Source organism: Diadema antillarum, unplaced genomic scaffold (assembly GCF_040938485.1).
Source record: "Diadema antillarum isolate AM-2024a unplaced genomic scaffold, OU_Dant_1.0 seq00001688_RagTag, whole genome shotgun sequence".
NCBI lineage: Eukaryota > Metazoa > Echinodermata > Echinoidea > Diadematoida > Diadematidae > Diadema > Diadema antillarum.
In genome coordinates this window covers 54,039-198,217 of record NW_027272383.1, presented here as the reverse complement: position 1 = coordinate 198,217, position 144,179 = coordinate 54,039, and the positions used below count along the sequence as shown (strand labels likewise).

Sequence of the window (144,179 nt, the reverse complement as noted above, 5' to 3'; positions counted from 1 at the left end):
GTGCGTGCGCTTCTACGCTCTTTATTACGTCACTGACACCTGCGCATCTAGGATGCGCACAAACTCAACTGAGGAACGTCCTTAAAGGGGAATACTAAAGAAATAGAATTATATATGAAGTGAAAGAGTGGGACACATAGAACAATTTGTCGTTTACATCGTTTAAAATGGCCTTTTTGAAGTGGAGTTAGAGGATTTTGAAAATTTACACCTGTCACCCCCTGAAAACTAGGTCACAGCGTAAATTTCGAGGCTTTGCCGATGACGTCATGGGATGAAAGGAATCGAGCGCCGTAGGCCCCCGCGCGCATAATGCATGCATTGTATCATACAAGTTGTTGTAGATAGTATTTGCATACAAAGTTTAAAAGTTTGTTTTTCGATAATGCACGACATCAGTGATGATCAGGATGATTTCTTGGTGGAATTTGAATGTGGGAGCGATGATGAACTGAGTGATACAGTACACACTAGTGATGATAACGATGATGAAACTAGTGATGATGACCCTGGTGAAGTTGGAGAGATAGATGTTGCTGACGAGCCGCACGGCGGGGCGCAGGAGGTAGACGCTACGGGCGAGCTAGTGGGGAAGGCCCAGGGCGGTCCGTTTGAAGCGCGGTCCGGTCCGGACTTAGTGGAGATTGACAGTACGAGCCCTTGCCACACGGCAGGCCAGGGGACAATGTTGGTGACGCAGGACCAATACCAGGTAGACTTCAAAATTTAGATGAGTAAGAGTTTTTTTTTTTTTTTTTATTCTGAACTGAAAATGAACCGAGCTTAGTGCTGACTTGATCTCTTACTTCAGAGCAGCAGTAGGCCTAGCTAACTGAACACAGCCCAGTCGCTGTAAGTAGCGCAGCGTCTGGTCGGGCTACGTATTATCAATCACATCACACTCACTCCTATACAGCCCAGTCGCTGTGTACGTAGGTACGTCGCGACAGGTATTCGCACAGCGTACTTACAACGTCTGGTCGGGCTAACTCACTCCGTACTCCCGTTCACAGCTCATCAGCATTCTACCTAGCAAGAGCCAGGTACTGCACGATCCATCCATTACTTCACCGAGTCCATCAAAGTTTTATCACTATCGATGAAAATCGCAGTGCTCTGTATCGTTTATTTTATCACCAGATAGGCCGGCCGGCCTAGTCAAGACTTCGACTTAGCCAATGCCCGCGCATTGATTGCGTGGTATCTAGCATTAGCGATCCACGTACGCCGAATGTTTCGCGAGTTTTTTTTAATTATTATTATTATTTTCGCCAATTTCGCGAACCTGGTGCTTTTTGCGAATTTAAAAACACGAGAAAATATTAACTCTCTTTCCGTATATATTTCCTTCTTCCGTGGTGTACTCCACAACCACGAATTTAAGCACTCGCGAAATTATTGGCAAGTCCCGATTCGCGAAAAAATAGACGCGCTAAATACATGTACAATATGTATATGGCGTACACAGCTGTAGTACTACCGTATACCGAGGAACCGAGGAACTGCCGATATAATACATTGTACGTATCAAAGAGGTACGAAGCTCAGGCTTCTCCGCTCTTTGATACACGGAGGCTACTGCACTGCGACATACGCGGCCGGTGATGGGCGCATGCATGTGACTGATCGACTACGAAGCACCATCGTACAGGCACTAGGCCTGACAGTTTCTGTATTCGTGGCCTAAATAACACGTAACAGACTCTATTTAAACGAGGAAATGTGTGATTTCACAAGAGACTTGAAGTAGAAAACAATTTTATTTCATTTTTTGTGACATTCTGATAAAAAATGTCTTGGGATTTCGGGGTATGAGCCTCGACATCACGCTCTCATCGAGAGCATACATATGGAAGCTTAGGCTGTTGTGTGATACTTCCGGGTTTGCCTTTCATCCCATGACGTCATGGACACGCCCCCAAAATAACCACGGATCTTCCGATTGAGCATGATTCAGGATACAATTTTTCTAAGCAGCCGTTCTCCAAAACGCAATTTTCTAAATGGGTGAATTAAAGGCCGCTGTGTTTAACATGCTCTATGCTTGAAATGGGGGAATAATCCAACAAAATATGCGTTTCCTTTAGTATTCTGCTTTAAGCAATTTGAAAATCCCTCATTTTTTTATGTTAGGAAGTTTTATAAAGCGCATATTGAGTCTTGTGGGTCATGAATGCGCTATATGGAAGTATAAATAATTGTTATTCTTATCCATCTATATATCTTTCAAAAGAATAAAGAAGAAAACCAACATCATCATTGCTGAATATGACATAAATTCTTCATAATCTCGAGGTAGAGTTAGTTTGAGGTTTTTGCGACAGCATTGTCAACATTACAACAAAAACACACAACACGAGCAATCACTACATATTTTCATCGAAGAAATGCGTCAAAGAGAATGTATGAGAGAAAAAGTGACACAATGGGAGCACTGTAGTATAGTGGATAGACTTTGACACGGAGGTCACGAGTTCGAGGCCTGTTGAGAGCTTTCGTCTCTTGACATGATGTTTTTACTCACGATGTCAATCCCTACCCAGGTGTAAAGATGGATACCTTGCTATATAATTATGTTGGGGTAATAGTGGCAGGGCCCTTTGGAAGAATAGTGCTAACACTGATAACTACCCTTGATAAATAAGAGTATAATTATTACTATTATTATTGTTATTATTATTATTATTATTAATATTATTATTATTATCATCATCACTATTATTATCATTATCAATGTTATCATCACCATCATCATCATTAGTAGTAGTATTGTTGTTGCTGATGTTGTTAATATAACTCTTACCATTATGTTTCGATATAGGTATACCACCGCTCTTCATGAGCGATTTGAAATCCTAATTAACGACAATCTCTTCCCCGGTACAGCTTCGAAGATTTAATCATCAGCGAACCGCTTTACACCGATGCCGACAGAAACATCGCCGCTGGGTGGGAGGTTGGCAAGGTTTCGATCTATTACAACGACAAGCAAGTACGTGGAGCTTTGTCTTTGTGTTTTGTGCTTCGACCAGAAGCTCTTAAAGGGGCATTCCAGACGATTTTCATAATTTCACATCGTGTAGTACATAAATAAACATCTCCATAAATAGATTTGTGGAATTTATTGTAGTCCTAGAGCAGAGAAACCGATACTCTGAAAATCTTAAACAAATTACACTGAACAGTGTTGATTATAGGAGCCTCACATATTTCAGAAATCTAGCAGTGTAATTCCATTACAATACCGCTTGCTTAACATGTTCACCTGTCTGAAATCCATGCATGCCTTCTTTTGTTTTGCTTCCTTAAGCCCCAACTCGTGCATTCTTATCGTGAGGCTGCCATGTCATCATCCTTGTTCATTGCAATTTGTTTTAAATTTTGAAAACATTCTTATTCCTTACCCCAATCACTGTAACTTCTGAAACTCTGTACTCGGTATAACTAACTTATAGTTGTTCAAATGTAAAAGTCTGAAAATCATCCGGAGGTCTCCTTTAAGGAGACGTTTTGTTACTTAAGAGTTGTCTGTCCGTCCATTCGCCTTTCACATAAGATTATCATTGTTGCTCGTGGGCCATGTATGACTCCTAGGCGTCGGGCTAGTGAAATAACCTCAAATACAAATATTTGCAAATTTCCTGCTGCTTTCCCACTTCGTTTCCCTAATGAACTGGCGTCCAGTTGGTATCGAAGAGACATTGAAGTTGAAATCAAGAAGACATCAAGAGTAGAGCACATGCGCTTCCTGTTCGAGAGAAAGCAAAAATAAACGTAATGTACTTTAAACAACAATCCGTTTTCATGATGGAACCGCAAAGGAAACGTCTGTATTTCAAAAATTAAAGAGCAGAACAGATCAACTTGTGATGAGAGTTTTGTGGTGTGATGAAGGAATAAGTATTTCACCTTTTCCAAAATGACTTTGCCATTTTTACAGTATCAACCCACCACATTTTATTTCATTTCATGTCAATTTATTTTAATAGTTCACACATATATCACAATAAAGTATATAAATAAGAAAATTGCACAAAGCAAAAATTAGATGAAACTTCACCGGAATGTACAAAAGTTTGTCTTGGTACAAACACAAGGTCTGTATACATGCGAGTTGAACTGTGGTCATGATGTGAGAAAATATGATGAGGCTTGCGTAAAAGCAAGCTTGTACAGCCGCAGGTCCCGTGATAAATCAGATTAGAGGAAGTTTAAAATACAGATATAATTTTTTTTTACCATACTATATAACTGGGGGAACCAATTTAAAAAAAATCCGATCAAATAAGTGTTACTAAATAAGATACAGAATTAAGGCCACATGTTGCAACAATATTATATAAGAACATTGGGAGAACAACGACTGGGATTTCATCGTGTCATATTATGTATCATTTAATTGCGATTTGTTGAAATTTGAACAAAATATCGGACTATGCGATCTCCTGTTATTCTGCAGGGTGGATTTTCGGAGAACTACGGCATTGCGATCGGGACCCAAGAGGGTTGCCGCTTTGGCTACTCGCTAGCAGCGCTCGGAGACATTAACCAAGACGGCTTCAGTGGTAATTATTACCAACCTTCAGTGATCAAAGGACATTTTCTAATAAACTGAGTGAAACTAATTAAACAGACCATTTATTTATTTGTATTTTCATACTGAACACTGAGCAAGCCAGTCAAAGTAGGCTGCACGTACACATCATCGTATACTCTAGGCCACATGCATGTTGTTATGTGGTATATTCATTTTCATCGTGTGCAGTGAGCACATGGATTCCAAGAACACAGTGCCATTACCGATATTATATATCGTGGTGACTGCCAGTTAAAATCCTCATTTATCGTACACATTGGTATATGTGGATTTCACATTATCAATAGCAATATTCTGCATTACCACATGTTGTTTTAGCTGTGCTTTGTCTTTTTATGTTTGTTACTTCACCGTTGTTCAGATTTAGCCGTAGGGGCGCCCTTCTGTGGCGACGGTCAGGACGGAAAAGTGTTCATCTACCATGGATCGGGTGTTGATATTCCAATCGACCTTACACCAAACCAAGTGAGCAAAACAGTTCCTTTATTTCATCCTCTCCTCAAGGGAAAATAGTACATGAGACGAAAATCTTCAATGAATTTGAACACTGTAATGATATACACAAACAGTCAAACCAAACTTGAACAGGAGTATAATACTATAATTGGCACGATTGGAAATCGCTGAGGAGTTGTGGCTGACTAGGTATGAGACTACGCGGGCTTTCGAACTTGAGGTCGCGTGATCGAGTCCCCTGGACGCAGTGGTGGCTTTCAAGACATTGTCAAGACATTATCCATATTGCCTAATCCATTAAATATTTGATCCCGTGGTTGTTTGCAAGCTTGCTTTCATATGAGCTTTCTTTAGGGAAAAAAAAAAACCCGTAGGCCGTATACTATATGATATATAAGAGAAGCATTGATTGATTGAGCATCGTGAGGATGATCATGGTAGAGGGATACGCGGGGGATACGGCAGTCTAAAAGAAAATGCCGTGCAATGGGGGTAACAACTTCTCCTTACACAACCTTGCAACATCAAGAAGAAAGGGTAGTAATTTAAAGACTTGTTTTACAAAGAAATCTATTAACAATTTCGAGCAAATTCAATTCAAATTCAAATTCAAATTTATTCCGTTTCTCGACAGTAAAGAAATAACATAACATACATCACTCTTTCTTCAGTGATAAGAATCGTACAAAAAAACAAAACCAAGTGAGTTTAACAGAGTAAAACAGTACTTGTATACTTGCTGTAAAGATAAATTACAATGCCTGAAGTGAATTAAAGTAAAGTGGAATATCAACGTACACAAGGCGAAAAACGGAGGGACCCACTGAAAAGACGAAGCTTGTAGAGTGTGGGCCCCTCAGGAGAGAAAGAATCAGTGAAAATATTGGTAACAATTATCGGCATCAGGACAGCAACGAAAATGTCTGAAGCAACTACAGCGAAAATAGTTGTAACAGCAGAAAAAGAAAAACATAGAGAGGAAAAATGTTTAAAAACATTGACAAAATAGAAATAGAAATGGAAGCCCATAAAGAGTCAGACAGAAAAGGAAAAAAACACAAGATGACAACATTAACATATAAACGGACATAAAACTACACAGGGACATCGACGAGGCTATAGTTTAACGCAAAAGACAGACTACGACAGGAAGTAAGACTAGCACAGCGGAGATAACGATACACGAGGGCTGGACGATGGAAAACAAAAACAAGACAGAGACAAGACCAGACGGAAAAAAATCGTCGGGTCTACGCCATAAAAATGCGTGTACATTCTGCCACTTACGGAAAACATAAAGAACGAAATCACTGATCATCTCATCCATGGATTCATTTTCATGTTTTCTAATCCGTTAACTTTTGTTTCACTTACCAGTCAGTCGGCTGCTGAACGCTACATCCGGTGTGAATTACTAGGAACTACGAGAAAAAAAAAAACCCCGAACTTTCATTTTTCAGCACGTTTTTCAACTTGAAAAACGAACTAAAAAGGAAATAAAAAGATGAGTGACCCATTTACTTCTTTCCTCATCCAAGAACTTTCATCTCACTCGCCACAACATCCGCGATATACCTGATTATTCAAGTTTCTGTGTATGTCCTGCATGCAATAATAATACCGCGGTTGTATACCTTGCACTTTGGACATGGGAATCAGAACAGGAAGATGATTGAGGTAGGGCTGAAGTCTGTCAAATTTTAAGATCAAAAACACTTCAAACATAATCTGAAAGCTCGGGGTTTTCCCTGGAGTTCCACAAGATCCCGGTCCCTCGGTATTTGGTCGGCCAGTCACTGCCAGTGTCGCTTCAAACAATACATGACAAAGCGGATCCCTTATGGCGTATTAAAATGTCGTAACTGAAATAAGATTACATAGATGACGTGCTTTTAATAATGAAAAGAATGTCATCATAATGTTATCTTAGGGACGGTACAGTTTCGATTGAGATGGGACTTCAGTTTTACAACTTTTTTTCTGATGATTTTTTTTTAAATATTAGAAATCTTTCATGAGATATGAAAGAGAATATAATTCTGAGAGGAATTCAAAGTTTATTTGAGGAAAAATTGTTTTGAAAAAGATGAGATATCCAAAACATAGCAATTCTAATAAAAGATGGGACCAACCTTCTGTTAGGATCGCTTTGCTTTGCTTTGGTTTTGGATATCTCGGCCATTTCGAAACCAATTTTCATCAAACAAAGTTTGAATACCTCTTAAAATTGTATGCTCTTTAACATTCAAAAATTGGTTTCTAAGTGGACTAAGTTTCCAACTGGACCCCATGGAAGACCAGCTTAGCATAGCTGAATATGGGCTATCCAGCCATCTTCTCAGATTGAAATGAACAAACAAGTATCTAACAAAAAGTTAAAGGCTGAATCTTCACCTCAACCAATACTATACCATCCCTTTAAACTTTGTTTTCCAGATTCTGACTCCGTCAGCGACTCAACGTCCACTGAAATACTTTGGGTTCGCTCTCTCTGCTGGACTGGACGTCGATAGAAACACTTATCCCGGTATCAAGTTTCATTCATATTGAAATAAATATATTGTATAATACCAGATACACATATACCAATATGTATTTTCGAACTCCGCGGTCTGTTAGGCGAACAGTCAAATCACAAACAATTAAATGTCATTAATAATCGTTCCCGAGTGCGTGACTGTGCACTCTAGTAGTTCAACTTTACAAGCTATTGGTTTCGGATTCAGATTCAGTTTGTTTCCTTTTACCACTTGTATAGAAGTGAAATGATTATGACAAATTAACAACGATGACACAGAAACATAGATGTAAGTACCTAAAGAGTACTTGAAACACACATATATTGTTTCATGTATACACAAACATATACTTAAAAGTATCTTATAACGTACAACTGGAGAAGATCTTCATAAATAAACAGTTTGTATGACTAGGATAACGACCTCTGGGGCTTATGTTCTTTTTAATATTCTCACAAGAGACAAAGGACACACACATTGATAAACAACTTTACTCCGAGTAGTTCCAAAAACATTAACGCGAGGAGTTAGAGTTGAATTTTATTTGTTAATGAGAGTTTCCTTGAATTCGTATCGTATAGACTGCATTAAAGTACATATTAAAAAATGACTGATGATAACATTGCATGATTAATGACAATATCATTCTCTTTAATTGCTGTTGTTGTTGGTTTTTTTTTACCTGTGTCATTAGACCTCGCCGTTGGAGCTCATGGATCTCAACGGGTAATTCTTTACCGGTGAGCTAACTTAGGTGTTTATATGTGTTCATTTAGAGGATCAGTAAAATTTGGCATGACAGTATTTCGCCATCCTTACTACATAGAACAATAATCTGTGAAAGTATTTTTCTTTTCAGTAATCATTCCTGTGAGCGTGGAGGCAAATTTAAAACTGGGAGGCTGGATGTTATGGTCGTACATTCTAATGTATTGGTTTGTCGGTCCTACGGCAATAAAGTTGCATGACCTGTTGAATCTTTTGAATCAGTAAGTTTATCAATTGATATGTGATATAGAAACTTGCTTTTGCTTCGTCGGTGTGAGTGAAGGGATTACCAACTCGCCAGTTGCCAGAACAACTATATTGTCCAACATACACCAATACCTTATAAAATTAGTTCATTCAAGATGCATAGTATGGGGAAAATAAGTTGGTGACCATACGCAAAAGGATGCTGAAAAAATAATGTTTCCAGAAAAAAAAAAATACCCAACCAATTTACTCACACAATTCATATCTAAACAGCATGTCTGAATTTGTAATTACAAGCCCAGCATGTTTACTGCACAACGAATTTGTCGTTATTGTTTGGATGTTTCGTTCATCCGACAATTCCCCCTAACAAACAAACAAACAAACAAACAAACAAACAAACAAACAAACAAACGAGAATCAACTAGCCTTCTTATCACCTCTGGCATGAAGAAAAAGGAAACAAACAACTCAATCATTTCCAACAAGGATTAATGTGTCTTTGTTCGTTTCTTTATGTGTTTGTTTGTTTGTCTGTCAGTACGTGTGTCTGCTTTTTTCTCCACTGGGATACTTATTATTCTACATCAAACATATCACATTCATCTAAACACATAATACATCATAATATTTCAAATAAAGTACTTTGAATAACAGACAATGAAATATCGTGACTCAGACCATCAATATGATACATACTATCAAGAGAACAGGTGTCTAAACTGACGTTTTGTCTGCTTGATTTTTGATTATTACTTCTTCTTCTTGCAAATCTCCCCGTACAGGACCAGACAGATTGTGATGGCCGTTGGAGAGTTGTCCTTCTCCCACTCTTCTCTGGACCTCCAGGTCACAAACTTTCAAACTTCCTCTGGGGAAGCAGTCGCAGGGTACTATGCTAATCGAAGCCTATAAATATTCAGTTTTAAGATACTATAACTTATATAGGCCATCGCTGAGTTAAAGGGATAGTACAGTATTGGTGGAGATGAGAATTGGGCTTTTAACTTTTTGCGAGATACCAACAAAACACTTAGGAAATAGTACAGAGCATACCATTTTAACAGGAATTCAAAGTTTATTTGATGAAAATCGGGTTTGGAATGACTGAAACATCAAAAAATAAAGTAAAACAAAGCGACCGTAATAAAGTGTGGGTCCCACACTTACTAGAATCGCTCTGTTTTGGATATTTCAGCCATTTCAAAACCAATTTTCATCAAATAAACGTTGAATTCCTCATGGAATTACATGCATTTTCATATTTCATAAGAGGTTTCTCATTATCTCACCAAAAAAATGTTAGAAACCTGAAATTAGGTCTCAACCAAAACTATACAATCCCTTTAAATTCATAAAATATAAAACAATGGATCATTGAAATGAAAAGTGCTCTTTTTTTGTCTGGTATTACTGACATATGTAAAGGGTGTTATCATTTACCTGCTTTCTGAAGAAGGTATATTGCTCTTGTATCATTTAAGAAAAATGAAATTTTGTGGAATTCTCTTTATATTTCTTTATATCGTTGTTCGTGACGTCACGAATTTTTGGTCTCTTCATCCAGGGATGGCGGCACCGAAACTGAAAAATTCATAACTTTTAAAAGAAAGTGTCAGGATTTCCTCAAACTTTGATGAAGTTTTCTATTCATTTATATTACTGCGTTCACTCAATCCACATTATGTTTGAGGACACCAATACTTCCAATTTGAGCTCTCACGAGAAATCATATCCCGTTCTGCGAAGGACGTTTCTAACACTCTTTGAAAGACAAAATATAGCGTTTCGGAGGTGTGTATTTTTTCTTCTAGTTTTCCAATGCATCCCTTCTATTTCATTTCTCTCTCTTTGTTTCTCGTACAGGTTCAGTATTGACGTCTGTATTCAGTATGAAGGACAAAGCGTGCCAGATGATATTGGTATGAATTGGGAATTCCCCTATATTTTCATGGTTTCTCTGAATAGTCTAGTCATTCTTGATATGTCTCTATGAGTTATCATTGTGCACATATGCTTTTTATCCGGCAGTATTTGATACGAAGTCTGTTATATACTTTTAAACATTACTTAGTATTCTTTTAGGTGAACTGTTAAAGGCGTTGAACAAGTAGGGCCTATACTCATATAGTTTGATCTCATTGTTCTTCCGATTTTTTTTTCATGGGAGTGAAACTCAGTTTGACTCCAGAAATTTCTAAATTATAGAGAAGCGTTGTAATGAATGTATCACTTGGCTAGTTTCGTTTTTAAATGACATTTTTACCCTTTTTTTGTTTCAAGCTCATCGTTTCTTAATTCTAGATTCTCTCGGAATCATGTTCAGCTTAGCAGGCTAACCAGTAATTCGTATAATTGACGTGTCATACTTCAATATCAACCAATGTTTTAGAACACTTGTGCAACGATGTCCAAGAACACTGTTCATTTTTGATGAATATTTGCTCTTACTAATTCTTTTTTTTTTTCAAAATTCACACAGATTACGCTATGAAAGTTCCCCTACAAAAGTAAACGAGCCAGAACACTCGAGTATAGTGTACAGGTGTATAGTCATGGAACTTCATGGAAATGGAAATTGAGGGGCTGCTAAAAAGCGAACTTGTAGATTGCAGTCCCCTCACTTACGTTACATTACTACAATACATTAATTATATATGACTTTATAACACAATACAACGATACATCATGTACCGTACAAGCTAATCATTGAAAGTATACAGTTTTCATTCAATCGAACGATGTTCCCATCCTGTGCGAAGTTGAGGAGGGGATTGTCTTTTTGGAACACTCAAGATTATGGTGTCAGGCGTGTACATTATGTGCTTGAGTTGTCTCGGTTGATTTTGTCTTTTGACATCGCAGAATTTCAATACGACATCCAGCTCGACGTCGCTCGAGAATTGGCCTTGCGTCGGTCATTCTTCGTGGAGACTAGTCAGTCATCAATCCAGAGAACCATGCAAGTCCAGATCGACGTACGATCCTGCGATGTTCTTCGTGCGTTCGTTGCCGTAAGTTGTGATTTGTTGCTTGTTGTTGAAGTTGCTGGTTGCTGGTCACATCTCATTGAACCAAAGCGCTACGGTTCCTCTTTAAAATAAAACAAAAAACAAAAAACAAAAATACGTTGTAATTGGCAATACCCATAGGTTATGTTTGTTGTTGTTGTTGTTGTTGTTGTTGTTGTTGTCAGGAACCCTTTATCAGCGTTGCCACTGTTCTACCAGAGGGCCCTGCCATAATAATTATTATTCCCCTTAATGTTGCCAGGTATCCATACGTGCGCATATAGTATAGGCCAACTCGGTTCTGTGTGGTATAATATTCTTGCTTCACTTCAGTCGGGTTGTTTTCTGCTCATTTTCTGATACAGATCTATGATTAATGCTCGGGATCCGAGTATACAGTACTCTAGAGAAGGATATACAAATAACAGAAGAAACAGAGTTCCTAGGGAAAATGATATCAGACTGAGATAGATTCATTAACATATCAAACGTCATTTAAATGTTCTTTGATAATTTACATAGCAGATATCATTTTCTATAACCTGGATATCGTCTAACAAAATTACATGTAGTTTCTGCATTTTGTCTAAGAAAATAAAGAATGAACTTGTAAACATGGAAAAAAAAACCAGTGATACACTGATTGTTAGGTACGACTTCAGTGGAAGAAAATTTGATATACTAAATGCTGACGGATAGAAATTGAAAACGGGTTTGTGATGATGATCTAGTTGGGTGATATGGTGTCATTGCGGAATGCTGATGAACGTGACGTGATTATCAATCATTGTTATGTCATCACTAGCCATCCGATGATTTTGCTGGCGTAAATTTCTAGACGTTTCGTTTTCTTACTCACGTTAGCCAACGATTCGGGATAAGCAGACGCCCATATCGGTCTCCCTCGACTACCGACTCGTCGACAACGGACAGACGGATGCTAGTACCGTGCCGCCCGTTCTCGCAGAGGAGGTCAACACACACATCGTCAGTTCGGTATGGAGAAATCACTACTAGCCACCAGACTGGTCAAATCTGGCCACTAAAGTTTAACTACACAAGCCCTTTGTCGTATATTCCGTTATTTTAAACCAGTGTCGTGTGCAGATGCTATTATGATTAGAAGCGTAACGCTCATACATGTTGCAGTCCGTGTCTTGGAAGTACATGTTAATCTCCGTGTATTCCAGTATAATGTGTATTATGATCATGATTATCAGTGTCTTAAAAACTTTTGTCTGACTGCCTAAAGTCCAAGTTTTACATGCACTTATATGGAGCGACAAATAAAGCAAGTTTTCAAATATTCAGTAGGTCGCCCAAGGACACAAGTTTTGAATATTACATGATATCATGGACTCATTGAATTCTTATTCCTGCAGCTCATATAATCATATGTTTAATTTTACTTCAACTTTAGATTTGCTTAATGTTTCTCAATGTATATTCCCCTCAAAGCCGTTGGTAACCGTACATAACCTAAAAAGAACATCACACGGTTTTCTGTGTGTTTCGATTTACACATCACACAGTTTTCGAGGGTTACATGCAAACATAAAGTCTGGACATAACCATGAAAGGATTAAGGTCAACGAAATACATAATTATTTTTTTATCTCATGGTACGTCATCAAAGAAGGAAGATTGTACGAAATGATACAGAGCACCGTGATATGACATTGATGTAATTTCCAAGCACGTATTCAAATGTTGGATCAGAACTCATACTTGTTTATTTTTCTTTGAGACTACTTATTTTTCATGTAAAAGTCAGAATGGTGTTCCTTTTAAGATTTTGTTTATTTCTAAGACAGATATTTGTTTTGGAGGTCTGTGAAAGTATTTTCATTTTGAACAATCGTTTCGGTTCAATAAACAACTTACTGTCCCCTTCATCAATGATTTAAAAAAAAATCCTTAACTGGTTCCAATTCACTTTATAGTCAGGCTTCTTATCAAAATATATGATTCTCACAAGGATCGCCGCCATATTTTTTTTCATGTTATTGTTTGTTTGTTTTGGTGTTTTTTTTCATGCACCTGCAAGATTGCCTTCGCCAGGGAATGTGCTGGTGCAACCTGCTTTCCAGATCTAGCTGTAACGGCATCTAGGTAAGAAAATGTTCTAAGAAGATTGTCCCCACTTAAAAGCCTGAACTCTGAGTCAGTATAATACACTAATCATGCTAACCATCGTAACAGGTATTACCCCTTCGATTTAACTGCCTGTTACGAATCGAACAAAAAAAAAAGAAGAAGAAGAGAGAAATAGCTCCGCAGTCCTAGATTTTATCAAACTGTTCTTCCTGTCAGTTAAGTTTCATCATCTATTCATTTATTCATCTATCTGTTCATTCTTTCACTCATTAGTATACAATAGTAATATCATTTATAAATGAATAGTCATAACATAATCCATTTTCCTTTGTTTCCCAGTGACGTCACTGAGCTAACAATAGGTGAAGCTCAAATCATAAATCTGGATGTCATGGTAACCAACAAGGGTGAGGATGCTTTCCTCTCCTTTCTGCGCATACAGGAACCAAACGGTGTTTATTTCGTGACTGCGGGAAGATTTAGTACGGTAAGATACTTTTCATCTATATCTTCATAAAGTTTACCTACATTTTTCTCAGTTACCTAAAATATTTCCAAGTACAGTGACTCCCGTTATAACACAGTTCTCGGGAACGGCGGTTTTCTTTCGTTATATCAAAATTTCGTTATAACTGAACAAATAAGCAGGAAAATGCATAGAGCGGATAATGTTACGGCCTGAATTTTAACTTCGTTGTAACCGGATTTTCGTCTTAACCGTGTTCGTTATAACGGGAGTGCACTGTAATGACCCCTGTGTTCTTTGCTCACTATTTGATGAAGCACTGTATACAGTTTCGCGATGAGGGCGTGCGACACTATCGGCTATTAGCGTCTCTTTGTTTAGGTAGCATTATGGTAGAGCGATGCTCAGCCGAGGATATGAATATGCTTTAGGGAATAGAGTTTACTCAGTTTAGGGTTAATGTTAGAGTTACGGTAACGTTAATCTCGGTGTCCTGGGGTAGTAAACTGAATAAACTCTAACCCTAGTCCTTAAGCACATTCATATCGGCTTTGCATCGCTCCAACATTATGCTACCCTCCTTGTATATTGGGAATTTCTCGGTATTGTAAATAGGAAAACGTGACGAACGTTGCGCGAGCCCTCACGAGGACGCCCAACCATGCGTGACAATACAAATTGCTCCGGGAATGAAATGTTTTTTTCTCGGTTGATGAAAACTATCAAGAAGCGTATCGTGGTCATTTGATATTGTGTTCTTGTCATGATAACTAATTGGGTGTTCATTCAGAAAAGAATGACGTAAATGGCAACATATCCATTTTCTGAAAACTTAAACATAGCTTTTCCGTATTCTGTTTCTAATATTGAGAGATTTCCCCCCTTGACACATGCAGGGAGCGATTGCATCTTGTACCTACCATGCCCCATCAAGGGTCCGGACGTGTGACTTAGGAAATCCGGTCGGCGCAAACACATCTGTAAGTTTGTTGTTGTTGTTGTTGTTGTTGTTGTTGTTGTTGTTGTTGTTGTTGTTGTTGTTGCTGGTGGTGGTGGTGGTGGCGGTGATGATGTTGTTGTTGTTGTTATTGTTGTTGTTGTTGTCTAGATTGATAATCGGTCAACAAAATAATGTAAATGCATTTAGAATTGCAAGTCAAAAAGCATGCCAAATGTCGTGCGAAAACAAGTGTGTTTCTAATTATTGTCTAATAATATATCTGTCCACCGAAACTGCTGATAAATTAACTAGAAAGCTTACCCACTTAAATAGGAGATTCAAAGTCAATAACGTATTAAGAAATAAAAGAGCCGGGAAGATAAGCAACTACAACAATGTGAGGGGTAAAGTGTCGATTAAGAGTAACTATAAGGGCTGAAAACGGTATGGTGACAAGTGAAAAAAAAAGTGAAAAGTGACAAACAACTTGAACCTGATTCATAAAATTCTTCCGTCGAGATTTTTTTTTCGCTGCAACTCATTGACAATGTACGCCCATGATTTTTGCTATCATGGCTACTACTAAAACACTGATTAATTCAGTGCTTATTTACGTCGATGTAGGGCAATTTGTCAATCAGTTGCAAACCTGAACCTGAACTTGAAAAGTCTGCATGAAACATTTTACATGGTGATAGTAATAGTAATAGGAAAGATAATGGTAAAGTAAATGGCATTGGTTTCATATTGTTAATGGTTTCGATAGTGATAATGGTCACCTTTTTTCCACGTAACATTGCTGTGCTTTAGGTTGCTTTTGAGCTCCGCTATCAAACTGAGTCGTACAGCACCTTCACTGGGACTGTTTCTTTCAATCTGACAGCGCAGAGGTAAGTCCAGAGAAACGAACGATGGAGACAGCGAAAAATTTTTGATGAAGAACATATTGAAAACGCAGGGGAGAATAATCACTTGCAAATTCTTTCATAGACTTGCTAAGCGATTGCTCCATCACTTCATCAAATTTCTTGTGTGATGTGCATAGTGACCATAATATTCTCTTCAATGGAAAATTCCTGTTTGCTGATTGGTCTGATTGGTCTGCACGTCATGTGACCACACATAACATTGCAATGTTGAAGACAAATGCCGACTGAGAATATTGTGCCATATTGTGACGTCATATAGTCACGGTATATTCATCGATTGTCTGAAAGTGAAATTATGGATTCCTCGTTGACAGGACAAGGACAATATTACTCGGGGCTGTTCCTAAAAGAAAACAGTCCTATATTCCCGTCACCTCGGGATCCATCATTTCAATTACAGGCTGAAAAAACATGGTGCCGGTATGTTTTTTTATGAAAATGATTACTGCGTGATTCTCTTTATAAGTTCCTCATTCTATATCCCATTGTAAAAAAAAAAAAGTTGCGACAATTCCGTTTGTTTGAATTTACTTATTTGACTATACAAGCAGCTTAATATGGCGTGTCACTTTGAGCCATTAGCGAGCTTTAAATCTGGGACGCGAACGCTAAGGCGACGCCATTTGGCAAAAAAAAAAAATGTGTTCTGCACAACATGCGCTAGAAAGCTATTTCCATTGTCCAATTGGGGAGGAAGCGTCTTGTTATGGTAGCGTTCGCGTCGCAGATTTAAAGCTCACCGTTGTCTGCTTGGAACCCTTCCTTCGTCACACGACAGATGAGAGCTGCTTCCTTCAACTTTAAAACTTATTTCAAATCCAATAATGTTATTATCTTTCTGCCAGTTTTGATGCCGAGAAACCAGGATCGATTCACGACAATGAGCGAACGACTAACATTCCAGTGTACGCTACCGCTAACCTCACTCTTCAAGGGTAAGCATTTCTTAAGATGTCAGTCTATCTTCAAACACAATACGTTATTGGGGATGTGGCCCAAATATTCCACGTCATATTCCCACTTCAGATTGTTGAAAAAAAAATCTTGCCTGAAGTAGAGCGCGATGAAAGCGAAGAGCGATGTGAGCGCTAGATCCGCTGGTCTCTTACCCTTTTATTTTTCATTTCATTAACAGCAGCTCTTTCAACAACAAGGGAGTTTCTGCATGAAATATCATTTTCCCGATTTTCTACTTCGTTATAAATCATGGAACATCCAATCACTCCGAAAAACAAGAAACGCACTGTTTTGAAAATGTTAGTAGTGAAACCACCTGTTATATCAATGATTACTGATTTAGCGTTTTGTAAGTTCGATTAATATCGTTTGATTTTTACACTTTGTACGACTGATGTATTACACTTTCATCAAAATAATGCAGAATGCATGATATTATTCCCTCGACTTGTTACGGACCAAATATGCAAGAGGTAATATCATTCTTTCTGTCTCCTTCATGTGTCCATACACTACGATAGAAAAAAAAGTAGGTGGAATTCTTGTTGCCTTTGATCGTTGCCGTTGATCTTTCTACAAATGTGGCATCACCTACTCTTGCAGACTGTTCTTATCCAGCTATGACGTCACATGGACTTAACCCACACTTTAAAAATTCATAACTTTTGATAGGCTTGTCTGAATGTCGTTATTCCTTAAACTTCACTTTCGTTCTTTCGACCAGCTACTAATATGTCTGCGCTCACTGAATCCACACGTATTATGTCATTATGTTCCCCTTTAAACTTGATTTCACGCTCTTTCTCTTTTTTTAATCCTTCATTGTTTTCACATCCCTTCGCCACCATCTCCATGCAGAGCGGCCGATCTGGACAGACTAATTGTAAGGGAGACGGATTATCCGTCGGATCGCAACCTGTCCAGCGAGACTAGCGTTGGGCCTCAGATCGTTCACGTCATGGCTGTGAGTGTGTTATACACCAAACAAACAAACAAACAAAGACACACACTCTATTGATTTCATTCAAGTCATACATAAATACATGTAAAAACAAATCCTTTCTTGGTACAAATAGAAAAAAAAACACAAATACAGTTTAAAACAGACTTAATAAGATCAATGTACAGTATATACTGCAGTAGTCTCTCACGTAATCATTGAAACTGATACTTAGTAATTGGTCAGTTAGAGTGAAACGAACTAGACAAAACCAACAAAGCAATGCTTTTTATACTATGCATTATTATGTGTATGCGTTATATTCCTCTTGAACCTATTGACATATGAAAGTTTCACTTGAATATGTGAACATATCAATCATATCCTATTTTCAAACGAATACATATAACAACAAGAGTACACTATGCCACTCAAGAATGAAATCTTTTATAAAAAAGAAAAGCCCTATCAGCTTGCCCTCTCCTCCCAACCGAAATAAATCCTTTATCTATCACATCCTGAATCCTTAATGATTAATCATACCATTATAATTCTTATTGCGATTCACAATTATTCCGCACTCCGAATCATATCCCATATACCTACACCTAATGACAGCAAGGAAATATGAACAAAATTATGTTGGCTCTTCTCGTTTCAAAGTAATGCGCTGCTTTTTCTTTTCTTTTCTTTTTTTCATCGCAGACTATGTCACTTTGTGAGATGAACAAATCTAGTCAAAGGATTACCTGGACATTTATGATCTACAATCCTAACTTATTTTCTTCCCTCAACGCAACCAATCCCATTTCACTGCGATGTAATGTCTCATGAATATTCATCGTGAGACCGGTTGCTCAAGTAATATCCGATTTTATTCGTTTATAATCGAATGGAGATGGATGCTCCATGATATGAACACGAGCGACAGAGGCATTGCAAGTGTCCATTCATCCCTTTTGAATATTTTATGCTTGAATCTCATCAGAAGTCTCCAATTCTGTCTGTCTGATTTTACTCACTTGAAATCAGTTTGCTGAAAAATCCTATTATTTCTTTGTTCTCTTTCATATTTTAACGTCGCCAGCTGAACAATGCTGGTCCGAGCGCCGTAGGGCTCACGTACCTGACTATCCTCTGGCCAATGAGACTGAAGGGCGGAGCGTACATCATGACCGAACCGGACGTTACCATGGATACAGGCCACACCTGCTCGCGCAGAACTTTGGAAAACGGGCAGAATATGGTAAACAATGATATATCCAGCATGTGTGTAGAACGGGAAATATCGATCCGTACAAACTCTCCGAAAGTTCGCACAATACAAGTTTATGTCAGGGATGCTTTCCTTTCTTGGTTCAATTAACATTTGCACCAAAGGTAACCTAGTTATCCTTTTCTATATATAGCAATCTCGTATCCTTCAGTTTCATGAGTTTGTTGGCCTACTTTCCACAGCCGACGTCGTCCTCCAAATGTTCACCTGTTCTCCCTGGCAAGTGTCATATCCTCATCATTCATGAGTGTTTTCATCATTTTCTTTTTTCGTCACAAAGGAAACAGGAGGAATAATGCGTCGTAACACTCATATTCAAGGGCGTAGCGAGGGGGGGGGGGGGTGTTTTGGGTGTTCAAACACCCCCCTTTGCCAAAATGGGGGTGTTTGAGGTGTTCAAACACCTCCCTTGGGCAAAAGGGAGGTGTTTGAGCTGTTCAACACCCCTCTTCAACAATGTTTAGATGTTAAAAAATGAAACAAAAGCTGTCTTTACCGCTTTTATTTCCGTTTTGAATTCCGCCTTTCCTTTCTTTTGCGTTCATTTTCTTTCTCTCTCTTTCTCTCTTCCCTGCTTTGCTTTCTGGCCGAATCGCGAAGATACATTGCGCATAATGTTCACCGTTTACCGGTATTATACCGTACGCGGTACCGTAAATTGTGTATGATGCATAATATTATGTGTGTGCAATGCATGCTATACCGATACTGTGACGCGCTTTGTGTATTATCGAAGCATCGACGTTTCTACTTCTTCTCTTCTTTCTTTTCCTCACCTTTTTGTCTTTTTTACTCCTTTTTTTCTTCATGTTCTTTCTTTTCCTTTTTTTTTTGCGTTTTGGGGGCGACCACACCCATCGTCCCCCTGGCTACACGGGTGTGGTCTGGGTCAGGTTCTCCCATTTGTTTATACACAAAATGCGTCGGTTACTTATCCAATGCTGTTTTGCGCCCTTTTCCATATGTATGGCAGGCGTTACACCAAAAACGGCGATCTATCCGGTCTTCCCCTCTCCATTATCTTTTGTAAAAGTAATTCATGAAATTGGGGTCTTAAGTCTTAACTATACTGATGCTTCATACATTTATTACTAGTAGTAACATTGGTTATACGAGCACAATTTCGCCGGCGGAGGGGAGGGGAGCTGAACCTTTCGGCTTTTTGCCAGATTATCAACTTCCTTATTTTCCCAAAATAAAGTGAGAAAAAACGCTACACAATGCAGTGCCTCAAATTGTGATTTTTTGTTCTTAATAATTGAAGTTAATTAAAGCTATATTGTGTGTGTGTGTGGGGGGGGGGGGAATCCAGACTATTAACACTAATATAAAAACAAAAGCCTTTAGCTGCCACTTCCATTTCCGGAAAGTGACTAATTTTTATTCCTCCAAGGTTAAGCTACTAGTACTCTGTCTCATGATTTGACCACAAATTTTGAAGATAAAATGATATGCAATAATTTGAATGAGTTTTGATAATATAATTATTAGACCCATTCATATCCGGGTTTTTTTCTTTTCTTCCTTTTTTTTTTGGGCGGAGGCGCACAAAACTAAAAGTTCCTAATTTTTCCACGATCGACACTCCTAACAGCCCTGTCATGACGTGCCAGTATCAGCGGACCTAAGTTAGTTCTGTTCTGTAGTGTCTGGTGTGGGAATATTTTATTCGCAAATGCAGTGCATCTGTGCAAGACGAAAATGGGAAGATGTTTCAATGAAAGATTTTTTGTAATGATTCAACTAGGTATCGACTAAGATTTTACACTTAATGTCTAAAATCATTTAATATCAAATTATTTGCATTTAATGCCCCTTTTTGAACACCTCCAATATTACTGGGGTATGCATGTATGTTCTTGAGGGACGCACATTGCACCGTGCATTGCCCCCCCCCCCCCACACACACACACCATGGGCGTAAATCCCGGGGGGATGGGGGGGATATATCCCCCCCCCCCTGAAATGGAGGAGGGGGGATGGCCTGTACAATCATTCCCCTCCCCCCCTGAAATTTGAGGGAAAAAATGGAGGAAGCAGAAATGTGATTGCGTCAATTTTGGCATATTGCATGACGTTCGTACGCCCGCCTCCAGACAGGTAACAGATCTGAATAGTCTTGTAGGATAATGTATACATAATTTTCTCAAGCGCTCGCTCGCTTCGCTCGCTCGCAAAGACAGTAATATCGACATAAGGTATGACCAAGACGTTGACAACGTCAAATAGTATAGGCCTATACATTGTAAACATGTAAATCCAAAATTTCACCGAAAGTGTGCACCAGATCGCTTAATTTCAGGTCTGAAAATGGACAATCTTCCTCGTCTGAGAGGGGGTTACCCCCCTCCCACACCCTCCCCCATTCGGTCGCTCCGCTCCCTCGCACAGATAATCCAACTCCAAGTCCCTCCCCCACCCACCATCATTACAGAACGATGCCTCTGGAATGATTGCTTTATTGACTTAAATCAAGAAAATAGAAAAATACAATACCTACAGGAAGATAATACCGGTACGTTATTACATACAAAGAAATGGAGATCCATATTACCATTTCATTGAATATATTTGGGCATTATTCAGGGCTATGCTACGTTTTTAAAGGGGGGGGGGTCAAAATCACCTGTCAGTCAAGAAGAAAGAAAATCAAAAGATAAGAGAAACAATAACAAAAATTCCTCGTTCTTTCAAGGTCTGATTTTCCGCCAAAAGTCGGCTGACAAGCAAAAGAAAAAACAAAACAAAACAAAAAGTCTTCATATTTTTGCTGCCACTTCCCTCATACTTTATATTTCATGCAAAACAGTGGTACATTCGATCCCTGTTAAGTGTGTGTGTGTGGGGGGGGGGCGCCAAGCTTCCCCCCCCCCGCATCCGCTCGTAAAAAAAGAATAAAAAACTTACCAAAATGGTAATTCAAGGGTTACTAAACTGCTTTTGAAATCGACATGAAAGGGGGATCAAGAAATAAGATATTTTTCTAAGATTTCTTTTAACCATAATTAAAGAGGTATATAACGTGAAACATTGTGCAAAAAGTCCGAAGCCGACAAAATATTGCGATTCAGCATGATTCCTGGTTGGCATTCTGAATATAAGCAGGATGTGCGCAGTGTACTCAGAACATCCGAACGGCAAAAAGAGTCGCTGTAACGTTGCGCAATGTGACGTAGAATGTACACCTTTGTACCTTCCGCTTTGTATATATCAAAGCTAGATCATTAATAATTTTGCAGTGTCGCTTTACATACTAGTCTATATCAAAATACCTTGCATTGCCAATAATAAGACTTGACCTGGGGTATTTCCTAACTTTTTCATGTATATAAAACACACACACACAAACACAAACAATAATATTAGAGGATGTTCTAAAGTGCAGATTTTGGATATCCTTCCCCCATTTGGTCACTTCGACGTCCCCTCGCTGGTTATACCTCCCCAAATCATGAACATAAACCGACACCATTGACTACCAGTGGCGGATCCGCCCCCCCCCCCCTTCAATTTCCAAAGCGTAAAAATATAGCTACAAAAGGCAGTTTTTGGACTGCAAAATGTCAACATTTTCAAGCTCACTCGGTCCGCTCGATCGCATTTAATCGCTATGCCATTCTTTTGATGTTGCTGCCAGTAATTGCCAGCAGTTGCGCCCGGTGCGCCCCCTTATTATAAAGTATAGCTACAAACGGCAGTTTTGAGACTGAAAAATGTCAAAATTTTCAAGTTCACTCGCTCCGCTCGCTCACATTTAGTTGTTATGCTATTCTCCTGATGTCACTGCCAGTTATTGACAGCAGTTGCGCCCGTTGCACCCCCCCCTTAATTTCCAAAGCCAAAAAAGTATAGCTACAAACGGCAGTTTTGGGATTGTAAAATATCAAAATTTTCAAGCTCACTCGCATTTAATCGCTATGCCATTCTGCTGATGTTGGTACCAGTAATTGCCAGCAGTTGCGCCCGGTGCGCCCCCCCCCCCCCCTTAATTTCCAAAGTGAAAAAATACAGCTACACAAACGGCAGTTTTGGGACTGTAAAATGTCAAAATTTGCAGGCTCACTCGCTGCGCTCGCTCGCATATTATAATCTTTATGTTATTCTCCTAATGTTGCTGCCAGTAATTGCCAGCAGTTGCACCCGGTGCCCCCCCCCCCCTTAATTTCCAAAGCGAAAAAATATAGCTACAACCGGCAGTTTTGGGACAGTAAAATGTCAACATTTTCATGCTCGCTCGCATTAATCGTGATGCCATTCTCCCGATGTTGCTGCCAGTAATTGCCAGCAGTTGCGCCCGTTGCGCCCCCTTAATTTCCAAAGCGAAAAAATATAGCTACAACCGGCAGTTTTTGGACTGTAAAATGTTAAAATTTTCAAGCTCGCTCGCTCGCTTCGCTCGCTCGCATATAATCGTTATGTCATTCTCCTGATGTCGTTGCCAGTAATTGCCAGCAGTTGCGTCCGGTGCGCCCACTTAATTTCCAAAGCGAGAAAAAATATAGCTACAAACGGCAGTTTGGGGACTGTAAAATGTCAAAATTTTCAAGCTCGCTCGCTCCGCTCGCTTGCATTCATTTTAATTGTTATGCAATTCTCCTGATGTTGCTGCTAGTAATTTGTCGTTTCACACCGTCATTCTATAATCCATAAGGAAAAAAATGACCGCGCAGTGGAATGTATAACATTCCGTTATGTATTGCAGTCCCCATTACAGTTTCCAGACTGACAGCACACGCACATACGCGCACACACACATACACACGCACGCACGCACAAGCATGCATACACACCCTCAAAATTACTTTTCCACGAGGTGCCCCCCCCCCCCCCCCCCCCCGGTCTTGACCAACCCGCCACGGTACGTCACTGGCTGCACCCGTCCGGTTATGGGCTTGTAATCGTGGTGATGGTGACTATCGCCGATCATCCCCCCCCCCCCCACTCCTCAGCAAGGATTTACGCCGTTCACACACACACACACACACACACACACACACTCTCGTTCAACGTCCGTTGGCAAAAGCATACGGATTTGGGAGCCCACAGACACAACGTAGCAATTTTAGGCTACTGCATGAGAAACTTCTGCTGCGTCCGGGCTGTGTTTGGGCCACGGATTCACTCCCCGTATGGATGATGCGCGTGCTCTCTACAGCCAACGAGCGCACAACGAATTGACACCGTGCGTCTTTTACGAAAAAATATAAAAGACGCCCGGTGTCAGTGAGTTGACCGTAGAGAGCACGCGCCTCACTCAGCTCGATCAATCGAAGCGAAAGATCCTCATGCACTAAAAGTGCCAAGACGTGTCTGCGTGTTCCAAAATCCGTACGGAATCGGTACTCCCCACGTACGGATCTTAAATTTTGCCCACGTTTTTGCACGTAAACAGCGTGCGGGCCACGTACTTACACCTTGCGCAACCGTACGGCCGACGTGCGTTGACGTACTCCCTTCCGGCGGTTGCCACTCCCTCCGTTTTCAGAAAAAAAATGTGGCGGACGTGGCCTCCGCAAGAAAGGTACAGGCAAAAAAACACGCATTGTGGGTTACCTGGGCAAGCTGTTGCCTTATTGTATTATTCTGCTATGTCTGAATTAATTTGGCTCTTTTTAACTTAATGATCCTTGCGTCGTGTTATTAATTTGAATAAAAATATGCAGTACTCGCTGCTATTAAGGGATTCGGACCAACACTGGCTATCGGGCGAAAGCTCGGTAGTCTAAGTGGATATGACGCCTGTCTAGTAATCAGGAGGTCGTTTGTTCGATTCCCATCAGAGTATGTAAAGCCCATGATGTTTTTTTTTTTAATATTATGGCTTACTCAAAACACACTGAGTAATCGGTGTTTATACATGTTGAGAAGGGCGATTTGTCAATCAGTTGCATTCAACAACTCCAACTATGTTTAACCCAGTGACTTCCTGGGATACTACATTACATCTATAAGTTAAAGCAAAATTCAATGTAACTCGTAAGAAAAAGAATCAAGATAAATTTCCTTCATAACAACAGGGCTCTGGCACTGTAGAGGCGTGGGTTTGCCGCCTTCGACGGCCCTTCTAGTTCATATTGCCCATGAGTCGCATTGGCATATAACTACGGGAAGGGGCATGGGGGGCACATGTCCCCTCAAATTGGCTGGTCAAAAAACCCAACAAAACATTTACGAAAGTAGGAAAGGAAAAGAAAGGAAAAGAAAAGGAAAGAGAAAGGAAAGAAGGGCAAACAAAAAGAAAGTGGAAGAGAAATACCCGGAAGCGTTCGCTACCCTCGCTTACTCGCATTTTAAGTATCTTAAGCAATGCATGTTATATTGATAGTTACTATTCTTATAAAAGGGAATTGGTTTGTATCTTGTGTCTCTACCTAATGTCATATTATTCTTTTACTTATAAAGAATTTTAGTATATAATATAACTGCAAGGAATCGGGCGGAGGTTGACCTAAAATAGATGAATTTCAGTGGATAATGGCCTGTGACCAATAGCCTATTCCTATCATACCCACTATGAGAACGGAAGATGCCGATAAAATATATACCATCATGAGAATGGAAAAACAATACACTAGAACCTAGGGGGCGTTTCATGAAGGAACTTGTCGGATAAAATGTCCGACAAGTCAATTATATCCGACAAGTTCAGAGAAATCAGCCAATCAGACTTAAGAATTTCTCAAAACTTGTCGGATGTAATTGACTTGTCAGATATTTTATCGGACAAGTTCCTTCATGAAATGCCCCCTGTTCTCAGTATACAAAATTCCAATTTTTTTATCGCTCGTAAAATCTAGGAACAAGATGGTTTCCAGTAGCGTGATTTGCCATGCCTGAATACCATAATACTTGGGTAACTATATTCGAATGCGGCATGAAGATGTACTTAATAAAAATCAATTATTGTATTTTGACGACGAATCTACGTTTTACAGAAAATAAAGTTTCTTGTCGGTCGCTCGCTCGCAGAATGGTTACGGACGGCAAGCGAAGTGCCCAAACAGTCATATTCGGCTGATAGCTTGCGGCTGATAGCTTAGGTGATGGAATTATCTTATAGGCTTATAGTGAATTTTGGTGACGAAATCACACTTCTATACCGTGAAAAAAGAGAAGTAAAGTTAATGAAATTTCAGATGAGATTACTACGAACACAATACAATACAATAATAATAACGATAATGATTGGTAATAATAATAATTATAATGAAAATGATTATGATGATAATAATAATCATAATAATAATGATAATAATAATACTAAACAGAATGACAGAAATAGTTAAGATAGATACGAAATAATTAAATCTGACATTTCCTTTTCCTCGTTTCCTGTTAATGTCACTTTCATATATTTGCATGTTTTATTTTTATGTCTACATGTCTCTGTATCTTCTGAATATGTAATTTCCATTGAGTTACATGTAAAGAGAACAAATTCCCATATGGACAATAAACGATGAATTGAGTGAATTCACATATATATTATTATCATAATTGTTATTGTCATTATTATCATCGTTATTATTACCATTTTTCATGTTTATCGGCAAAACTCCTTTGAGCTTCTTCCCGCTTCCCACCCCCTCTCTCCACCATACTTCCAAAGCGTTCCCGCTTCTCCTGTCAATCAATTATTTTCAGTTAAAATAAAGAATAGATTTAATCTTAAACACCCCCCTCTAAAAAATCCTGGCTCATATTGATACTTCTCGCTCCAGCAGAATCTTATCTGCCGACACCTGTAACCCATACGTTAAATCAATTTATCAATTCGATTTGTGAAATCAGGGTCCTCCTCTACAACAACCGCAACAAGAACAACAAGAACAACAGCAGCAGCAGCAGCAGCAGCAGCAGCGGCAGTAACACAACCACAACCAACAACAACAATCTGAACAGTACTACCACAATGCAACAATGAAATCCATAAAAGCAAATCAGGGACTATCAAATCGTCCGTACACCTTGTTAAATTAAACTTGCAGTGTTCTGATATGATCAATTTATTGTCCCCGCCGAACGAGTTCGAGCAAGGGACTATGAAACGGGCTCCGTACGTGTGTGTGTCCGTGTGTCTGTCCGTCTGTCCGTCCGTCCGTCCGTCTGTCCGTGTGTGCGTCCGTGTGTGATCAAAATCTTCAATTTGCTACTTCTCTGTCATTTATGAGCCAATTTTGATTCTGTTTGTTTATATGATAGCACTACATGGGAGCTTTGAAACTTCAACACAGAATTTCAGTTGTGACCTTTGCCCTATATTGTACATTTTGCTACAAAATGCTACTCCTTCGCCATTTCTAACCCGATTTCGATTCTGTTTGCTTTATGTGATGGCACTAGTTGAGGGCTTCAAAACTTCTACACAGAATTTTGACCTTTGACTTCTTGACCTTTGACCTTGATTTTTGACCTGTATTGTACATTTTGCTACAAAATGCTACTCCTTCGCCATTTCTAACCCGATTTCGATTCCGTTTGCTTTATGTGATGGCACTAGTTGAGGGCTTCAAAACTACTACACAGAATTTTGACCTTTGACTTCTTTGACCTTTGACCTTGATTTTTTACCTATATGGTACATTTTGCTACAAAATGCTATTCCTTCGCCATTTCTAACCCGATTTCGATTCCGTTTGCTTTATGTGATGGCACTAGGTGAGGGCTTCAAAACTTCTACACAGAATTTTGACCTTTGACTTCTTGACCTTTGACCTTGATTTTTTTACCTGTATTGTACATTTTGCTACAAAATGCTACTCCTTCGCCATTTCTAACCCGATTTCGATTCCGTTTGCTTTATGTGATGGCACTAGTTGAGGGCTTCAAAACTTCTATACAGAATTTTGACCTTTGACTTCTTTGACCTTTGACCTTGATTTTTTGACCTGTATTGTACATTTTTGCTACAAAATGCTACTCCTTCGCCATTTCTAACCCGATTTCGATTCCATTTGCTTTATGTGATGGCACTAGTTGAGGGCTTCAAAACTTCTACACAGAATTTTGACCTTTGACTTCTTTGACCTTTGACCGTGATTTTTTGACCTGTATTGCACATTTTGCTACAAAATGCTACTCCTTCGCCATTTCTAACCCGATTTCGATTCCGTTTGCTTTATGTGATGGCACTAGTTGAGGGCTTCAAAACTTCTACACAGAATTTTGACCTTTGACTTCTTTGACCTTTGACCTTGATTTTTGACCTGTATTGTACATTTTGCTACAAAATGCTACTCCTTCGCCATTTCTAACCCGATTTCGATTCCGTTTGCTTTATGTGATGGCACTAGGTGAGGGCTTCAAAATTTCTACACAGAATTTTGACCTTTGACTTCTTTGACCTTTGACTTTGATTTTTTACCTACATTTTATTGTACATTGGCTACAAAATGCTACTCCTTCGCCATTTCTAACCCGATTTCGATTCCGTTTGCTTTATGTGATGGCACTAGGTGAGGGCTTCAAAACTTGTACACAGAATTTTGACCTTTGACCTTGATTTTTGACCTATATTGTACATTTTGCTACAAAATGCTACTTCCGGCGGAGACATTTATTACGCACCGCGTAATTTCTACTTTTCCTTGTCTGTATTGCAATTAGCTCTATCACTAAAACTCTGAAAAATGAACTCAACTCACCCCCTCCCCCTCCCCCCCCCCCCCCAAAAAAAAAAAAATGGGTTACACAGACACGTGAAGAAGGCACCACTGCTGCAACGGTGGACGACGCCAACGACAACTCCACGCGGACAATTCTCCACGTTTCGTGCGACGACAGTGAAGTCGAGTGTTACGAGTTTACCTGTACCGTTGCTTCCATTAATACTGGATCGAGCGCTGGGAGGGGTAGCGTGGTCGTCACTGTTACGACTACGGTCATAGCTGACGCAGTGTTGAACGTGAGTAGTATCAAACAGATGTCCCTTGTACTGAGAGGCCTTAGTTCAAATTGTGGATTCCGAGGTTGCAGGAATAGCACCATTTTCTGAGGGCGCAACCCCGTAAAAAAAAAATGAAGTGCTATTTCTACCACCGTGGGATCAATAAATCCACTGCTGGCTCTAAACTGTGTATTATAATTATGTATTGCATTTCTCCAACGAATCTTCAACAAGATGTTAAATTGTTTAAATGAAATTTTCAACATATTGCAACGCCGACGATCCGTGGACGCTATAGTATCTTTACACAGAAGTCTATAATGCAAATATGTTGTTTTCAACATCATCAACAGGGGCGGATCCAGGAATTCTGTAAAGGGGGGGGGGGCGCAACTAATATTTCTGGTGCCACTTCCGGGTTTCATTTCTTTTTTTCTTTTTATTTCTTTTGTTTTCAACGACAAATAAAGGGGGGCGTGCGCCGGTTGCACCCCCCTCACAACATCTGTCATAGCACAATTAGCTAAAAACATGTCTGTCTTGGTGTAACGCAACATTGACATTTTGATTGTTTACAATACATGCAATAATATCCCCACTCCCAGTTGGTTCTATAGAATATGAAAAAAGATATGAAATGAAGGAATCAACTAATTTTCTCACAGAGTATGTGGAAATTGTATGCATGCCGCCATCCTTGATTCAATATATCCCTTGGAAATCGTTAAGAAATTGCGTCTATTCTAAGCGATGTAGAACCATCACACGGTTGCAACAAACGGAGGAGATTTGAGCAAGCTCATTGAGCTGCTATTTAACTGCCCAACCAAAGAAACTGCACTCGTATAATAATAATTATGTTAATTTCTCAGTTTACTGAAAACGGTGCCACTGTGATTATTAAATATTATTGCAAATCTATGTCATAGAGATAAGAATTAGCGATAAATGAATTGATAAGGCATGGAATAATATGACGACAAAATTAATGATAGGGATGATTGGATTTTAATACAATAGTTTACAGGGGGTCGAGTCTGATTACTGCTGGTGTCTTTCCTGTCTCAATTTACCCCTAATCGTCACCTGATTCTAATCTATTTTAGGACACCTCGGTAGACGCTTTTAGGATCACATCCACTGTTGTGACTCTTGTCGATGGATCGTTCTACCCAGGAATCACCTTTTCTCCACACCCCATTGTCCATCCCATTAGCGTGAGTTTAATCCTAACATATTCAATGGTATAATCTGCATTTTGTTGTCATGTTAACAAGTCACGTCCAAGAAAACATATTGCTGAGGTTTGATGTGGCATTTTTTTTTTCGTACAAAAAGTTCATACAATATCTAACAGACTCTAATTTTCTAATTTTATAACTGATTCTCAAATTGGCTTCATATTTTCAACAATCGAAGTTCCTCTTCCTCTGCATATTCATGTCAAACTGACCAATTTGGGTTAATTTCTTTCTAATCTTTTCCACTTTTAATTAATTTCACCTTTCTCCAGTATAATGTACGTGGAGTGAAATTCAGAAGTGATCTTTCAGTGATGAAAAGATAATTTCTTCAAATTGATGAGATTCTTGCGCCAAATTGTTTTCATTGCAACTGATTGACTGACAAATTGCCTTCGATTTTTCAATCAGTTGCAGTAGAAACAACTCGGCGCAAAGATTTCATTAATGTGAACAATTATGCAGTACCTGCTGCATGCTGTAAGGATTAGACCCAGCACTATAGCTGTCGGGTGAAATCTCGGTGGTGCTTCTATTACCACTAATAATAGATATAATCAGAATTAGTTTTAGTAATACTAGTAATATACATCATTTGTATTGTTATTATTTCATAGTTATCATTCATAGATGTACGCCTATGTTTTTTGACTTTCTTAATATATTTTGTATCTGTAAATTGTTCTTCTTTTTCATATCATGTATGACTACTATAAAGCAGAAGAAGAAGAAAAAACAACATATTCATGAAATATTAACAAACATCAGTTGACAGGTTGTGTTGTTTCATCGCTCGAACTCACGCTCATACAGGTCGACACCTTCGTCGCGGTCGAGTTCGCTGAGACGATCGTCTTGAAGGAAACCACGCCCCCGTATGTCTACATCGCATCCATCATCGGTGGCTTGATAATCCTCGTTGCCATCGTGATCGGCCTTTACTTCGTAAGATGAGATTTAGTTTTCATATGTTTCCATCCGGGTATTTGTTTAATCTCCTCGGGACCGCTATACGTTCAAGAAAACGTCGACGTCATCATAGGCAGTCTGGTAACGAAAGAGTTAAACGTAAAGAGCGAGTGCACAAGTGATGCACCATGCCATCCCGTGTTCGGTTCTGAAGATGTATATTTGCACACTGCAATCATGGCTGCCAAAATGAAAAAAAAAAAGATATGAAGAGAATTGTACAAAATTTCATTTGTATTAAATGAAAAGTACACATTCGTTCAATGTGTTTCTGACGTAATATGTAAATTGTAATATTATTTTCCTCCAGCGTTCTGAAATAACTAAGTCAAGTGCTCTTTCATTATGCTATGAGAAGTTAGAATATGTTGCTTTGCGTGTGTGTGTGTGTATATATATATGTATATGTATAAACATGTTGCGAATTCACGTATATTCACTCCAATATAACGAAGAATCAAGAGATAAACTAGTTTATTTCTTGATTCTTCGTTATATATGTATATATATATATTTATACATATATATATTTATATATATATATATATTATTCATTGTTATTTCTATTATTATTATTATTATTATTATTATTATTATTATTATTATTACTATTATTATCATTATCATTAATATTATCACTAAGTGTCTGTGTGTTAATTGTCACATTTGTCATGCACCACACTGGCAAACTTTCCGATAAATTTCTGCTAAGCTCCTTGGTTTACTAACCGATCCAAAGTAAGTGTTGGTATTAATGTGTCGAGACTGTTAATTGCAAAGCGCCATTTCAAACCTATACAAACTGTCGACTGTACCTGCTAACCGAAGAGAAATACAAGACTCCAGTCATGCAAATAATAGTAAATAGTATACAGTTGTACATCATGAAGTAATTGACGTCCATTGCTTAATTAAACTACAGTATAATAGATTATACTTTCTGCCTCTTGTTCGTCTCATTTTTCATATCAAAGGCCGGATTCTTCAAGAGGCGCAAGCTGAATACGGATCAGAGGCGGAAGCTTCGCCAGAGTATCCGGCAGTCTCGCATGATGGCCAAGGGCAAGATATATTCACCCGTCCAAGATGCAGATCCGGCAGACACGGTGGAAACCGCCGGGGATGAGGACATGGTCAAATCCGACAAGGGTGGAGATCCCCAGAACATCGGTGAAAGTGTCAGCAAAGTCGACGATGATATGATTTAATTACCTGGTACGTTGAATGAAGTTAAGTAATATTAACTTAAGCTTGATTGTTGCTCTTGTGTTTTCGTGTTGTGTTTGTCGCTGTTTTTTTTTTTGTATTTTATTTTTGTTTATTTGTTGTGGGGTTTTTTATTTGTTTGTGTGTGTGTTTGTTTGTTTGTTTGTTTGTTTGTTTGTTTGTTCTTTGCAGCTGACCCTGAATGGGATATTAATTGCCTTAAAATTTCACTTTGCATTTTGACTTCAACAATCAATTCGGAAGAATTTATCCCAATGATGGGGACCAGAAGTCGACGAAAAATGTGTTGTCCAAAAGGGTTGTCTAATCTTTTATTTCTTGGCGATTCTCTCTGTAGCCTATATAAAGGGATGGCAGATCATTTCTTTTTATATGCCTTTATCACTATGCATGAATATGCAATGTTTATTCAAACACATAGGAAAAGAGGTCTGTTATATGCCTTTTAGATTTGCAATACGCTTTGATGCAGTACTATCGTTAAAATATGAAATTATGAAGTATGCAATTTACAAATAAATGTTTCTCAATGGAAAGAGAAAGAAATTAGAGGGATGGTATAGTTTTGATTGAGGTGGGGATTCAGATTTTAACTACAGTACATAGAAACTAATTAGAAGCCACCTTATGAAATATGAAAGAGCACATGCAAATTTTAAAGGAATTGAAAGTTTACTTAATGAAAATCGATTTTAAATTGGTTGAGATATCAAAACACAAGGTAAAACAAAGTTGTCCTGATAAAAGGTGGGTCTCCTGTTATGGCTATCTCAGTCATTGCAAAACCAGAGGTTTCTCATTATCTCACTAAAAGGTCAGAAACCTGAAGCCCCATCTCGACCAAAATTGAACCATCTCTTTAAGGTAGAATATACATGATTTTTCGAGCTTCAAAGATGTTGCGTGTTGATTATAAATGATCAAACATCATACTTTTCCAACAATAATAGCTAACAAACAAAATACTAACAGCAGCGGAACTCTGAATGTGCTGACATTAATCTAGTCACCAATATGTACTCTCACGTAGAGCTATATTGAAATAGTTTTATTCATTTTTAAAAAAAGTTTTATTCAAAGTGATCACATTTTGCTGTAGGTAAGTAAGTGTTGAACAAGGCACGTCGTGACTAACTAATAATGGAGTAATTCAAATGGTACATGTTTGTAAAAAGAAATACACACACACACACGCACACACACACACATACATGTATATATATATATATATATATATATATATATATATATATACATGTATATATACATGCGATTAGCAAGTTCCGAGTTAGCTCACGTGTACCCGGATATAAGTTAAAAACAATTTTCTTATTTTTTCTTTTAGTTAGGCACTTGAACACTCATATTCAAAGCGACAAAAATGCATAAACTTGCCCGACGTGAGAATGTTTGGAGTTCATCAGTAATGTTCAAAAAAGGATGAAATTGCATAGGCCATCAGATGATAATAGAATAGTCAATTAATTAACATTTCGAAAAGCTTTTTGTGTATAGATTTTGTATAGATATCACTTTTGCTGTCAGGTGGATTACTTGAATGATCATTACATCACAGATGTTTGTCTCAGTGAATTTAACACTGTTAATACACTGTTTAACACTGATAATACTACAATCATGTAGTATACGTCTACGAGTACAATGATCTTCTTCTGCTCATGCGCAATGTGGAACCCCAAACTCGTCAATTCGGAGATGCAGTCGGCGCATGCGCCACTTTCCTGCATGATCTTTGCCTGTGGGTCATTATAGAATTCTCAAAGTACTTCTGTCGTGGGTTTTCGGCATTACTCTGAGAATTCACCAATATGCAAAATCCTTAACTTCTTCAAATGAATATTTCGGAGGTGAAAAATCTTCCATTTTACTGCTTTCCAAATTCGGAATGTCATCTCTTTGTGTGCTGACAGTTTCATCCATTCTGTGAGTATAGTGATTAAAGTGTTAAGGTGACAAACCTTTGCTGTTGTTGTTTTTATTGTTGCTGTTTTGTCGTGATCATTGTCTATCAATAAATAGTTTCAATCCCAAACACTTCCAATACACAAGAATTTTGTCCACGACCTCGTGTTTAATGTTTCGTTTGTGCATGGACTAGACTTTCTGCCAGCTGAATAGAGCTAAAGCAATACAAAATGTATTTTATGGGTATAGCATAATTTGTGTGCGAACGTGTGTGTGTGTGTGTGTGAGTATTAGTAGTAGTAGTAGTAGTAGTAGTAGTAGCAGCAGCAGCAGCAGTAGCAGTAGACAGAGAGTGTTACGTGTCCCTTAAAAGAGTGCTGGATATGAAGGAGGATAGATGAGTGGATAGTTCAGAAGATTTTTATTGTTTTACTTAGAAATCATGTTTTACCGTAAAACTTCACGGTCTAACGCAAGTCCTTGTGAATATCACTACTCAAAAATAGTAGTGCAGGTACTGTTGCAAAAATCATACAGTTTCTAATTGCATTACTGCAACCCCTGCTACGAATTGACCACCCCCGCGATCTCCTCGGTACTACTAGTTTTTTTGTTTTTTTTTTTAGTATGTTTGTGTGTGTATGTGTGTGTGTTTTTATTTACAAACAACATTTCATTTCGATTCCATCATCTATCCTTGATTGCAATTGAACCAACAGTTATTTCACACATATTACAAAACAATACAAAATAGTTCTTAAGACTGTCATTGTATCAAACTTCTAATCATTATACCTACTAAACAAATAGTACACAGTATAATCATATTCATATACTCGTCCCCGCAATTTTTTTATAAAATAATGGAATCAGTTCAGTATTATCGTACTGTTTCCCTATCGATGACACATGACGTATATATGGTGATTGCTATGTAATAGCATCACCTGAACCAGACAAAGGAACTCCTCAGTATAAGTAAACAGAACACGAAAACAAACCTTCATAGACATTTTCTTCACCATGGTAACTGTCCAGATATATCCGCATTCAGCACAAATTCTTCTCTTCCTCAAGCGTGAGAAAAACAGAGCATATAAGCTCTCAAAGAACTGTAATATTTTATAGTTTCAAAGCGATAAGATAAAGCTTAGGTCAGTGAAAACGCATTGTCTACTGCACGACAGCTTTACTCGCTCCGTTTATATAAAAAGTTAGGAACACAAACTTGAGTTTTTTTCTTCTCTTTCCTGTTATACGACTATCGTAGGCCTTTTATGATTGTTTACAATGATGGTGTATAGATAAGCGAATAGCTACTGCATATGACCCCATCAATATAGGTTTGTCGTCTACCGACCTCGGCGAAAGCTTTGTGTGATATCTACAAAAAAGAGAAAAAATGATAACCAAATTAAACAAACAAGCTGTGAAGCTTTATAAAAACTTGAAAATGGCAAAATGGTCGAGTGATCTGAACCTTAATATGTACATTATTGTAAAAAAAGAAGAAGAAGAAGAAGAGACACACATCTTTTTAATTTTTAAGGAGCTACAGTAAATTTTTTTTCTTTAACATTTAAAGTCTTGAAGTCGTGAAGTAAAATGTTAGGAGGTCTATTTTGATGAGTTTGAAAAGGTCGCAGAATAAATGCATGTACAAATCGCGTCGTCGTAATGTCAGAACCTGGGAAAACATCCTAACTTTCGATCCACGTCCTCTCTTCTCGACGTGATGCAACGATCACGAAGTTATTCTAATATAAGTCGTTTCTTCCAACACAAAATCTTTTACTTCGGAATGAGACCATACAGCTGTATACTGTAAAAGAATATTGTAAAAGTTCTTTTTAGCGAACACTGTTATTCAGGTTCCGAAATTATCATCTTTGCATATTTTATACATTATACTATACCTCGGGAACCGCCGGTCCCGAGGACTTCGTTACAACGGGTGTCCACTGTGGCTACTTTTATGATTGTTAAAGTTACGATCCCTTTCTACAATACGCGAAAGAGCAGCAGCAGTTGATAGACTGATGATGCCCAGTCAACAGCAGACCCGCTTATGTATACATTAAATTTGTATCCATAACCCTTCATTAATAACACAAACCCGACTATGCCACATTTCAATTAATACTCCTGTGTGCAAAATCTGTTCACATTAGTTGATTCTTTCGCACAGAAAGGGTTAACACTGCATATGTAACTTTGATATGATGACCGAAATCTTAAATCTAAGATGCTTGCACAGAATTCAATCTGATTTACAGTCAACCATCAAGTCTTAACAAATATAATGTCACTACCAACCTTTCGCCTCATTCTGTTCCTGTGTGTATGAGAATATCAAATACCGAAACACGGCTGTACAGATTTTGGCTCTTTTGTGTATTTAATGTTTGTTTGTATCACTTTGCTTTTAATACACTTTTTATAATTTGATATACAAAACGAGCTGTACCAGAGACATAGTTTGCTTGTGAAGCTAGACAGTTCAGATTTGTGTATTAATCTGAAACATTGGTAGACGATGCATTTGAGACACCCGTCGACTACGACGTTAACTTTCTACATACAGGTAGCCTCATTAATTTGTTTGTTTGTTTGCTCTTTTTTTCTTTTTCTTTTTTTTTTTTTGGGGGGGGGGGGGTCGTCGTTTCTTTACCATTGGCCAATGGATCCTCACTGTCCTTGTTCCCCGCTTCATGAGGGCAATCCAGAGCGTCAAAATTTCCAAAGCTTCCGAAAAGCCTCTCTACCCCCTCCTTCCACTCTTTGTTCCTTCAGAAAGCCCTCGCTTCGGTACAGTGAAGGTCAAAGCTATTGCGCCGATTATTCAGGTAATGAATGAACTCGTCGCGTCTTGATTGCCCCCACCCCCCACCCCCCGTTCAAGAGTAGGAAGGCGAAGTTAATCCTTCCATTCTTTACCTATTATACGGCGCTCGGTTAAAGCTTACAAGCGCTATCATAGACTGGATAGCTAGCGTTTACTATGGTCAGTTACGGGGCAGTTTATTACTACCACTGCATGCTACCATCAGTATACGGTTGCTTTTGCTTATTATGATAAAAATATTACAATACTTGTAGCGTCTTATCAATATAGCTTTGGACGTCATAAAAACCTTTACAAGGTACTTTGTCTCGTAAAATGTATAATTAGATGTTGAGCACTGGAAACGAGATCCTATACGTCCAACTAGTCGTATGAGAGTTTTTTTCCCCTGTGGCGTTTGTGGTTCCATAGTTCAAGAGTCTACTCCGTGTCGTGACATAAGGAAAGATCCGACGACACAGTTTGAGGTACAAAGTTGCCTTTTATATGCTCAGAGAAGGATAAGGAAGATCATGCTTCCTTTTAGGGAAAAAAACACCCAAAATAGATATGCTTTGTTTATCAGGAGGTATATAGGAGCATATATATTATCATTTATCCAGCAATGGTGATAGAAGACGAATTATAATAGCCCCATAATATGCGCGCTTATCAGAGTTACGCAGTTGGTGGTATAACCTGTCTTCGGATGATCACTATATAAATTGTAGGTATTTAAAACCCGCGACCTATCCCACACCGACATCACCTTTCACGGAGTCAGAATACCGGATTCGCCTGAGTAGAGTCAACCCAAATTACCTTTCGGGATTCCTCTGTGTGTGTTCTCGAATACCTCTCGATTCTTCTTTGCTCGTCGTAAATGTGTGGACAATTTTGATAATGGTCGTCATTATGTTGTTGAAGGCAAGACATACATTCCACACGAATGAATTAACCTCTTATAGTCTGACCCCCTTCTTGTATAGCAGCACAATTGCTCACTAATATACAGCTAGAGAACATCGATTTAATCGCCAATCTACGTCAGAAATATTAGCCGATGCAGTGAATTAACAGATTGTTTATTCAGAATAGAAAAGAAATAGAAATATCAAAAGTTATATATTTCTATATATTCCAGTAAGCACTACTGAATACTAGAAAAGCACTCGGAGAGCACAGACCTCCACCAAGCCAGCAACTCATTTCCACCCTGAGACCTGAAAGGCGCCATAATCTGGAACCAGAAGAGTCAAGATGTAAGAATACCTCCATATGAGCTCCGTGACCATTTTGATGCTATGACAGTTAAGTTGAACTCATTGAAGTCTCTATCTGTGTACTGTGTCATGTATCCCCAAGGATCAACTTTCGTAGAGACATGCAAGGAGCTTTTAATATACGACATTATGTCCTTTAATGTAGGCCTTCATAAAAACCATCCACAGTCTTAATACAAACCAGATATCTTACATCGTATTAATCGCGTTTTCATCCGGGTACTCAACCTCCCTCACCACCCGCTAACTGCGTTTTCAAGCCAATTGTACTCCTCTTCCCTTTTTTCCTTTCTTTATATGAGTGCCGAGAAAGCTTTATTGTTTGCAATTCAACGATTATGGTAGGGGACGACACGGTGACTGCGTCCAATCTGGTGTGTTATTGTGAGCGCACTTCAGCGGGAGAGCAGTGCCGATTTTTGTTTTCCCCCGAATCTGTCGCAGGACTTACGAGCTTCCGCATACACCACAGATTTTAGAGATTGTCTTTGTACACCAGTGTGGAATGCACTTCACCATAATCACGCGTGTTTGTTATTTATGTGTTTTCCCAGTGCTTTGTCATTATAATCAACTAACAAGGGGTCCGTGACAACATACAAGATCTACCATAGCAGTAAAATGGAGCCTCAACTATGTGTTAAGTAACTGCATGTTGGACTGGAATGGTTTCTGGAATGGTTTATTGATCATCAAACTTCGCAGCCGAATGGCTGAATTGCGTCTGATTTACATTGATAAAAATACAGTGGTTCATGTGGTTCATGGACAGCTTTACGCATAGACGCAGTAAATCCACGTGACGTCGCTGAAGAGAAAATGTTATTGGTCATGAACAACATTAACTTGTTCACCACTCACTCAGTTTTACCATGTAGTATCTGCTAAAGGAAGCGGTAAACAGCATATAAACATTTCCTTTTCATTGTCACAATCTACATCTCGGCAGACGATAGGGATATCGATGGATAGCTTTCGGAGCGACGCCATCATGGCCCACGGGTCCAAAGGGGAGCGATCGGAGAGCTGGGTCCTGGCCCATGGCAAGAACTGCAGCGAGCAAAAGCTGCTTGTGAAGCGACTGAAGGACATCGATGGACAGCGCGCCAGATGTCTCCGCATCCTGGAAACGGAGCGGCGATTCGTCCAGCGGGAATTCGAAAAGATGAAGAGAGAGCGGAAAGAGCCAAGTCGTCCCCGATCTCGCCGTGGCGATCGCTCACCTCCGGCCGACATGGACGCGCGGCGTGAGAGAGATGATAGCGCGGACATCCAGCGACGCGTGGAATGTTGGTCAGCATCATTGCGGAGTTGTCACGATGAGGAGTCCCGTCTAAACGTTGCTAATCCCAGTTTGCCATCTTGTCCCGCAGCGGGAAAATCAAGCGGGAATGGAGATAGAAATAGTAATGGAGACAGTTCCAGTCGGTTACGGAAGAAAGATAAAGTGTTCTCAAACGTGGAACTACCCCGTGCAAAGACTGTGTGCGGTGAATATCAAACAAAGCCCCCAAATAGTGATCAATGCGAGGAAATGCCCTCTCCGTTACCAAGGCGACGTCATAGAAGAGTTGAAAACGACCAACAAGTCCAGAATCGAGTATCGCGTCTGAGAGCGCTATCACGTGTTCCAGCGGATTTCGATCTACGTCGGAAGAAAGCGAGTGTCTCGCGCTCGGGAAAACCGCAAATATCACTGAACTTCTTTCACGACCAGAGAAAGAACAAAATTATAAAGAGTTCCTGATTCTAGACTAATGATGTCATTTCGGTTTGAATGACAAAATGGTAGATAGTGCCAGCGCGCTCATTGTGGAGATGAAATCATGAAAGCTTGGTTTGAAAAGATTTGGTTAAAGTGGACGTTCATTCTTCCCTTATACATTCGTAATATAAGATGAGTGGAAAACCTTATAGGCAGAATAAACTTAATCGCTTATTTTGCTATCTTTCCTAACATTTCACGTAAGATTGCACTTGGAATGTTTTTACCGATAAAAATTGCGCTGTATATATGCTGTTTCATCATCCTCGTCGTCATCATCATCAACAACAACAACACTTGGTATGATGGTGCTCAAGTCTGTACAGATTTACCATTTACTGCACTGAAATGACCAAGCCTGAGATTATGATTTTTTTATATCATGTCTTTCCGTTGGATCTAAGAAATGGTTTTCAAAGGATGTTCAAAAAGGGGAGTGCAACGGTAAAGATTCTCCCTAAAAGCCAGTAAATTTGTAATTGATGAGGGAGTTCTACTTCTGATCTTCGTGCCTTCACAATATTCATTGACACAGCTGTACTTCATTACAGTATTTACATTGATTTCATGTTTGTAATTCAATGATGATCTGTCTCCTTCGATATGAAAGGTAGCCTTAGATATCTCTCTCCGCTCACGAAAGGAAAGTTGATTGCAAAGAACCCGGAATGAGCTTTGCTAATGTGGCCAAATTAAATCTCATTACCTGAAGAAAGTTATGACTAACTTCATATTATTCAAATTCATGAAATTCTTCCGTCGAGATGTTTTTCATTACAACTGATTGACAAATCGCCCTACATCGACGTCGATGTAGTGCAATTTGTCTATCAGTTGCAATGAATAACTTCGTATTTTTTTTTACTCATAATCATGTTTATGTATTACAAAGAGCTCTCAATGTCTGGAAGAATGTGTTCTGAATATCCCCCATTGCATTCGACTTACTATAACATATCTAATTTTTCATATCAAGAGGCTAGGATGGTAATTCGTGCGTCACTTTCAAATGAAGATTTTATACATTAGGAATGTCTATGTTGTGAACATCATTATATAACTTTCTCGAGAATGCTCCATTTGCACACAACTCTTATTTTTCGGTATTTTTTGTATGTTATGTTGCTGTGTTCTTAATAACAGAGAGAAACTCAAACGATTTGGCAAAGTATCTATAAGTGAGGAGGGAAGTTTGGTACCTAGGATAGTATTATACTTATTGCGTTCACTCAGTTTCCATAATCAACGCACGAAGAGGTCTATGATCTGTATAAACTGAGGTCGTATTGGGTCATAATGTAACAGGACTCCACACCGGTAGAGTTGGGTGGAAATATTCGCAGGTGGGTTACAATAGGGTGAGCACTGCATGCGTTCTCCAGTATACAACTATGGCAATGTATATTATATATAGCAAGTACTAATGTGCAGAGCTAAAGGTCAGGTACAAATAAAGGCGATTTCTTCTCGTTATGAGCAGCGAAATTTTACAGTGACTTGCATATGGGAGAAGATCGGGATCGTGGAAATTTCCTTGTTAAATCCAATATGTATCATTTTTCATTGTATTAAATCTTCCCCGTAAATTGGACTGTCTTTTATTGTCGATGAAGTCTAAGTCAATTATCGCATTAAACACTTAAAATGAATGGCGCTGTTTGAACTGAAATAGGTATATTTTTGTGCCTGTTTTCCACTATAGCACAGCTATAGAACAACCATCTTTCTTTACGCACACACTTATTCACACGCATATATATATATATATATATACATACACACACACAATGAAACAAACATACACAGACTGAGAGAGTTAAAGATCATTCCATCAGCCACGTAAGCCTATTGTGTATGTGTGTGTGTGTGTGTGTGTGAGTGAGTGTGTATTCAACTGTCAGTTATGAGTTAATGGTAATTTCAATGATGATAAAATCTGCAATACTTACCATGACAGCGAAGAAAACATCATGATCAAACAGTGTTGGTGTGAATAATGTTGACTGAGTATGTATACTCACGGAACATTACATTGCATTTAACATTTTACTTCTTTATTCTGATTTGCATGAAGTACAGCTGTATAGGCCCTATTAAGGCAAGGAGACATCTTTGACATTATGATTCCGAACAAGTCATGACCTTTGTATCTACACGAATTTATTTCAATCCATTCTAAATACATTATGTATACATATAATGCGTATATATGTGATATATCATATTCTTGATATTGCAAGGCATTTGAAAATATATGTATAAACACAGTGGATACAGGTCAAAACATTTAGTTAAAGTATTTTATCGAAGACTCTAGGGCCCGAATTCACGAAAATGGTACAAATGAAACCATGGTATAAACCATGGACAAAAACCATGGAGCGACAAATGTCGCATGGAATATTTCGTTACGAAATCAGTCATTTCGTCGATGAAATGATTATCCAGTATTTTGTAACGAAATGACAACATTTTGTAACTAAATGAACATTTCGTCCACGAAATGATAATTTCGTTTACGAAACGGTCATTTTGTCGACGAAATGACCAATTTTGTAACGAAATATTCCTTTCGACACTTGGCGCTCCATGGTTTTTGTCCATGGTTTAAACCATGGTTTCATTTTTACCACCTTCGTGAATTCGGGCCTAGGAGTCATCTGAATACACACCGAATGCAGTTACCGAAGGAAGTACGAAGCGCAGGCTCGTTAACATGTCTGGACGAGCCCAGTACCAAAACAACATTTAAGCCATGTGGGAAAAGGTAACTAGAAATAGAAACAAGTTAAAACTTTAGGGGGTAAACAATGGACAGTGTTGATTTCAGAGGAATCTCTCTTGTGTTAATAATTAAAAGGTGTTAAATATTCGTTAAACGCGTTATATGAAAGACTTTGAATGACTCTTTTTAGACTATGAATAATTATAGTAAATTGAAACAAGAACGAGGAGTACCTTCTCTAAAAGAAAAGCGAACAACGTATTTTATACTTGATACAATTGTCAATCGATTTGAATCTTAGCAAAATACGGCATGGAAAAAAATGGCCAGGTGGACTTTTTTAAATGTGTTTTAAATATCTTATTTTACCTATCATCCCCAAGAGAACGATTTGCCAAACGTAGTGATAAAAGTTTAAAGAACACAAAAATAACAGTATTGCTCGACTACGCAGTTGGATGCATTTTGAGTAGTAAAATAATCTTCTGGCCTCACTTAGCATTCTCACAGAATATCATTCCCCCCCCCCCCCAAAAAAAAAAAATAATAATAAGGCAATTATGGCAGGAAGTTGGATTCTCAGAAAGGAATGACGTCATAGAATGTAATCAATCCCAGCATTAGGCTCAATAATGTAACACCGCCATGGGTTTCCAATTATGAAAGACGGAAAATACCCGAACAGTGAAAAAATAGTACTTCTTTGATTAAATCACATTCAATATGCACATGTATCATTATACACTCTTTAACTCATACAATGATCCACATTGTATACGTGATCAAACACAGTGATGCGATGGAGATAAAGAGTAATGAGATAATGATGAGATATAAATGATGAGATAGTGAGATATATGGATAAGATGCCGACGGTATCAGGGCAATATCATTAATTCGCGCCATTTTTCTTCTAACGGAGTTGCTCACCAAACCTGCTTATTCAAGAAAGTTTTGTTAATTTAGTGTTCCCCACAATTCATTGTGGTGAATTATTATGATTCCTCTAACACTTAAACAGAGCTAAAATCGCACAATCATAATCCTTTTTTGGCAATTGTCGCATGGAATTTACAAAATATGACATTATTGCACGTATTGACGCTACTTACTGTTACTACTTACTCTGCTACAATACTCTTGCCTGTACTGCAGTTATGATAGTGTAGAAATGCACGTATATATCATCATTGTGTATATTCAGTTTAATCAACAAGTGCACCCAGAACGTTAAATCATTGTTCCTCTTTTCTGAAAACATCCGCAAAAGATAGACCTTTACTTGCGATGAATTTTTCAGGCTCTATAGTTATCACTTAAGTCCATTGAACTTGGGAGAGAAGTGGAGAGGAAAAAAACAACAGCACGCCAATGGTGTTTTCTTTTCAGGCGTCTTGAGACTTTACCTTTCTTTTTCTGCATAATATATATGAAATCTTGCTGAATGTTCTATCTGCACAACTATGTAAGGCAACAACATTCACTTCGAAATTCCCGCATACTATTAAAATTTGATTTGTGTTTCGATTTTCCAACAACTTGACTCTCTATAGACATGGGTTGTTTTTTTTTTTTGTGCGTATTCATATGATAGTCTATATTTTAAGTCATGTTATTGTGATGTCAGCAACCACGTGACAAAACCAGAGATCAAGGTGATTGTATTGATGCTCACTGCACTTGCAACCAGTGGTGGTGGTGCGCTGCTCCCCAGGTTGCAGCCGTTGGTGGCGCAGCAGATGGTGCGCAGTTCTTCGTCTAGTCCGAATCCTCGTCGTATGGAGCCGTTCTGGCAGTCCGCTTTACAGTTTCGCTCGAACTTCGTGATCACCCTGTTGACCTTGGTGTACTCAATCTACAAACAAACATTAACAGTGCAAAAGTGATTATTGTTAACAGTTTTTCTGATTATAATTATGTTTGTTTATACGTTAAGTGTCACATACAGTACCGAATACATATACATTGACCGACATTTTAATGATCCCATGCGTGATAAACTACAAGCAAACAAGCACACACGTATGTATGTATGTATGTATATATATATATATATATATACACACATACATACATACATACATACATATATGATTGCTAATAAGTGTAGGACAGGTTACCTCAACCTCTGTCTACCATAAATCCAAGAATATATTTTGGTTTGACAATCAAAGCAATTTCTACAAAATTAAAATACCTGCTTTCAAAAAGCGGATGCGTTTGGTCCTTTACACGGTACATCGAGACGGCGCATTAAGATGAAAGGGGGAAAATCCTATTACGACATGTGCATTGTGCGTGTGTGTGTGTGTGCGTGCGTGAGAGAGAGAGAGAGAGAGTCGGTGTGTGCGCGTGAGTCTGTATATATTATACAAAAATGTTAGTTTACAATGTATATCGATTGTCAACATTCGCGACGTGTTTTGTTTTGATTTTTTTCCAGTATATGGTGTAGTGTTCCTAAGGAGATACATTTAAGTTGTATAGTTTCATTGTGTTACCTTGTAAAATGCATAAGATTCCCCCACTCTTTTATCTACTCATATTAGTGACTTGCGTATCTATAAAATAAACATTTATGTATTAGACTGTCCTTTAGCTGATTTGTGCCGATGAGTACATGTTCATTGCAACAGCGAGAAATTAGTACAACGAGAATGAATTGAGATGAATCATAAATGCACCAATCCTATTAGAACTGAAACTAGAGACGTCGCTATGGCGACTGGTATGCCTCCGCCACAATGCATGATTCTCTTATTAATAGGTCTATAGTACATGTGGACAATGTGTGATTACATTTTCGCAAAATTGGCAAAAATATCAAAATGACATGTGTTGAATGAAATGTGTTGAATGTTCACCTTCCTTGACCTAGGTTTGATTGGATGAATAGGAGAGCATATATTTGGGGATTTAAGGACTTTTGCTTTACTTTGACCCTTTCATAAGTTTATGCATTGAGTAATTGTCATGGCATGGAGAAAAGTGCAATTTTTGTATTGAATAGTAAACTGTTACCATTTTCATATGGCCTTTGACCCTAAAATTCATAAGAGAATCACTGTCAGGCAGAACATGCATAAATGTGTGCTATCGCAGTTTCAAGATAACTTGAGCCACTTCCGAGATATAGAGGAAGATGTAAGTTCAGCACGTTCACTTGATCTTTAACCTTTTCACCTTTGACCTTTTTGGCAACAAAAAAAAATCCCAGAGAATCTCTATTGGGTTATACACACATACACCAAGTCAAAAAAAAAAAAAAAAAAAAAAAATCCTGCTGGCATTGCGTAAATATGAGGGAAATAGTAAAATTTTGAAGTGTTGCCCTTGACCTTTGACCTATGACCTTTGACCCCACAAACCCCAGATTCCCTAGATAATCACTGCCAGTCAGTACATGCACATATACTATGTTCCATGAAGATACCTTGAACAATTTCCAAGATACGGAGAAAAAAGTGAAATTTTAACATTTTTACTCGACCTTTTGACCTTAGACCCTTGACCTCATGACCCCAAACTTTCGCCAGAGAATCTTAATTGGGTAATACATGTATACACTAAATTTCAAGAAAATATCTTGAGGCATTGCATAGATATGGGGGAAATAGTGAAACTTTAAGCATTTGATCTTGACCTTTTTGACCTTTGACCTTGAGTATGTGCACCAAAAAGTTGATAGGCACAACATCACCCCCTAATACACATACATGCCAGGTTTCATTAAGATACCTCAAAAGGTTTTTCAGTTACGCTTTCTACAAAATTCATCATATTACGGACGGATGGAGGGAGGGAGGGACGGACGGACGGAAGGACGGACAACCCGAAAACATAATGCCTCCGGTACCACTTCGTGGCGGAGGCATAAAAAATCCCCTTGTTTTCGTTATTCCATTCTTTTCTCAACGTATCCTTTCCATTATTGTACGTTCTTAAACTCATCACCTTTATTATGAAATACACACTTCTCAAATCCAATTGTGTTATATATATTTAAATCTTATGGCCAACTTCGATTCTAAACATGTTCTCACTGAGCAAAATCCCTCGTGATCTTGACATCTGCGCGGCGAAAGGCTTGCCGTAGGGTTCCCGACGCAGTCCGTCTCCCTGTACCGCAGTTTGAACTTTTCCGCGCAGTCGTAGCAGGAAATGTTGTAAGAAGAAGAACCTGTTCAAATAGATAAAAAAAACATGATCAGAACGCATCGTGATAACGGAATATTAAACCTATATGGTTGAGGCTGGATAAATCATCTGAGTCGATCCCGTATATTTTTATTTTGGAATGTTATCGTCAGAAACAGGGAGTAGTTATAAGAGAAATAATGATTCTAAAGCTCTAGGCCTCTATGAAATTACTTTTAGGCCGACAGTCTATAATCCGAGCCAAACATACCAACGTGTCCATGTATAATTTCCCCAAACACGCCAATTAAGACGCCAATTAAGATATTCGTCACGACTTTCGCATGTTTAGGGTTGAGTTAGCTCTCTTCATTTCACGCTCATGAAACTCATCCATATAATTCGTAACCTAAAATCTTGTTTTTCAACCCGATCCAACCCTTACTTGCCTTTTGAATCACAGATAAAGACGGTCTCGATATCGACCACCTCGTTGTTGTTTTTGTTGGTGTTTTCATTTTTTTTTTTTTGGGGGGGGGGGGGGAGGGCGTCTTTTATCATCTTTAATCTATGGGCCATCCTAATGGCATTCATGATGTGCAAGGTAACTATAGAAACAGAAGGGATGGGCATGCGTACATGTACCACACATACACAACAATAACTTGTACCACGTCATCTAGTGGTATGTGTTCCGTGTTCTGAGTTTGTATGTAAATTGTGTTTCAAAAGTTGTTATCGTTATTGTGACTTGCAATAATAGTGCTTAACATTTCTCTTGGGGACTCAGCTTCAGCATGATGGGATCATCTACTTAGGAAAATTGTATAATGTTGCTAAAAGGGTCATGTAACGACCTTTTCCGTCAGTAGGTGCTTCTAATTTAATGTATGCTGTGTTCATTGTCTGCAGCTATAGATGTGGGATTGAAACTATGACTGTTATCGGGCGATAATGCGTGGAGAAAATCTATCAGGTGCGTCTGTATACGCGATGATTGCACATAAATGGGAAATTAATTAACATTCATAGGATCTCCTCACAAACACGTCGCGGCAGTTTCCCCGCCAAAATGCAAGCTGGTGGAGAAGGAACGGCGTCCTCTCTGCATAATTCAATCATTTTGCTGTGGGTGGCAAAATTGATTGATTGATTTTTTTTCTTCTCTCGTCTGTTTGAACAATAGACGATGCGATATAAGCTCACAGCCATGAGAAATTAGATTAGTGATCCTCAGTGAAACCCAATTTAGTCATTGGATCGAGAGAGTGAGCGATCGCGAGAAAGGACCGGACGACCATAGTGATGACTGAATCAACGTAAGATGTGAACTTGTTTTGGATTTTTCCTGTGACTGAAAATATCGACTATGCTCCTTCCGGGTGATTGTAATTTTTCTATCAGTTTGTGCAGTGAGATGTTTCCTAATTATACAGATTTTGCAAAAACAAACACGAAGTATAATATTATGTAATGATATGAACCATTAAAACCGTGTTGAGAATATTGATCGTAATTATGCTTGAAGATAAAAATCGAAACATATAAAATATGTATCTGTTGTTTTGACTGCGCATAAATCTTAAATTTGTGATGAAGTGATGCGACTGATTGTGTGGCGTGTATAAAATATGTGTGACTGTGTGTGTGCGTATGTTTGTGTGTATGTGTGTGTGTGTGTGTTTGTTTGCCTGTTAGTTTGTTTGTGTATGTGTGTTTGTATTGTGTATGTGAGTCAGATACGCATATACCTGCAACAGCTCAGTCCTTGCAGAATAATCATGAAAATGACTATAATGTTTGAAGCAATAAACATAATACATTGTATAATACCAAGAATAATTGACAGATATTGTTCTTTGAAAAAATTACAGAACAACTCAGTATATCGCACCGGTTGGCCACTTCGACGGTGAACAAACAATTTATGCAGTGAAGACTAAAACGGGAAAACTCAATCACTGGAATATAACACCTGCCCATGAGGGGGAGGTTTGAATATTTTATACCGTCCTTCCCTCGTTTATATACTCTCTTAGCAATCGATGTTCGCCCATTCCACAGAAAGGGTTGGTTTCAAATACTCATTGACATTCAGGAGAAAACAGAATATTGCATTATTATGTGCAGCATTCGTCAAAATATCTTTCGTCCATGAGATGAGCATATGGGCATTTAAAGCAGAACATTAAGATTAATCTCACCCATTTCTTTAAGATAGCTTAAAACAATCGTCTTTGCATTGCATGATAAAGAGCAACAGATACATAATTATGCTTAATAAGCGCCGCGTTGTTTCAAAATATTCCATCAATCCAGTGCACATTACATAATGATTATAATTATCTAAAGTTATATACAGTCAGATAATACGACAACATTAAAGGTCTAGTTTACCTTTGGGAGCAGTGATTTGAAAAATGTTCAAGATATCATACTTGATGCAGGCATATCACTTGTGTAGGTCTGTTATATCACAAAACATCCTACTATATAAAGTTTTCACAATAAAGCCTAATATATCAGCATATTTCACAATAAACCATATAACTATAGACGGTTTAGTCTGGAAGCATTCTTATTATAACTATTGTTCACATTTTGTGTATTTAACAATACTTAACATCCATTACACGGATTCAGATTTTTACAGTGGTTGTTTCTATCCCTATAATCTCACATTTTAGAACTATTTTAAGCCACTATATAATGCTATATTTTTATTTCATCTGCAAATGGTTAATTATGTCTTTAATAACTTCATCTTCACCCATTGTATTTAGCTTCAAAACGCATTTCTACAGTGCATATAGGAATATATACCAGAAATTATACACACATCGTTGTTTGTAACGATTTCATTATCAGTTCCTGTAACGGGTACTGTTCGTTATTCCGAAGGTTCGCTATTCCGAAGGTTCGTTATTCCGAAGGGTCGTTAATCCGAAACACACAAATTCCCTATACCTATAGAGGATCGTTAATCCGAAAATGAAAAAGGGTTCGTTAATCCGAACATTTTTTGTGGCGTTATTCCGAAGGTTCATTATTCCGAAGATTCGTTAATCCGAAAATGAAATTCGGAAACATCAACCTTCGGAATAAGGAATCTTCGGATTAAAGAGCCTTCGGAATAACGAGCTGTAACCCCTGTAACACTGTGTCCAAGACAATGACAAAATGACAAAGTAAGGGAATACAATAACAATAAAACGACCAAGGAGGCAATGATGGTGAAATGAGTATACTTTGTATTTTGGCAGCATAACGACAGTCGTGCAATCTGATCACAGTTCTTTTCTTTTTGTTTCTCAAAATGTCAATAATCATCTTACCTTGATACATAGTCATCAGGATAAACACATATATCCACATGGCGACTGGAAACCGTTCTCTCTGTACAATCCGCGTAGCCATTGGTAACCGGTCTCCTGGTGTAACTTGCACACTGAAAATCCTGAAATGAGTCACGTTCACTCTTCACTGTCATACATTTTCTTTCTTTCCTTACGCAAAATCACTCCAACCTCAACGCCAAAGATGTTGATAGGAAATTTGCTTGTCTGACCATCTTCCATGGGAGTCAGCTAAGTCCAGTGGCCTCATGCGCCCTGTATCAGGAATTAATGGTCACTCCAAAGTCTGTCGAAGCATCGGGTGTCAGCGAAAGGGTATAAACGAAGTTTGAGCATCTCCACTAACATCCTCGCAAATGGTATGAGAAAGGAAACAAAGGAGAGCCTGGCGCGTGTCTTTCAGTTGCACAGGAGCTGGCATGCGACGCTTTACGAATAAATGATCCTGTTGATGATAACGACCCTTCTGCCCTGAGATGTTCACATCAACCTGGGTTTGGGCGACTTCCAGTATCTGCTGATCCGGTCTGGTTCATCGCTTCACTCTTTTAGAATAATGTTAATACTGCAAGCCTGACAACAATTATACATCATCCACTAATAAAAGTGAATAAACATTATGTGGAAATAAATATTCCATGGGTGAAGGCTTTGTTTGTTCTGTATATTTTCACTCTTTCCTCGATAAACCTAAATGGTTCATACAACTTCGCTGCATCGGATGCACAAGCACAGTTTTGTCATGAAAACCAGCTGAGGCTCTGTACTGACATAGCTGCATGGATATGTTACCAGTATCTCGTGGCAGACTATAGGGACAAAAATCATGTTGCTCACATTATTACGCACTCGCTGCGCAAACACCAGAGTTTAAATACACGGATATTGGTTTTCTTGCCTACTAGGCGTCATCCTTTGCCGATGATCTCGTACGCGCACGTCTAGAGCGAACGCGTTTGAATTTTCATGACAAAGAATCGTGCACTCGGCAAAACGTGGTCCTTAATACATAACGCATACTTTACGAGATAAGAAGTTGCCCTCCCTTGGCACTTGTATAGAATTAAGCTGCCATTGGGTATTTTATTAGGAAGGCTCCTTAATTAATATACTGAGCAGCGTCCTCATTAGTTCCTTTTCTCTGTTTATTTGGATCTACACTGGACGTGCGCTGTATCGAGGTCATTCAATTACAACCCGACAAAAATCATTGAGTGCGAACTCCGAATATTGATTAGTTTAAGAGCTAATGTTGGCGCTCAGGTATAATAATATTTCACCTTTCGATTGATTGGCATTTTAATTTCATGGTTCGCTATGAATACATGCACAGTGGCAAAAATGGCTACAGACTCTTTGATAAGAAAGAATTAATAATGCGTAAAAATACTGTCATAACAAGGTGTCGGTAATATACAATGCATATCTCATGAATATTCTGCAAAAATTGGGACAGCGTCTGCAATAATAATGGATGTGTGTGTAAGTGTGTGTGTGTGTGTGTGTGTGTGTGTGTGTGTGTGTGTGTGTGTGTGTGTGTGTGTATGAGTGTGTGTGTGTGTCTGTGTGGAGATTGAAAGCTAATCGCAGGTTCATGTGAGGGCGGGATTTGGCGCGTAGCCTGCAGATGTTTCATGAATTGAGATGTCGTCTTAAACACACACACACACACACACACACACACACACACACACACACAATAAAAACAAAAAAAACTGTTCTGATATTTTCCTTTTTAATATGTTATCCTTTGTATTCTAACAGAACATGCTGCACGAGCAAATATAAAAAACCCACACTATTCCACAGTCAGTGATTTCATTTTCAAAATGCATCTCCTTTTGTTTTTTTGTGCGATTATGCAAATGAGCTGACGAACCGAAATGTCATGAAAGTAGAGCAGCCTTACTGATACAATGTAATATGCTAACATACGAGTGCGTTCGTACAAGGTACGCAGGTGCGGATCCAGGAATTCCGTAAAGAGGGGGCGTGTTTACAAAATTAAGAGGGGGGCGCACGCACCCCTCCCCCATTTTTTTCTTTTTATTTCTTTTGTTTCAACAAAAAATGAAGGGGGGGGGGGCGTGCGCCGGTTGCGGTCCTCCCTGGATCCGCCCCTGGTACGTAGCATTAAACAGTGTATTTATAACAAGATGTCTACTTGGTCGCAACGATACCACGTGACATTTACTGACTTCATTAATAATAGCACAAAGTAGTTCGTGGTCTGGATTTATTTGTGTATTTTTTTATTCTTGCACGGGAAATAGAGCCTCGGCTATATTCGGTCTTCACAAATCAATGATACAAGAATAACTATTTATAAAAAAAAAAAAAATACGTTCTCATTCATGCACTTTCTATAGCCCATTTGCACTCCAGGGGCAGCGAAACCGAGTGTAGTGGGAGCTGCAGCCCCCTCATTTAGGACAGCCACACACACGCACACACACACGCACACGCACGCACACACACACACATAGACACACGCACACACAGACATACACAGATAATGCATAATTATAATGAAGTAATGATTGAAAAAAGAATGACCAACCCCAAAATGCATGGTTCCTCCCGAAGATTTTTTGTGTGGAAATAATTGACCCTTGGTCCCCAATATACCAGCCCCCCCCCCTTCCCCCCCCCCCCCGGCCCTCCGACACACACCCACCCTAAAAAAAAAAGGCTCTGCGGCCCGAACAATCAACATGCACAATTAGCCCTCCTACAATTCTATTTCACCCTTGCCCTTGACCCCTGTGAAATCCAACTGCACTTGGTCTAATTATGCATTTGTCGTACATATCATTATCCCCACGTTGAGTGCATTCAAAATTTGGTACTACTCAGTATTCATATCATAATGCAATGTACATAATAATACATACATATTACTAGTAGGTGCTTGAATGTAAAAAAATTATTTCAATGCATTGTCTCCCTCTTAGTACTGCAAGTGTAGAAATTATAGAATATTTAAGTAATATAACCATACAAAATCACCAGAAACACGACAAACAGCTGTATATAAAGTCGAATGACTGTCATATATAATATTTATATAATATTTCCAGTACCAATACACATGCAAAATACATTTCAGCTCAGGTCAAAGTCAATGCTACAATTTGAGCACACAGGATACATGAGTATTACAAAAGAGGATAATTGTACCCAATACCATTTGAAAGCAGAAACAAGGCAACCTTCATTTCTGTACAAACTAGCAGTAAATTCATGCAAATTTAGTTATCTATTGGCATGAAGCAATTTCATGATGCAGTCAAATCTTTGGAATTAAAAATATTTTCATGCAAGTTTACAATTAGTTTATGCTCAATATCGAAATGCTCGATTGTGCAGAAGATTCACATACATCCCTTCGTTATTATAGGCTATGGTTAATCTGGCCATGCACAAATTTAAAACTGACAATACGATTTCAAGTGTTGACAGGGAGCAGCGCCCATCTGGACAAAGTAGTAGTCTGGCTTCCAGACCGTCTGCTCGTACTTCTAGTTTCTTTCCCAGTATATTAACGCCCTCTAATGACAAAAGAAGTATATGTAACAGGTTCGGCTGGATGCGGTCCTGCAGACGTTTGCTTTCAGGCAACAAACACAGCGACTTCGTCACAGTGGAGGGTGTATTTTTTAAAAGGGAGTATAGTTGGCAAAGGGTCTGGAAACCAGACTAGATGAGTAGTGATATGGCACAGAAGTGTGATATATGCTCACTCAAGCACAACACTTTCATGCAAGTTGTACATGGGTTGGTGTATAATTAAGGCAGTTAACTCCTACTAGTATTTACTATGATGATTTACATATTTGCATGTTTCATATATGTCAAATATGTTTCTAAGTCAAAATAATGTGGAAATGAAACGGAAACACAAGTGGAAGTACACCATCTGCTTGGTCTTTGTTCTTTCTTGCAAAAGAATTTTGGTTGGTTTCAAAATACATCATATCATAGTGGTCGACACGCATGTACTAACTTGCTCATTTCCTCATATTTGCAAGAGAATTGTTGCTGTGTAATTTCAGTAAAGTTTAGCGTTAAAAATTCAAAGACAACGACAACGTTTATTTGATGAAAATTGGTTTTCAAATGGCTGAGATATCCAAAAAAGTGATAATAATAAAAGGCGACAGGCCACAATTTTATTAGGATCTCTTTGTTTCACCTTGTTTTTGGATATCTCAGCCATTTCAAAACCAATTTTCATCAAATAAACTTTGGATATCCCTCAGAATTACATGCTCTTTGACATCTCATAGAGTGGTTTCTGAATATCTCGCAAAATATTAAAAGCGAAATCCTTGCCTCAACCAGAACTGTACACACCCTTTAAAGGCACATTTTCTTTATCCGACGATGGGGTACTATTATGGGTAATAAACTCATTGCATGAGAATGCTTAAATAGAAAACCTTGTTTTTCTCCTTACCATCAGAAGTGGATTTAGCACCTTTTGGAAAAGGAAAAGGAACTCTTCAAATAATAATAAATAACAACTACGGTACTGCCACCTTCCCTTGACCTATAATAGACAAATACGATTATATTGCTTTTCCAATTAATGTACATTTTCTTTTAAATATGTATATTTTTAGTTCATTTCTCCCATACTGCTGACATTCAATGCTTTGATATACATCACTAGGAACAAGCATAACACTATGCATGAATGGAGGTCATCCATTTGCCAGATGGTGTAGGTATTTTTTCTTTCCTCATTTTTGTTAGCAGATATTACACAGAGATTCTACTTTCTAGGCCATGTTTCTGTCGTCATAGGCAGTTGAAAGTAAATCACTTTAGGAATTTGTTACTTATGAATATCAGGAAATAAAATATGAAGCAGAATCACTGTGATAGAGTGATACTATGAAGTGAATTCACTGTAAAACAGCAGTATGTTGATAAATGCAATGTATGGCAAAAATAAGAAAGAAAATTTATACACATACCAACAGATAAAGCACTCTAAAAGAATTCCATACCCTGTTCAAATATAATAATGGCTCCATGCATCCCTCTAAGTATTAAAAACAAAAATAGAAACATAGAAACAAACAGCACTTGATTGCCAGCTTAGGTGCAATGTGTGCTGAAAGAGTGTACTTAACTTTGATAACCATAGTCTAGTTCAGACTGTGAGATTCTTTGAATTTAAACCCAAATAACCCTTAAAGGGACTGTACAGTACTGGTTGAGGTGGGGATTCATATTTTGAACATTCCTAAGTGAGATCATGAAAAGCCTCTTATGAAATATGAAAGAGCATGTAATTTTAAGAAGGATTCAACGTTTATTTGATGAAAATTGGTTTTCAAGTGGCTGAGATATCCCAAAAAATGCTAATAATAAAAGGCGACATGCCACAACTTTATTAGGATCTCTTTGTTTCACCTTGTTTTTGGATATCTCAGCCATTTTACACCCGATTTTCATCGAATAAACTTTTGATACCCCTTAGAACTGCATGCTCTTTGACATCTCATAGAGTGGTTGCTGAATATCTCGCAAAACGTTAAAAGCTAAATCCTCACCTCCACCAGAACTGTACACACACCCTTTAAACATCAAACACTTGAGAAATGATCACAGTTCGACAATTTCTGGTATTGCACACATAAATCCATTTCCTTGGTTCAAGGCCATCCGTCAGTACTTCTCTTCTTGAAGAAGTCGGGAAAAATAAGTATACAGGGCTACCAACACTGGAAACTAGTTGAGAGTGAGACTCCCATAGGCCAATGCTGTAATTTAGGAGTCAAAATGAGTGAGATCAATAGAAATGCATGCAAATGAAATAAAGTTTTAGAGTGAGAAAGGACCAAAATGCGTGAGTCTAACGCTCAATGCGTGAGAGTTGGCAGCCCTGAAGTATATAAATAATACTCATCAGTGAGGGCACTGGTAATAACTACCCTCACAAAGTATCTTTGGAACAGTCTAACATGCCCAAAGCAATAGCCAAGGGTGTTTGGACTGTTTCGAAGGTACCAAGTGCGCGCAATTTTACTAACGCCCAAGCAAAATGATGTATATTATATGTTTTATAAAATGATGATGCAGATAATTGTTGAAAGAATTTCAAATATGTAGGCATTTCAAAATTCTGCAGCAACCATTTTTGCATGTTAATATAACAATGAAATCTCACCCAGTCGGCACTGCAATGTGAAAGTGCTAATGACTGGTCATTAAACTTTATCAAAAACCAGTCAATAGTAAAATTACATGTTAGGCAGAATAAATGCCTGGTCATGTGCCTCTCAACCACTCATTTGATTAGGATCTGCTTCATCATTTCATAATAAAAGTTATTTCAGTTTCTTGTCATTTAAAACAGGAAAGCACACACACCACTAAGAACAAAATTGATCTTGAATTGAACGCCAAGCCACCAGTAGAGTGTTTAAGATGTTAAACATTCCTACATTATAGATAATAATGACAATAATAACATTGTGATTCCAAAATGGAAGCACTATGGCAGCATTAACAATCATTACAGATTATTCAAATTCATGGAATTCTTCTGCTGCGTTGTTTTTATTGCAGCTGACTGACAAATTGCCCTACATCGATGTAAATCAATTTGCTATATAACTTGCATGAAGAGCAATCGAGGCTGAGCTCACTAGATTTTGACTTTTGTGGACCCCATTCCGGTGCCCTTATAGTGTATAACAAGAGCGAGCCCATCAGCACACCCTCTATTCATAATCTCACGTCCAATTCATATTTCCGATTGTTCGATGGCACATGCAGTTGACTGTCAACAGGGCATACAACTTGTACAGTACATGTACTGCTTGGCTGCTTTTGCACAGGTCAACCTGTCCATTCAATGTCAACTTGGCAAAGAGAATCTTGTTTGGGGGCCTTGAAGGCTCTCGGAAAAAAGTGAAAGGAACAGATTAAATGTGTGCTAGAATGCGAGATGTTTGTGTACCATTTGAGTCCATTAAAACGCAATATCATAGTTATCATTATTCCACCTCACCCTACTAAACATTAGGCATCTACAAGCCAAATGAAAGCAACCCTAAATATGAACAGCAAATACTGTGTAGCATAGCCCTTATCTGAAAACTGACTTCATCATGCATAGAATCAAAGATAACAAGTCTGAGAGAATGTCTAAGAGAATGTCTGTGTCCCTTTGACTACTGTCAGCTGACTGGGTTTGATGATCTGCTGCAGTTGTAGTGACCGATCCCAAAGGGGCGCATGTGGTAGACCATGAACTCCAGGAGGTACAACTCCGTGGGATCCACGTGATGGAAGGCAACAGTGTAGTCCCTGCAACACTCTGGCACCTGCGGAAGAGAGTAGGAAAGAGACTCATTGTCAATGCATCAACGCAGCTACAATAGTGTACAATGACACAACATTTGCTCCTGCAACAATTGCTCTGGTCTTAGTTTCTCCCAAGGACTTAGGGATAGAGTTAGGGCTTGGGTTGTGATAGGTTTTTAGCTTTACTTCGATGTGAGGATTTGGAGTAGGGTTAGGGTTAGGGTTATGTTTGTGGGTTGAATTTATGTTTGGCTTATATTAGTGTGCAGATATTTTTAGGGAGCTGGTGTCACAGCAAATGTCATGGAACACATCACTCACATGCCCTTTACTTGTTCCTTTTTGTTCATCAATTCTTATTTATTTTGCATATGATACAAGCATCAATGGAAAAAAAACACACTTTTGTCAACTTTGCACACTTGAAATGTGCATTCAGATGCTTGCATGTAAGATGTCAGTGGTAACCAGTTTTCTTGTATTAAACAGCTCCTACACAGTTTTAAGGAGATACTTATACGAAGTACAAAACCCGTCCCTGTCATAGCCCTTTCATTTATTATGTGAGTTTGTCACTGCCATACACAAATGAAGCAAAAAGTCTGATACATATCAGAAATAAAGAAAAAAAAAAAGAATGAACTTACAAAGCTTTGAACTCAGTTTATTTGAGATTTACCTTCAAAATTTTCTAACAATACTTTTAATATACATGTACACCCATAGTCTCAGCAGGAATAATATTAGAGGGATCTAGAGATTATGGCTAAGGTACCTTAAGCTCAGGATGAATGATGTCCCTCCACTTCCACTCGCGGCGACCAGTGGCACCATAGGGGAGGTTCAGTTTGGGGACCCTCATCTGGGAACGATACCTTCCTGCAGAGTCCCGGCCATCCATGGATGCGATGACGTCAAGACTCCTGAAGCAGGTTTCCAGGACTTCCCCGTCGTCCGCCCCACCAAAGTAGCTCGGGGTGCAGGAGTCCAGGTGGGGGCGGATGAGTTTCAGTGCCTCCCGGCTCAGGATGATCACAGAGCCGCCGCCTTTGGGTCCCTTGAATACGTGTCCCATGTAACCGTTTACACTGGCTCGATGCCTCAGCACGAGGTAACGGAGGTTTTCCAGCACGGCGAAGCCATCTGGAGGTACCTTGAGGAACCAGTCGTAGTGATTGAGGAACCTATCATGGACGTATTTGAGAGACAGTCTGGTGCGGGACCACCTGTAGCTCTCGCCTCCTTTTACGCCCACACTGACAACTGTACTCACTCCATTCTGCGGTACATTGCTCATCACTAGCATTCCATCACAGTGTCTCAGCCACGTGTTCTGTACGGGTTTGCCATAGCGAGGTGCAGAACTCTGCTCCAGAGTCACCAGACACATGACTTTTGCCTTGCTTCTCAGCAAATCTGCATTGTGAAGGGGGTCAAAATCTGTAGATGCAAGGAGCTCCCGATCCAATGGTTGCAAGGCTCCAGCCTGTGTACCTTGTTTTGGTTCTCTCTTAACTCTCTTTCCAAAGCCACTCTCATCAAGTAACCAGTGTCCTGTTTCCTCTTGTGGAACATCCTCTTCAACTTCCCGCCTTATGTCGAGAATATCCTCAACGCTCCGACGAGCATCACCTCCGTCAACATTATCCCCTGCCTGTGGCATCTCATCCCTCCCCCGCAAGGAGACAAAGTAGAAACTGGTACCCCCCTCGGCATAGTCCAATAAGGATGTTGGAGTGGGGTTGGAGTAGCCCTGGTACTGCACAAAGCTAACAGCAAACAGGGCCCCTGACAGAATCCCCAAAAAGAATGGCAGACATTTGCAGTCCATGATGGGTCATGACCTTCCATCATCATAGCAACGCCATGGTGATGACATCTTGCACTCCTACAGGAAGAATAATGCAGAGACAAATCATGGTGAGGGTTACTTGCACTGCTGTTTTTGTCAAGCTGTTTTGTTTGTTTGTTTGTTTTTTTAACCATACCAATCTACATACAAACATGCTGAAAAATAAATACATTCAAAAGCATTTATATCACGACTCAGTCTGATTGTTGTTGTTGTTGTTGTTTTTTTCCTTCTGTTGGGCCATTACAGGTGGTAAAAGACAAAAAAGAAAACAAACATTATCACCTTATCCTATTGAATAAATGATTTTGTCAAGGTCGCATATCAAATTAACCTGCATGACAAAATGCTTAAATCAATCTAGCTAGGGTAATTGCTATTCACTTTTGTGAAAATCTATGCACAATGAGACTTGAGAGTGAATGGCAATCACAGAGTTTACAGAATATAGAGTAACTGTGGCAGTAAGCAGCCATGCACCCGTTCACGGCAGGTACAACATACTCGGTAATATACCGCTAAACACAGCATTGCACTGTACACGCACACTACACATCTAGCACCCTACCAATCAACAAAAATCAACCAATAAAATGGGCACAATCTCTGACAAAAGTGAAATTTTCTCACCTAAATGACATCATGTCGCATCCCATATTTTATTTTTGGTAGTGTACTTCTTAACATACAGTAACAGTTAAGAAACAATGGTCTAAGAAACTGGATTTTTTTGTTGCTTTCCCGATGTTCATGGAATTTGAAAGCATATCCTCACGTAACATAGAACTTCTTGAGCCGATGTGGGCCGCCATTTTTTTTTCGGAAAGTGGATGTTACCATCGAAAAAATGAGAAAAACACTAGAAAGACATTAACAAAACCGCCAGAATTGCGATCCCTGTTTGCAGCCAGTGCATGTGCGCCCGCTATTTCCACATGCTTTTGCAATGGGAATTGGCGCTTACGCAATGTGCGCGAGACACGTGACAGCGTTCAGCTGAAGATCGCAGAGCACGCACGTATTGCACAGGGATTGTACATTGTGGCGCAAGCAGAGCTACTACGGCGCAAATCGGCGAAAATTGTGCCGGGTTTTGCCCTGGTAAATAAATCATGAAAATCGCATTTGTCATTGGTCAAATTTTTTATGATAACAAAAGCGTTTATGAATAATCTTGTCTATGATGTAAATTCTATGAAATGGTTGAAAAAAAAAATTGCCTAATTTGTTTATAGCATGGATAAACCCTTACACTGCCGCAAACAGGGTAGTTTACTCTAACATATTAGGCCTAACACGTTAGTGGGTACTTGGAATTTGGATGCATATTCTGTAATTGCTCTGTGATTGTACGCAGAGATAAATACTCAGAATAGTGACAAGGTCTGTAGTTCACTCGTGGCTGCATACATGTAACTTTGGTAACTGTTAGTAACCCCGGGCGCTCCTTCTAGTATTATGGAGCTGGAGCCCCTTGGCCTTGCCACTTGGGACAACCAACATGGCATATTATTGACTCTCTTAACACTAAGTTTTAGTTTACATGTCAGGAGACAAACAAACTGCCGTCCCTACACTACTACACACAGTGACTACAGACCCCACAGTACACTATACAGTCGACACTTCACATCCCCATGTTTTTCTAATCTTACCTTTGCTACGACTCAGGATCTCACTCTAGTCAGCCTCAAGAGTCACGAACGTCAGTCTCGCTGAGTCTGTTTAACCACACCTTTTTGACCTTGTGATTTGTTTACACCGACTTTAGCATGGTAAGGCAGATCATACAATAGAGTCGCGATCAATTATAAGGTAAACTGACATGTACAAAAGTATGTATGTATCGCAAAGGCATCGCAAAAGTGTAGGATTAGGAAAACGGTCAGCAAAAAGGCAAAAGATATGAATACAGACTGGGTCTTAGTTAACCCCGTCGCGGGGCGCTGTATAACAGCCACGTATTTGTCCGTATGGGGTCGCTGCTGCGGTTAGGTCGTATCTTACTAAGCTAGGCCGGCCGAGTACGGCAACGTGTCTGAACGGAGAGAGTTGCTTGAGCACTTGACCGAAAGATCGGTCTGTATCTGGTCGTCGGGGAAACGTTCCGCGGAGACTGTGGCTTCACATCAAATATACGTCAAAAAAATAAGACTTCTCCGGACAGACGGATCTTTCTGTCTACTTGAGCACCGGCTCAAGCGCGGCGTCTTTTCCCGGGCATACAGACAGCACTCGTACTGTACTTTTTATTTGGAGGAACTGACTGGCAAGGAAGGCATGCATGGGATCGATGGGGGATCGGACTGCTCCACTCGTCATTGATCAGAGGTCGGAGCTCGAGTGTAAATACACGTGCATAGGATCATAGGCGAGTACCGAGTATGATGACCTTTTCTCTCAGTTTCGCTGCGTATGTAGCGCCAGAGAGGGCGCCAGATAGGGAATTAAATGCGTTTCGTAATTCTCATGTGCACTACTACACTGTAGTAGAATGTTATGTGAGCCGTGCATTACTTTACGGTACACAAGGGAGCGAGAAGAGACATTCCCGGTATGACATCAACTTCAAGGCAAGATTCCATGGCCTGATGGTCACTGCACTGTTGATGCCTGCAAGTAAAGAAGAGAATGAAACAGAAAGGCGGTCGGAATCGTTACTTTTAGCCGTAGACCCTCGATCTATTTGGAAAGTCTGATAATTGTTTCAGTCCCAGGCCAGGCCAGGGTGTGGCTGGTGAGAAATAAAAAAGGTCAGTGAGGTTTTATAATGCTACTTTTTTGGTCTAATAAGATTTAAAATCGTCTTTCTATTTCTGTGTTCTGCTACTTCTCAGGATCCAGGATTGATTGTTGTATTATGTTGTTTATCATCGTAACGTGATAAAAATCCCTCTAAATTGGACCTTTGTAAGTTAGTTAATCCTTGTTGAGTAGTTTTCTGTCTAGGGCAAGGCACACAGGGATATTGCAGCTCAAATTTGGTCGTGGGAACTGATGTTTGTGGACCATCCATGGTCGTAATAATCCTCCCTCGGCATGACAGTACCAGATGCATTCACATTCATCAGATGATTGATGAGAATGAATTTGGAGGTTAGTGAGGCAGTTAAAGAGGAAAATGTTTGTGATTGTAGGGTCATATATCAGTTCGGGAAACCCACTCACAAGGGGGGCCTCTCCTTATAAGTAACCCGTCCCCCTTATAAGTAACCCCGTCCCCCTTATAAGTAACCCCCGGGGCACCCCTTGTAAGGAGTCTCCACGCTTTTTTGCAATGCAACGCGAAAATGAAAGGACTGCGGCAATTCGCTTGATTATGTCCATAAAGCTTCACAAGTTTCCTAGTTACTCAAGAAATTTGAGCAAAATCGGTTTGAGGCATCATATCTAAAATCATGGATTTAAATGCGATGTCAAACGACCCATGCGAATGCTGTAATGCGAGCGATTACTGGCGTGAGTGTCGCCAGGCGCGGCGGCGCGGCAATGCTTGAGTGCAGACGTGGCGACTGAGTACGTACTCAGTCCTTATAAGGGGTGCCCCGGGGGTTACTTATAAGGGGGACGGGGTTACTTGTAAGGGGGACGGGTTACTTATAAGGAGGGGCCCCCCTTGTGAGTGGGTTTCCCGAACTGATATGGGATGTATTTTTCTCCTAACCTCAAATTTACTCTTCATGTGCATCATACAAAGTCGCTGGACCGGCACAGGGCGCTGTAACCAGTAAACTTTAACTCGGTACGGGTTGGGGTCGCTGGTGAGTGGTGCGGTTGAGTCGCTACCAATGCAAGTAAAGTAAGTAAAGTAGGCCTACCTCGTACCTGTCTGATTTAAATGGCTTCAACTCACTTGACTATGAGGAAGTGTCTGTCTCTTAATACTGTTATTAATTAAGGCCCTACGATAGTCAGACCGCTCTTTGGGATGTTGTTTTTCGTACCCCGGCAATTTAATACTCCCAGAGGGCAAATAACCCACCCCCCCCCCCCCCCCCCCCCCCGCTATCTTGCGGTTACCAAACTAGGCTAAATACTGGTTAGTGGTATATAAGGTTAGAGTAAAGATTAGGGGTAGGGTTGGGTTTAATAGGGTTTCTAGGGTTAGGATTAGGTTCAGGAGTTAGGATTAGGATTAGGACCAGGAGGAAGGGTCCGGGGTATTAAACCCCGGGGCTCTCCGTAACATAGTTAAAGAACGTCTATGTACTGTGGGAGCCCGAACACTTCGGGCTCCCACAGCTTTGCATTCGGGCTGGTGGTAGTTTAGGTCCGGGGTAATTGCCCAGGGGGTAATTGCCCTAGACCCATTGTTTTTCTGTCTGGAATGAATAACTACAAAGAATTCCATTCTCGAGATTAAAAAAAAGTAAACAAGTCCAGATGAATTGATTCAATTTTGTAATGTCTCACAAAGAGTGATTCAAAAAAGCTTTTTGTTCAGGGGAAAAACTTTTAGTTCAGGGGAAAGCCAAGTCAGTTCCAGAAGTTGAATCATTGTCATATTCTGAGAGACTCAAGTCTTTGGGGATTCCATCCTTTGAGTATAGACGTGTGAAAACATGCAGATATGATTCAAGTCTTCAAGATTTTGCATGACAAGGAAGATTTTGATATCCAGTTGTTCTCTTTGTTGTCAATGATCAACACATGCAGCAGGGAATAATTTTCGAACTCAAATTTGATAGCAATTTCAGCTGATGAACAATTCACATGGTATCCTGTACACTTCTATGGAAGAAAACTGCTATACAAAAGTTAGTTTGTGTAGCAGTGGTATAAAAATGCATAGCAAATTGCGATGCGATACCAGGAAAATTATTCTCTGTGCAGTCATACACACAATGTATTAAACTTTAAAGGGAGGCAGTCCTGAGATTTTCACTGTACTGATAATTACAAGTTGTAAGAATAGTAAAAAATATAACCTTCCACCAGTTTATGCGTGGAAATTAAAAACTGTCTCCATACGCGATTTTTGAAAAAAATAATTCCTGCAAGCGATCATGTAAGAGCCTGTAAAAAGATGCTACGTCATTGATGCCCTACTCTCAAGTTGACAGCCGTGCCTCTAAAAACCAATTTAAGTGTTCAAATGATCAGAACAATTTTAACATAGAATATGAAAATATGTGATTTTATTATTTTAAACAAAATATTTCAAACTTTGTTGAATATTATTCATTATATTGTAAACATACGTGACCCGCTACAACAAAAGGATCCTAAAGTCGCTGATGGCTGAGCCGAGAAAATCGAGTTTGAAATCACATCATCAAAATTGGTCAAAACTATCGTAATTTCTGTTTTTGGCATAATTTTGTAGTCCAATGTTTTGTCCAGCATCTACCGAAATTTTGAAGCTAAATGATCAAAGGAAAGGCAAGAAATCAGCATTTTTCTGGGCCATGATTTTCTGACTTTCAACGTAACAGAAACGTGTCCGAAGATTTGGATTTAGCACCGCAGCTAGACTCCGCCCCTAGCAACGAGGGAGTGATCTTATTGGTCAGTGCGTGGCATCCTGATTACTGATTGGTTGTGCGTATACCGCTGGCGCTAAGCTTGAATGAACATCGTGGAGGTCGCTAGGAGATACCTTAACTGTCAAGTGGTGAAAACTGTCTCGCCTCCCCTTGATCATGATAGCATCGGAAGGAAAACTTTGAAGGCGTTTTTCTCGAAACTGATTTCCACAACCACTTGACATGCGCTAATAAAATCAACGATATCTCCACAACCGAGTACTTTTATGAGTTGTGCTATTTTGTACATATGAAATTAAAGTAGAAGATTTAGGGAATAATGCTATGCTATTTTCAGAAGATTGTCCTACCTCGACTTTCGGACCCTTTTGTTGTAGCGGGTCACATATTTTAAAATCAAATATACCATGTACTTGACATCAAATAATTGTTGCATGCTACTTTGCGTACAAACCACTCTCGCTCGTGAATTCTTACCATACTAGACTCCGTCTAGCTGAGTTTGGCGTTCAGACCGAAGATTACCATAACAATTAGTGTACGCATAACAAGCAGAACACGGCTGGGAAGAGTTAGGCCTTGGTGATGTCGGACTCTCCGCCAAGACTTGCTCATAAGCATAGTGACCCGCTACAACAAAAGGATCCTAAAGTCGCTGACGGGTGAGCCAAGCATGGCCCAGAAAAATGCTATTTTCAGGCCTTTCCTTTGATCATTTAGCTTCGAAATTTCGGCAGATGATAGAAGATACATTAGACTACAAAATTATGTTAAAAACAGAAATCCCAATGTTTTGACAGATTTTGGTGATCTGACTTCAAACTCGATTTTCTAGGCTCACCCGTCAGCGACTTTAGGATCCTTTTGTTGTAGCGTGTCACATATAATTCACCATGCAGATTCACACTTTTTCAACAAAAAGTTATGGGCTTATCTGGTGGTTTGAAAGTTTGTTTTTGGTGAAAGTAGTTCATTGGAGGTACCAACAACAACATATTTTTAAAAAATTTGTGAGGACTGCCCTAAGTTTAGGAACGTGTCACACTTTAAGGTTAAACTCTTACAGCCAGAGAACAGTGAATTCTTGGAATAGCCTTTGTTTGTGCTGATGCTGTCAAGGCAACATCAGTTAATGCCTCAAGTCTAAGCTCAGTGGTCACTGGAAATAGAAGAATAATATAAAAGATTCAATGTAGATTGCATAATTTCCATTGGCCACCCCATGGATACATCGCGTTGAACTCTTTAGGCTCAGGATTGGATCCTTTGAATGGCCCTCTACAAGTCGTTGACTTATCTTGTGCATCATCATACAGTAGGTCATTCAGGTAAATTCTGATTGTAACTCCTTCCCCCTCCCCATTTCTCTGTAGGGCTGTACTGTGGTTGTTGCTATGGGATCAGCCAAATTTGCTACCATGAGGACAGTAACATTGTATGTTGAGTCTGAGAATGATCTTGGTAGCATCACAGTGTAAAGTTCCAAATGATAAATAATGAAATTAAGATATGTGTTATTTCTTCTGACCACTACATCCTTTTGTTCCGTCACATACATGTATGTAGATAGATATTTAGTGCCTAGTGACCGTGGCAAGGAAATATTTGTCTCAGAAGTCGTTACAAAATATGACACTTGAAATACTTTTAAATATGTTTCATATTGTGCAATTCCTTTGGCAAGAAGTTTGGAGTCTGCAGTAGAATCTTGAACAACCCATCAATTCAACATTGAGGTCCTTTCATTATACATGTGACAGTAACTCTCTTTTATTTATTTTTTTCTCTCTGTCCTTGAAGCTGTTATAAAGCATTAGTTACTAATTGTGTTTAGAGCTGATATTTACACGAGATGATATTTTAGGCATTACTCATGCAAAATCATGTACAATGTACCAAAATGTACCTTTGATAATGCACAGGATTGTTGCACTTGAGCTGATAGCAATGCATTTCATAGAGCAATTTGTGTGGGACTGCACACATCTGGAATGAACTGATTCTTCTGAAATATGTAAACATGTTTTGTGTATATTCTCACATGTATATATTTCAAAGATACACATATGTGAGACAATACATGTAGGTAACATTCAACATGCTCAGATGATACCAAGGGTCACATGCAATCTGTCCTAAACTGAGGGTAACATACCAAACCAGATGATTTTGATAGGCTCACCGGTACCATGACAGTTTGTGAGCTCTCCTATTTGGAAATTCCCTGCTAATCAGAGACAAAACGATTTCTACTAGACTGAATTTGTGTTTTGTGCTTTATGCGTGGGACTACAAGTTTCAAACGTAGATTGTTTACAGTGTGTACCAGTGTTTGTGATTTACATAAACTTTCACTTCATTTGTTCATTGTAAAGGTACTGGTACTATTTGCTACAGTGAATTTACGGGGTACATGATACTAGGGAGCGCTTTGCTGATAAACTCCCCTTCTAAACTGAAAGTTTTTTAAATCTAGTAATCTAGTCAAGCAAGAACATATCATATCTGCTTACCTTGCATGTGAGTGCTGCTATTGTTGTAATTGGCAGTGAAGAGATTACTTTACATACGGACGAGATTAAGAAATGAGGTAACGAGATCAGTATCAGTGCTGACAAACACCATAGTCTCATCTGGGATGAACCCACATGTAGCTTTCGGAGAGTTTGTATTGCAATTATGTGTGTGTGTGTCTGTGTGTTTGTGTGTGTCTGTGTGTATGTGTGTGTGTGAGTGTGTGTGTGTGTGTGTGTGTGATATTGGTATTGATAGATATTGGTATGATTAAATATGTAGGATAGATGAAGATCTGTTTTGGTTGGGAGGGGAAGATCTACAATTGTAGTTGGGTTTTTGTGAATGATTTCATTCTAGATTTGTATAATGTATTTGTTGTTTTTTATGTATGCTGTTGTAAGTGAGTATGAGTTATACATGTTTTATGATTCAATATATTCAAGGGATATACAGTATGTTTGACATATATGTCAATATTTTCTCGTGGATTTGTTTCGTGATTGTTTTTTGTTCATGTTACACCAAAAATGGTCGATTCATGAATGATTTGAATGAAATCAATAGATATCAAGGGGAAAAAAAAGTGTGTGTGTGTGTGTGTGAGCATGCATGCAGATTGTGTTGTTCTTCGGCACCAGTATTCAAAAACCTGCCATTGTTGTTCACCATCCGCTCCATAATGATTAGAGATAATGTTGAATAATTATCACTGAAAGTATCACATGGTCGGATGTCTCGCTGTGTATACAAGTCTGGTTTCGATGTAAATCACATCACCCAGATTCTGTGTCTACAATGTATACTATGTCAGCATGTCACAGCTTGACAGCAAACTAAAGTGGTATATGGTTATTGATTGAAAATATGGCATTCCTTTTAAATTACCACACAACCAATGATGGAATATAGTGTAATTAATGTTTACCTTATATGATGTGCATGCGCATAGCTACAATCATGTTCAGGCAATGTCTTTGGAGATTTGTAACACGTGCACAGTGATTTACATATTTTGTAGACATACAGCATACTTATTTCTAGGGTCATTGGTTTGCTTTGCATGTTTAGGCAAGTGTGTTTGTGCGTGTGTGTTTATGGATGTTGCACAACACATTGTATTGTGATATTTGCCTTTCAACCAACTAAGGGGGTTTTGTATTTGTGATATGAATGTTTGTTTTCGCAAAACAGAACTTGTAAATAGACGAATGAAAGATCAACTTCTTGACAGTGTGTGTTTGAGGGAGCTGCATGAAGTAGCTTGAAGTTAGATTGAAAACCATGCACAAGCACCCAATAAGGTGGTGATTACTGTCACCTAAAAAGCTAATAGATAGCAATATCATATGGGTAGTGTACACACACTTTATGCTAGGAAAGCAGCATGTTGTGAATTGTCTTTAGGCAAAACATAAAACAAAAACAAAAAAGCCTCACCTTTCATAACTCTGACTCTTCTGAGTTTGTGTGTGTGTTTTATGGTGAACATACAACAATAGATACTCGGTGTTATCATTTCTTATACAACAAGGGCACTTTTGAAGGCTGTTCCGGAACGCACTTCCATTACCAAAGAGAACTTTAAAAAAAAAAGAAAAAAAAAAGAATAAGTCACAGACAGGTGATCTTTGTTTACTTTACAGTTTTTTCAGTGGTTCAGCAGTGAGTGTAGCCTGGAGTGATTTGGTTCCGTTGTGTAAAATCACTGTTGACTTAGAGCCAAAGCGTGGAGGTACATGTGTCTTGCGATAGTGTTACGTAATGGGGTTCTACTCCAGTGATCAGCTCTGGCTTACAACCTAAAAGGGTTAGTTGCAGAGGAAAGGTGTGAATAGTTGAATTGAGGTACATTTATGTAGAGGGTGTGCTGAACTGGACCACTCCTGCTGTGCATACACTGTTCTGCTGCTCTTGCAGTGTAGGAATTACTGGTTTTGAAGTCCGACGTGAGATTTTTATTCCTTTCTCATTTCATGATTTATGCAGTTTGTTGTTTAATTGTGCTGTGTCTTATTTGCATCATAGTTTGCTGTTTTTCAAATTTGGAATTTAGCCATGTAAGTTTTCATCTTGTTTAATTTCAGTGAGGTCAGTCTATTCAATTTGATTGTGTTGAATCATGTCGATTGGTGTATGGTGTATGTATTTAGGGATTTATGTGTGACTAAAGCATAATTGAGCTCCATCTACTAGTAGTTTATAATGCATCTCATGTTGGGTTTCTTTGTTGTTTTTTCCTCCTCTATCGTAGGCCAACTTGTGGAATTGATTTACCAACCAAAGAAACCTGATTAAAAGACAGCAGTATGTCGGGGATAGATTTATCTGCTGCTCTCCCAAACCCTGGAGTGAATGCATCGAATGTGGACGTATTGGCAAACGATAGTGCCATCTCCGGATCGCAGAACTCTACGGTGGCCGCATTCCACAACCTCGTTCCCGCCCTCGTAGAATGTTTCGCCATCATCCTGCTGGGGTACGTCGCTGGCCGCAGCGGGGTCGTCTGCCCCTCCCAGTCCAGGGGGCTGGGTCATTACGTCACCTACTTTGCCCTTCCGGCGATGCTCTTCAAATCGTTGGTCATCCTAGACTTCAGTGAGGTAGGTTTGACAAGGCATGGCTGCTGACTTTGGTCAAGATGCACATGTATATCCCTGTGCACACACATTTCAAGGAGCAAGAGACTGTGCAATTATTCCATATGTAGTCCCACTTATGAGAATCAACGTAAGCTCTATGTTATCAGCTGAGAGACACTAGGGGTCATTGCAAACCATGTCGCACCACAGGTCATATGAATTCATATACACAGACATCGCAGGTAGACTACTATCTAAAGTTCCCAATTCTTGACTTAAATCTGTGTTAAATGTCTGATTTTTATCATGTCTTTGCCATGTAATCAGGTTTACCGTACACTCAATCTACACTGTATTGGCATATTAAATATTGAAATTGATATGTTGACCAAGAAAATGGTACATTAAAATGTGATCTATTCTCCAGCATCATGACAGTGTAAGAGTTGGCTGTCTTGACATTGATTTTAATTTAGCATCAGAATATCATATCCTCTGTTTAGATCACTAGGAGTTATGAAATCGCAGGGAGATTTGCTGTTAGCTGAGTATCTTTCGATGGGAAAAGAAATTACCAGTCACACCACAATATGTCTTTGCAAATTATAGGACAAATAAAGCAAGTGTCCATTGAACGTACCAATAATGGGCAAATGCTGTACAATTTACTTTATGATACCAAGCGATGACCTTTGGTTGCCATGGATGTACACTTAGGAGCTAGTAAGCTTGTTGCATGCTGCATGTTTTTCATCATTACCTCCGCCAAGGGGGGAGGTTATGTTTTCATTACCGTTGGTTTGTTTGTTAGTTGGTTCGTTCGTTTGTCCGTGTGCAAAATAACTCAAAAAGTAGTGAACGGATTGTAATGAAACTTGCAGGAAAGGTTGAGAATGACACAAGTACCAAACGATTAACTTTTGGTAGTGATCTGAGAATTTTTGGGGAATTTATGAAGGATTTTTGATATTTTGGCAGGTAGGGTCAATGAACTAGGGAGTTCAGGCTGCGCGTATTTGAGGTTTGCATGCGCGCACTAAAGCGCGTGCTCTAGTTTCTGCTAGGGCAAGGCGCGCTGTGCAGCTGAGGGTTTATGACGTAACAAAGACTTCTATATTGGGAAATCAGCCGGCTTTCTGTACTTGGGTGGAAATCACTGATCTCAAACAAGATCAGAGCGGGTGGAAATGTGCTGCATGCTTGACGGAGGTCTGCGCTCTCAGAGTGCTTTTCTAGTTTACTTTGTGTACTTTCAATACTGTTCTTTCCTTTTCTTAGATGTGTTATTCAAAGCTGTAAAAAAAAAGAAAGTGTAATGGTCCTTTGCTCGATACTTCTGTTTTGATTTGAAGTTACTTGTATTTATTTTTACCTGATCTCAAAGAATGCATCATGGTACATTGCAAGAGCCTTAGAGGTCATCCTTTAACCCATTGAGGATGGTTTGATATTGCTGCAGCACGCATTCCCCATAGAAGCTTGCCGGAGTATAGGTCCCTACTCGGGACTCGTCCTCAACGGGTTAAAGGAATTATGGTATCACTTATTGTGCAAGATGAGTGCTGATGTAAGAATACATTTCATATCCATGCCAAGCAAGCTGTTATTGTGTGTCGCCCTTCCTAGGATCTTGTACACCTTGTATTTTGCATTATGATACACTCGCCAGCCCTGTCTGTCTGCTAGCTATTGTAACATCAAGGCCAGTCTGTATTGTATGAAAGTATTGACCTAGGAAAATAAGGTGTGGAGAAGGGAATTGAGGTAACATTTTCTTTCTTTCCTTGTGAAACCGATTAAGCTGCGTGATATCGAGTTGCAATCAGCATGCTGGTGGGCTGGGTTATTTCCTCTTTTCCTGTATCAGTAACACCTAGGGAGATTTGTTTGCTGGTATAATTCACAGATGTCAGTGAGGGAACTATTAAGGAAATGCCGTTTCCTCAGTTTCACATTGCTTAGAATGATACACGTTTGAAAACTTTCTGTGCTTCCACTGTGAGTGCATTAGAGGCATTATGATTATTAAGATTTGAGTTTACGTCTGTTAGATTGTCATGGTAATTATTATTTTTTTTTTTGAGCTCCTAATGTGTAGGAAGTCTAGTTTATAAGTCTTCAAATGCCTTTATGAAATTTGGCACATTTGGTACATCCATGCACTCGTGTGTGTATGACTTTACAAAGATGGGAAAAGCACTCAAGTTTATTGTGAGTAAAGATTATAGCTGACAGGATTACAGCTAAAAAAAAAAAGAATGAATGAAAGTGAAATTCATGCTAGCCTAGGAAAATCATAAAGCATTCTGATAAATGCGAATTTAGGCAGAGGGATCACTGTCTACTGGGCACTGCAGTCGATTTGCTCCGATCTGCCAATGTCGTTTGCATTTGGCCCTTTACAACACAACCATGGTTTGTTACAATGTTCAATTCAGTCAGCCCTAAGAATGATCCTTCACACTGTTTCATCAAATGTTGCATATTTAGGTGAACTGGCTATTCTGGTCCAGTGTTCTCATAGGCAAGGCCATAGTGTTTGTCGTGGTGTATGTGGGGACGCTGTTGGTGAGCGGATGGGCCGGTCTTGGAAAGGCGGGGCTCTTTGGTATTTTCGCCACGCAGAGCAACGACTTCGCACTGGGATACCCAATTGGTGAGTGTTCAGCAAGAATGATAAATGTTGGTTCATACCAACTATGGTTTCACTATCAGTCATGTTAGCTTTTTTTCAAGGCACTCACACTATTATTAGCACAGATAGCTACAAGCAAATAGAGCTGCAGCTGAGGAGCATGACAGTGTGAGGAACTTTTGAAATCTGCAAATATGATAATTTTTCATAAGCCGGAAGAGCTTCTTACAGGCTCAAGAGTCCTTCTGGATAATTTAGGTAGACATTCAACCGATGGAAATGTGACATTGGCCCATCATATGAATAAATGTATTACGTACGTTTCTTGGAGTAAAGTTCTGCTGACTAGTTGCAAGTTTTGCTACCAAATGCTGGTAGCAAAAATAGATCAAACTTAAAGGCCTGAGATACAAACCTCAGACAGATCGCCAGTGGCGCGACTCTGTCTTGCGTGATGACAGTATGCTCGCTTCTCTTTCAATTGCTACAGTCATGCATGATGAACTATATGGTATTCATGTTTTGCAAGTTACCGGTACTATCTTATTCTCCATTTGAGTATACAGACATTGACAATGGTGATTGTGTTATTATGTACAGTGTATATTGGTGACAAACATTGGAAATAGTGTTTAACCCGTTGAAGACTAGTCCCGAGTATGTATATATACTTGGGCAGGTGTCTGTGGGAAATGCATGTTAACCCCAACTAGGCCGGGCTATTTAGGTACATTGTAGTTGATAGAGCCGGGGGGGGGGGGGGCCTCCCAGGCCCCCCTCCAGATCTCGGCCGTCGACCGCGCGATCGCGACGAAAATTGGCACACACATTGCCTATGATGTAATCTAAAATGCCATTAAGTTAATTTTTCAAAAAGTCATCAATTATGCTAAATTATGCTAATTTATGCATGATGATGCATAAAATCAGACTATTTGGTATAAATCACCAAAAAAAAGCTCAAAACAGGCACATTTTTTGTGTAAATATTCTTTTTAGTGTCCTTAGCAAATGTAATAAAAAAAATTGTGATATCAGAAAAAATTCTAAAGTATTTTATTGTTTTTTTGAATTTCTTATGTATTTCTTTGTTTTTTCGACTTTATGTTTTTCATTGTTTTTTCGATGAAATTTGTCCGCGACATCGCTCCGAACAAGAAAATATGTTATTCATTGATTTTAATCAATAAAACACCAAAATAATCATGTTTTTATGAAATTTGCCAGTAAGCACAGTTTGCATTGAAATTGTACACGAATTAACGTTTTTGAGCAATTTTTGGTCTGACATGCGTGTACATACTTATGCGTAACTTCGGAACCGCGCGCCCGGGCGTCGCAAATTTGGTGTCAAAAGATGCGGGAGACTCGAAAGAAAAAAGTCATGAAACGTCGCGCCGATAGCTTTTTGCGATTGCGATACATCGCGCGGAACGTCGAGGGGGGGGGGCCTCGGAGGCCCCCCCCCCCCCCCCCCCCCCCCCCCCCCCCCCCCCCCCCCGGCCTAGTTAGGGTTAAAGTACAATCAGTTCATCCTCAATCGGTTTTTAATGAACATAATCATTGCATCTAAGATGTTGTTGCAAAATATGCTTGACTTTATATGTAACTTGTAGATGGTTTGTTTCTACCGCAATGGCGAGCATATCTCACTTGATATTGTAGGAGACTATTTTTATTGTTGTAGAATACACAATACAGTTCATCCGAGTATCATTACCTTTTGATTAACTGTTTTCAATTTTCATATTCACTACAATTCATCTGCAAAGTCAAATTCCAATATGAAGAAAGCAAGATGGAATGCCAAAATGTGAGATGAAATGTACAGCTGTATACATTTTTTACCCAAATCTTTATCTCCTCCCATAGTCAAGGCACTGTATGAGAACAGCTATCCCCAGATCATGCAGTACATCTACATCCTTGCCCCTGTCAACCTCATGTTCATCAATCCATGGGGGTTTCTTTCATTGGAGGCCAACAAGTCTGCCAGCAATGAGCACAGAAGGCACAAGGCCTACATCGCCTGGTGAGTGGCCATACCTCTTTTTAGGGGTCTAGGGCAATTACCCTCTGGGCAATTACCCGGAACCTTCCCCTGGACCAAATCCTAATCCTTATCCTGCACCTAATCCTAACCCTAACCCAAACTCCTAATCCTTAATCTAACCCTAACCATAATCTGTACTCTAACCTTACCACTAACGAGTTTTTAGCTGGGGGGGGGGGGGGGGGGGGGGGGGGGGGGGGGGGGGGGGAATAATTGCCCTTGGGGGGGTCATTACCCTGATACGCTGAATTTTATGACAGAATTCAAGTAACAACTTATTGGGTTATCAGTACAAGCTTCTATTGTTTGATTTGTGTGTGACACCCTTTTATCTATTTGCTGAGGAAGACTACTGAACTGCTGACTCTAAAGTCTAAACTGAGTTTATATGACAAGATTTATAGAATTGCCAAGCTGCATTTGATCCTTGTAATGTATAATCATGTATGGACAGATAGGAATTCATGTGACAGTATTTAAAACCCATGCTTTATGATGATGATAATTTTTTTTTTTTTTTTCAGGGGTAGGATTAGCATTGCATACAATATGTATTTACTTACATTTGATTTCGTTTCAGCAATCTTATGAGGTGAATGGCGGCTTAGATATGATTTTGTTTGTCTCAGTGAGATGGAATGGTTCCTTAGAGATAATTCAATTATGCATGTGAAAGAAAGATCAAAAGATTTGCACAAATTCAGAACTATAGTATGCCTAGAAATGCGCTTGGAAACGTTAGTAATTAAGTGCTGTATAAGTGTTATTTATATTATTATTTTTTTATTGTTATTATTATTATTATTGTTATTATTATTATTACTATTATTATCAATATATCATTATTATTATTATTGTTATTATTATTATTATTATTATTATTATTATCATTATTATTATTATTTATTGTCATTATTATTATTATTATTATTATTATTATTATCATCATCATTATTATTTTCATTATGATTATTATCATAATGCTTATCTATATTATATACATTTCATTCATGCTTGTCACATTAGAATAAAAAAAAAATCTTATCTCTTTGTTCTCCCACAGGGTTATCATGAAGGGTCTCCTCACCAACCCCATCTTCATCACCGTGCCGATCGGCATCGTCTTCAACTTTGCCCTCTCGCAGCGGCTGCCAGTGTTCCTGGAAGGCATCCTGACCACCCTGGAGAGTTCCTTCGGCGCCACGGCCCTCTTTCTCCTCGGTATTAACATGGTGGGGAAGGTGCGCCAGCAGAGCGGTATGGCCCTCCTTCCACCGGCCCTGCTCATCGCCTCCAAATCTGTGAGCATCTATGCCTTAAACACAGAAATATTAGCGGTACATTAAATTTCGTGTATTTTGCGCAGCTTAAGACAAGCATGAATTCTGTAACTTGCAAAAATATCCTACGGATTTTGTCTGCACATTCAGAGACGCCAACTCTCCCGTTTTCGATGGGAGATCTCCCGCCGAAAACCCATTTTTGCAAAATCTCCCGTTCTCCCGCTTGAGATTTAATTTCTCCCGCCCTGGCCCTGTTTCTCCGTTGGAAAGGATTTCTTACTTTATTGCTATCGTATGTTGAAAAAAATAAGCCTTAGATAGCACCAGAGAGCATCTAGAACCCTCACATTACTTTTTTTTTGTGTGAGTGAATTGGAAGAAATCAGTCATGTAAGCTCTTGCGCAGCATGAATTCAAGAACCCGCAAATATGTTGTTGAGCCGTGCAGCGCAAAAAGGTAATCACACGAAAATATTGGTGTCTACAGTATTTGTAGTGGGGCTATTGCAATTAGTGTTATGGTAATAATTTATTAGTAATATATATGATTATCTGTTTTTGTTTTTTTCATATTTATAGTCTGCTTTTTTTTTGGATCTTTGGACTGCAAATTGTGGTGACAAATTTCTCTAAATTGTGACATTCCGCAGGTTGCTATTACCACTGGTGGTCAACCAGCTGGTCTACGTGATTGACCCAGGGCGGGGCAATGAGACACTGACGGAGACCTACGCCTCATTCGGCTTCCTTTACGGCTCCCTCCCCACCGCCCCCACCGTTTTCCTGTACGCCACCCACTACCAGGAATCCCTCCAAATGGTGAGTAGGGGAGCTATCTCCTCGGAAGGTAGTCTCGCAAATTCTTTTTTTTTCTCCAAAAAATGCCTCAAAGACAAAAGACTTCAGTTAATCCTTCGTCTAGTTGGAGTTTCAAATAATATATTTTCTGGTAGACAGCTTTGTAAGAGGATGAAAATCTTTTTTCTTTTTTTCTAGCACAAATTATAGTTTGTGTTTGATCCTTTTTTTTCTTCTTCTTTTTTTTGAGGTAGCCATAAAAGCCTCAGAATAAAAGAGTCATGAATAAATCTGTCCAATAAATTTAGGAAACTCCAGATTTCACCAATGTCAAAGCATGTATGTAATTGTTATGTGTTGGATTCAAAACAGTGCTGTAATACTGGCAGCATATTGCACTGTGTCCATCGGGCCATGTGCTCTGTGTCCATTGAAGTATTCTTCATAAGCCCAGATATAAAATTGACTTAACGGTCAGTAACATGTCTCATATACTTTTATGCAACCTAATATACAGGCATGCCGTGAACATTTTGGAAAAAGTGCATCATTATAGTGAATAGAGTTTGCTTGTGATGTTATGTTAAACAGATAGTCAATCCTCACAAATGTGATTTTGGTATCACAGAACAGCTACAAATATTGATATGTTTTCAAAGTACTACACTGTATATGTTACATACCAAATACATTGTCTTGGATCTGCCACTTTCTTTTGACGAGCTTCTGATATTTATTCCGTGTGCCTCCTACTGTAAACGTCAATATTTTCGCGCGATTAATTTTTCGAACTGAGCGGCTCGAAAACGTATTCGCGGGTTCTTAAATTCGCGCTCCGCAGCAGGTTACTTTACTGTAGTACACATTCACTGCTTTCATCCAAAGCCTCTGCTAGATAGCTTGCTATGCCAGCGTACGACAAGCGACATAGCGAGCGGCTCGACTGCGAGTACAAGCACTCAAATACGTAGTACAGCTGTGACGGGGGAATGTAGCATCGGTGCGCGCGGTGCACACTGCATGCTACAGTACACAGCAATCTATCGTCTCTTCGCACAGTACTAGTAGCGTAAACATGCCTGTACATTGTACTACGTAGCAGTATCATCGATGAAGCGCACACAATTCATCCCGTTCAAAATGTGCATAGAAAATTGTGAAGATATATTCGCGCGTTTTTGAATTCGCGCTAGCCGAACGTAGCGCGAAATCCGCAAAAATTAATGTACCGCGAAAATTTCCACGTTTACAGTATGTGAATTTTCCTCTTGTCATTTGTTGTTGTTGCTAGATCGCTCCCACCATGGTTTACTGCACCTTTGTCTCCGCCCCCTTCATGTTCATCACTGCTACCATGGTGATGATTCCCATGGCAACAGAGAACCAGTATCACGACGCCCTGGACGATGGGGCATTCAACGTCAGCTGCATCGGTCTGGCGTCAGCTGTAAGTCAGCCCTTACTCAGTTTAACTAATCTCCTCCTCCTGTGAGGAATCAAATGCCATGATAGTCGTCCCCATATCCAAGATCGTCATTCATCCTCAAATTGGCAACTCAGAGTGTTCATTGCAGGCATTCATCCTTGTCGATTCCTACAGGAGCTGTGGTGGTTCAGTGGATGAGACTCTCAAACCAGAGGTTCCTGGTTCAAGTCCCCAAGCAATAGCAGTAGTACCAAACGACGTTGTCCTTATTGCCCATTCCTGTGGAAGGGATGTACAGTCGTTGATCTCTGGGTAATTTTGATTGCGTGCACTCAGTCGGCTTCTTTAGCAGTCACATGATAAACCCAAATTCAACTCGGCTCAAGACGACAGATTTTAGAAACGTGGATATGTTCAGCCCCTGATCTTTTATTCTTAATAATAGCAGTGCTGTGTACATGTTTGGAGAACAACTTTAATACCTTTGCTTTTATAAAACAAATAATCCCATCACCTATGCATTACAAACTTCTCCATCACTGCTTGCAAAGATAACGATTGAAGCATGCTCTTGGACACGATATTTAAAATTAGAATACTTTCCAGACTCAGCATTAAGTGTATGGTATTAGTGACATTTGTCTGTCGCTGCAAGCTTTCCCATTAGCCTCATCAATGTCAAATACTAGACATAAATGACTAAAAGAGCATTATTTTACACAGATGCTGAACATCGACGCTGTCAAATCATAAACTGCCATCCGTCATGTCCTGTCAGTTGTGCTGAACATCAGTTTAACACAAATTGTGCTTTGTTTTACGTCATTTCACATTGGTATCGATCTTGAGTATTGCTCCAAACTGACGTGTTCAAGCGTCGTGATTGTGTTTGATGCGTTCCGTGTCTTTGCTGCATTGGCAGGTATGGGTGTTCATCATATTCCTGCTGAGGAAGAAACTGTCCCACCTACCCCACCAGTTCACAGCCAACCTCATCATTGCTCAGGTGAGAATTTCTTCACCCACTTATTACTCTGTGGCAGGCTATTTTTATGCCTTCAATCATTACTTTCAGTTTGCTATTCTTCAGGGTGTTTTCTTGGGGCACTGTGTACAGGGACTGTAAAATCTTCGGAGCAAAAAGGACTGATGGTTGTGCATACATGTAGTGAATAAGCATGTGTGAGGTATGAGTCACAAGTTTCATATCCTATTCTTAGTGATGACATCCTCAGTTAAGAGCCTGAAGAATATGAACTGCATAGACTTTGTGTATTGCCAACACCTTTCTGGTTTTCCAGACCAATGACATCACAAATGAGCTGTTAATGGCTGACAAGTATTTTGTGAGTTGACTAAAATTTGTGGCATTGCTAACACACCGATGTTTTGCCTCCTACACACAATTGTAGTGAATATCTTCTCAAGGACAAGATAAGGCTAACTTTTATTCTTGGACAGGGATAATACTCATTTCCCATTCAGTGTCTGTGTTCTTTTGATTGCAAAGTTAACCACTTGAATAAGAGTGGCACAAGTCCCAATTCACAAAATTTCGATTCAGTAGTCATTCCAAATGTGATACTGATCACTCGCGTGCTATATTCAGACCACATGTTACAACTGGGTCTAGGGCAATTACCCCCGAGGCAGTTACCGCAATTACCCCAGACTCTTCCCGTGACCCTAACTGAAATCCTAAATCCTGAACGTAAACCTAACCCCAACCCAAATTCTAACCTTAAACCTGTAACCTTTACTTTAACCTTATCACTATAAACTAGTATTTAATCAGGGGGTAATTACCCAGATACATTTAAAACTACCCCCTCCCAAACCCCCACCCCCCCCCCCCCCCACACACACACACACATCATATTCAGTGGATGTGCAAGAAATGTTTTCAAGTTCTCTGTTAAATAGAAGGTTGTCGTTCATGTCCATTCCGCAGGCCGTTGGGGCTCTCAGTGTGATCATCTGCCACTCCGTCCACATCACAGCCTACTGGGGTCGGGTCGTGCACTTCATCTTTCTCATGGTGGGGATCTTTGGGTGTCGCTGCTGGACCTCCATGGTGGCACTGGCGCTATTCCTGCTGCGCTATCGCAGCACCTGCTTTGTCGTCCGCAACAGATTCTTCTTCTACATCTACGGATGGGGGTAAGCTCCCACCTCGCCCCACCTTGGTGTTTTGCACCAAGTGCTAGAGACCACGAGGCCATTCCTTTGGTGTCAGATTGACCCTGTAGATATTCAGAATTTGTCTACGTAAAAATGTCACAAACGTGAACTGCTCTTGTTCTGCTATCGTTGCATGCTATGCATTTAAAATGGGCCAAGTCAGAGATGGCACAAGTGAAACATTTGCTTTTAGCATACTGTAAATTTTTATAAAAAGCAAACTTATGACCTGCGCTTTAAAGTGCAGTACAAGATGTTCATTACCATATCAAGTGAATTTCGTGGTGCACAGCATTTAGCTGGCATATTTGATTCTTCATGAGAATGACCCTAAGAACCCAAGAGGTCAAACAAATTACTCAGTTGGTAGATCTAGAGAAATGCAGCACATTCTTTTTGTGTCATTTGTACATATAGCAGTTGTCAGAAGTCAGGGAAAATTATACTTTCATGTGTGGATTTAAAGATTCAAAGATGATATAAATTACATCCATTTCATTATTTTACATTGAATATGTGAACAAACTTTTGTTTTTGTAAATACTTTTTTGCTGTTAGGTGGACTTGCTGGCAAGCACCATTTGTAAGGATTACACTGTACATAAATAATCATTACAGCACAGGTATTTCATACTGTATCTCACTGAATTTAAACACTAGCATATGACCCTTTTCTGCTCACGTGCAAAGTGGAACAGTTGATGGCTACTTGTATCTGGTTTATTGCAAGCGATTGACAAATCGCCTTTCACAGCGTATGAACATCAATTATTCAGTGTTTGAGTAGTAGCCATGATTAAAAAAAAGAAAAAAAAAGATGTTAGCATACATACTTGAGTGCAATACAAATTCACAACCTCTTACAATGCTAGACAGATGTCATATCCACTAGATAACCAAGCTTCGGCCTGATAGACAGTGATGGTTTTGATCCCTTATGGCAGCAGGTACTGTGTTTCAATTGATAACCCATGATTTCTTACCATGGCTCGTACTCAAATGCTGAATAATTAGTGTTAGTTTACGATGATGAATCCAAATTTGCCAATCAGGTGCAATAGAAAATGAAAAAAAAAACTTGATGCAAGAATTATTAAACCCTCTCCGTGCCAGCGAGTCAAATGCACACAAATTTCATACACATTGCGTATGGACTGAAAATAAACGAGACACACCGAGGGTTAATATGATATATCTGATTTGCTCTTCCTCCTTCCTTTCAGTGCCCCTCTTATCATTACGGGGATCCTAGTGACCGTCATCCCCTTGCATCATGACGATGTGGATGTCTTGTATGAGATTGAAAAGCCTCAGGTTAGTGTGACTTTTTGGTTTCCTCCTGAGACAATCCTCCAAATACTGTAAAACGAGGAACGTTCGCTTGCATTTTAATTTTGCACGTTTCACGAGAGCCAAGATTTGCGAAATTAGAATGCACACAAGAGTTCTTACCTACACTATATGCATTGAATGCCAGTGGCAATCCGCGAAAATTTCATGCCGCGAAAAAGGCAGTCAGCTCCAATTTGCATGAATTTCATGTCGCGAATTTATCATGTTTTTGCAGTACTTGCAGAATTAAAGGCTGTGTAGATCTCAGGAAATTTACTCAGTTTTACCTATACTACCCAAAATATGGCTTTGGTGATGAAACAGGGCCTGTAGAGAAGCCATCTTATTCTTGCTCCAAGAGACCACCAATGCTGATTCCCCATTCATCCTGAAACGTATGGAGTAGAAATAGAAGCACAAACAGAATTACTGAAGAGTTGCTTTCCATAATAATGACATGTACTTGTCAGTTTCTCCAGTAAATATTCTGTCTAGAATGTCAGTAACTTTCAGCATGTCCTGCTTTCTTCCCTCTAAAACATGGACAGTTTGCAGCCTAAAGTTTACAAGGGTCCAGAATTAAATTTGTGTGTTTGTAAGGACAGACCCTCTGCAATGTGTAGAGACAACCCTGGTGTTTGTGTAAAGAATAATGTAATATACTCCAGGTGTTACATGTTTATTGTTCTGGCAGATTAATTATAGTGTTAGTAGGCAGTGATATTTCCTATTCCTTGGAATTCCTTATTGAATATCCCTTTTTACACCGACATATAGAAGAGTGTTGTGGATAAGATGTCTTGCTCTATAGGAAACAAGCATGGAGTCAGGGCTTGAACTATGGACCTTTGATATTGAGTGTGGAATGGGCAATCCACTAGACCACACCACACCCATTATGATGCATGAGAGATGCAAGCATGTTAGTGGGCAATCCACTTTGTATGGTGGTTGCAAAAAGCCGAAAAGGATGCACTCTTTAACCTTGCCTCCTCCTGTTCTTCTCCCTCTGACTGCAGCTGATTGCCAGTGTCGTGGTCTTGAGTCTTAACGTCGTCTTGACTGTGGCGTTCCTCTTCGCGCTGCAACGACGAGACCGCTTCCGGCAGGAAGAGTATCAGTCCATCCCGGGGTACGACTCGGCCAACAGCGAGCCGGAAGGCCATACCAGTGTCAGCCTCGAAAAGAATCTCTTGGAAAAAGGAGAAAAAGGTGAGTGAGAGATAAATTGGACACTCTCAAGTAACCCTTTTTTGCTATACCAAAACTATTAGCATGGAAGGGAAGAAAAAAAAGGCATCCATAGTGGATGTAGTATATTACAGAAGGTAGGACGTAGTTTAATTTACTTAATTGGTGGCTTGAGGGTCCAGAGTGCACTCAACAAGGCACAAATGACTTTAAGGTCGAGTGTCTATAATGCTATCATTTCCCCATGAGTAAATGGGGCTTGGTAGAATGACGGTATGCTAGGATGCCTGCAAAATTATAACTGGCAAAAAATATTCTCGCAAGAGAGCTGATGGTACCAAGGTAAATACTTCATGGACTGACAGTAGATGTGCAGAATTACTTGGTCCATGAGATGGACTGGCTTCATTTATAACGTGATCTGTTAAAAGAGCAAAGCATCATGTGAGAACCACTGGCTGTCATAGTTAGATGCTAGAGAAGCACTCGGAGAGCGCAGACCTCTGCCAAACAACTCATTACCATCCATACACACATATGCTAAAAATGACCCTATTTCTTGAACACAATGATACAGAATCCTTTCAAGTGTCTCAACCTGAGCTTCTCGCTGCGCCCCAAGTGTGCGCTCAGTGCTCCTATATGTGCCTCAAATTCATGAAGCTTGAATTCCTTTTTTTGTTGGCCTGTGTTCCCAGTGATAATCCTTCAAAAAAATCAAGAAAATTCCTGGATCCAGACAATAATGTGGATCACTACCAAAGTTTAATCATCTGTTCTAGTGTCATTACCAACTTTTTCTGAAACTTTAATTCAAATCTGTTCAAAAAATTTTTACACATTTTGCAAACAGACAAACAGACTAGCAAACCCATGCTGACAAAAACATAACCTCCTTGGCGAAGGTAATAACCCATCTCCACACTTAATGCCCCCACCCCCAATAGATTCTTTGCGCAGTGGGGACTTTGGCGAGGGTTCCTCCACGTCGTTGGACAGCCCCTCCTCGTCCTCCCCGCTGACTGACATCGAGGACCTGCCCAACCTGAACGTGGCCATCCGGCGGCAGATGTGCCCCGCCCGCTTCAACTGCTCCCACTACCGGTCCAACGAGTGCCGGCGCATGCTGCTGCACCGCAACCTGCAGGAGATCAGCCAGCAGGAGGAGGAGGATGTGGTGGCCCTGGATGAAGCCAAGAACCACCAGCTGGGACGCCATCTTGTCCTCCTCTATCTCATGGTCCTGTCTATGATTGTGGTGAGTCAAAATATCCACCAATGGGGCAGATATGGTTTATAGTATTGTAGATAGAAATTCTTCCTCGTTAACTGTACTATCACCTACTGTTACATCACATCCCATTCCAGTTTAGTGTGAAAAGAGCTGCTTTAGAGAATAATTATCCTGTCAAGGTTTAGGGTTCAAGTATTTTTTACCCCAAATGCAAGAGAAATCTTCTGAAATCGTCAGAGAAAATTCGTGAAAGCTTTCCTCTCATTTATATATATATATATATATATATATATATATATATACGTATATATATATTTTAAAAATATGTTATGTAACTGTGTGTGTCTGTTCTAAATTTTGCATCTGAATATCTGCAATGATACAGAAATTCAGATAAGTTCTTCCCAATAGTTTATGTATGTTTTGTAAACCAAAGTTTAGCGTACATGCTGCAAGAGCGCTTATCTAAATTGCAAAGAGAGGTTGTTTTTTTTTTAATGTGAAGATGCTTACTTAAAAACATTTCCTTAAAAAGCTAGTTATGGGATCAGCATACTTCTACTCATACTTCTCCTCTGCCTTTTTAACCTTTTGCATGCTTTGAGTGCAAATTGGCACAGGAAACCCCAAAGCATTTGAATATACACACTGTCCAAAGTCCCTGGCACGGAAAGGGTTAACAACAAAAGTGCAGTGACCCTGAATCTCGTTGCATTGGTCCATGTCCCAATCCAGGCCGTGTCCCTGTGCCTGTGGAAGCTCCTAGGATCCACCCAGTCAGGGATCTTCTTGGAACTCTCCTTCCTGGACTGCATCCTCAACTTTGGTCAGGGATTCTTTGCCCTCGCCGTCTTCGGTTTCGACACGGAGAACGTCATCATGCCCGTCGTCAGAATGTAAGTGCAATGTCCCTGAGATTCTTCTCTTTCTGAACACTTCCTAATGAACAAATTAGTTCAGCAGAATATAATTCCAGGGGGGTGACAAGACATTGTATCTCAATTGGCATATATTAAAAAACTGTATAACTCAATTTTGACCATCAAAAATACTGATTTGAGTATTAAAACATTGCAGTTTTTAATGTAATGCAAAACAATATTTCTACATTTTTTGATGTCAGCATTGATGGTATTTTGTGAAAATGTTGCAAAAATGAAAAGATTTTCAGCACTCTTGAAAGTTCATGATGTATGAGATACAAGGTCTTATCCCCCTAGGGATGATAGAATCATTCAATCAATGGTCTGATAGAGAAGGGGTAGGACAAATGTTGCCAGCATCCTTCTGCTCCCAAAGAGTTTGATTACGACTTTTTAACAATTTTTATTTCCTTTTGAGAGGGTCATCTTAGTATATGCGCAGTGTTATGCTTGCAAGTATTGCAGATATTGCATAATGAGCGGTGGTGCACGTTCGCAAGTTTGAGCTGTGCTCTGATCAGAGTGTGAATGAATAACAGCAAAGCTATGAGTGCAAAGCGTGTAATGTTTGCCGATAGTACTATCGAGAATGTTTCTTTCTCTATATTTCCCTATAATTGTAACAAATAAAGACAGCATAAACTGACCAGAAAGAATATAAATTATTAGTGGAAAAGTGAGCAAAGAAAATGGGATTCCATCGGGATTCGAAACCGAGACCTCCGGATTGCTAGACCGGTGCTCTACCGACTGAGCTATAGAAAGCCCTAGTGCAGTGTTCGTCCCAGAAACCCTTAATTCTCAATGCTCGGGTGGTCAGAAGCTATAGCAGTGTGTTTGTGTGTGACACACACGCACACACTTGAACCTGGCATAAACCCGAAGGATAATTCAACTTGGGGATAAATGCGAGGGATCACCGAAGTGATGCAGCTTTTTGAGTTTGTAACAAATAAAGACAGAATAAACTGACCAGAAAGAATATAAATTATTAGTGGAAAAGTGAGCAAAGAAAATGGGATTCCATCGGGATTCGAACCCGAGACCTATAATTGCATAACATTATTTGGAATGTTCTTTCCACTACTTGCATCATGAGGCATGTGTCTATTAGAACAAACTTACATTTATTCTGACCTTGAATTCACTGTGACTAGTAAAGCATGACGTAACAGATAACACTCACACTATTGTAATATGATGTATGTATTAGTAGCTTCTGAGATTTATACATTTCTTTTCTTATTTAGATGGTTGCGTTTGTTTTGATTTTACTAACACTTATTCCTATGTCGTATGCATTTGTGATTGGCTAATTTTATCTCTTTTCTCTCACCACAACTATCCCTTCTTCGGGAGATAGGGCCAGACTTTGTAAAAAACCGTGTAAAAAAAGGTATCGCCTCAAATCGCTGTACTACTGCATTTACCAGAAGTTGACATTCTATGCCTGCTATCATTTATTATTATAATTTTTTTTTTTTTTTTTGTATGATGTGACCAATTGCAAGATCATTCATATAGCTGCGGTTACATTTATTTTGCTTTTATATGGTCATTATTTTGATTATTATTTGCTTTTTGTGTTCATTTGGAAAGACTTACCTGCAAAGCATCACTTGAATGATATCATGCTTACTGCTTCTGCATCAGTTTTTGGCTTACATTGACCTCAAAGATAATTTGTACCGGCAAGAGCAAAAGAGAGCAACAATCATGCCCTTGAAACGGGTAGATAGCATCATACAATTGAATTATTAACATGTATTATACACCCGCAAGCATTTATTGACTGTATTGTCACATTCCAGTATTATAGATGATGCTCGATTTAAAGCACCCATTCGAAGCAGAACCCTTTTACAAACACTAGATGATGCTATACGTCTCATACTTGTACATGCCAATAAATACCTCGTATGTGCACATTCTTGTAGAAATAGCACTGCTCTATCCCGGTTCATCACTAAAAACAAAAAACAAACAAAAAACCAGCAAGAACAACAGCATACCAAGTAATAGCTTGTGCGAACTAAAGCCACACCGTGCTGCTCCAACAAACTTCATAAGATGCTCGTGCGTGTTCCCCCGACTCCATAGGATACATCTTTAAACATATACAATATTGCAATGGTTCCACAAACCTGTGAGTGTGTACATGCACATAGAGTAGTTGTCTGCAAAACCAGACCCCTTTCTTGACAGCCATTATGAATACTTTATGAAATTATGGCAAGCAGTCATATTAAAGCCTGTTATCATGCTTTTTCTACGGTCACAATCTTTCAGTGAGTGTGTGTACACCTGTTAATATGAGGGTGATAACAAACCAAGGATTTCCACAATTTCCCTTTGCAAATGTTTTCTGACCCCTAAGCACCAAGAACTTTGCATAATGTTGACCTCAGGTCATTGAAAGAAGCAGTGAATTTGACACAATTTCAGAGAAAATGACTTTCTGCATTGATGGTGATTGGATTGTGCAGTTGGGTGGTTATAGAGATGATATGAGCAAGGCAGACATACAATGTACACACTCACTTTTGTAAACACTATTCCCACCCCCCCCCCCCCCCACACACACACACACACACACATGCACACAAATGCAACAGCTGGTTCAGTTCAGCGGCTCGAGAGAGAAAATGAATAAGAATCCCTCTTCCTTGTAACCAAAGTACATATAGATTAGTGTCCCATTAATTTTTGTTGAACTTTGCTCAGTAAGTCATTTGTTTGGGATTTTCGTCGATATATGAGTGAGCACAGAGCTGTGCAGTGCCAAGGAAGACACAAGGCTGTTTCTGGGTTAGAAAACCAAGCCTACTGTCCGTATGATCGTTGCCTCTACGTCCAAGGCGAACTAATTCAACTGTTAAAAAGCTATGCCTGTGTTGAATGCAGTGTAGCTTGTCCTCCATATTACCCTGAATCTGCTTGCTTTGCTGCTTGCAATGTCGTTTTTGTGTTTTTTTATTAATCTTCTTGTCATTTTATATATAATTTTCATGCTTCCCTGTGCACTTACGTTTGTGGAATGCTGAAAATTGCCTGAAGTATTTCCAGTCCTCTGTGTGACACTTTATATAACCATTACTGTGTCAAATCTTTCAACACTGTATCCCTGCCTGCCTGTGGCAATCACTTAATCAAGGACTTTCAAAAAATTATTAATATTATTATCTTTTTTGTTGCTGTTTTTTTAAGCACCATCCATGTTCAATGCACAAGGCTATCTCTCGATTAGAAAGTGTATATATTGCTGTTTCATAGTACCGTGCGATGAAGTATGATACACGTACAGCTCATATATACCGATATATACAATTGTTTTATGCTTGTGACAGTGACATTCAAGTGCTACTGTAAAAATGGATATATTTGAGTCAGTAATTTTTTCGCGCTTGGCCGGGTAAGATAAATTGCACATGTTTTTTTTTTTTAATTCCACGGATTCATGACGTAATTACTGGAATATTTGACATGCAAAAATTTGTGGGTGCTTTTATTTTCGTGCCAGCTTCTGGTTGCGCGAAATGTGCAAACATTTGGAGTCATGATGTCATGGCTGTATGGGACTATGAATGTCCGTATGTCCGTATCAAGGCAATCCCCCCCCCCCCCCCCCCCAACGTCAATTATAACCCCCATGGCTAAATACTGGTTAGCGGTAAGGTGAGAATAAAGATTAGGGTTAGGGCTAGGTTTAGGGTTTAGAGTTTGGGTTAGGGTTAGGATTAGGTTCAGGATTAGGATTAGGATTAAGGCCAAGGGAAGGGTCCAGGGTAATTACCCAGGGGGTAATTGCCCTAGACCCATGAACGTCATGTCCCTTCAAAACCTTCCTTGGTCTTGCATGTGCAAAGGTAGGTATGTCATTGTGGAATTCCTTTGTTTTGTCTTGGGTTATGTTTCATTTCACTTTGTTTGAGGGGATTTTTGGTTTGTGCATCGTGAATTGGGGATAGGGATGACTCTGTTAGTATCATATTGTACCTTATCATGTTCTGATTTGTGTGGTGTTCAGCATGCAGAATGAGAACAGAACTGTATAAAAGTGTAATCAAATGATTTGCCATTAGAAGCCTCTATTTGTGTGAAATCAACCTAGGTGTTTATGGGAGTTTGATATTCAAGAAACCCTAACAAACATCATGTTTGTTTGTAGTGTGGCTTAAAAAATACAATAAAATGAAAAACATAAACAAAATAAAGACATAGATGAAAGCACAAAATAGATAAAAAATAGATAGATAAAAATATGAAGCTTGCTGACTGGTCTGTGTGATCATATTCAAATTAACAGACAAAAAAACAACAACACTGGAACATGGAATAGTAGCTAGTACCATCAAGCTATCAAGGAACAAATATGGCTGGGCTACTAAACAGTTCTAAAATGGCTTTTGCTGGCACTTTTATGTGGAAGATTCAGTAGGTACATCCTGTCATTCACAGAGTCTGGCCATTTGAGGACAAATGGATTACTGTCAGCCGCAACATTTTTTTTTTCCCATAGTTCATATTCCCACAATATCAGAGATGCAGGTAGCAAGTAGAACCATTCATCTTAGATTTTTATTTTAGTGAGAAACATTTTTCCACTGTCAAGGATTCCATTGAGTTTTCTGCTACATTCTTGTACGAAGAAGTTTTCAATTCTGTATGAACAGATTTTGAAAAAACAAAACAACAAATTTTTTTTACGTACTCTCTGAATATTGCCTTTCAGATGGTTTAAGTTGTCTGTATAGTTATATGCCACATTGATATTTCAATTCATTTTCCTAGTAACAGCTTTGTCGTTGCTTTTCACTGCACAATATTTCATTTTCAATTTTATTTCTAAAAAGTGATATGATTCCAGTAATATTGCATTATCTTGATCATCATTTAGTGTAGACCAAATAGGGTATTATATATACAATGTCCTTTGTTTTCCTCACTTGGCAGGGTTGGCTTAAAGTACTCGACCCAAGAGAAGACGATGCACCTTGTTTCAGAAATTGCATAAAAATGAGGTGTCCACGTTGTGTAATTATCTTGTAACACTCCAGATCTCTCAGTTTGAACATATAGTGAGCTCTTGATTTTCAGAACTGTATAGGAATGGGGATAGTAAGTAGCACGTAAAACTGATCGGTGCATGCGCAAAACCGAACATCTTTCCATCAGATTAAGTTTCAAGACGGTTCTTGATGTAAATAGCCTTTGATGTGTAAACAGGACTGAGTGGCTAGCTTTAGTATTTTTAAGTAGGAGGGCCTACAGCACACATGCGTGTGCCAGCTAGGCGCTTACACAGTACAATGGACGCAGGTGTCCCTGTCCTCAGAAATCAAAAGAGCCAACAAATCAGGACGGAGCGAGAAAGAGATAATTGGTTAACTTTCCGTCCGGTATGCCCTATTGTCCCTCAATCGAAAGCTCCTTAGTGTCATACACACAAAGTCACACACACACACTGTGATTAGATCTGTTGCCAAAGTGTGTGTTACACCGTGTGGCACTGCATGAAAACAGTGTGTTTGCACCCTCACACAGTTTTGTGTCAAAATTCATACTTTGTATGTGTGCTTCACATGTCAAAAGTTTGCTTGTCCATGTCTTGCATGGCCACAGTGTGGTGAAATTGTCACACTGTGTACAGATTCTCCCAGTGTGACTGTGATGCCACAGTGTAATGACAGCACACTGTGTTTCTGCATGCAGAAAGTGCCTTACACTGCACACACCAAGAAAAGTGTCATTTCCACCGAAAGATTGCAAAGAATTTGTGGCAGTGTGGCTCTGTGTTCTGTTTCATGCAGGGTAGTGGGAATATGCCCTGCAAAAATGCAGATATCCATACACACAAACTCTAACCCTTCTCTTTCCCCAAATTATCATTCTGCGCTAGGTTCAGAAGAGTCATCTACGGCACGGAGAAAGTGCGGTTGCCCCGTCGCAATGACCTCAGCCCAGAGGTCATGATGACATGTGAACAGTTCAAGACTCATCACATGGCACGGTGCCAAGATGCTATAGTCACAGACTTAAAGTAAGTCGTAACTTTATACAGATAGACAGTTTGAAAAAGAGTGCAAATGCTCAAAAAGAAATAAGCATTAAAAAAAAAAGATGATTTTATCTGTAAGGCAAGTCTTAACCCGTTCCTCCCGCAATTCTCCAAACGCCTTCAATGCCCCTAAACGAGATCCTTTTTGCAGGTCGACAGAGAATGGACAGGTTGGTAATCCACCTGTGCGAAAGCAGGCAAGTGGTACAGTGCAAAAGTGGGAATAGATATTACTCAAGTTATAAAGTTATGAGAGTGGACTGTATAAAGTAGCAGCCAAAGAACATGATGAGTCATATCTTAACATGTATTCTGTGTCAGGCAGAGTTATCTTTTCAAAGACCTTGGTATTATGTTATTTATTTCTTTGTGCATAATTTCATCAATTTAAGCTGTTTTTCTCGCTAATGAGAGCATAAATGCTTCAGTTTGCACCATGTGAAAATGGCTGATGATTCTTGTAAAAGATGATCTTTACTGAACAAGATTCAGCGATCAGAATATAACTTCACACTTGTGCTTCTTTATAAACAACCATGGATGTAACAGTAGTCATATGTTTCAAACTTCTTCTATTAAAGTGTTTCTTCAGATCAGCTTTTGTGTGGCTTGTGTATCATATCAAAAAGCTGCAAGCACATTCTGCTTCTAGGAAGCCACATTATAATGAGGACCTTCAAACCATGATAATTACCAGGTTTCTCTTTCTATATGAATAGATAAAAGCTAAACAGATCAATATAGAATAAATGAATATGAAATGGATTTGTGATAAATGATTAATGAATATTAAAGTTGAATCCTGCAGAATCACCTTGTTGTATTTAGAGGGTTTTGTTATATCCGATCTCAAGATGAGATTCCACTGAAGTAGGTTTTTGTTCACATGCAGCCTCTATGCTTTTCAGATGATGTATATATGTTTCATCCTGTATTCATTGTTATATGAACAGATACCACTTGAGGACGTACAGGAACGTCTTCCGGGGCTCCGACCTGGTGGACTGGCTGCTGGAGGTAGGGCTGGCGGAGGGGCGGAGCGAGGCCACGGCGTACGGGACCCGCCTCCTGCTGGGCCAGCTGCTGGAACACACCCACCAGGAGCACCACTTCCACGATAGCGGGCTCTTCTACCGGTTCTTGCTGGACGAGGAGGAGGAGGGCGGGGCATGTGGTGGTAGCAGCAAGCGGGACGTGATCATGGAGAAAGACGAAGAGGAGGAGGAGGAAGAGGAGTCTCCGGCAGGAGTGAACTCACAATCGTGATGCGCCTTCCAGTATCTCCTCACTAAGTGTTTTTTTATATATGGTGGCTATTAACCCTTTCTCTACTGGGGACTTTGAACAGTGTGTGCAATGCTGTGAGGATTTCTGTGCCAAGCAGCACTTGAAGCACACTAAGAGTTTGAAGGGAAATCCAAGCCTTCTCCAAATTGGTTCAAAAAAGTGGAGTTATTTCAATGAGAGATTCTATAAAAAATCTGACAATTTTTCAAAAGTGTCGGATATAGTTGTAGGTTTACATGTTTTCTACAGAAATAAAAAAGAAAATATCAAATCAGAATATTTTGTGCTATGTTGATGAGGGAAGTTATGGTGTTATCCCATTTATGTCCTATTAGGTTGTTTTTTGTTTTTTTTTGAAAATCATGAGGGAAAAAAAAAGGTGGTAAGACAGTCCAAGATTCAGCAACCAAAGCTTCCCCGTCAAAGATAAAAATGGCTAAACTATTTTGATACTTGGTTTATGTGATGCAGAGGACATTATTTATTCCATTTGAATCCATTTCAGAAATGGAAGTGACGATTTTTATGCCAGCCAACTTGTTAAGCAGTGATGGCAGCCACTTCCAACTGATTTCAGTGCAATTGTGGCCGACATCAAGATTATGTTAACGTGTAGGAGCCATTCAACATCGCATGAATTTGACAACATGTCTCATCGGTTCACGCACCTTGATTACTGCTCAAATAAGGGTCACTACAAAAATGAATTTCATTGGGATTGAAAACGGTTGAAGATACTTTCTCAATTATTTCACATTTGACCATCTGTCAAATGTATTCCTAAATACATTGCAGTTCTTACACAAACTCAGCTCAAGGAACAGGATTATGACAACATGTAATCCAGTGTTTTTTATTTGAATGAAAGTTTCACTGTTCCATTCGTTCAGCATTGCTCTTTTTAGTTCGGTCAATTTGGATATGAATACCCAACACAAAAAGAGTAAGGGGGAGCTGTGTAAAGACTTCCCTTGAAGGGTTAAAATAAAATCCTTAATTCTTGATTAATAGTCCAGTGCAAAGCAACATGGGCATTCATATTTTTAGTATTTTTGACATTCACATTGAATTTGTGGAGTTACACCTTGTCTTCAGCCATGTGTGCTTATATGGAGTTATTAACCCGTTGAGGACGGGCTAATTCTGCTACAACACGCATTTCCCTTAGGCACCTGCCTGAGTATACTTGGGACACAGTCTTCAGTGGGTTAAGGAACCTAATTCAATAGTGAATTTATCCCCAGGGACTTTGTCAATCATGCAAAAATTTGACTCGGCAGAGTGCTTGTTGAAGATCTCCTTTGGGAGATTTTTATATGAATCAGTATTAATTCGTCCCGATACTAGTATTGAAAACCAATTTATTGCAACCATTGTGAAGTCATACATACTTTGAAAGATGTCCCGAGTGTGCTAGCTATGTGATGTTTTACATGTAGTCACTTTATGCAGACATCTTAGGACGAACTGTCGACCATTTCTATCCATATTTGATCATAGTGGCCTTTGTCTGTTATGGTGCCGTCCTTTCATGAGATTATCTTTATGACCATTTTTAAACAAAACAACCAGAGTGACAATGAAAAAGCTGTGCAGGTCACAGCTAGGTGGGTATTGAGTAGTGCAATGAATCATAAGAGTCTACTGCTGTTAGGCATTATGCATGAAATAAAGTGCATACACATTCAGCTCTGTGTTTCGAGATAACGTAAAAGTGGAAATTTTTGCACATTCCACGCAGCATGAGAATAAAAGTTAACAAATATTTTTGCTTGTAATATGTAATAATATCTTACGTCTTTGGTTCTGTGGAATTCAACAAAACATGCAAAATTCATTTTACCCGAATGAGCTTGCAAAACTTTAACATGCAAGGATTTCCACTTTTGCAGTAGAGCATTTCAGTCAAACTTTTTCAAGGACATATCACAGCCTCTTATGAAGAATGTTCAAAACCAAACATCGCCTAGCGTGATTGAAAGCTTTTTTTCTTGTCAGTCTCATGACGTTCAGTTTTTCAAGGTCGACTCCACATCACTTCTAAGGTTGTGATAAGAGTGCTACCAATGCCAATCCTGTATACGCCGAATATTTCGCGAGTTTTTTTCTTTTCTGTGAATTCCGTGAGTCAGGTGCTATTCGTGAAATTAAAGACACATGAAAATAATGACTGATCCCCGATATGAATGTGATGCACTCGTAGGTTTCTCCGTTCAGTACAGGACTCCATGATCGGGAATTTAACCACTCGCCAAACTGGGGGGAGTCTGTATTCGCGAAAAATTTAGACACGCTTAATATATGGCGTATACAGTATCATATACAGTTAAACTCGCATAAGTCGATCTTCTCGGGACTGAGCAAAACACATCGACTTAGGCAAGTTTCGACTTGTGCGTAAGTCAAAAAAAAAATCGACTTACAGTTACACCACGCGTACACACGTATAGTGTACATGTATGTTGTCTACTCTGGAGCCGAGAGCTGGAGCGGTGTGCCCGATATTTGCCCTTCAGCAAGACACTTTATCCACATTGAATATTACCGTTATTCATTTCCAAAATTAAGAGCAAACATCTGACATTCATTCTAACATCTTATGGAGCCGATTGTTACCGCTGTTCATTTCCAAAACTGAAGGCAAACATCCGGCTTTTTTTTTTTTTTTTTTTGGTGGCCCGGCGTGCGTTTTTGGTGACCCCGGTCGCATATACCATTCGTGAAATCGTGATTCCATTCGCGAAAAAACTCCGCTAAGTATATAAGGCATAGATCGCTACACTCGGCAGGGGCTACGTCGTCCTTTCACCAGGTCTGGTTAACGGAAACCAAAATCTCGCGTGAGTTCTTGCGTTACCTATCGTTAATGTCAACAAAACATCGTTAATCTGCGCTTGGGATCGTTACTCATCGTTACTACAAACGATAATTTTCCCGATCGTTACTTTGCGTTAATAACGATTCAGGTGAAACCGCTTGCGTTAATGAAACGTTAATGTTCGTTAACGCAAAGTTTCTTTTTGTATATACTGTATGTAAACAAAACTGGCGTCTTGTGATTTTGACAGTGATTTATTACACAGTCAAATCTTATTCGACTTAGGCACGGTGAATTCAATGGTTTTTCCTTGAAAGTTTTCTTGGACTTTCATCGACTTAGGCGAGTATTCGACTTAAAAAATTCGACTTGTGACTGAATTAATACACGTAAGTCAATAGGGAAAAATCAGGACTTTTTAAAATCTTCGACTTGCGCGATTATTCGACATATGCGACGTCGACTTAGGTAAGTTTAACTGTAGCAGGAAGTCCACGCCTCCTCTTTGCAAGATTCTTGAAGAGAATTTTTGGTTTTATTTACCTTGAGACGAGAAGATGATGATTAGCCCAACCAATGTGATGACTGTTGATGGAGTAGGCAATGTTCTGGTTTGGCCCTGAAATGATTCAGTAGGCAAGATAAAGTGGGGAAAAGGTCACCTCTGGCAATGCAACTCAAAAGATTGTGACATCGTTTCGCCATGCCAAAGGGGGGAAATGTGAAGTCAAACAGAAATCAGGTCTCGAGTTGAGTTTTCACAGAAATATTAGTAGAAATTGTATTGAAACGAAACAGAGCTTCCTGGACAGGACTTAGGAGCTGTACATGTAGTTTTAGCAGTGGAAAGGGCAGTTATGCCATCCCCCCTCCCTACCTCCAGTGGAGAAGGAGAATGGTGTGATGTACCTTTGGGGAGGGGGGTGGGGAACAAAATGATGAAATACCACACTCGCCCAGTATACAGTGTATTATTTGCACAAACCTTGTTCCCTCTACATGTGCTTCCCAGCCATATTTGGCTTACTCTTTTTTGTTCTTCTCTTTGTTGCTGATGAACTTTTCCATTGGATGGAATTGCTTTGCGGTTATTTCTTTCCATTTGTGAGCATGTTTTTGTTGAGCATCATCTCTGAAATACCTCACGAAAACCACCAGAGAAAGCAGATATGATTACTTTATTTAGAGATATACTATTGTGCTGGTTGATTAGAAGTTTGTGTATAGAAGTTCTTTATATGATCATTTTTTTACTTGTTGCATACTTCATTTCCTGTGCAAGGTACATATAATTTCTTGTCTCTACTTGAGCTGTGTGTGATACATCCCACTCCTGGGGGTTAAGTGTGCTTATTTGACTCAACACCGATCTATGTAGAAGCTATTTTGTTCTCCAAGAATGGTGAGAGGTTTGTTATATTAGCAGTATTCAAAACCAGTTAAACTGGTGGGGTCTCAAGAATCTTTTTGTCCAGCATTGAGCAAGAGCTAGTTATATTAAAAAGCCTTGCCATCAATATTTGTAGTCATGTTCAGTGCATTTCAGTTTTTCTTGCTCCGTGTGATTGAAAATGCTGGTGTTTTATCAGGGTTCTAATCCTTTCTCCAACTGGGTTGGTTGCAAAAAAGCATTTTCTGCACAAAAGCATTTGCCTTGTGTGTGGTGTTGTATATTGCATGAGTATACCCTGTAAATACTGTAAAACATGATATATTCGCGGCATGAAATTTTCGCGAATTGGAGCCGACAGCCTTTTTCGTGGCATGAAATTTTCGCGAATTGCCACTGGCGTTCAATGCATGTAGTGTAGACAAAAACTTTCGCGTGCATTTTAATTTCGCGAATTTTGGCGCTCGCGAAATTCGCGAAATTAAAATGCACGCGAAAATTCCTCGTTTTACAGTATATATATATATTTCCCCCCGGAGTCTTCTACTTTGTCTTTGGTGGAAGGGAGTAAAGTATTCATAAAATATGAATCCTAAAAATATGTTCCATGTGTACCAGATATCTTGCACTGGTAGTGCAATGTGACCATTAAAATGTAGAGGACCACAAAAGTGGACCAACCATGGGCCATAATTGGCCCCTCAAATAGTGGTCATTTTACAGGCCTCTTACAGCTGTGTACACATAATACATAGGATTTATACCTACTGTGTAGAACAAGGGAGTAAAAATCCACAAGTTTAGATTAAGGGAACTTGAACCGTCCTTGAACATATAGCCAGATTTAGTTGATGCAGTGAAACACGAGAAATAAGATGAAATTACAGTTTCAGCAGTTTATGAATGTACAAAAGGTCACAATTAAGATGTCTTGTGTGTTTGTGTTGAAAAAAACACCATAATCATACTGTGATGTGGCGGAGAGGTTCCGCCTTAATTGTACGTTTGAAACCGAATGACACCTTACAAATGGAGGTAAATGGAGGTATCATGGCACTGATATATGTTGTATCTGTCCTTTAAACTACGACAGGTACAAAAAGACAGAGACCAACAGGTTCAAAGGTCATCTTGCTTGCTTTGTGGCAATACTATTTCTCTTGGAAACGGGATTACACTATTGGAATTGACCAATCACCATTGTCATTTAGCCCTCAGGTGAACAAGGGACTGGCTACCAAGTCTAGCATTTCCATGACAGTGGGAGCGCCACCCAAACACTATGAATTTGTGTGCAATATAATTATAGTGTGTTCATAGAAAAAGAAAAGGAAGAAGAAGAGAACGTGTGTATAGTAGCAACTGACTGACAAATTGCCCTACATTAACGTATATAAGCACTGAATTGCTCAGTGTTTCAGTAGTAGCCATGATAAAAAAAAAAAAAAAAATCATTGGCATGCATACTTGAGCAGGATTCAAACCCACGACCTCCTGATCTCCGGACAGACGTCATCTCTACTAGACCACCGAGCTTCCGCCCGACAGCAAGTGTTGATTTTAGTGTTGGGTTTTTATCATGGCTACTACTGAAACACTGATCAATTCAGTGCTTATTTACTTCAATTCAGGGCAATTTGTCAATCAGTTGCAACCAAAACATCTCGACATGAATTTGAATTTGTATAATAGTAATGATAATAACAATGATAATAAAAAAAAACATTTTTACCCTTACTACAGAGTTTCTAAGCGCCTTACATATACCATCATAGATTATCCCATAACGTACATAATCTTACCTTAGTAAACATAACTACAATATTTTACTGTAGTCCCATTTTGATGATCAAACTACAGTTGTACTTGGAACTTATCCTCATTATGTTTGCCATGGGCCTTTAATTGGTGGTTAATTTAATCTTAGCATTCTGTTGATATAAAATTCAATCACATGGTTGTGTGTACCCCATTCTGATTGGTCAATTTGAGTGACAGTTGACAGACAGCCATGGTTTTGCTCGACTTCCCATAGTACTTCCCACGAGTATGATCTATTCATTTCCAGTCCCAACATGATTGTAAGTGTGTGTATATCTTTCAGATGTATTGGCAAATCTAGTAACAACTTGTCGAAAAAGTATGTATTTTGTCTCAAACAGCATTTGCAATTTCCTAAAAGATGTTGCCTCTATTTATTATTTTCTAACGAATGTGAAATAAATCGATCATGTATATCATGAGAGTTTGGAGTGTCATTGTTTTGTTTGTTGTATACAAAGTTGTTGTAAAATAGAGTGATATTTAGTAAAGCAACATGAAAAACAGATCACCACTCAACAGTTAAAAAAAGTGAAACCATTTATTAAAGGGACTGTACAGTGCTGGTTGAGATGAGAATTTAACTTGTAACATTTTGCAAGATATTTAGAAACCACTCTATAAAATGTTAAAAAGCTTACAATTCTAAGGGGAATCAAAAGTTTATTTGATGAAAATCTGTTTTGAAGAGGCTGAGATACCTAAATAAAAACAAGGTAAAACAAAGAGATCCTAATAAAAGTTGTGGCATGTCAATTTTATTATGATCGCTTTTTTAGATATCTCAACCATTCAAGGCCAATTTTCATCAAATAAATGCTGAATCCTTCTTGAAATTACATGCTCTTTCATTTTTCATGAGAGGTTTCTCATCTCACTGAAAAAAAAAAAAAATTTTCTAAACCTTAATCCTCACCTAAACCAGAACTGTACAGTCCCCCCCTTTTTTTTAATCAAATGAGATTGAAAATTTGTTATCATCATCATTTCTTGATAGATTTTATTATGCCACCACCTTGGACGTTGCCCAATGCATAATCTTATGTTTTAGTCGGACACTACAGATCTTGTTAACATGATTTTAAAAACTGAAAGCCATCATGGATTGTGGAGCTTAACACTTTGCCAATGTAACCTACATGAGGCATAGATGTACTGATTAAAAATTTTGAAAATTCTGTGAGGTAAAGGGTCACTGAAATAGAGCTTTAGGCCATGTCACACCTTTCCGGGCAAGCTACGCGGGCTTGTGGCGAGGAGGTAGTTTCCAGCACGTAGAAGATTATGCGCGGGCGAACAAGAATGTTTGCAATTTTCGCACCTGTTTCTTACCTACTAGACGCGTGCTAGTTAGCTTCTATTTGTGTGCATTCCGTGTGACCTGCGTGAGAGCTTTGAAAGCGATCCATTTTCTGTTACGAGCGACTTGTGGGTACTGAGAAGTACCTGCGTTGGAGTTGCCTGCGAGGTGCTGCTGGTAAGGGTCTCCTACTGGTGTTCTTCGTGACCCTCTGCGAGCGAACCCCCATGACTCACTCGGAACAAGTTTTGAGCATGCTCAAGGCCTTGTCATACCGTATCTGGGGAAGTTTTGCGACTTGACTTGCGGGGAAACAAATTTGCTACCCGGAGCTCTCCGCAGTTGGTCCGCACCTGACAGTACCTAGCGTGTATCTCGCCTGTAGTTGCCCGGAGGTGCTCACGCAAGTCCGATTTAACCGCAGCCAAGTTTTGAGCATGACCAAAACTTTTTATGGGTGAGTCGCGGGGATACCCGGAGAGGTCCACGCAGAACGCCAGTAGGAGGCCCTTAGCTGCAGCGCTTCGCAGGCAACTCCCACGCAGGTACTTCGCAGTCCCCGTATGCAGCAAAGATAATGACATTCCGTGGGACTTCTGCCATTCCTTCAGAGGAATTCCTTCACTGAGTTGTCAGCCCCCACGCGACTGGTACAAAGGTCACACAGTATACCCACAAGTAGAATTTAAGTAGAATGCGTCCAGCAAGTAAGACACATGCACTGACTCGCCCAAATCCTTGTTTGCCCTCAGAAATTTCCGGTATGCTGGAAAACCCCTACACGCAACAAGCCTGCATAGCTTGCCGGGAAAGGTGTGACAGGGCCTAAACATGGCTGCGGGTAAAAAGATTTGCGTGCACACCTCTGGGTGACTACGGGTGAGATACGTGCTAGGTACTGTCATGTGCGGCTCATTCCGGGGACCTCCGGGTAGTAAAAATTGTTCTTCATAAGTCGCACGCAAGGCTTGCCCGGAAAGGTATGACACGGCCTTTAAGACTCCACTTTTCAGCCATAGTATGGAAAATTCCAGTCCAAACATGGTTGGTTCCAATGGATGAGATTGATGAGAGAAAGTGTCCAGCCTGTATGGTTGTTTTAATTCAACAGTGCCATATCTAGGACAAAAGACGGTACTTGCATCCTAGTCAATTGCACACTGCATGCAGATTGCAATATGTACACAAAGTTAGGAATACTGATTTCAAACCCCCTGATACATCTACCCAATGGTGAAACTAAATTACATTTTCTCTGTTTCTTGACAGATTTTCATTCATTATGGTTAGATATCAAGGAACTTTTGTGGCATGCAACAATCTTACACAGAGTCAGTGAACTTTATTCCATTATTCGTAAACTGCGATATTCTATACAATCTTTATACTTTGTCGGCCATAATAAACCTGCAGCACAGAATGTTACTGGATGATATAGTGGACAGAAGAAAAGTATGTTTGGTAATACTTCAGTTCATTTCTCAACATAAAAAAAAAAAAACTTCTCTTTCATGTGATATCACTCTAAAAAAAAAATGTATACAAGATATTTTGTCACTTGTACAAATTACTCTCACAGTGTAAAAAAACACAGAACATGTCTCCTCGACTCCAACGGATACAAAATTCAGCCGCAAGGCTTGTTAACACGTAAAAGGAAATGTGATCATATAACTCCCATCCTTCGTAGTCTTCATTGGTTGCCGATAAGAACTCATATCAGGTTTAAGATTTTGAACCTTGTATTGAGATGTTTTCATGGAAATGCCCCTGCATACCTCTATGAACTCATCAAGCCATATCATCCTAGTCATAATCTATGCTCAAAATAAACAAATCTCCTTTCTCAAGTAAGTGTCAAATCCAAGACAATTGGTGAATATGCTTTTGAAAAAAAATTGCACCATCATTATGGAATAATCTCCCCCTCAGCATTAGATGAATTACAGATTTGGATAAATTCAAATTTGTGTTAAAAACTCATCTTTGTGATAAGTGTTAATTATATGTGAATATAGAAATGTGTGAAAGATTTTGTTTGTACACGCACAGACACTATCCTATGGTATTATGCATTCTAAGAACTGATTATTATCATTATTATTTATATATTCCTTTGACATTGTTATGATAGTCCATTATTACAGTCAACTACGTGTACCACATGTCCCTGGGACAATTGAAGTTGCTTTACACATACTTCAATGAAATAATCTTTCCATAATGCACTTGCAAATACAACAAAAGAATTAAAAATAGATAAATAAATAAATAAAGATTTCAGGAGCAGTGAACTGTACTTCCAGCACAGAGAGTTGTTCACATCAGTTCATTTTATACCTACAATATATTTATCCTCCTGGCATATATGCGTCCCATTTCCATCATTATCATACAGGAAATTTTGCACACGTATCCTCTGGAATAAGCTTGTTACATCCAGGTTCTTCACATGCATTATGCATTATATTTGATTATACAACACCTTAGAATGATGTTGAATTGTGATTGGCCAAGAACATGTCACATGACATTCAATAGAAAATACCTATCATACTAATTGAGAGTGACAGCCATGCAATAGGCCCCTGGCATGGGCCTATAGCACGGCTCGAAGGTACTATAGCACGGCTTCGCGGGGGGCTACTAATGCACGGTTCGCTTCCGCAGGTACGGCGTGACCTGTACTGGCTTGCGCTTAGCTACGTCCTTTCACATACAGGATGCGCGGCCGGGCACCGTATCGCGTAGGCTAATGTGTGCAGCTGACCTAAATTTTGCGTGGTATGGTTTGCAGACGTACTTGTGTGTACAGAGTAGTTCGTAGTGGGTGTAACGTTAGAACCGAAACGTTAGGCCTATTTGTAGCGTCAAGTTTTAGATCATACAATCTTGTGTTTACGTTAGCGTCCTAATTCTGCAAAATGGCGACCAACTTTGTACTACTAACTGACGAGGAATTAGAAGGTCTTCTGGATTGTGATGCTTCGAACACGAAGAAAGTAATAAGGTATTCACTTAAAAAACTCGAGGAATTTGCCAAATTGGTTGGATATGAATCGATCGACGTTGTGAACAGTTTGACAGTAGTGGAGTTGGACAAATTCTTGTGCAGGTTTTACGCTGGCCTCAGGAAGGATGATGGTACTTTGTATACAAAGAAGAGTATGCAAAGTATCAAGTACGGGATCTCCAAGCATTTCATCTCAAGAGGTGTGGACACTACTTGTTCTGAAAGCTTCCCTGAAAGCCAACAGTGTTTCAAAGCCATGATGAAAAAATTGAAGCAAGAGGGAAAAGGCTGTGTAAAACACAAGAATCCGATCAGCAGGGAGGACATGAAGAAAATAGCTGAAAGTGGACAACTTGATATTGATACACCACTTGGGCTGCAGAACAAAGTTTTCATGGACGTCATGGTCTACTTCGGACAAAGAGGTAGAGAGTCCCTCCGAGATATAAAGCCTGATGACTACGTCTTGAACACAGATGAACTCGGAAATCGTTATTTTGAGCGTCGCGACACTTTCACAAAATCCAGGAGAGAAAATGAAAACGAAGAGTTTGGAGGTCGGATGTACGAACTCAAAGGTTCTCGTAAATGTCCAGTCAACAGTCTAGTCAAGTACAAGGAACTACTCGACCCATCTTGTACCGCATTCTGGCAGAGACCCAAATCTAAGCCAACAGAAGTGGGTCCGTGGTACGACAACGCTCCTCTTGGAATAAATACAATTGGATCCAAGATGAACAAAATCGCAGTAGGAGCTGGATGCGTCACCAAGTATACCAACCACAGTCTGAGAGCCACAACCGTAACTTCGCTGAACGATGCAGGTTTCGAGAGCCGGGATATTATGACCGTCACTGGACATAAGGCTGAATCTTCACTGAAGCATTACACAAAGACCAGTGCACTCAGGAAGAGAGAAATGAGTGCCAACATAGCAAAGGGCCTAGCAGAGGGCAGAAACTAAAACGAAAATGCAGGACCAGGGGATGTTGTGTCACATGCAGGAACGGTCGTTTCGGCTGTGTTTGACCTACAGAAAGTCCAAAACCAGATCGAAGGTGCTGTTGATGCCGACGGCGAAGGACATCTGACACTATCCCAAAAACTGATTCAGTCCAACATGAACATTCAGTCGTCATCTTCATCGACCACCAAAATTGGCAAGAATACGGTCCAGCACTTTCATTTCAATGGGCCAGTGACTTTCATCAACAAAACATAATTTGGGGCTGAAGGAATTGTGCATAGTGTACATATGTTGACTTCGTTTTGCTTTCAAGTTTGGATTTCAAAATAACTGTTCATACTTCATATGAACTAGAACTTCAGCTATTAAGATTGAGGTCTAACGTTTGTGGTCTAACGTTAGATAGACTCTAAATATGTTCAGCATCATCAATATTTTCACATGGATCCTGGATTTTTACTATTGACTTGTTGGATCTTGGATTTTTACTTGACTTGACATTGGATCCGCTACATTTATCATGATATGTGGACTCCTAATGGCCCAGTGACCTCAAAACCAAGCCTTCGTCAAAAGGTGAGAAACTGATTTGTTTTGTTTTCTAGTCTAAAACCTCTTGTCTATGTTTTTAAATACAAAATCATCAGAAATGGGCTATTAAAATTCTATAGACGGTGTAGGCCTAGACGATCTATTATTTATTTACAGTTAAAGTTAAGTTAGTGTTAACGCTAGTTAGGCCTAGACTACTACTAGAAAAACACTACTGTACTAGAGTAGGACCCGTTTAGACCCATGTTCTCTCCACTGCACTAGAAGTAGACTTTAGAAAGTAGCAATAGTCTAATAAAGAATGTCGCGGCTAGATCTAACAGACCAGGCTCTATTGATATAGGTCTAATAGAGATAGAGTCTAGACCAACTAATTAAAGAAAAAAAAAAACGGTGGGACAGGACAAGGTGTTGTATAAAACGAATAATTTATGATTTTGTTCGTGCATTGGGGCACGTAATATCGCACTCGGCGCGAGATTCGCCACTGGTCTATTCAACGCGGCGCTGCGCGCCTTGTTGAATAGACCAGTGGCTCATCTCGCGCCTCGTGCGATATTCGTGCCCTATGCACTCACAACTCATAAATTATTCGTATATTATAAAATGGGTTCAAGAATGTAGCCAATTGGAAGCGCTGAAATAGTCACGTGTGCGTTCATGATTTCTTACTATTGCACGGCCGTGCAAAAAAAAGTAAAGTCACTGACGTCACAATGTTTACACTAGCAGTGCACACTCAATCAGTTATTACAAGTGCGTCGCGCGCTACTTTACGCGCTGTCAATCCTGTAAACAACTTCTAGTTCGGGCTGCCAGCCGGCCTTTCTTGTGCATAACATGTGGCGTACGTATACGCTTATACACATACAGTACCTATATGTGCGGGATTTCCTAGTGCGACGTGCGTAAATGTTTGGGATGAACATCTTCGGACATCTTGACTTTTGAGCGAGTGCTACATGTAGCTGACTGGTATTGACCCACAAAGGTACATGACAAATGCTGTTAGTTTTCGACCCATTTTATAAATCAAATAATACACAGGTTTGAGTTCGTGACGTTAGTGGAGATGCAGCTCACTCTCGGGTATTTACAATGTAGTGCAACATGCACTTGGCTTCGCGCATGTTTCACAATTGTAAATACCCTCGAGTGCGCTACATCTCCACTAACGCACTCTCACCTGTGTATTATTTGTATACTACTGCATTACATACAATGCATAATGCAAAACACACATCCCAATCACGTGATTAGGGTAGTTTCCTTTAAATCGCTCCCCCCCCCCCCCCCCCGAAAAGAAAAAATCAGTTTGCAGACTGTCCATGATAACAATAATGCCATCCGCCTTGAGAGATTGGCAATTTTAACCTTTTGAGCATCACAAATTGCATGAGCATACTTCCCCCTAGAGAAGGGGCAATTCCATTGCAGCCACATGGTTGCACTCAGATTCTCAGAAGTACATTGTACCAAAGCTCCTTTTGAGTTTTACATTACCTGGGAGACGAGATCATTTTTATGCAAATGCAACCACGACAAGAGCTCTTTGGGATTCATACTATTAATACAATGCACAAATTTGACAGAGCAATATGACATATACCACAAATGCAGACTCCTACAAAAGTCTCTTGAGAGGACAAGTTGTTCTGTTTCCGTAGAAGCCAGTTGTTCCTAACACAATGGGCTCTGGAGTTCATCGTTTCTGCGGGGACAGGTGGCCAGACTGTGTTTCAATGTCTGGTCCTGCACTCTTTGACCCCCCTCCGTGTCAGCCATTTGCTGGGGTAGCCTTCTTCTTCTTTTTCTTCTTCTTGTGCTTTCCTCCTTGTTGAGTGGGTTCTGCACAGAAACGATGAACATTAGGAACATAAAGAAACCATTGTATGCCATGACATAAAAGTGGGTAATAATAATAATGATAGATAGTTTTATATAGTTCATTTCAGACTTATTAAGAAGTTCAATGTGCTTTACAGACTATTATTACCGCGGTCACCGGATACATTATTTCCAACCAGCACTGACAGTGCTCACTCTCCACTCCCTGGGGAGCATTCCAGCCAGTCGCCATTTTACAGGCATGCAAATGCTGATCAACCAACATAAACATTCTCAACTGACCGGGTACCCATTCTTCATAGTACTTCTAGGTGGAGAGCAGCAATGTGAACAAAGTGCCTTGCTGAAGAGCAAATGTGTCGGGCTTCGCATGGGCTCGAACCCATGAACCCAAACAATGCTCATGCGATTCAGAGACAAGTTCCTCTTAGGCTGCGTTCACATACATTGTAGAAGTATTCGGTATTCGGTATTCGGTATTCGGTACTCGGTATTCGCTATTCGAGCACCGAATACACCATCACCCGCACCGTCAACTCACCATCCCATGCAGTGAGGATTTCTTCCTCCTACATCCCAGCAAATCTTATTAACAATTTCTAAACTGCATCAGAATGTCAGTCTACATGCTTATTTTTGCTAAAGGGCAAATCCAGACCAAAAGTGTCATTATTTCATAAACGAGAGACGGTATACGCTGCAAGAAAATCGAACAAGTTCGATTCCCACTTTGCTATACTTTTCGCAGCTATTCGGTACTTTCGAATAGTGCCCTCCTATGTGAACCGGTGTGAGGAAATCCTATCGTTCGATTCAAGCTATTTGCGTGCCCTCGAAAAACGAGCCCGAATACCCGAATAGTATACTTCTATGTGAACGCAGCCTTATCCACTCGGCCACGACACCTTCAAAAGCACAGCATACACTCAAGGCACAACAGTGTCACGACATGGTCAAATAACTCTGTGGAAAATTTAGATACTACATAAGGATGACCCAAATGCCTAGCGACAAAGCAAACTGTGCAACTAGAATATGACTGAGAAGCGGCCAAGCATTGACAATAGCGACGTACGTTTTTTCAAGGCAGGGGGACGCGGAGGGAAAGTGAGGGGCACACGGCCTCTCCACCTGTTGGCTGGGTAGGGTGCATTGCAGTCCAGTGGTACCCAGGAAAGGGTGGGAGGTGGTGCTTCCAACAGTTTACTGGCTTGGTGTGCTGCGAGAAGGTCGTAAGATGATCTGGGGGAAAACACAGAACAGAGCAATACCACAGTGACATGTACATAATACACTTTTGTCAGCAGAGCTTGTAGATACATAGTGTAAATGCGTAAGTTCTCAAACACCTTAAATCACTGTTATGACAGAAAAATCCTTTGAACTGGATAATTTTTGTCGATACTTCTAAAGTGCAGATTAATAGTGATAACGATAAAGACATTGATGTACAAAATGTATGCTTTTGTCTCTGAATTTCTTTTTCTTTTTTTTTTTCAATTTGGGGTTATTTTTGCCCTCTAATGAGCACAGCAGGCCAACTATTACCTGGCAGAAAACTTTTGGCTCACATTCCGACTTCACAATTCAACAAGTCCTAAGGTGCACATGATATTATTTTGAATCATTTTATTATGTTTGTCAAACATGTCCAGTTTATGGCTGATTTTTGCCTGATGTTAAGATGGGCTCACCTGACATTTTTGGCGGCTTGCTCCATGCACTGGTAGATGCAGACGTGGGCATCGCCTGGTCTGTGCCGCAGGAGGTACCTCCCGGGGGATAGAGCCGCCAGCTTAAGCAGCACATGGTACAGCATCTTCAGACACATACCGGGACTGGAGCCATGGGAGTGGCCATTAAAAAAATTCAATAATTTCACATGTTGCAACAAATTGACAAATTGTCTTTCATTGACATAGGCAATAATCAATTATTCAGGCTTTTTTGGGAGTAGCCATGATTTTAAAAAAATTAAAAAAATCATGAGCATACATACTCGGGTTGGGCTTAAACAAATGATCTCCTAATAACTAGGCACACTTCGTATCCATTACACTGCCAAGCTTCTGCACGACAGCTAGTTCTTGCCCTTTTTATTTGTTTTTTCATCATGGCTACTACAACAAAAACTGAATAATTGATGATTTACGTCGATATCTTGGTTCTTATCCTTTGTTTTTCATTTATCCTGGCTACGACTTAAAAAACAACTGAATAATCGATGCTTCATGCTGATGAAGGGCAATTTGTCAATCTGTTGCAATGAAAAAAACAACAACAATTTGACACAAGAATTCATTAATTTGGATCACCATACCATGATGCTACACATCCCACTACTAACAGTATGAGGCCCCTGCCTGCATGCTCATTCAAGCAAGTGGAAGAAATACTTTTTGTTATGCTTTGATTACATTAGGATAAAGATACCTACAAATTGTACTAGTAAAAATATTGTAACATCAAAAATCTCAAGATCTCAGAATTATTTGTTCTTACTTCAACCTTTCAAAGTTTGATAGAAATGTGTCAAATATTTTTGGCTACACTCTTCCAAAAAGGTTGCATGTTATAGCACAAGTGACAAAAACATGTATATAAGACCCAGACACACACAGGTGTAGACACAAAAATAAACATATGCACAAACACACACACATGTAAATGCTTGTATTTATGTCTCTTTTGAAAATAGTTACAAACAAATCTTCAAATTAGCCTATTTTACTTAATCACTGTGTCATGATCTGTGCTATTCCACCATATGGAAACTGTGCACACCAACAACTCTGATACAATTGACATGATATTCAATTAAATATCTGACTTTCTAAATACCAAATTAAGAAAAAAAAAAAATGATCCATGAAGCAAACACATTGCCTTTAAAGGACACATCAAAGAAAACCTTTGAAGGTGCATGGTCCCGGTGTTTTAGTCAAATGCGTACGCGGGCGCACGGCGCAAGTTTCCTATAGAGACCTACGCTATCGACTCCTCTCTAGCGCTTACGCTTTGGCCCACTTCCCCGAGTCCGAAGAAGTCTGATTCCCTGTAGTCAGTGGTAGGATCACAGTTCGGCTCATGATTAGGGTGAGGGGGAAGACAGCTTTAGCAAAGTTCTTTTGTGATGTCATAATAACAAGCACATACGCACGCACCATGGCATTACTACAGACTACGCAATGCGCAGAGAAGACAACGCAGGCAACGTTACTTAGCAACAACTACGCACTTTACTCTTGATGACAGCTCAACTTCGGTAATCTTCGTATCAATGCTAACGGTGATCGGCAGTATCATCAACAGTGCCCTCTACACCACCGGGACTATGCCCCTTTAAGAATTATCAAAACTTAAATATTCTTCCTCACTTGATGGTTTGCTGCGAGTTGATGACAGCTGCACTATCCAATGATTCCCAGCTGAGGACCTGAGAGGTCTTAGCATCGATCCTACCTGGAATGTCCCATGAAAACAACAGGTACAGGTCAATAATGGGTTACTTTTTCTCTCTCTCTTGTTTTTTTTTTTTGTCATCAGTTTTTCATTCTATTCATACCCATTTGTTGAAAAAAACTATAGTGGGAATCATGACACAGGTTTCCCTTTATTGCACAACAATCACAGAGTAGCATCTTCTTACATACAAACTTTTACAGAGACCAAAACTTTACTCATTGATTGTCACATGATGCATTTGCTAGTAGTTTTTATAGTATGTGCTCTTTTTCTGAATTTTCCTTTTTTCAGACTGGTTTACCTATGTCTGAGTAATCTAAGCACACTACAGAATGATTTTAAATACTGATAGCATGGTCACTTTAAGAGTTACATGTACTCTTAAACATTTTCCCCTAAGGTTTATTTTCCATATCAAATAAACCAAATGGTCCTCAGATGTTTGTCTAGATATGCAACCACTTGCTGCAAAATCGTAAAATCACCTAAGTAAATGTACATTATCAATAAAATGAATTAGGATCATAAAGTTTGATTTCACTGTTGCATTTCTGTTTATGGCCCTCCGAATAATACAATATAAGTGCCAAACATTTTAGTTTTTACTGACTCACGCAATTTTGATGTTCAAAACTAAAAACTAAAAACTAAAAAAAACAAACAAACAAAAAACAAAAAAAATCTTTGTGACAATGGCCCTGCTGGCTTTTATAAGCAAAGCGACCTTATGCAAACAAAGTTTGAAACAATAATTAGAAATATCTATTTCACCATTCTAGCTCTGCAGGTGTCATTGACTGCTGACTCCCCTTCTCAAACTAACACACATTTGTTAAAGGTACTAGCCCACATTTGTAAACCTGCAGCAATTGGTCTCATAGTTAGCATGGAGTTTGGGTATGATTGCAGTAACACCTGTGCAAAATTTCGTTCCAATTAGTCCATTACTTTCATAAAAATAAATGAAAATGCACCGTATGCATGCGTATAATGCTCCCTAGCTCCGGTCCACGTACGTACTACATGCATGCAATACATGCGATACAGCCTGCGCTCGTAATTCGATTTTGGGTCGGGTTGACCCGGTTTGAAAATTGATTTTAAAACGATGATTTTCTCTCTTTTATCGAATGGTATAGACAAAGAGCAACAGGTGAGGTATGTTACTGTTATAACTTGTACTTGGAGTCATATTGGACCTGTTTTATGCAGTTTTGATTTTCGTGGGTTTGCAAATGTGGGCTAGTACCTTTAAGTCTCACCATTTGTATGAAGCCACAAACAAAATCCCCACCCTTCTATAACCCCTTCAATGTTTCTCTTTACCCTGTTAAACACAAGCTCTTCATCTTGAAACTTCGTGTGTTTTCAATTTTATTTCAGTTTGCATGACCTATTGAAATGACTTCTCCCACTCTCACCACCCCATAACTGACCTCTGATGACCTTTGAACCCGGATGAAGGTACATGTTCAGCCAGATGCGTGTCAGGTCACTGGCAGTCTGCATCTCAAAGCCCAACTCTGCCTGGCGCTCCATCTTGGAGACCACGCTCGTCACCTGCTCCTACCAGAGACCGAACATCCAAATAAAACTGGTAAAAAGAATTGCAAGCAACCAAATGTCTGGGATATCAAGCTAGCGACTGGTTCCTCGAGACACCTGCTCTTGTAGATGAAACCCCAGAGAAACAGATAAAATACAGCTATCTACAGTACTGCAAGCAACCCTAAATCTTGAAATAAAAGCTAACAAACTGATTTTAAAAAATGAAAATACCAATGCAACAGGAAAGAAAGTGTAGTAACCTGTTGCAAATGCCTGTAAATTTTGAATGCCAAGCTAACTACAAGAAAAAATCACCTGCTCCAATATTAGTGAAATTGTGAAGGAAACTGTAGCCTCAGATAAAAGCCCTTCTTATTCTAATCTATTTTAAACAGTCAAATTCAATAACAGAAAGGTAGGTATAAGAATATACATAATACTGCCCTCTCTTCTGCAATGGGATTTGAGAATGTTTGATCTTCTTTTCGCTAAAGACGATTCTGAACTATTCCTTTATTCAAGATTTGTAACTGAAATAATAAAATGCACCAAGATGACAACGAGAGTATACATACATGTATCCATTCCCTCACCTTGTTCTCAGTCTCAAGTCCGGCGGTCACCAGTCCATGGACTCTGTTCTTGATCAGCATCCTCAGTCTACCAAATTTCCACAAGCTGTATGCACAGTTCCCTTCTGATGGTTCCCGCAGCTCTATCCCAGCCACCTGCGAACCCGTCAACGGTATTTGAGGGCCACTTCCCCCCTGGCCCCGACTGCTCTGGCCTTGGGCCGGACCATCCTCGGCGTGAGATTGAGCGGGCGTGGCAGACTGCTTGCTAGTCAGCATCTTCTCCTGGAGTCGCATGATTTCGTCGATGGTTGACTCCATGGGACCACTCCCTCTGGTGGCAATGGGCCGCTTCTTGGCCTGTTTTTCGGGAGGGGAAGTCTTGGTTGGAACGGTCTTTGTCAGCAATCTTGCACGCTTTGCCTGTAATCTCTGAGAACGCTCTTTCTGGACGTTCCCAGTTGGGGGCACCGTTGCACCCTCATCTGCTCCTAAATCAAGATTTTTGCTTGTATCACTGTCATCGCTTTGTGCAACTGTCATTTCAGTCTTTGCACTTGCAACACTTGAGTTGGTTTCTTTTGTTCCTTCCTCACCACGTCCCGCAGATTCTGCATTCCCAGCCTTCTGGTTCACATCACCTTCATCTGTACGTCCATCTGAAGACACATCCTTTTTTGATTCTTTGCTTTCTGTCTTTTCATCCTTCATCTCATCTTCATCATTAACCCTAACCTTTCTCCGTCTTCCTCTCTTCCTGGGACCAAGAGATCCTTCATCATCCTTCATCTCAACATCTTCCTTTGGAAGCATCTTTTTCCTAAGTCGTTTCTTTGTCGCTGGTTCAGGAGGGTCAACGTGAGACTTCTCTTCGCTTGAGCTCTGGTTTTGGATGCGAGCACTCCTTCTTGTTGCCATCCTTCCGGCCGGATGTTCCTCCTTCTTCTCCTCTTTTTCCCTACCATCATCCATGCCAGTTTTCTCATCTGTGACATCGTCTCCCACTGTGCCAAGGTCAGATTCTTTAAGATCTGTACCTTCAATACTTGTTTGACTGTCACTGTTGTGCTCTAGAACAGTTTGTTTGACTGGTTTTGTTGTTGTACTTGCCTTCTGTTCATCCTCTGAAGTGCACTTCTCTGCTGTTTCCTTGATTTCTCTCTTGCCCACCACATCCGCATCACTCACGTGTCTGTCATCATCGGTCACAATGCACAGTCTATTCTCATCATCACTACTGCACTCACTCAAAGTGTGCGTTCTAACCATAATCTTCCTCCCTTGAGTGGGTGCAGCCAATACCTGGTCATCCTTCCCTTCCTCCAGCTCACCTTGGTTGGTATCCATGGCGACATCATCCACGGCAACATCATCCATTACTTTGGAGTCAGAATTGTGTGCAATGGCTTCAAGAGTTTTGCCAATGTCGAGTACCTCCCCTGCACCACCAGAGTCCATCCCTGGGTTTGGCCCAATTCCTTTTTGACTGCATCCATTGCTGTCTTTGGCATCAAGTGCTTCCAATGGTAGTGATGATCTCTCATCTCCAGCAGCATCTGTTTTCTCACTAGTCGTCCTCAGGATTTCATCCTGTACACCACTCTGGACCTTAGCGGGTATGCCAGCATCTGACCCGGCATCACACACAGCCATGTCAGTCACATCGGAAGGATCAGGCATATTATCAAGACTGGGACTGACAGCCTTCATTTCACTCTTGACGTAGTCTTCACTAACAGACACAAGAGGATCACTACAAAGCTCTCTGTCCGCTGGTTGGTCCACCACAAGCTCTTCTGCTTCCTCTTTGCTTCTAACCTCCATCTTGGTGGTTTGGATGTCAGTTCCAAACGTCTCTAGGTCCCACAGGGACGAGTCCCCAAACTCATCGTCACCATGCATCGTGGCAGAATCGTCCTCCTGCTCATCCCTCTCATCTGATGTCCTGCCATACCTGTCCCGTGTCTCGCTCACCAAGATCCGCTTCAGCGCAAACTTGTGGTAGATGGCATTAGCTTCATGTGGGTAGTATGCATGCTTCATCAACGGCTTCCTAACAAATACAACTTTTTGTTTTGCTGTTGACTCTGCATTAGCTGTAGGCAAAATAGAAATGATATAAAAAACATTCCCATCATAACGGACAAAGTTATGACAAAAGTTTGATATAATGAAGTAAAAATTCAGGTCCCCAAATTACAATTTGTTGTCTCTATATACTTTAATTGTTCAACTCCAACAACATTTTCGTATAACAAAAGAAAACTGCCAGTCCTTAGGACTTTGATAAACTGGGAGCCACCTGTATACACAAGAAGAGAAAGTATCTTAACCTGTAAAGTTGGAAAGTCTTTCCTTTCAAAGTAGTTACTGAAAGGGAAATGATGCACACAAGCTTTATTTCTATGTACATGTATGTGTCAAGATTTATAATTCGGAGTTTTATATATGCACACATGCACACACACACAAACATGTTCTGCACATTAAACCAATGCATAATGCAGGGTACAAGATGACAGGCTGTACAACAGTACAATTAAAGTTCAGTCTATCCCTTTTCTTTCTTTAAAGGAAAAAATGCATTGGTCTCCCTCTGTATAAGCTCAACTACTATCAAATGCATAAGAAAGTGGATTTTCCCCCGTAAAAGCTGCATCATTGTATATAACAAAAGAGATCTCAACAGACACCTAACTGTGATGTTTCATTAGCCCATTCTCAGTCTGCTTGTTTTTCCAGTGATGGAGATGACAAAAAATTCTTACACTTTGTAACTTAATTCACTGTTTTAGCCATTTTTTGATACAATATCGTAACCTCATGAATATAATGTCAAAACTAAGAGGAAGAAAATATGCTATTTAGAAGTCATATAAGACATACAATGTATGGCAGAGAAATCCGACAAATTTAAAGTTGGCACATACAATTTGTACATTCACCTTTGACCTCCACAGGAATCTCCCACTGCTGCTCATAGTGGGGCACATGATTGTCAACGAGGCTGAGAAGACTGCTCCCCGACAGGACGATGTCGACTCCGTGGAATTCTGCTAATCTTTGAGCATTATCCTCCTCAGTTGCCTGTGTGCAACAAAAGATGTAACAGCAAAGACATAATGAATATTTGACCTTCACATGTACCCCCAATAAGAATCCTTGCTTACGCAGCCAAGATGAATAAAGTGAATTTGAAGGTTCCACAAAATATATCCCCACTTCTTTGCAGCGAGAAGAGGTAAATGTTTTCAATGGGGCTATGATACAAGGATTACTTGTTGCTCAAGAAAAATGTGAGAAAAAACTTTCACCTCATTTTACACATTCTGAATGACACCTTTGAATAGGCAGGATTTTATGCGGTGTCAATGAAATGTTGGCAAAAGTATGCACAACTTGCACTTTATTTCTCTTCTCTGGTTCCTAATAAAACTACTCCCTGCTACATAATAAGCTAGCAAACTCAGACGTAAGTCTTACCACAGTCTGTTTTAAACAGAGAGCAACTGCTCAAATATCAAGCTGCCATTTACTGAATAACAGCTAAAATCATCATACAAGATTAAGTCAGCATCATAGGGCCTACAGTCTACAGTCCAGGGTCCAGTTGCATGAAAGTTGAGATCAAACATCAGTCTCTGAATATGTAATTCCAATTGGCTGATACCTTGCTCGCATTTGATTTTCTGACTATTGTTTGATTGCATCTTTTTATGCAGAGGGCTCTGGTTACCATCAATTTCTCTCCAGCAACATCTTGCTTTCATCTCAAGAAGTTCATTCGCAAGTTGTGAATGTTCTGCCATCTGAGGGGGGGGGGGGGGGGCGGCATTTCATGAAGCATTTTGTCCGACAAATTTGCTCTCAGCCAATCAAATATAAGGATTTCAATAGCTTATAACAGTTTGTCAGAATGAAAATATCTGGACTCTGGACTGTGAGGAGGAGAGAGGAATGCTGAAATCATCACAAGACTCAAGGTACTTATTAATTACCTCCTGAGTACTCTTTGAAGCATTTACCATCTCCTGCCCAGAGGAGAGAGTCTTCCTCAAAAACATCTTGCTCTCACTCAGTTCTGGAACAGTCATTTTGGGGATCTTGCCCTACAAAAAAAAGAAGAAGAAAAAAAAAAAGCTTTTAACAAGATTCATTCACTATAAATATACTTTATACATGAATATTTTGTAACTTTGAAGAAAAAAGAAAAGAGTGGTGGTACTTGTCTCTCACAAGGACAGAAACCTTATGAGCACAAAAATGGGAGAAAAGATAAATAGTTACAACCTTCATACTGAAAAACAAACAACCAACCAACCAAACAACCAACCAAACAACCAACCAACCAACCAACCAACCAACCAACAAACAAACGAACGAACAAACAAACAAACAAACAAACAAACAAACACCAACTCCTTCATCCTACCCACCCCAAATCCAACTTTGACTTACAGTATCATAAACTCATATGTATATTGCTTCTTACCCTTCTGTTGTATAATTGCCCTTGCTTCCTTAGTGTAATTATGTAGCTGCATATAGCCCTTGGTGTATTTTTTACTCTCATACTGCTGTAAATTGCCCCTCACTCTTATGTTGGTATACACTGCACGAAGCACTATCAACCACATAATTGATGTCCTCCATAGACCTTTCCACTGTTCTCTTTGGATTTCATGGGATATAAAAAGGTCTTCTTACCGTGATGACTGGTGCCCCAATTCTCTGCAGCGTTGCATCAGAAGGCAAGGGCACGCCTGGGTTAAGCGTTGCTGTCTGCAGTACGGTGTAGTGGCGGGGCAGTGATTCCACTCGGACTAGATTAACCCTCAGGCATTCCTGACCACAAAAGAGAGCAAGACTAATGCAATCTGCAATCATTGGACTGCTTAAAACAAACATTGACAATCTGTACATTAGTAAATAATGCAATATGTTGCATGTAGCAAAGACTACAGTATTCCAGACTACCAACTTCAGACGCCAACTTGAGAAGCATTTAGTGGTGTTCAATGGAACTTAGACAAAAGGTTTACTGGGCTGTGACAGTTCTACAGGGTGATTTTGAATAACTGCAGCCATGATGAAAGATATAGGGTCAAAGGTCAATAAAAAGCTTGAAAGAACATTACAGAAGATTTTAAAAATGTTCACATGTTATGTAGTATACAATGTAAATCGATATTGCCATGTATAGATTTGTAGAATTTATTGTGCTCCTTGAGAAAAGAAAGCAATACTCTGAAAAAAAAAAAAAAAACTCAAAGCATAATACAGTGAACAAAGATGATGACACAGGAGGCTCACATGTTCCAGTAATGTAGCAATGTCATTCCATTATAATATCACCTGCTTAACAAGTTCACCCGTGTAGAATTTATGCATCGTTTCTTCTGTTCTGCTTCCTAAGCAGAGCCCCAAATCATGCATTTTTATGTACATGTGTAAAGCTGCTATGACATCATCCTTGTTCATTGTGATTTGTAATGAATTTAGAACACATTCTTATTCATTATCCCAATCATATAGAAGTTTTGAAACTCTGAACACAGCATAACCAATTTATAGATATTCAAATGCAAAATGTCTGTCAATCACCTGGGAGTCTCCTTTGAGTTTCATAATATTAGAATACAACTTCAATAAAGATTAGCCAAATAATGTACAATAAATGCATGAACTACTACTGACTGCCTCCATCATATAAAGTCTGCACACGTAAACCCGACAGTTAGGGTTCTACCTTTGGTGTAAAATTCTAATATCTATAAAATAATAATATGGACAATTTACGCAGTTCAACTCGATCTCCCAATCAGAACCCAACTCTGCTATATTATGTGTCTGGAGCTCCAGTTCATGGACTTTAAAATGTAGTCTGTCTGAAAAATTATGTTATCAGAAGTCCATTCCCCAGAGGAGAATGCTCCACTATTACATATCTCAAGCAGACATAAACATAAGAGGTCTACAGTGGATGGGGATTGATGAGACATGAAATTTATGATTTGTGATCTTGGTTTTTCTTATTCTCTCCTTTTTTTTGTTGTTGAACATATTATTCCAGATATATGTCTGATGTCACTTTTACAACTAGTAGCTATAAAACTTCCATAATGAAACTACCAGTGTTTAAAGGACAAGTTCACCTTCATAAACATAAGGATTGAGAGAATGTAGCAATATTAGTAGAACACATCATTGAAAGTTTGAGGAAAATCGGACAATCCGTTCAAAAGTTATGAATTTTTGAAGTTTTTGTGCAGTAACCGCTGGATGAGAAGACTACTGCAGTGTGTGACGAACTTAGATGTCACATGCGTACAACAATATAAGGAAAATATAAAGAGAATTTCACAAAATTTCATCTTATGAAAAAAGTACACATTCCCCCGACTCGTTACCGACAAATGTTATGGGTAATATTATTCCCCCTGCCTTTAGAAAGAGGCAAGTCAAGTGCTCTTTTATTATGCGAAAAAAGTGAAAATATGTTGAATTTTCTTTATATTTTCTTTATACTGTTGTACGCATATGACTCACAAGCTGTAGTAGTCTCCTCATCCAGCGGTTCCAAAACAAAAATTTTAAAAATTCATAACTTTTGCATCGATTGTCCAATTTTCCTCAAACTTTCACTGATGTGTTCTACTAATATTGTTGCATTCTCTCAATCGTTATGTTTATGAAGGTGAACTTGTCCTTTAAGAATTAAAAGTTGATGAACAATACAATCGATCTCACTCTCATGTACTGCACAGCTGCTGCAGATACGACCAAATAATTTTCGGGAAACCGTCTAGAGGCAAATTCAGCAAATGTGTTGAAGTCCTGCTGATCTTGGTAGATCTGGGCTCCAAGTTGCTACATGAAAAAGGGAGAGTGCAATGACATTATCAAACAAAGCATTTCAAAACTGCTCATGACCTACTTCTGATCTACTCGATTAGTTCTTCAATCGTGAGATCTCAAATGTAGCGCATATTCACATTAAAGTTTTGTCTGACAATGTTCAATAATATATCTGTGCTGCATGATCTTACACACTACCAGAGTTTCTGACATCGCGTATATTGTATATGAAGGTATGAACAAATGAACGATGAATGTCAAATGATCAAAAATCAATTCTGTGATTGACAAGATTCACCATGCTCAATACTTTCCACAGACAGCAGTGTTACAATGAACCATTCAGGAAATGGATTTACAAATATAAGTTCATGGTGGCAATATTTGTTCAAAGATTCCTTGATAGTAATAGCATGATGTACAAAACTTTTGTATACTGGAGTGTTTTTTACATGTATTTAAACATCATTATGTAGCTCAGTCTACAAAGTTTGACATCTCTGAAATTGAGCCATCATATTGTTTAATAGTGCTTCACTATTTCTGGTGTTGTTACTGGTTTTCAACAGTGACAGAGATTTCATTGAAATGATGGGCTTGATGAAGTAAACAGTCGACTATGACACAAAGGAAGATTGCCAAGACTAACCCGCCACTGTTGATGCTCGAAGGAGTCCTGCGAGGTTGTGACCCGGATGCCTTTGGTTCCAAACTTGGTCTGGAGTTCAAGAAACTTGCGATGCTGGCCAACGGTCAGCCGAGAGAAGTCAGGGTAATCCAGGTCGGGGAATGGAGAACTCAGGCTGACCGTCGGGACTATGGAAGGTATCTTGCTGACGGTGGCTTTGATTGGTTGCCATGGCTCCACAGAGACATGTGGGGCGCTTTGGCTTTTCATAGAAATTTTCTCCCTCCTGATTGTACATAGTAATAGAAAGACATACTCAGAGCATAGAAAGACTCAAACAAAGTTTTAAAACAACACTTCTGACTTTGTGGCATCTGATCTGTATGAACGCAATTTCCGCATTTTGTAGTGCAACCTGCAAAACTTAACATTTGCACTCTGACAATGGATTATTGTTGAAATGAACTGGGTATTCTTAAAGGACAAGTTCACCTTCATAAACATAAGGATTGAGAAAATGCAACAATATTAGTAGAACACATCAGTGAAAGTTTGAGGAAAATTGCACAATCGATGCAAAAGTTATGAATTTTTTAAATTTTTGTGTTGGAACCGCTGGATGAGGAGACTACTACAGCTTGTGAGTCATATGCGTACAACAGTATAAAGAAAATGTAAAAGAAAATTCAACATATTTTCACTTTTTTGGCATAATAAAAGTGCACTTGACTTGCCTCTTTCTAAAGGCAGGGGGAATAATATTACCAATATTATTTGTCGGTAACGAGTCAGGGGAATGTGTACTTTTTTCAAAAGATGGAATTTTGTGAAATTCTCTTTATATTTTCCTTATATTGTTGTACGCATGTGACATCTAAGTTATTCATACACTGCAGTAGTCTTCTCATCCAGCGGGTACTGCACAAAAACTTCAAAAATTCATAACTTTTGAACGGATTGTCTGATTTTCCTCAAACTTTCAATGATGTGTTCTACTAATATTGCTACATTCTCTCAATCCTTATGTTTATGAAGGTGAACTTGTCCTTTAAAGAAAAGTCATGACAAATTAAGTAAATTAAATCAAACCTTTTTCCCCTCATGCATCAAATTAATAACATCATCTACCACTAATACCAGTATATTGAAGTGGTGCTACAAACTGCTATTGTATCAATGTAGTAGGTCTACTAAGCATGTACAGTACCGGTATCTAAGAAAATACATATGAATGCCTTGTCTGCAAAGAGAACATGAAACCAATATCCTTACATACTCATCATATTCATTACCATGAATGCCATAGGGATTGCTCCCTTCAGAGATACTGCATTTAAACAAATGTGGATCTTATAAAATAAAGGATAAAAGTAATTGGTGAAAAGTTGATTGCATCAGCAACGGACACATTGACAGTGAACGAACGACTTTAAAGGGATGGCATACAACTGTAGTATTAGTTGAGGTGAGGATTGGGCTTTTAAGTTTTTATGAGATACAACGAAACCACATATGAATTAGTACCGAGCATACCATTCTGCGAGGAATTTGAAGTTTATTTGATGAAAATCGGTTTTGGAATGCCTGAGACATCAAAAAACAAAGTAAAACAAAGCAATAGCAATAAATGGAGGATCCCACTTTTTCATTACGATTGCTCTGTTTTGGATATCTCAGCCATTTCAAAACCATTACCTTATCAAATAAACATCGAATTCCTCTTGGAATTACATGCTCTTTCACATTTCATAGGTTTCTCATTATCTCATCAAAAAATGCTTCAGAAACTTGAAGTTAGCTCTCTACCAAAACTATACAATCCCTTTAAACATTATTTGATATCAAAATCATGTGATTCCACTCACTGTCGCGTCATTGCCAGTGGTTTGTTTGCATGCCTCTTGCACCTCACAATGGCTGTGATGTCGAGGGTTCGCCGCCAAGAGTACATCTCATAGTCTGCTTCAGTGAAGAAGACATCCTCCTCCTCCATGTCTGCGCCATCCTCGTTGTCGTCCTCCCCCTCTTCCATGAGTGAAGGGATCTTCTGCGAAATCATTGCTCCTGGTACTGCATTCATGGCCATGCCACACACAAAGTTCTGGGAAGAAATTATATCAAACAAATCTAATTTAATAGATCTGGATATCAAGCACACACACAAACACAAACAAATGGCTTCTACTACCACAGGCTGTGTGATGCATACTTGCCAACTCTACCGCATTTGGCGGTAGACTACCGCTTTTGAAAGATTTCATTAGCATTCAAGCTAGCGCTGCTCGCATAGGCATCCTGGATTCTACCGCTTTCTCAAATGAAAATGTTGGCAAGTATGGTGATGATGTCACTCTAAAGACACTTTATGCTATGACTACCTACCTAATACTACTGAAAAAGTGGAAATTTTCGCGGTGTTCAAATTTTCTCGCATTTCACGCAACCAGAAACTAGCGCGAAAATAAAAGCACGCGAATATTTTTGCTTTATTGCCATATGTGCCTGTGCATGATGTCTTGATTCCGCGGAATTAAAAACACGCGAAACTCTTCCGACCTGGCCAAGCGCGAAAAATTAGTCATGCGAAAATATCCACTTTTACAGTAATTGCTAGATCTTGCCTACACACCATGTTGAATTGCACACTTTACCACCTCCATGTGTTTATTACTAATATTAGATTTAAGCTCTTTGATACAGGTATTAGTCTTGTAACAGTTAGAGTTCTAGTACCGGTAATCATAGCAATCCTGGGTAATTAGGGGCTAAATTATTTCACTTAGGGCTTTTATTAGGCTTCAAACTTCAGCACAGTCATACGTAACGTTTTAGACTGAAAGATCTGTCTGTCCAGAGGAGTCTTTTATTTTTTTGATGTTATCGCTCTGCTCCGATCTTTCGGTCAAAGTCGTCGGGGATATGTTCCGCGGAGACTGTGTCTGGCTTCGTGGATCCCCTCTGATCCGGAGGAGAGCGTAACATTAAAAAAAAGAAAAAAAAAGACTCCTCCGGACAGACGGATATCTTTTTGTCTAAGTCATACAGTGATACCCTATTCCTAAATCCTAACCCGAAACTCTAACTGTCATAAACCCTATTCAAACCCTAAACTCCTAAACCCTAAAGCCACCTAAATTTAATCATTACTTTGATGATCACTCTTTTTTTTCCCCACTTGCAGTGGAGGGTGCATATGGAACTCTAATCCCTGAACATATCCCCAACGACCAGACAGCCCGATCTTTCGGCAAGTTAGGCAGGCAGAGAATGCCAAGATCTAATCTGTAACGGTTAAACTGACAAGTTCTAAGGTAGACTCAAGAGTAAGACTTCTTGGCCGACTTCTTTGGCATACCGGTACATACAACTGCAACTTCGGCAGACAGTCAGTGGACATGAAGTTCCTAGTCCCTCAAAGTCATAGATAATCAATCGGACGAGCCCCTGTGCTGTGGTTACGGCTCACCGGTATATCGCTAGGCAGGCCACGGGCTAGTCGGGAGGGCCGGGCATGGGACAGAGGCCTCGATCTCGAGGGACACTGTATCTGTGGTGTAGCTTCTCGGTACTGTTGTGATACCGGCCTGAAGTTAGTTACTTATTCCTCATTCGATATTCGCCACCTGAAGTTAGTTACTTATTCCTCATTCGATATTCGCCACCTGAAGTTAGTTACTTATTCCTCGTTCGATATTCGCCACCTGAAGTTAGTTACTTATTCCTCGTTCGATATTCGCTACAGTGCAGACCCTATCTGAAGTTAGTTACTTATTCGTGCATGTTACCATACGCAGCCCTGCCGCTGTCGCATGGGGACGCACGGCGAATCACTGCGTCTGTTTTCTCGTTTGATATTCGCCATCGGGGGGGGGGGGGGGGGGGGGGGGTGGGGTTCATCAACGTTTGTCAGCGCTGACAACTTGAATCACCATAGTAACAGTCAGTGACCAGACCATCTCAGCCAATCAAAACCAAGGATTTTGCTGAAATTGTCAGCGCTGACAAACGTTGATGAAACACCCCCAGCCCTGTCGCTGTCGCACAGGGACGCCGCTTCGCACGGCGTCTGATCTGGCTACTTAGGGGCCTATTCCTCGTTCGACATTCGCAACTTGAAGTTGGTTTCTTGGACCCAAATTGTAGAAACGCCCACTAAAAAAGTAGAACAAGATGGCAAGAACGTTGCCCACAAGAGGGGGAGGGGGGGGGGGGCTCGGTCCTCTCCCCACTTTTTTTTTTTCATAACAGGTTGGGCTAAGACCTTTTTCTTTTTCTTTTTCTTTTTTGCTTGTCAGCTGAAGAAACCATGAAGTGCCCCCACTTTTGAAAGCGTAGAGCCAACCATAAAACATGTACCTCCCCCAACACACACACAAACACACACACAAACACACACACAAACACACAATAATCACATTTTTCCCTGGACGTGGCATCATTTGTTTGTTTTTTGTTTTTTGTTTTCTTTTGTTTCGTTTGTTTGTTGTTTTTTCCCCCTTTTTTTCCCTTGTCAGCAGCAGAAAGTGGAAGCGGCATTAGCAAAGAAAAGTAAAGGCCTTTTTTTTGGGGGGGGATGTTTGGTTGTTTACTTGTTTACTTGCATTTTTGTTTTTTATTTTTGCTTATCTTGCTTTGTTTTGTTTTTTTCTTACTTTTTACTTTCTTGCTCGCTTGTCAGCAGATCACCAAAACCCGAAAGTGGTACCTGAAATAAAAACTAAATGAAACCGATATGATTTAAATTGATGAATATCCTAAAATACTGGACATACTATAGACTCAAAGCCGAATTTTCTTGACATTGACCTAGCAGAACCCCATGGGCCGCCCCAAGCTAACTTGCCCTGCATTCCCTATATACAGTTTGTCAAGATAGGACAAGTGATTGTCTGGTCCATGCCGTCAGAGGCCCGTCAGGGCAACTACCACGCGTAAGATAAATGAATATGCTAATATACATATAAAATCATTGGGGTGTTTTGTCGAGTTTGACCTACGAAAACCCCATGGGCCACCCCAAACTAACTTGTCCTGCTTTCCCTCAATGCAGTTTGTCAAGAAAGGATAAGTATTCTCCTGGCCCATGGCATCAGAAGCCTGTCAGGGCAAGTAAATATAACAGAAATGATTAACTAGATTATTGAATATGCTGAAATACATACAAATCTAGTATACGGTACGGGTATTTTGGCGAGTTTGACCTACGAGAACCCCATGGGCCACCCCAAACTATAGACTTGCCCTGAATTTCCTATATATAGTTTGTCAAGATAGCACAAGTGATTGTCTGGCCCATGCCGTCAGAGGCCCGTAAGGGTAAGTAAAGGTAACATGAATGAGTATGATGAATCAATTGCGTACTAAAATACATAAATAATCATAGGGGTATTTTGGTGAGTTTAAACTACTAGAACCCAATGGGCCACCCCAAAATAACTTGCCCTCCATTCTCTACATACAGTTTGTAAAGAAAGGACAAGGAGTTGCCTGGTCCATTGTGTTAGAGGCCTGTCAGGGCAAAAATGTAACAGAAATAATTAAGATAAATGAATATACTAATGCTAAAATGAATATATCATCATTGGGGTATTTTGTCGAATTTGACCTACTAGAACCCCATGGGCCACCCTAAACTAACTTGCCCTGCATTCCCTACATACAGTGTGTCAAGAAAAGATAAGTGGTTTCCTGGCCCATGGCGTCAGAGGCCTGTCAGGGCAAGTAAACGTATAACAGGAATGATATGTTATTATTGAATATCCTGAAATGTACATACAATAATTATGATTTTAGGGGTATTCTGGCGAATTTTACCTACAAGAACCACATGGGCCACCCCAAACTAACTTGCCCTGCTTTCCCTATATACAGTTTGTCAACATAGGACAAGTGATTGTCTGGCCCATGCCGTCAGAGACCCGTCCGGGCAACTAAATGTAACAGGTACGGGTAAGATAAATGAATATGCTAAAATGCATATATAATCGTAGGGGTATTTTGTCGAATTTGACTTACTAAAACCCCATGGGCCACCCCAAACTAACTTGCTCTGCATTCCCTACATTCACTTTGTCAAGAAAAGATAAGTGGTTTCCTGGCCCATGGCGTCACAGCGCTGTCAGGGCAAATAAATGTCACAGGAATGATATAAGATTATTGAATATCCTCAAATACATACAATAAATATGATCTTAGGGGTATTTTGGCGAGTTTTACCTATACAAGAACCCCATGGGCCACCCCAAACTAACTTGCCCTGCTTTCCCTATATACAGTTTGTCAATATAGGACAAGTGATTGTCTGACCCATGCCGTCAGAGGCCGGGCAGGGCAACTAAATGTAACATATTGTATGGGTAAGATAAATGAATATGCTAATATACATACATAATCATAGGGGTATTTTGTCGAATTTGACCTACTAAAACCCCATGGGCCACCCCAAAATAACTTGCCCTGCATTCCCTACATTAAGTTTGTCAAGAAAAGATAAGTGGTTTCCTGGCCCATGGCGTCACAGCGCTGTCAGGGCAAATAAATATCACAGGAATGATATAAGATTATTGAATATCCACAAATACACACAATAATTATGATTTTAGGGGTATTTTGGCGAGTTTCACCTACGAGAACACAGTGGGAAACCCCAAACTAACCTCCCCTGCTTTCCCTATATACAGTTCGTCAAGATAGGACAAGTGGTTTCATAGCCTATGGCGTCAGAGGCCTGTTAAGGCAAGTAAACGTATAACATGAATGATTAAGATTATTGAATATGCTCAAAATACATACAATAATTATGATCTTAGGGGTATTGTGGCGACTTTGACCTACGAGAACCCCTTGGGCCACCCCAAACTAACTTGCCCTGCTTTCCCTATATACAGTTTGTCAAGATAGGACAAGTGATTGTCTGGCCCATACCCTCAGAGGCCCGTCAGGGCAACTAAAATGTACCATGTACGGGTAAGATAAATGAATATGCTAAAATACATATAATATAGGGGTATTTTGTCGAATTTGACCTACTAAAACGCCATGGGCCACCCCAAACTAACTTGCCCTGCATTCCCTACAAACAGTTTGTCAAGAAAGAATAAGTAGTTTCCTGGCCCATGGCGTCACAGGGCTGTCAGGGCAAGTAAATGTAACAGGAATGATATTAGATTATTGAATATCCTGAAATACATACAATAATTATGATTTTTGGCGAGTTTTACCTACAAGAACCCATGGGCCACCCCAAACTAACTTGCCCTGCTTTCCCTATATACAGTTTGTCAATATAGGACAAGTGATTGTCTGGCCCATGCCGTCAGAGGCCGGGCAGGGCAACTAAATGTAACATATTGTACGGGCAAGATAAATGAATATCCTAATATACATACATAATCATAGGGGTATTTTGTCGAATTTGACCTACTAAAACCCCATGGGCCACCACAAACTTACTTGCCCTGCATTCCCTACATACAGTTTGTCAAGAAAGGATAAGTGGTTTCCTGGCCCATGGCGTCACAGGGCAGTGAGGGCAAGTAAATGTAACAGGAATGATATAAGATTATTGAACATCCTGAAATACATACAATAATTATGACTTTAGGGGTATTGCGGCAACTTTGACCTACGAGAACCTCATGGTCCACCCCAAACTAACTTGCCCTGCTTTCCCTAGATACAGTTTGTCAACATAGGACAAGTGATTGCCTGGCCCATGCCGTCAGAGGCCCGTCAGGGCAACTAAAATGTAACAGGTACGGGTAATATAAATGAATGTGCTAAAATACATATATAATCGTAGGGGTATTTTGTCGAATTTGACCTACTAAAACCCCATGGGCCACCCCAAACTAACTTGCCCTGCATTCCCTACATACAGTTTGTCAAGAAAGGATAAGTGGTTTCCTGGCCCATGGCATCACAGGGCTGTCAGGGCAAGTAAATGTAACAGGAATGATATAAGATTATTGAATATCCAGAAATACATACAATAATTATGATCATAGGGGTATTTTGGCGAGTTTTACTTACAAGAACCCCATGGGCCACCCCAAACTAACGTGCCCTGCTTTCCTTATATACGGTTTGTCAACATAGGACAAGTGATTGTCTGGCCCATCTTGTCAGAGGCCCGTCAGGGCAACTAAAATGTAACAGGTACGGGTAAGATAAATGAATATGCTAAAATACATATATAATCGTACGGATATTTTGTCGAATTTGACCTACTAGAACCCCATGGGCCACCCTAAACTAACTTGCCCTGCATTCCCTACATACAGTTTGTCAAGAAAGAATAAGTGGTTTCCTGGCCGATAGCGTCATAGGGCTGTCAGGGCAAGTAAACGCATAACATGAATGATTGAGATTATCGAGTATCCTGAAATACAGATAATATAATTATGATCTTAGGGGTATTGTGGCGAGTTTTACCTACAAGAACCCGATGGGCCACCCCAAAATTAACTTGCCCTGCTCTCCCTATATGCAGTTTGTCAAGATAGGACAAGTGATTGTCTGGCCCATGGCGTCAGAGGCCCGTCAGGGCAACTAAAATGTAGCAGGTACAGGTAAGATAAATGAATATGCTAAAATATATATATAATCGTAGGGGTATTTTGTCGAATTTGACCTACTAAAACGCCATGGGCCACCCCAAACTAACTTGCCCTGCATTCCCTACATACAGTTTGTCAAGAAAGAATAAGTGGTTTCCTGGCCCATGGCGTCACAGGGCTGTCAGGGCAAGTAAATGTAACAGGATTGATATAAGATTATTGAATATCCTGAAATACATACAATAATTATGATCTTAGGGGTATTTTGGCGAGTTTTACCTACAAGAACCCCATGGGCCACCCCAAACTAACTTGCCCTGCTTTCCCTATATACATTTTGTCAATATAGGACAAGTGATTGTCTGGCCCATGCCCTCAGAGGCCGGGCAGGGCAACTAAATGTAACATATTGTACGGGTAAGATAAATGAATATGCTAATATACATACATAATCATAGGGGTATTTTGTCTAATTTGACCTACTAAAACCCCATGGGCCACCCCAAACTAACTTGCCCTGCATCTCCTACATACAGTTTGTCAAGAAAGGATAAGTGGTTTCCTGGCCCATGGCATCAGAGGGCTGTCAGGGCAAGTAAATGTAACAGGAATGATATAAGATTATTGAATATGCTGAAATACATACAATAAATTTGATCTTAGGGGTAGTTTGGCGAGTTTCACCTACAAGAACCCCATTGGCCACCCCAAACTAACTTGTCCTGCTTTCCCTACATACAGTTTGCCAAGATAGGATAAGTGATTGTCTGGCCCACGCCGTCAGAGGCCCGTCAGGGCAAGTAAATGTAACAGAAATGATTACAATTATTGAATTTGCTAATGTACATATATAATCACAGGGGTGTTTTGTCGAATTTTGACATACTAGAACCTCATGGGCCACCCTAAACTAACTTGCCCTCCGTTCCCTACATACAGTTTGTCAAGAAAGGATAAGTGGTTTCATAGCCTATGGCGTCAGAGGCCTGTCAAGGCAAGTAAACGTATAACATGAATGATTAAGATTATTGAATATGCTCAAAATACATACAATAATTATGATCTTAGGGGTATTGTGACGACTTTGACATACGAGAACCCCATGGGCCACCCCAAACTAACTTGCCCTGCTTTCCCTATATACAATTTGTCAAGATAGGACAAGTGATTGTCTGGCCTATGCCGTCAGAGGCCCGTTAGGGCAACTAAAATGTAACAGGTACGGGTAAAATAAATGCTCAAATGCTAAAATACATATATAATCGTAGGGGTATTTTGTCGAATTTGACCTACTAGAACCCCATGGGCCACCCCAAACTAACTTGCCCTGCATTCCCTACATACAGTTTGTCAAGAAAGAATAAGTGGTTTCCTCGCCCATGGCGTCACAGGGCTCTAAGGGCAAGTAAATGTGACAGGAATGATATAAGATTATTGAATATCCTGAAATACATACAATAATTATGATCTTAGGGGTATTTTGGCGAATTTTACCTATAAGAACGCCATGGGCCACCCCAAACTAACTTGCCCTGCTTTCCCTATACACAATTTGTCAAGATAGGACAAGTGATTGTCTGGCCTATGCCGTCAGAGGCCCGTTAGGGCAACTAAAATGTAACAGGTACGGGTAAAATAAATGCTCAAATGCTAAAATACATATATAATCGTAGGGGTATTTTGTCGAATTTGACCTACTAGAACCCCATGGGCCACCCCAAACTAACTTGCCCTGCATTCCCTACATACAGTTTGTCAAGAAAGAATAAGTGGTTTCCTCGCCCATGGCGTCACAGGGCTCTAAGGGCAAGTAAATGTGACAGGAATGATATAAGATTATTGAATATCCTGAAATACATACAATAATTATGATCTTAGGGGTATTTTGGCGAATTTTACCTATAAGAACCCCATGGGCCACCCCAAACTAACTTGCCCTGCTTTCCCTATATACAGTTTGTCAATATAGGACAAGTGATTGTCTGGCCCATGCCCTCAGAGGCCGGGCAGGGCAACTAAATGTAACATATTGTACGGGTAAGATAAATGAATATGCTAATATGCATACATAATCATAGGGGTATTTTGTCGAATTTGACCTACTAAACCCCATGGGCCACCCCAAACTAACTTGCCCTGCATTCCCTACATACAGTTTGTCAAGAAAGGATAAGTGGTTTCCTGGCCCATGGCGTCACAGGGCTGTCAGGGCAAGTAATGTAACAGGAATGATATAAGATTATTGAATATCCTGCTACATACAATAATTATGACTTTAGGGGTATTGCGGCAACTTTGACCTACGAGAACCTCATGGGCCAGCCCAAACTAACTTGCCCTGCTTTCCCTATATACAGTTTGTCAAGACAGGACAAGTGATTGTCTGGCCCATGCCGTCAGAGGCCGGGCAGGGCAACTAAATGTAACATATTGTATGGGTAAGATAAATGAATATGCTAATATACATACATAATCATAGGGGTATTTTGTCGAATTTGACCTACTAAAACCCCATGGGCCACCCCAAACTAACTTGCCCAGCATTCCCTACATTCACTTTGTCAAGAAAAGATAAGTGGTTTCCTGGCCCATGGCGTCACAGCGCTGTCAGGGCAAATAAATATCACAGGAATAATATAGGATTATTGAATATCCTGAAATACACACAATAATTATGATTTTAGAGGTATTTTCGCGAGTTTCACCTACGAGAACACCATGGGCCACCCCAAACTAACTTGCCCTGCTTTCCCTACATACAGTTTGTCAACATAGGACAAGTGATTGTCTGGCCCATGCCGTCAGAGACCCGTCCGTGCAACTAAATATAACAGGTACGGGTAAGATAAATGAATATGCTAAAATACATATATAATCGTAGGGGTATTTTGTCGACTTTGACCTACTAGAACCCCATGGGCCACCCCAAACTAACTTGCCCTGCATTTCCTACATACAGTTTGTCAAGAAAGAATAAGTGGTTTCCTGGCCCATGGCGTCACAGGGCTCTAAGGGCAAGTAAATGTAACAGGAATGATATAAGATTATTGAATATCCTGAAATACATACAATAATTATGATCTTAGGGGTATTTTGGCGAATTTTACCTATAAGAACCCCATGGGCCACCCAAAACTAACTTGCCCTGCTTTCCCTATATACAGTTTGTCAATATAGGACAAGTGATTGTCTGGCCCATGCCGTCAGAGGCCGGGCAGGGCAACTAAATGTAACATATTGTACGGGTAAGATAAATGAATATGCTAATATGCATACATAATCATAGGGGTATTTTGTCGAATTTGACCTACTAAACCCTATGGGCCACCCCAAATTAACTTGCCCTGCATTCCCTACATACAGTTTGTCAAGAAAGGATAAGTGGTTTCCTGGCCCATGGCGTCACAGGGCTGTCAGGGCAAGTAATGTAACAGGAATGATATAAGATTATTGAATATCCTGCTACATACAATAATTATGACTTTAGGGGTATTGCGGCAACTTTGACCTACGAGAACCTCATGGGCCAGCCCAAACTAACTTGCCCTCCTTTTCCCTATATACAGTTTGTCAATATAGGACAAGTGATTGTCTGGCCCATGCCGTCAGAGGCCGGGCAGGGCAACTAAATGTAACATATTGTACGGGTAAGATAAATGAATATGCTAATATACATACATAATCATAGGGGTATTTTGTCGAATTTGACCTACTAAAACCCCATGGGCCACCCCAAACTAACTTGCCCAGCATTCCCTACATTCACTTTGTCAAGAAAAGATAAGTGGTTTCCTGGCCCATGGCGTCACAGCGCTGTCAGGGCAAATAAATGTCACAGGAATGATATAAGATTATTGAATATCCTGAAATACACACAATAATTATGATTTTAGGGGTATTTTGGCGAGTTTCACCTACGAGAACACCATGGGCCACCCCAAACTAACTTGCCCTGCTTTCCCTATATACAGTTTGTCAACACAGGACAAGTGATTGTCTGGCCCATGCCGTCAGAGACCCGTCCCGGCAACTAAATGTAACAGGTACGGGTAAGATAAATGAATATGCTAAAATGCATATATAATCGTAGGGGTATTTTGTCGAATTTGACCTACTAAAACCCCATGGGCCACCCCAAACTAAATTGCTCTGCATTCCCTACATTCACTTTGTCAAGAAAAGATAAGTGGTTTCCTGGCCCATGGCGTCACAGCGCTGTCAGGGCAAATAAATGTCACAGGAATGATATAAGATTATTGAATATCCTGAAATACACACAATAATTATGATTTTAGGGGTATTTTGGCGAGTTTCACCTACGAGAACCTCATGGGCCACCCCAAACTAACTTGCCCTGCTTTCTCTATATACAGTTTGTCAAGACAGGACAAGTAATTGTCTGGCCCATGCCGTCAAAGGCCGGGCAGGGCAACTAAATGTAACATATTGTACGGGTAAGATAATATAAATATGCTAAAATACATATATAATCGTAGGGGTGTTTTGTCGAGTTTTGACATACTAGAACCCCATGGGCCACCCTAAACTAACTTGCCCTCCGTTCCCTACATACAATTTGCCAAGAAATGATAAGTGGTTTCATAGCCTATGGCGTCAGAGGCCTGTCAAGGCAAGTAAACGTATAACATGAATGATGAAGATTATTGAATATGCTCAAAATACATGTACATACAATAATTATGATCTTAGGGGTATTGTGACAACTTTGACCTACGAGAACCCCATGGGCCACCCCAAACTAACTTGCCCTGCTTTCCCTATATACAGTTTGTCAAGACAGGACAAGTGATTGTCTGGCCTCTGCCGTCAGAGGCCCGTTAGGGCAACTAAAAATGTAACAGGTACGGGTAAGATAAATGAATATGCTAAAATAGATATATAATCGTAAGGGTATTTTGTCCAATTTGACCTTCTAAAACCCCATGGGCCACCCGAAACTAACTTGCCCTGCATTCCCTACATACAGTTTGTCAAGAAAGGATAAATGGTTTCCTGTCCCATGGCGTTACAGGGCTGTCAGGGCAAATAAATGTCACAGGAATGATAAAGGATTATTGAATATCCTGAAATACACACAATAATTATGATTTTAGGGGTATTTTGGCGAGTTTCACCTACGAGAACACCATGGGCCACCCCAAACTAACTTGCCCTGCTTTCCCTACATACAGTTTGTCAACATAGGACAAGTGATTGTCTGGCCCATGCCGTCAGAGACCCGTCCGGGCAACTAAATGTAACAGGTACGGGTAAGATAAATGAATATGCTAAAATACATATATAATCGTAGGGGTATTTTGTCGAATTTGACCTACTAAAACCCCATGGGCCACCCCAAACTAACTTGCCCTGCATTTCCTACATACAGTTTGTCAAGAAAGGATAAGTGGTTTCCTGGCCCATTGCGTCACAGGGCAGTCAGGGGAAGTAAATGTAACAGAAATGTGTTAGATTGTTGAACATCGTGAAATACATACAATAATTATGACTTTAGGGGTATTGCGGCATCTTTGACCTACGAGAACACCATGGGCCACCCCAAACTAACTTGCCCTGCTTTCCCTATATTCAGTTTGTCAAGACAGGACAAGTGATTGTCTGGCCCATGCCGTCAGAGGCCCGTCAGGGCAACTAAAATGTAACAGGTACGGGTAAGATAAATGAATATGCTAAAATACATATATAATCGTAGGGGTATTTTGTCGAATTTGACCTACTAGAACCCCATGGGCCACCCCAAACTAACTTGCCCTGCATTCCCTACATACAGTTTGTCAAGAAAGGATAAGTGGTTTCCTGGCCCATTGCGTCACAGGGCTGTCAGGGCAAGTAAATGTAACAGGAATGATATAAGATATAGAGCTATAGACACAAAGACGTATACAGTCGGTCTGTTTCTGGACTACTCCAAGGCCTTTGACACAATAGATCACGAAATTCTTTTGTATAAACTAAATCATTACGGTATTCGTGGAAAGGCCTAGGAGTGGTTCAGAAGTTATCTTACCGGTCGATCTCAATTTGTGTCCGTAAATAATCATGAATCTGATATAAACTCGATTTGTTGTGGTGTTCCACAGGGCTCCCTCTTAGGTCCTCTTTTATTCATTTTATACATCAATGACTTCCGTAACTCATCCTCTCTGCTGTCTTTTCTTCTGTTCGCAGATGATACAAGTCTCTTTTATTCTCACTCAGATCCTTATGTTTTGCTCGATTCTTTGAATAATGAACTGAAGTTGGTGTTTGAGTGGATTCAGGCAAATAAATTGTCGCTTAACATAAATAAGACCAATTATATGGTTTTCAGTAACACAATAAAATCTCTTCCAGGTTTAGTTTTAATGAACGGTTTACAATTAAATCAAATAGATTCAACAAAATTTTTAGGCATTTATATTGACAGTAACCTTTCATGGAAGGTACATGTTGATTATTTATGTAAATTGTTGTGCAAGAATGTTGGAATTATTCACAAACTGAAATATCTCTTCCCAAAGCCAATATTGCATTCTCTTTATACAACTTTATTATTACCTTACTTGAATTACGGAACATTAGCCTGGGGGAATTGCTCAAAGACTAAAATTGATTCGTTATTTTTGGTTCAGAAAAAGGCCTTGCGGATTATAAATCGAGCACAATTTTTTGATCATACTGATGAATTGTTTGTTTCAAGTAAATTGTTAAAAATTTCTGATTTGTATTTATATCATGTTGGAATTTTCATGTATAAGTTGAATACTGGTGACCTTCCTAGTATATTTTCCTCAATGTTTGTGAAAAACAGTGATATTCATACTTACCCTACAAGACACAGTGAATCCTATCATTTTTCTCCTGTTCGTACAGTTTTAGCCCTTAAGACAATTACATCTACCGGCCCTTCTTTCTGGAATGAGTTAGATTCGGTTCGGTTGCACTCAAGTTCTTTAAGCTCTTTTAAGAAAAATCTCAATGCCAATTTTCTAAAATCCTATGTGTAATTATTTCGCCGTAATCGCTTTTTTTTTTTTGCATATACTTAAATGATGCCTCGCTCGGATGACCTCACCAGTTTGATTAACTTGCTACTTTTTTAAGCATTTATACCATAAGTTAATCATAAAACATTATATACTATACTTTGTACATCCCGTAAACATTGTAATATTCTCGATATTTTGAATTTTGCATGTTACGTCACTTCTGACTTTGATACACTGTACTAAAACCCTATGTTATATTTTTGGAACCCACATCCTACAAGCTTTGCTTTTTAGTGGGTTCCTCATATTACACGTTAATTATATGTCCTTATAATTTGTGCATTATTGGTTCAAACTGACCATTGTGTGAAAAAAAAACTTTTCTGCTTCAAATCAAATGGAATATAAAACTTGTACGAAATGTGGAATATGGAACGTGAATAAAAAAAAAAAGATTATTGAATATCCAGAAATACAATAATTATGATCTTAGGGGTATTTTGGCGGAATTACTTACAAGACCCCGATGGGCCACCCCAAACTAACCTGCCCTGCTTTCCCTATATACAGTTTGTCAACATAGGACAAGTGATTGTCTGGCCCATCTTGTCAGAGGCCCGTCAGGGCAACTAAAATGTAACAGGTACGGGTAAGATAAATGAATATGCTAAAATACATATATAATCGTACGGATATTTTGTCAAATTTGACCTACTAGAACCCCATTGGCCACCCCAAAATAACTTGCCCTGCATTCCCTACATGCAGTTTGTCAAGAAAGGATAAGTGGTTACCTGGCCCATAGCGTCATAGGGCTGTCAGGGCAAGTAAACGTATAACATGAATGATTAAGATTATTGAGTATCCTGAAATACATATAATATAATTATGATCTTAGGGGTATTTTGGCGAGTTTTACCTACAAAAACCCCATGGGCCACCCCAAAATTAACTTACCCTGCTTTCCCTCTACACAGTTTGTCAAGATAGGACAAGTGATTGTCTGGCCCATGCCGTCAGAGGCCCGTCAGGGCAAGTAAATGTAACAGAAATAATTAAGATTATTGAATATGTTAGTATACGTAGCATCATAGGGGTATTTTGTCGAATTTGACCTAATAGAAGACATGGGCCACCCCAAACTAACTTGCCCTGCATTTCCTGCTTACAGTTTGTCAAGATAGGATAAGTGGTTTCCTGGCCCATGGCTTCAGAGGCCTGTCAGGGCAAGTAAATGTAACAGGAATAACTAAGATTATAAAATATGCTTAAATATAATCTTAAGGGTATTTTGGCGAGTTTGACCTACGAGAACCCCATGGGCCACCTCAAACTAACTTGTCCTGTATTCCAAATATATAGTTTGTCAAGATAGGACAAGTGATTGTCTGGCCCATATCGTCAGAGGCCCGTCAGGGCAAGTAAATGTAACAGATATGATTATCGAATATGCTGAAATATATATGATCTTAGGGGTATTTTGGCGAATTTCATCTACGAGAACCCCATGGGCCACCCGAAACTAATTTGCCCTGCATTCCCAATATACAGTTTGTCAAGATAGGACTAGTGACTGTCTGGCCCATGCCGTCAGAGGCCCGTCAGGGCAAGTAAATGTAACAGAAATAATCAAGATTATTGAATATGTTAATATACATAGAATCATAGGGGTATTTTGTCGAATTTGACCTACTAGAACCCCATGGGCCACCCCGAACTAACTGCCTTTGCATTTCCTACATACAGTTTGTCAAGAAAGGATAAGTGGTTTCCTGGCCCATGACTTGAGAGGCCTGTCAGGGCAAGTCAATGTAACAGGAATGACTAAGATTATCGAATATGCTGAAACCTATGATCTTAGGGGTATTTTGGCGAGTTTCACCTACGAGAACCCCATGGGCCACCCAAACCGAAGTTGCCCTGCATTCCAAATATACAGTTTGTCAAGATAGGACAAGTGATTGTCTGGCCCATGCCGTCAGAGGCCCGTCGGGGCAAGTAAATGTAACAGAAAGAATTCATATTGAATATGTTAATATATTACGTAAAATCATAGGGTAATTTTGTCGAATATCATCTACTAGAACCCCATGGGCCACCCCAAACTAAGATGCCCTGCATTTCCTACACACAGTTTGTCAAGAAAGGGTAAGTGGTTTCCTAGCTCATGGCTTCAAAGAAATGTCAGGGCAAGTAAATGTAACAAGAATGACTAAGATTATCGAACATGTTGTAATATATATGATCTTAGGGGTATTTTGGCGAGTTTGACCTACGAAAACCCTATGGACCACCCCAAACTAACTTGCCCTGTATTCCCAATATACAGTTTGACAAGATAGGACAAGTGATTGTCTGGCCCATAACGTCAGAGGCCCGTAAGGGCAAGTAAATGTAACAGTAATGATTAAAAACATCGAATATGTTAATATACATAGGATCATATAGGGGTATTTTGTCGAATTTGACCTACTAGAACCCCATGGGCCACCCCAAAATAATTTGCCCTCTGAGGCCCGTCGGGGCAAGTAAATGTAACAGAAATAATTAAACTAATTTGCCCTGCATTTCCTACATACAGTTTGTCAAGAAAGGATAAGTGGTTTCCTGCCCCATGACTTCAGAGTCTTGTTAGGGCAAGTAAATGTAACAGGAATGACTAAGATTATCGAATATGCTGATATATATATGATCTTAGGGGTATTTTGGCGAGGTTGACCTACGAGAACCCCATGGGCCACCCCAAATTAACTTGCCCTGTATCCCAAATATACAGTTTTTCAAGATAGGACAAGTGATTGTCTGGCCTATACTGTCAGAGGCCCGTCAGGGCAAGTAAATGTAACAGAAATAATTCATATTGAATATGTTAATATATTACGTTAAATCATACGGGTATTTTGTCAAATTTGACCTACTAGAACCCCATGGGCCACCCCAAACTAAGTTGCCCTGCATTTCCTATATACAGTTTGTCAAGAAAGGATAAGTGGTTTCCTGGCCCATGACTTCAGAGGCCTGTTAGGACAAGTAAATGTAACAGGAATGACTAAGATTGACCACCCAAAACTAACTTGCCCTGCATTCCCAATATACAGTTTGTCAAGAAAGGATTAGTGATTGTCTGGCCCATGCCGTCAGAGGCCCGTCACTGCAAGTAAATGTAACAGAAATAATTAAGATGATTGAATATGTTAATAAGCATAGAATCATACGGGTATTTTGTCGAATTTGACCTACTAGAACCCCATGGGCCACCCCAAACTAACTTGCTTTGCATTTCTTACATGCAGTTTGTCAAGAAAGGATAAGTGGTTACCTGGTCAATGGTTTCAGAGGGCTGTCAGGGCAAGTCAATGTAACAGGAATGACTAAGATAATCGAATATGCTGAAATATATATGATCTTAGGGGTATTTTGGCGAGTTTCACCTACGAGAACCCCATGGGCCACCCAAACCTAAGTTGCCCTGCATTCCAAATATACAGTTTGTCAAGATAGGACAAGTGATTGTCTGGCCCATGCTGTCTGAGGCCCGTAAGGGCAAGTAAATGTAACAGAAATGATTAAAATCATCGAATATGTTAATATACATAGAATCATAGGGGTATTTTGTCAAATTTGACCTACATGTCGGGAAAATTAATGTGCCGCGGACTACCTCGGTTGTGTTCTCGGACTATGATATAAAGAGAAAGCAGGGCAAGTTAATTTTGGGGTGACCAATGGGGTACAAATAGGTCAAACTCGCCAAAATACCCCTATGATAATTTATGTATTCTATAAAGCATTTTTTTCATCATACCCGTTCATGTTGCATTTGGTTGCCCTGACAGGTCTCTGACGACATGGACCAGACAATCAGCAGTCGTACCTTCATTAAATGTATATGGAATGCAGGGCAAGTTAACATGGGGTTCTATATAGCAGGTCAAATTCGACAAAATACCCCTATGATTAGATATCTATTTTAGCATATTCGTCTATTTTACCCGTATAATATGTTACATTCATTAGTTGCCTAACGGGCCTTTGACAGCATGGGCCAGATAATAACTTATCCTATCTTGGCAAATCGTATATAGGGAATGCAGGGCAAGTAACTTTGGGGTGGGGCATGGGGTTCTCGTATAGAAGGTCAAATTCGACAAAATACCCCTATATGATTAGAGATTGATTTTAGCATATCCATCCGTATTACTCGTATATGTTACATTTAGTTGCCCTAACGGGCCTTTGACAGCATGAGCCAGATAATCACTTATCCTATCTTGACAAACTGTATGTAGGGAATGCAGGGCAAGTTATTGGGGGTGGCCCTTGGGATTCTAATTGGTCATATTTAACAAAATACCCCTATATGTATATTACCAGATTTATTTTATTACCCATGGGCCCTACATGTTACATTTAGTTGCCCTGACGGGCCTTTGGCGGTGTGTGCCAGGAAACCATTGTTCTTTCTTGACAAACTGCACGTAGGGAATGCCGGGCAAGTTAGTTTGGGATGGCCCATGGGGTTCTATAGTATAGGTCAAATTCGACACCCTATTATGTATATAGGTTTTCCCGCGGTCAATTTCATACTTTTGTCATTCAAATTCACGCAGCGCACGCACGCGAAAATATTCGGGCATTCGAATTCAGAATCCGAGCGATCAATTTCATTTATGGGCGTTCTATTTCGTTTTCGTGAAATCAAGTTCACGATTGGGCTTCAATTTCAAAATGCGAGCACCGACTTTCCTACTCGTGCATTCAAATTCATGCGATAGTCACGTGATAGTCCAAATGAGCTTGTTTGGAGCGTTCAAATTCATTTTTAGGCGATCAAGTTCCTACTTCGTGCAATCAATTTAACGAGGAAAATGGAGTTTACTTTTAAGAAAGGAAAAAGGGCCAACACAACCAATGAAGGCTTGCATATGGTGTAATTACGATTGTTTACAGGTTCTACATTGTTCTCTGTTCATGTATGCTTTGTTTTTCATCTCAATAAATTTCAAATTGTAATGTCCAATCAGCAGTGCATCCAAACAACACAACAACAATTTAATCATATTTCTTGATGATGCTGCATGCTGACAACGCCCCAACACCAACCACATTATGACAATTCATCAATTTAAAGACAAACTGACACACAATGATCTCACATAGTCCCGCAAAAGTAAATCAATAAGACAGCAATACACAACAAACAAGACGTGTAAAATGTTCATGTATCAGTTTCAGTATAGTCGAAATTGTTTTTTTTTTCCTCGAAAGTGTCAACCATTGCAACCCTCCGTATTATATAATACAGTGCCTAATATTTGTTTGTTTCATTTTCCATCAAAGAAGATGGCTGCCATAGAGTACCCATATTCAGCTGCAATAGCTGGTCTTCCATATGGGGTCCAGTTGAATGTTCTGCTCTTTGCGATGACTAAATGAGTGGGATCTTTTACGTGCATGAGTTGTGACTCTCTCATACATGGGACCTCCAAATATGTCCAATCCGAGGGACATGTGCCTGTATATTCCTTTTTGCTAAGCGCGAGTTCAAAATTGTCAATGAACAGGTGGACCTCTACTGCAAAATAAATAATCATCATAAATCCCAATATATTCAAAGCCAAATGAGAAACACATGCATACACGGCCCCAAACTAACTAAATTCAGGACTTCTTTTAGATTGAATGTAGTTATTTGGAACATGGTTGCCTATTCACGAATTTGAATGACCGACGAGATTCCGTCGCCAGCTTGACATGAATTTGAATGCTCATTGATGAAATGCGTGCTCCTTTCTCTAATTTGAATGCTCCGATAGTGAATTTGAATGTTCCGATAGTGAATTTGAATGTTCTGATAGTGAATTTGAATGCTCCGACAGTGAATTTGAATGCTCGGATAGTGAATTCGAATGACCGGATTTTGAATTTGATTGCTGATTCAGTGCTGGGAGCGTGGAATGCGTGAAATTGAATGCTCAGAATAGACTTGAATGACAAAAGTATGAAATTGACCGGGAAAACCTATATTAACATTTTATTCATTTTACCCGTACATGTTACATCAAGTTGCCCTGACCGGCCTCTGGTAGCATGGGCCAGACAATCAGTTGTCCTATCTTGAAAAACTGTATATAGGTAATGTATAGCAAGATAGTTTGGGGTGGCCCATGGGGTTCTAGTAAGTCAAATTCGACAAAATACCCCTACGATTATATATATATTTTAGCTTATTCATTTATCTTACCCGTTCCTGTTACATTTTAGTTGCCCTGACGGGCCTCTGACGGCATGGGCCAGACAATCACTTGTCCTCTCTTGACAAATTGTATATAGGGAAAGCAGGGCAAGTTAGTTTGGGGTGGCCCATGGGGTTTTCGTAGGTCAAAGTCGCCACAATACCCCTAAGATCATAATTATTGTATGTATTTTGCGCATATTCAATAATCTTAATCATTCATTTTATACGTTTACTTGCCCTGACAGGCCTCTGACGCCATGGGCTATGAAACCACTTATCTTTTCTTGACAAACTGTATGTATAGGGAACGGAGGGCAAGTTAGTTAAGGGTGGCCCATGGGGTTCTAGTATGTCAAATTCGACAAAACACCCCCATGATTATATATGTATATTAGCAAATTCAATAATCGTAATGATTTCTGTTACATTTACTTGCCCTGACGGGCCTCTGACGGCATGGGCCAGACAATCACTTGTCCTATCTTGACAAACTGTATATAGGGAAAGCAGGGCAAGTTAGTTTGGGGTGGCCATGGGGTTCTTGTAAGTAAAACTCGCCAAAATACACCGAAGATCATAATTATTGTATGTATTTCTGGATATTCAATAATCTTATATCATTCCTGTTACAATTACTTGCCCTGACAGCCCTGTGACGCCATGGGCCAGGAAATCACTTATTCTGTCTTGACAAACTGTACGTAGGGAATGCAGGGCAAGTTAGTCTTGGGTGGCCCATGGGGTTCTAGTAGTTCAAATTCGACAAAATACCCCTACGATTATATATGTATTTTAACATATTCATTTATCTTACCCGTACCTGTTACATTTTAGTTGCCCTGACGGGCCTCTGACGGCATGGGCCAGACAATCACTTGTCCTATCTTGACAAACTGAATGTAGGGAATGCAGGGTAAGTTAGTTTGGGGTGGCCCATGGGGTTTTAGTAGGTCAAATTCGACAAAATACCCCTACGATTATATATGTATTTTAGCATATTCATTTATCTTACCCGTACCTGTTACATTTTAGTTGCCCTGACGGGCCTCTGACGGCATGGGCCAGACAATCACTTGTCCTATCTTGACAAACTGAATGTAGGGAATGCAGGGTAAGTTAGTTTGGGGTGGCCCATGGGGTTCTAGTAGGTCAAATTCTACAAAATACCCCTATAATTATGTATGTATATTAGCATATTCATCTATCTTACCCGTACATGTTATATCTAGTTACCCTGCCGGGCATCTGACGGCAATGGCCAGACAATCACTTGTCCTATCTTGACAAACTGTATATAGGGAAAGCAGGGCAAGTTAGTTTGGGGTGGCCCATGGGGTTCTAGCAGTTCAAAGTCGCCACAATACCCCTAAAGTCATAATATTTGTATGTATTTCAGGATATTCAATAATCTTATATCATTCCTGTTACATTTACCCTCCCTCACAGCGCTGTGACGCCATGGGCCAGGAAACCACTTATCTTTTCTTGACAAACTGAATGTAGGGAATGCAGGGCAAGTTAGTTTGGGGTGGCCCATGGGGTTCTAGTAGGTCAAATTCTACAAAATACCCCTACGATTATATATGTATTTTAGCATATTTATCTTACACGTACCTGTTACATTTAGTTGCCCTGACGGGCCTCTGACGCCATGGGCTATGAAACCACTTATCCTTTCTTGACAAACTGTATGTAGGGAACGGAGGGCAAGTTAGTTTGTGGTGGCCCATGGGGTTCTAGTATGTTAAATTCGACAAAGCACCCTTATGATTATATATGTATGTTAGCAAATTCAATAATCGTAATCATTTGTGTTACATTTACTTGCCCTGACGGGCCTCTGACGGCATGGGCCAGACAATCACTTGTCCTATCTTGGCAAACTGTATATAGGGAAAGCAGGGCAAGTTAGTTTGGGGTGGCCCATGAGGTTCTCGTAGGTCAAAGTTGCCGCAATACCCCTGAAGTCATAATTATTCTATGTATTTCAGGATGTTCAATAATCTTATATCATTCCTGTTACATTTACTTGCCCTGACTGCCCTGTGACGCCATGGGCCAGGAAACCACTTATCCTTTCTTGACAAACTGTATGTAGGGAATGCAGGCCAAGTTAGTTTGGGGTGGCCCATGGGGTTTTAGTAGGTCAAATTCGACAAAATACCCCTACGATTATATATGTATTTTAGCATATTTATTTATCTTACCCGTACCTGTTACATTTAGTTGCACGGACGGGTCTCTGACGGCATGGGCCAGACAATCACTTGTCCTATGTTGACAAACTGTATATAGGGAAAGCAGGGCAAGTTAGTTTGGGGTGGCCCATGGTGTTCTCGTAGGTGAAACTCGCCAAAATACCCCTAAAATCATAATTATTGTGTGTATTTCAGGATATTCAATAATCTTATATCATTCCTGTGACATTTATTTGCCCTGACAGCGCTGTGACGCCATGGGCCAGGAAACCACTTATCTTTTCTTGACAAAGTGAATGTAGGGAATGCAGGGCAAGTTAGTTTGGGGTGGCCCATGGGGTTTTAGTAGGTCAAATTCGACAAAATACCCCTATGATTATGTATGTATTTTAGCATATTCATTTATCTTACCCGTACAATATGTTACATTTAGTTGCCCTGCCCGGCCTCTGACGGCATGGGCCAGACAATCACTTGTCCTATATTGACAAACTGTATATAGGGAAAGCAGGGCAAGTTAGTTTGGGGTGGCCCATGGGGTTGTTGTAGGTAAAACTCGCCAAAATACCCCTAAGATCATAATTATTGTATGTATTATTCAATAATCTTATATCATTCCTGTTACATTTACTTGCCCTGACAGCCCTGTGACGCCATGGGCCAGGAAACCACTTATTCTTTCTTGACAAACTGTATGTAGGGAATGCAGGGCAAGTTAGTTTGGGGTGGCCCATGGGGTTCTAGTAGGTCAAATTC

General features: G+C 39.7%; 4 protein-coding genes and 1 long non-coding RNA gene across 5 annotated transcripts; 3 read left to right on the top strand and 2 right to left on the bottom strand.

Moving 5' to 3' along the window:
- The first annotated feature begins 8,265 nt into the window (after positions 1 to 8,265).
- Positions 8,266 to 10,469, top strand: LOC139711691 (uncharacterized). Its single transcript, XR_011709533.1, has 3 exons — positions 8,266 to 8,312; positions 9,333 to 9,437; positions 10,414 to 10,469. It is a non-coding gene; the product is annotated as an uncharacterized lncRNA (long non-coding RNA).
- A 34,152-nt stretch (positions 10,470 to 44,621) lies between these two features.
- Positions 44,622 to 50,491, bottom strand: LOC139711696 (uncharacterized). The gene is made up of 3 exons (XM_071623555.1): positions 50,482 to 50,491; positions 47,053 to 47,189; positions 44,622 to 44,864 (listed from the first exon to the last, which is right to left on the bottom strand). Exons 1-3 carry the CDS (start codon positions 50,489 to 50,491, stop codon positions 44,622 to 44,624), a joined length of 390 nt encoding a protein of 129 aa, XP_071479656.1.
- A 19,447-nt stretch (positions 50,492 to 69,938) lies between these two features.
- On the top strand, positions 69,939 to 92,639 carry LOC139711695 (lysosomal cholesterol signaling protein-like). The gene is made up of 14 exons (XM_071623553.1): positions 69,939 to 70,280; positions 72,750 to 72,915; positions 74,767 to 74,926; positions 76,011 to 76,245; positions 76,879 to 77,049; positions 78,320 to 78,475; positions 79,377 to 79,460; positions 80,406 to 80,614; positions 81,859 to 81,949; positions 82,987 to 83,155; positions 84,040 to 84,416; positions 85,128 to 85,288; positions 91,215 to 91,355; positions 92,327 to 92,639. The coding sequence occupies exons 1-14, from the start codon at positions 69,987 to 69,989 to the stop codon at positions 92,637 to 92,639; spliced, it is 2,727 nt and encodes a 908-aa protein (XP_071479654.1). The 5' UTR covers positions 69,939 to 69,986.
- Positions 92,640 to 102,913: 10,274 nt separating this feature from the next.
- Positions 102,914 to 103,966, top strand: LOC139711694 (uncharacterized protein KIAA1958 homolog). Its single transcript, XM_071623552.1, has one exon. The coding sequence runs from the start codon at positions 102,914 to 102,916 to the stop codon at positions 103,964 to 103,966; it is 1,053 nt and encodes a 350-aa protein (XP_071479653.1).
- A 2,332-nt stretch (positions 103,967 to 106,298) lies between these two features.
- Positions 106,299 to 122,914, bottom strand: LOC139711693 (uncharacterized). Its single transcript, XM_071623551.1, has 13 exons — positions 122,806 to 122,914; positions 121,306 to 121,541; positions 119,462 to 119,726; positions 118,705 to 118,824; positions 116,662 to 116,799; positions 115,953 to 116,063; positions 114,900 to 115,041; positions 112,000 to 114,050; positions 111,271 to 111,400; positions 109,747 to 109,831; positions 108,064 to 108,207; positions 107,445 to 107,611; positions 106,299 to 106,369 (listed from the first exon to the last, which is right to left on the bottom strand). Exons 2-13 carry the CDS (start codon positions 121,524 to 121,526, stop codon positions 106,299 to 106,301), a joined length of 3,645 nt encoding a protein of 1,214 aa, XP_071479652.1. The 5' UTR covers positions 121,527 to 121,541; positions 122,806 to 122,914.
- Positions 122,915 to 144,179: the final 21,265 nt, after the last annotated feature.

Bases quoted from the DNA above. Each gene is read 5' to 3' on its own strand.
- LOC139711696 (XM_071623555.1), bottom strand. The intron at 44,865-47,052 runs GTGAGAACATGT...GTTTGTTTGTAG, and splicing joins ATCACGAGGGATTTTGCTCA to ATTGAGTACACCAAGGTCAA.
- LOC139711695 (XM_071623553.1), top strand. From the start codon at position 69,987: ATGTCGGGGATAGATTTATCTGCTGCTCTCCCAAACCCTGGAGTGAAT. The intron at 72,916-74,766 runs GTGAGTGTTCAG...CTCCTCCCATAG, and splicing joins CGCACTGGGATACCCAATTG to TCAAGGCACTGTATGAGAAC. The intron at 79,461-80,405 runs GTGAGAATTTCT...TCCATTCCGCAG, and splicing joins CCAACCTCATCATTGCTCAG to GCCGTTGGGGCTCTCAGTGT.
- LOC139711694 (XM_071623552.1), top strand. From the start codon at position 102,914: ATGGCGACCAACTTTGTACTACTAACTGACGAGGAATTAGAAGGTCTT.
- LOC139711693 (XM_071623551.1), bottom strand. From the start codon at position 121,526: ATGGCCATGAATGCAGTACCAGGAGCAATGATTTCGCAGAAGATCCCT. The intron at 118,825-119,461 runs GTTAGTCTTGGC...TTTTTCATGTAG, and splicing joins TCGAGCATCAACAGTGGCGG to CAACTTGGAGCCCAGATCTA. The intron at 106,370-107,444 runs GTACGTCGCTAT...GTTTCTGTGCAG, and splicing joins TCCCCCTGCCTTGAAAAAAC to AACCCACTCAACAAGGAGGA.